This window comes from Schistocerca americana, unplaced genomic scaffold (assembly GCF_021461395.2).
Source record: "Schistocerca americana isolate TAMUIC-IGC-003095 unplaced genomic scaffold, iqSchAmer2.1 HiC_scaffold_89, whole genome shotgun sequence".
Taxonomy (NCBI): Eukaryota; Metazoa; Arthropoda; class Insecta; order Orthoptera; family Acrididae; genus Schistocerca; species Schistocerca americana.
Window position 1 is genome coordinate 617,113 of NW_025726664.1, and position 144,179 is coordinate 761,291.

General features: G+C 41.7%; 1 protein-coding gene across 1 annotated transcript; it reads left to right on the plus strand.

The window, feature by feature from the left end:
* Nucleotides 1-69,598: 69,598 nt before the first annotated feature.
* Nucleotides 69,599-118,886, plus strand: LOC124592030 (molybdenum cofactor biosynthesis protein 1-like). The gene is made up of 4 exons (XM_047131789.1): nucleotides 69,599-69,808; nucleotides 79,036-79,181; nucleotides 91,862-91,947; nucleotides 118,831-118,886. Exons 1-4 carry the CDS (start codon nucleotides 69,599-69,601, stop codon nucleotides 118,884-118,886), a joined length of 498 nt encoding a protein of 165 aa, XP_046987745.1.
* Nucleotides 118,887-144,179: the final 25,293 nt, after the last annotated feature.

Consider the following 144,179-nt stretch of genomic DNA (forward strand, 5'->3'; position numbering starts at 1 on the left):
ACCAAGAGGCGAGGAAGAAATTAGAATGGCTCAACCCCACACCTATGTTGAGGAGTTATGCTGCTGTAACACTGCAGCCACCAGTTCCTGCAAAGACTCCTTTGACAGTTGGCCCACCGAACAGTCATGTTTCGCCTGCCCCACCACTGGTGGGGGCCACTCTCTCTTCCACTGCTCCCAAAACACACAGTTCGGGAGCAGTGCGCCCCAAGCAACCGAGGACGTCGGTCCCCACCTCTCAGCCGGAGCGGCGACAGCCCTCTCCGGCTTCTCAGCCGGGGAAGCGACAGCTCTCTCCGGCTGCTCAGCCGGAGACGCAACAGCCTCCTCTGGCCTCACTTGTTCGGAAGGGATCCCTTGGGGGAGTCCCTTCCAAGGACTTCCCCAGTGTCTCACAAGACACTAGCCAGTGGCTGAAGAAGCCACCAGCTGCTGGTCGAAGGGCTTCACGCTCTTCCTCTGTTCCTGATAATGCGTCAGGAAAGCCCTCCCAGCATGCCAACCCTCCTCCGAAAGACAAGAGAGAGAAGAGGAAGCTCTCCAAGAAGGATAAGGACCCAGTGGTTCCCGCACCAACACTTCCTGTCAGCTCAGCCTCTGAGGATGAGGTCGAGCTCTTTGCGTCCCCTGATGACCTGGATCTCGCCGTCTCCTCAGAAACGATGGCCGTAGCGACGTCCGTCACTCAGTCGGTGGCAGCATGTGACCCTGCCCAGTAATTTGCCTTTTCAGTGCCTGAATGCCTCTACAGGACACGCTTTGTACAATCCTCCAGTGGAATTGTGGCGGTTATTTTAGCCATCTACCTGAGCTGCGTCAGCTTGTAAGCTTGACACCTGCTTTATGCATTGCTCTCCAGGAAACCTGGTTCCCGGCAATGCGGACCCCTGTCCTCCGTGGATACAGGGGTTATTACTGCAACCGAAGCACTTACAATAGTGTGTCAGGTGGAGCCTGCGTGTATGTCCTTACCTCTGTATATAGTGCTCCTGTGCCCCTTCAAACATCTTTGGAAGCTGTGGCTGTCCGCGTAAGGACTACCCAGGACATAAACGTCTGCAGTGTCTATCTCCCTCCAGGTGGTACAGTCTCCCTGACCGAATTGGCTGCACTTGTCGCCCAACTTGCCACGCCTTTTCTTCTCCTTGGGGATTTTAACGCCCACAATCCCCTGTGGGGTGGATCGAAGATTACTGGCCAAGGCAGAGATGGCGAGAATCTCATCTCCCAACTTGATCTCTGCCTCTTAAACACTGGCGCTGCCACGCATTTCAGTGTGGCGCATGGCACGTTCTCGGCCATAGATCTGTTGTTGTGCAGCCCAGGGCTTTTACCATCGGTCCACTGGAGAGTCCATGATGACTTGTGTGGTAGTGACCATTTTCCCATCTTCCTTTCACTACCCCAGCGTCGATCCCATGAACGCCTGCCTAGGTGGGCATTTAGCAAGGCAAACTGGGAAACATTCTCCTCTGCTGCCACTGTTGCATCTCTCCCCCACAGTACCATCGATGTGGCGGTTGAGACACTGACTGCAGCGATTGTTTCCGCTGCAGAACGTACCATTCCTCATTCGTTAGGGTGCCCCCGGCAAAAGGCAGTGCCTTGGTGGTCTCCGGAGTTCGCTGAATCCATTAAAGAACGTCGGCGGGCTCTTCAGCGACATAAGTGGCACCCGTCTTTGGAGAACCTCATTTTCTTCAAATGTCTCCGTGCTCAGGCACGGCGGCTCATCAAGAGGCGGAAACAGGAGCGCTGGGAGAGGTTCGTTTCCACCATTGGTTCCCGTACTTCACCCTCCCAGGTGTGGATGAAGATTCGGCGCATCTTTGGAGTGCAGCACTCTACAGGTGTCCCAGGGCTTACCATCAACGGGGCGGTATCCACCGATGCTGATGCAATCGCCGAGCATTTCGCACAGCAGTATGTTCGGGCCTCTGCGTCGGGGAATTACCCGCCTGCGATTCGCGCGCTTAAACGCCAGGAGGAAGGCAAACGGCTTTCTTTTGCTTCTCGCCACCCTGAGACGTATAACGCCCCATTTAGTTTGTGGGAGCTCCAAAGCGCCCTGGCACAGTGCCCCGATACGGCCTCTGGGCCAGATGGCATCAACAATCAGATGCTCAAACACCTGTCCCCGGTCTGTCAGCGATGTGTTCTTGCCATCTTCAACCGCATATGGGGCGATGGTGTCTTTCCGTCGCAGTGGCGAGAAAGTACCATCATTCCGGTGCTGAAGCCTGGTAAGGACCCGCTTACTGTGGATAGCTATCGACCCATCAGCTTGACAAATACTCTGTGCAAGCTACTGGAACGTATGGTGAGTCGACGGCTGTGTTGGCTGCTCGAGTCTCGGGGTCTTCTGGCTCAGTGCCAGAGCGGCTTCCGTCAGGGCCGTTCCACCGCCTATACTTTGGTCTTTCTTGAGTCTGCAATCCGCACTGCTTTTTCCAGGCGCCAACACCTTGTCTCCCTCTTTTTCGACCTCTCCAGAGCATATGACACGACGTGGTGGCACCATATACTCGCCACGTTGCACGGATGGGGTCCCCGGGGCTCTCTCCCCATTTTTATTCAGAATTTTTTATCTGTTCGGACATTCCGCGTTTTAATTGGCACATCCCATAGTTCACTTCATATCCAGGAGAATGGCGTTCCACAGGGCTCAGTATTGAGTGTGCCCCTTTTCCTTGTGGCCATAAATGGCCTTGCAGCAGCAGTTGGGTCGTCTGTCTCACCCACGTTATATGCTGATGATTTCTGCATCTTGTTCAGCTCCTCCACCATTAGTGTTGCAGAACGTGGGTTGCAGGGAGCCATACGCAAGGCGCAGGCATGGGCCCTATCTCATGGGTTTCAATTTTCTCCTGCAAAGACTTTTTTTTATGCATTTTTGTCAGTGCCGAACTGTCCATCCCCACCCTGAGCTCTATCTTCAGGATGCCATTCTCAGGGTTGTTGACACTTACCGTTTTCTGGGATTGCTGTTCGATGCCCGGCTTACTTGGCTTCGACATATTCATCAGCTCACGCGTCAGTGCTGGCAGCATCTGAATGCCCTTCGCTGCCTCAGCAACACAACTTGGGGTGCCAATCGTAATACGCTGCTGCAGCTCTACAAAGCCCTTGTGCTGTCCCGGCTTGATTATGGGAGTGTGGCGTATGGCTCAGCGTCGCCCTCAGCATTGCAACTGCTGCACCCCGTTCACCACTGTGGGGTTCGACAGGTGACAGGAGCATTCTGCACCAGCCCTGTGGACAGCATACTTGTGGAGGCAGGTGTACTTCCACTGCGATTGAGGCACCAACATTTACTGGCCGCTTATGCTGCCCATGTTTATAGCTTGCCTGGGCATCCAAACTATCGTCTCCTGTTCCCACAATCGGTCGTCCATCTTCCTGAACGTCGGCCCCGGTCAGGTTGTACGATCGCGGTCCGCGTCAAAGAGCTTCTCTCTGGGCTTAGGGTTTTTACAGTTCCACCTCCTTTCCGGGCCACTTTGCGGACACCCCCATTGTGTGTTCCTCACCCTTGCCTTCGGCTCGACTTGGCACAGGGCCCGAAGGACTCCGTCCCTCCAGAGGCCTTCCGCTGCCGTTTTTATTCCATCTTGGCCACGTATCAGGGCTCTGGCATTGTATACACTGACGGTTCAATGGTTGCTGGTCGTGTCGGATATGCGCTTACTCTAGGGGACCATTCTGAACAATGTTCCTTGCTGGATGGCTGCAGCGTTTACACAGTTGAGCTGGTCGCCATCTTTTGTGCCCTAGAGTATATCCGCTTCTGCTCAGGTGAGTCCTTTGTTATCTGTAGCAATTCCCTGAGCAGTTTACGAGCTCTCGACCAGTATTTCCCTCGTTCTCGTCTGGTGATGGCTGTCCATGAGTCCCTGCATACTCTTGCACGTAACGGCCGCTCTGTGGTCTTTGTGTGGACCCCAGGCCATGTTGGGATCCCCAGCAATGAGAATGTTGACCGCCTGGTGAAAGAGGCCATCAGTAAACCACCTCTGGAGATTGGCCTCCCGGCGACTGATTCGCGGGCACTATTACGCCGCAAAGTTTTCGAATTCTGGGACACTGAATTGCGCAACCTGCCCGTGCCAAACAAACTCCGTCATATCAAGGAGATGACGACTGTTTGGCGGTCATCCCTGCGAGCCACCCGCAGGGACTCAGTCGTCGTTTGTCGGCTCCACATTGGCTACACCCGACTGACGCACAGTTATTTACTGTGTCGTGAGGATCCTCTTATTATGCGTTCAGTTAACTAAGTAGAAATTAGTAATATCTTATCTCAGTGAGGAACTTGAAACTTTCAGGACAGGTCAGGAGCATGTAGAGGTGCTCTTCCTCTACTTGAAAAGAACAGTTGACCACACACTGAGTAGATAGGTTCCTAGTAGAACAGTTCATAATGGGATGGAACCTCCGTGGTATACAGTCACTGTAAAGAAAACGTCTAAAGGAAGAGAGATTACTGCATAATAGGTGTAAAACAAAGTGTAGGATTATAGATTGAGAGACGCTGGATGAAACATGTTTGGCTGTCAAGAGAGCAATGCATGAAGCCTTCAATGGCTACTGTAGCAGAATATTGTCAAATTACATTTCACAAAATCCAAATAAATTCTGGTCGTATGTAAGGGCTGTTAGTGGCACAAAAGTTAGTGTCCAGTCCCTAGCAAGTGAGACAGGAACTGAAATTGAGGGTAGCAAAGTAAAAGCTGAAATTCTGAACTCGATTTTCAAATGTTCCTTTGCAAATAAAAACCCAGGAGAACTGCCCCAATTCAATCCTCGTACACTGAAAAAATGAACGAAATAGGTATTAGTGTCAGTTGTGTTGAGAAACAGTTGAAATCATTAAACAAAGCTCCAGACCCCGATGGAATCACAGTCAGATTCTATATTGAATTTGTGGCTGAGTTATCCTCTCTTCTCACTGTAATCTATCCAGAAAACCTTACCTAGTTTTTGGAAAAAGTTACAGATCACACCCGTCTACAAGAAGGGTTGTAGGAGTGACAAAACTACCATCCAGTAGCCATGACATCAATTTGTTGTAGATTCTTAGAAAATATTTTGAGCTCAAACATAATGAGGTATCTCGAACGGAACTACCTTCTCAATATCAACCAGCATGGTTTTCAAAAACATAGATGATATGAAATCCAACTCTCACTTTTCTCACATAACTTGCTGAAAGCATTGGATCAAGGCAACAGGTAGATAGTGTTTTTTGATTTCCTAACAGTATTTGACTCTGTTCCACACCTACACTGACTGTGAAAAGTATGATCATATGGGGTATCAAGTGAAATTCATAACTGGACTGAGGACTTTTTGATAGGAAGGACACAGCATGTTACCTTGGATGGAGAGTCATCATCAGATGTAGAAGTAACTTCAGGTGTGCCCCAGGGAAGTGTGTAAACTATCCCAAGAAAGTGTATTAGCAAAGTTTCAAGAACTGTCTTTAAATGATTACTCTAGGGATATACCACAACCCCCCCCCCCTCACCCCCCCCCCCCCCCCCCCCCCACATATTGCTCTCACAGGGGTCGTGAAGATAAGATTAGGATGATTACTGCTCACACAGAGGCATTCAGACAAATTCAGACAATCATTCTTCCACGCTCCATACATGAATGAAACAGCAAGAAACCCTGATAACTGGTACAATGGGACTTACCCTGTACCATGCACCTCCTGGTGGATTGCAGATTACAAACGTAGATGTGAACTGACAGTCTCTTACATGTGCATGAGGGAAACATCTAATCACCTTCATTTTACCAAGACAAAAATTATGATTTACTAAAGTTTCAAACCTTGACAGGAAATAATGGATTAGGCTGTCCATAAATTATAAACTAACATTATTGTGATGATGGAAAGTGAAACAAATACTAACAAAGAGATAGAGGGGCTGGCCAGTACAGCCAATAGATACACAAAACATAACAGAAAATTTACGTATCCTAGCTTTTGGAACTTTGTTCCTTCATCAGGGAGGAGAGAGGGGAAAGAAGGGGAAGAAGAGAAAGTGGATTCAGTTACTCACAACCCAGGTTATGAAGCAACAGGGTAGAGGTAAACAGGAAGGGTAGCAAAGATGGAGGCATGGGTGTATACTCTACAGTATGTCAACATGTTGCCTTGACCTGTTTGATCACCAGGTCTGGCTCCAAATCAGTGCACACGGGACATCATCGAACAACTCCAGTGTCTCCCAAAAACAGCATTAACCATCCCTGTTTTGATGACAATGTGAAACAGGCATGGAACTTCATCCCACAAACTCATAACCAGCACAATGCATGCACGTTTGCATGCTTACATTCGGGCAGTTACACTGGATTTCAATGCATTAGTGTATCACATTTGCAATGGTGTATCTCGCACTTATATTATCCTGTGATCTTGCAACATTAATCACTTAAATAAGTTACTTAGACATATATGTTCCTGAAATTTCATTACTCTACGTTAATTACTTTTTGGTGTTGCAAATTTTTTTTTTTTTTGCAGTGTACATGATGACTGCAATAATACATTATAATGTTTCTCCAGTGGTTTCAACATTAACTTTTTAACAGAAAAGATTTTGCTTACAGTTCATTTTTTAGTTAACATTTCTAAACTTTTTAACAATCCATATTAAAGCTAGCAATAGTAACTATATTAATAATTGCTGCTGTAAACAGTTACACATATGGACATCAGTTTTGAATAATGGGTTTTGAGTGTAAATAATGTTTTATGTAAGTGTTTGTATTGATACTTAAAATTAAATGTCATGTAATGAATGTCCAGATACTCATATAAAAAGTTTTGTTGGATCAAGTTATTTACGAACGCGATGTACTGTGTTCTTCCATTAGAGAATGAGACTGTATTGTTTATCGGTTTCATTACAAAATGCTAATAAGCTTTTAGTTAGAAAACCTTCTATAACTAGAATTATTAATATGAGAAAAATAGGAACAGTGAAAGAACGGAAGATCAGTTGCAGAAACAAGAGTAGCTCTGAGTTGAAAGAGTGGTTGCTTTTCCCACACATGTAATTAACTGGCATTATCGCCACTATTAACTTACCATGGTTTCACATCTCATCTGTTCATTGTTCCCCATGTCCTGCCCTTCTGTTCCCCCTTCCTATTAGATCATATATGCCTCTGTTACTGTAATCGGTATGTAAACAATAATTATCACATGACCTTTTTTTGTTACAGGTTGTAATATTTGACATTGCAGCTTTTGAAAATGGAGCAGGATGTTGTGCCCTCTTTCCTATTGGAGTGTTTCTCTGTGATCAGAATTGGAGGCAGACAATTCACTTGAACGTCTCGACGCGCAGGTCACCGAAGTGGCGTCAAATCGAAAGACCTGCACCAGGCGAACGGTCTACCCGACGGGAGGCCCTAGCCACACGACACTTCCATTTTTACTTGAACGTCCATTGCTGTTGTTGATGTCTTTGAATCATGTTGGTTCTTTGTGATTAATAAAAAAATTATACAATCCAATGGTTTCTTCGCCTTGTCTTTAAAAATTCCAGACCTATTGTGCAAACACATATTTTGAGAGTTATGCATCTGAGCCTTTTTGTGGAAAGTGCGTTTCACACATACTTTCAAGATAAATTGAATAATGACCCCCATTTTGTGTGTTGGGGAAGATAATTTGATACAGCTAAATGCATATACGGGTACACACATTTGATCGCGCCTGAGACAAAGTGAGAGTGATTCAAAGGAAGAATTCACTACTTTTTACCTACTTTCTGAATAACTCGTACTTTCGTCAGAAATGTCACACTGCAAAGTTGATTAGGTAAAGGGACAAAAATGAGAGTAAAATATAATTTGAATATCAGAAAAAATAACCACTTAGTTTCCAGAATGAGATTTTCACTCACCACTTAGTGTTTGTGTAATACTTTACGGCAAGCGTAAAATTAATTTTTAAACATTGGGAAATCTGGGATGGAATAACAATAATATGAAATAGGATAGCTTTCTGCTCCCCACCTAGAGAAGACACTGAGTGGCAGACTGGCACATTCAAGGAAGATTTTTAGATATTAGAAAGTATGGGACAGCCCTCATCAAGCAGGTGTGGTGGTGTGAGGCTGGGGTGGGAGCAGGTAAAGGCCTAGATATGTGAGACAGAGAGACTAGCAAAGGTTTAGGTAACGGGGTTTACAGGAGTGAAGAATATGCCGCAGCTAAAGTTTCTAGGTTTCGTTCCTGTGGCCCCACACCTCAATGCCCTCCCCTGCTCCCATTCCAATCTCACACACTGTTACTGTCCCCCTAGTACACTTCTCTCTGTTTGTCCACCTCCACACTCCCAACCAGCAGAGACTCCCTATGCTGAGGTGGGCTCTGTCCATTCGATTACACTCGTAAGATAAAAATAAACATTATGCAGCATGAAAGAATTATCTGTGTGGGATGGAAATATGTAGATGTGATGTACGTGCACACACACAAAAAAAAAAAAAAAAAAATTACAATGTCAGAAAAATTGATTGATTAATTCAAGATAAAGAGCTTCACAAATTGAGCAAGTTGGTTCACCTCTGACTCTTGAGCAAGCTTGGCATTGATAGATTTGTTGGATGTCCTACTGAGTGACATCAAGCCAAATTCTATCCAAGTGGCGCATTGTATTGTCTAAATCATGAGCTGGTTGGGTGGCCCTGCCCATAATGCCCCAGACATACTCAGTTGGGGAGAGATCCCGTGACCTTGCTGGCAAAGATAAGGTGTGGCAAGTATGAAGACGAATTGTGTGTGGGCAGGCATTATCTTGCTGAAATGTAAGCAAATGATGGCTTGTCATGAAAAGAAACAAAATGGGGTTTATAATATCGTCAACAGATGTCTGTGTTGTAATGGTGACACAGATGACAACCAAAGGGGTCCTGTTATGAAAAGAAATGGCACAGTAGACCATCAGTCCTCGTTTGGCTGTATGGCAGCCAGCAGCCAGGTTGGCATCGCACTGCTATCTGGTGTGCCCCCAGGCACGTCCCTGGTCTGGAATTGCATTGACTGGAATATAATTGGCTTCAGTGATGAATCCCACTATGAACTGAGCCCCAATGATCAGCACAGATGTGTCTGAAGACGCCCCAGACGGTGGGATGCCACCGTGAATGTCACATCCCATACGGTCCAACTACCAGGACTGATGATCTGGGGTGCGATTTCTTTTCCTAACAGATCCCTTTTGGTCAACAGACGACTATGCTGTAGGGGTGGCATGGATGCCCCCCCTACAGCATAGTCGTCTGTTGACAATACTGTACATCCTATTTTGTTTCCCTTCTTGGCAAGCCATACATTGCTTACATTTCAGCAAGATAATGCCTGTCCGCACACAGCTTGTCCTCCTGCTTGCCAAACCCTAGCTTGGCCAGCAAAGTTGCTGGATCTCTCCCCAATTGAGAATGTAAGGAGCATTATGGGCAGGGCCATTAGACCACCTCGGGATTTTGACTATCTACCGTGACATTTGAATAGAATTTGGCATGATGTCCCTCTGTTGGACATCCAACAACTCTATCAGCCAGAGCCAAGCTTGTATAAGGGCCAGAGGTGGACCATCTCATCCAATTTGTGATGCTCTTTCTCTTGAATAAATCATCCAGTTTTTTCTGAAACTGTAATTATTTTTCTGTCTTCACATGTATGTCACATTTACTGATTTCAGCCCTATTTGGTATTTGGATAATTCCTTCAGTACCTAAGTGTTTTTTTTGAGTATATAGTATCTGACAGTTTTTTTTTTTCAGTATGCTTGTCTGCTGCCCATTGCCTGCTCTAACTGGTGAGTAGCAATCTGTCCTATTTCATATTGTTGGAATTAACTTTTGACACTCAATATTTATGATGCAAGCAAACTGTTATTGCCACTTGACATGATGGTGAATGGTACTCTGTTAGCCATTGGCACAAATGGATTGACATGATAAAACAAGGGTCCACAGCTTTTACAAACTTTTTGGATGTGATAAATACAGCTTACTGCTGTCAATACTTTTGTTAATTACAATATTGATCGTTCGTTATTTTCAAGCATACATGTCAGGTGCCACGACACCTTTGAATTACTGCAAATGGACAAAGATGACCAGACTCATTTCTCTTCAGTAGAAACAACTATTGACAAGAGAAGAAACTTGATGTCATTCAAATCTACTTTTTCATTGGTAGAGATCTTTCACTCATGGGATTAGCAGCAGAGATTAAAAAGAAGCAGCAGCAAACAGATCCAAGGCATCCATTGTTTGGAACTCATGTTCTTCCATCACAACTCCTTATAATAGTATCAGCTCTGGAGAACTAAGTCCCGATTCATTTTCTTGTAACAAAATAGACTGCCATTACCTTGCAGTTAAAAATGGGAAGCTTTACATGAATGTCCTACATGCAGTTTTTTTATACTTGTGCTCTTTGAGTTCCTGTCCTAGAATACATTAAAATATTAAAAAATGTGTAAATTAATCTTTGAAACAATCCAAACCTTTCAATGGAAACCAGGAAAGACTTAGAAACATTATCATTAAAAAAAATCAAGGAAAGGTAATGTAAGGAACAATCAGGGAAAGTCCGCTGTACCCTTCCTGTTGTGTACTGTGTTATTGTTATTCTTAATTTTTTAAAATTTGATAATGGCCATTAAAGACCACGCAGAATAGCAATTGCACATTACTAGAAGCTGCCTTTGCATTCTTCCTCCAACAGCCGTTGTATTTGCTCAGCGTAGAAGCCTTTAAAGTTGTAACTCTGGTCGGTCTGAGACGCCGCCTAGATTTAATCCAGCCTGTCAAAGATCCCTTTGTCATTCCCCTGAACTATGTCAGAAACTTTAGGGTTCTTTCCAAGAGTATTAAAAATCTGTTTTGTCAACCTGACCTTCAAACTTTCATCTTCCTGACTCGACAGGTGCAGGCAGTATTTCTCGATTTCTGAACAGCTTTTGACTTAGTGCCAGATTGATGCTTATTATCAAAATTGCTACCGTGAGGGGTATCGAGTGAAATTTGTCACTGTAATTGAGGATATTTTGGTAGGAATGACTTACATGTTATCTTGGCTGGGGAGTCATCATCTGATGTAGAAGTAACCTCAGATGTGTCATAGAGAGGTATGTTGTGACCATTGCTGTTCATGTTCATGTACATTAATGACTTTGCAGACAATATTAATAGTAAAGCACTCTCTTCACAGATAGTGCATTTATCTAGAATAAAGTGCAGTCTGAAAGAAATTGTACAAACATTCGTCAGATCTTGATAATTTCAAACTTTCTTTTAAATGTTCAGACATGTAAAATCGTGCATTTTGCAAAGTGAAGAAAACGCAGTGTGGTATGACTACAGTATCAGGGTGTCTTGCTTGGATTAAGTCTATTTGTACAATTACCTGGGTGAAGCACTTTGTAGGGATATGAAATGAACAGTCATATGGGCCTACTCAGGGGTAAGGCAGGCGAAAGAGTGAGATTTTTTTTTGTAGAATACCATAGAAATGCAGTCATTCTACAAATCGTTTGTATGATCCATCCTAGAATATTGCTCAAATGTGTGGGACCTGTATCAAAATGGATTAATGGGGAATTGAACGCATGCAGAGAAGGGCAGATCAAATGGTCACAGGTTTGTTTGACCCAAGGGAGAGTGTCACAGAGATGCTGAAATAACTGAATTGGCAGACGCTTCAGGATAAGATGTACACTATCCTAAGAAAGTATGCTTACCAAAAGACGACTCTAGGAATATGCTACAACCTTGTAACTATTGCTCCCATAGGAACCATGAGGACAATATTAGATTAATTACAGCATGCAGAGAAAGATTTAAATGGTCTTGAAACATGAACAAGCTTTAATATCTGGTACAGTGAGATGTACCCTCTGTCATACTCTTCATAGTGGTTTGCAGAGTGTGGATGAACATGTGGATAGCATCATCAAGAACGCAATCAATGTGTATCTGAAACTTGAGCTTCTCCTAGTGTGTAGTGTCACAAACGTTTTGACATTATTATACATACGTCTGCCACTGGGGCAATCACAGGTAATTTGGCAGTAATATGCAGTGCTAGATTTGTTAAAAGAAAAAAAATAGACTTCTTAACATGTATTTATGGTAAGTAGCACTCTATCATTTCCTATATTTCTAAGTTCCTACCGAGAGTTTCCGTAGTTTGATTTAGACTTCTGAAAAAGTTATAACACTTTTCTGAGCTTTTTAAAAGTGTGAATACAACATTTGCATCTTACCGCTTCAACTAGAGCAAAAGTTCTATTGTACCACATCTCAAAATCTTTGGGTCCAATTTTTTTCGTCATCAGCGGTATACTGTCACAAATCAAGCCTTGGTTATGTGTATTGTTAGATTTTGTTTATTATTATTTATGTGGGGTGCATGAACAATGCAGCTGACGGGGATTCACCTGCTGCAAGTCATAGACTGACCGCTGCTGTGTTCACTGCCTGGGTCAAAGGTGCTGAAAGGATGTGCTCATTGATGCTATGGAGACACTGTTCTGTGTTTTATTTTAACGACAATTATTGTCAGTTTTTTCTTGTTTTGTTTATAAGAAAGGAATGAGGACATCATTAGATCTTTTGAAGAGTACACAACATAAATCACAAAATGTTATTTCTGTATTAGCAAAAAATTGGACTACATTGTATGATAGAGATGAAAAAGAAACCGTGATTAAATTCTTTCTGTGTTAGATTCCTGAACCTGCCGATCTTTGAGAGAGAGAGAGAGAGAGAGAGAGAGAGAGAGAGAGAGAGAGAGAGAGAGAGAGAGAGAGGGGGGGGGGGGGGGGGGGATGGGATTTAATTGTATCTCCCCATGCAGCCGTAGCATTTTGGCATGTCGTACATTGGTCAGATCATCAGTAGCTTGGAGGACTCGTATGTAGGACAAAAATCAGCAGCTGTAAAAGGCAGATTTTTTTTCCAACTACAACCAATTCCTCCATTTTACAACAGCATAAATGAATGCAGCTCTTTTTCCCCAAATTTGCTGCTTCAGAGTATTAGTGTCATAATGAAGTCTTTTAAGAATTAGGGGCACAGACAGATTAATAAATACAAACAAAAGCAGGAATATTCAATTTGCTCGAGGCTACCAAATGAAAGAAGAAAGGGGGGTAGGGAGGAGAAAACAAGATCACGTAAGAAAGAAATAAACTGCTGATTGTTTGCATCATTCCTAGACTCAAAACCCTAAGCAAAAGAAACAGTGATGATAGCATTGATTTAAAATGATGTCAGAAAAGACGGCAGCTAATTCTAGGTGATGCTCCATAAAGCCATGGTCTCACGTTGTCAAACCCCTGCAGGATTGTTTGAGGGACAATGATTTGACATTGATTGTTAAGTCAAAAAGGCAATGCATCTTTGACTGAAGAAACAATCAAAAATATATTCTTTTAATGGAATATTTACATTGCAGTGTACTGATCTGAGAAACTTACTGAAAAGAAACATGACTATGTTGAGAAATTTTCATTTTGTATTTTCTTATATTTGTAACCACAGTACATGAAAAAAGTGACACTCGACATTTGAGTTAACTGAAAGATGAAAGATTAGGGTTTCATGCCCTGCCGATCCTTGTCCCCAAACGGGGACAGCCCGCAAACAGAATTCTACCAACTAGCTTGGACTGAAAACATAACACACAAGAATCGTGCCCGTGAGTGTAGATGACACTCGGAATATCACGCAACACGGATACCCGAGGATGGTGTCTGTCAGAGCAGATTGCAGATGAAGCACGAAGGCAGAGGGAACGAATTACAGACCTGCTCCATCTGACGGTCAGTCTCAAGTAGCACTTTGTAAAAGCAACAACTAATGTCACCGAAATATGCGAGGAAGACAATGATGTCCGACTGTGCAAAGGACAACTCAGGAATTTCAGCAAACTTCTGGAAAAACCTGAAGAATTAAATTGACAGAAACCTGTTCTGGATTGGTAACTTACAAAATAAAACATTTTCAATCTCTGGACAAGTCACACACAAGAAAGATAATAGGCCTTTAAAAAAGAGGATACCATACAGTGTAAAGCTGAAACATGTAAATTGGTCTGGCCAATATGCTCTACACCTGAGCAAAAATGTCAATGAAGTGGTGCACCTTTTAGGAACTGTTAAAAAAGTGTCATTTTACAACAATGACAACCTGATCCTAGGAGAAAAGAGCTGATACACACTATTTATTTAAGAATGAACACTTCACCTCAACTTTTCACAGCACGGGACTATCAAAAATTGAAACAATAGAGCAACACAGAGGACACTACCACACAGCTGGGGGAGGGCACAGAGAGAGAGAGAGAGTTTAATGACCTACTTACTCACTTTTTACTGGCAACAAGATAAGAGTGCAGGTGGTGTCATATCAAAATTGTAGAGAACATGCACGAGAAAAAGTTTTAACAATAGCAAATTAACGTACTTGCTAGTGCTTATTTTTTGTTTTAAATATCTCTCTCAAACTGATCAGGTATTGGAAAAAGAAAGATAAATATTTTGAATTAAGACTTAAAACAGGATGGAAACGGGTACCATACTGGCCTGAATATAAGATACACCATTTCTACAAAAAATCTCCCATAAAAACTGGGACTTTTATGAATCATAGAAACCTCAACTGTAGTGCTTTTTCTTAAGTTTGAAATGAAACAAAAATATCACTACAGTTTGTAAATCAATTGTTGTGTATGAGGTAGCAATGCAAACATTCTCTTTGTTGCTATCTCATTTAGGTAGTGACTACAGAGGGATCCAGAGAAGTGTAGACATTTTCTGATTGTTATTACCTTTGGAACAAAGTGTTATATGGCTGCAATTTTGAGTGGTAGCATAAACCACTGTTTTCCCAACAGCTCTTGTCGTGTGGGTTTCCAGCAGATGACAATGCAGCACTGAATGAAATACAACTATTGTTTGAGCAATGCAAGGCTGTACTGAAACAACAATTTATTGTATTTGGTATAAATTTTAAGCAGACAATACTGTTTAAAATGTGCACAAGGAAAGGTCCTCCGAACAAGAACATCAACCTCCAGGTTCCAGCACTGCTGTATTGCAACATTTTTCTAGATCATCTCAAAAATCTATGAAGCAGGATGTATGGGGAAGTGGGGTAAGCTGATCAAGTGCATGATAAATTCTGAAGACTGCAAAGTGGAAAGTGTACATTCCAAGATTATTTCACACTATGAATGAGGACAACCCGAATCGAAGGATGGAGCACTACGAGTGGTCTGAAGGCATGCTTCACGAAGATGATGGTTTGCAGGGAAGGTTATCTGGCCTAATGAGGCACAATTCAACCTGAATGGTAATGTAAACTGTCATAGCTGCATGTATTGGGCTGCTGAAAATCCTCATGTTCACATGGACAAACATGTTACTTCACATGGTGTTAATGTGTGGTGCGGTCCGTCATAGTATTGTTTCTCTGACCCATTCTTCTTTGAAGGTACATAACTGGTGAGGTGTATCATATGCTGCAAACATTGATTTTATTAGCCATCCAAGAGGTGTTTGGAAACAAAAGATTTTTACCTACAAGACTGTACTCCGCCTCACCACCACAGAGATATCAGATTCTACTTAGATGAAAATCTACCTGGACGACGGATAAGTCGAAGAGGAGCTGTCAAGTGCCCACCAAGGTCACGGGACCTTACAATTCTCGACTTCTACCAATGGGGGACCTCGACAAACAAAGTTTACCAACAGAACCCAGCTACACTGAATGAGATATGAGAAACCATCAAGACATTCTGTGCAGCTACCACACTGGCAACACTGACAGCTGTACTTCAGTCAACAATTCAGCAACATTGATGTTGCTTGGCTGCTAACAGGTGTCACTTTGAACACACAAAATGATCTTCCTCCCATGCAAGAATTTTGACACTATGCCATTTTGTTCCATCAATATTGACTATCAAAGAGAGTCTACATTTTTCTGGACCCCTCTGTATTACCATTCTCACAGTTTCACTATTTTAGACAATGGGACAGGCACAGTTTTTCTCTAACTAAAGAATATAATTTATTCTTCACCAATGAAGCACAACATTGAGAGAAAATTTTGGAATTCCATACAGTTACGTTGCAAATTTCAAACTCACAGTTATTCATCTAACAGATGTGCTTTTTAAAGGTACGGTTCAAGAAATGCTGCACATGCAATGCCCGGGATGTAGCGACGCCACTGTACTTTGGGAGGAGAGTGACAAAAATACTGACAGTGACAAAACAATGAATGTTAGTGAAGTTAAGAGTGTCTTACATGAAAACTGCAACTGAAAGCTTTGTTTTGGTGTGTAATTTATCTACAGTGTACTACAAAAAAAAGTGGTTAAGGGTAAATCACATTTTGAAAAGCTTTTGTAAATGGGCAACTTGACAAATTATTTTTAATTAAGTTTCTCTCTTTTTCGAAATTAAAGGTGCAACTTATATTCAGGCCAATTCGATGTGTATATAATTTATGATAACTACGAACAGACTTTGAAATTTGCCTACGTCACACCAGGTATACTTAACTTATTTCACTGACCCACACAGATGCTCATGTCCGGTGGAAGTCTCCTCTAGTTCCCCCACTTTTGGTCAGAAGCATTATTTCAGATATCACAATGTCATGACTCACAGCTTTGCACATATCGTACACTGCTAAGGCAGACACCGATACAGCAGTGAGAGCTTCCATCTCCACTCCCGTCTGCCCTCTACACTTTGCCGTGCCAGTTATAATCACACAGTTGAGAGCAGAGTCCAGTTCAATGTCCACAGCCACAGAGGAGAAAGATATATTATGACACAGAGGGATAAAACTGGACGTCTGCTTGGACCCCACAATTCCCGCCAGGCGAGCAACGCTAAGTACGTCACCTTTCTTCAGGCCATTTTCTCGTACGAGTTTCATCAGTTCGGGTCCCACAAAAACCTTTGCTCATGCTGTAGCAGTCCGTTCTGTCACCAGCTTCGAACCCATGTCGACCATTTTCGCCCTGCCAGTCCGGTCAACATGAGTCAGACTTCCAGACTGTGCTCCCAAACTGCAGAAACGGCAAGAGAAGACAGAGGGCTGTGCTCTGTGTGTTTGTCTTGTTAGGAGTCCTGCATTGCACATAATGCTTGGGGTACAGGGAAGCAAAAGAAACTGTTTTCTAGATTCAGTCACTACACTCAAATTATGTGACAACAACTGAGACATCTGTGTATCCAACACAAACAGGGGCGAAATGTTGGTGTCTGAGAAGAAGTACTTTTGAAAATCTTGTTTCTGAAGGTTTAACAACTTCCAACTCTGTGCCTTCACGACATCACTACAGCCATCAAGTTCAGTGCCACCTGGAACAAAAATACAAGCTGTAACAAAGAACTCTTCATAATCTGAAAATAGGTTAACTACAAAAGAATTTTTAAGCATTTGTGTTGAAACACCCCCGATTAATTCCTTTACTGGATTTTGGGTAATTTACCGAAGCCACCAAACAGTTAATTATTATGATATATGACCGTGTGCTTAATGGATGAAAGGCTATTGGTTGTTCTGCGAATGCGGCTGTTCTGAGACAGAATAGCTAATGATTGAAAGTTTGTCTATTATTAAGTATCACAAAGGTTGCGATGTACAACTGATATATATTTCCTACTAACACACAAATTCTGAGGCAGTTGCTACCTTTGCCTTACACGTCTAATTGCGGTTATCTCTTTTTACTGATTGCTGATTTTCAGTACTTTGTCACACGCAATGCTGATGGTTAACATTCACAACAATCCTCACTGCAATCCATGGTTGTTGCTGGCCGACGCGGTTGACGTGAAACACGTAATTCGGCACTTGTCACTTTCTGTTTCTTATCACTCGCGAATCGGCATTAGTGAGAGTCAACCCCACGACGATCAGGGGGACGTGCTCACTCGTCATACTCCAGTGAATTTTACCGTATACAACTCACTCGACCACCATTCTTGCCCGTCTTTCCCACTCTACTTCTCACTCGACACTCTACCATACTACTGCGCACTCAGCACTAGTCTCACTGCCTACTGCAGCGCTCGACAATCGACTCCTGTCCGCTATCGACCTGGGCGTCAGATACTAGCATCTATGTTTGTGGGATCACGGATCCCTTACAGTGTTCAAGACAAGTTCTTTGAACCTTAATGATCTGTGATGATTCTTTTCTTTCCTAAGCTAAGGTCGAAAATCTGTTTTGTCTGCAGAAGTGTGCAATATGAATATTACATAAAGTTGATAGGAACATCTCACATAAATCTCCTCAGTGGCTGTAGATTTCACAATCTTGCAGGAGTGGATACAAGTGGAGGTCATAGCAATGATGATAACTACCAAACACTTCCCAAACAACATATTATACTGGGGTGCCCTTAAGAAGGCAGCAGTGTGGTGCATTCTGTGCAGAAAGAGATGGGGAATGTTTTATGGTGCTGTCTGTGTGTTCTCTCTCTCTCTCTCTCTCTCTCTCTCTCTCTCTCTCTCTCTCTCTCTCTCTTCTCTCTGTCCCACAACTCACATTTCAGCCACTTCCAACCCTCGTATCTGGCACAGGCCACTGTGTCTGCTTCTGACTCTGCCTAGTAGAATTTATGCAGTCGGAAAGCTATCGCTGTTGCTTTCTAATGTAATACTTGTCATGTTTCCTTTATGCCAGCCATTGTGAACACTAATGGCTAAGTAACCTCACCATACCTAAATGCCTTGTATCGTACACGCACTGCAAAATGCACACTACAGACAGATGTGACAGAATGACACGATGTCTTTATATTTTTTACTTCACCAATTTCCAAATGCACACATAACTTTTGGAGAAGGAGGTAGCGTGGAAACAGAAGTGTGTCAAAAATGCCAAGTTCTTCCAGCAATGACAAGCTACATGTAATAAAGGACACTTTTCAGTTGCTCGTGCTAGGGTCTGCCCACAAGGACATGCTTTTGGTCTGATTGACAACATTCCAGCTGGGTAAAGCTGCACACCACTGGGTTGAACATACCAGCTGTCAACAACAGATCCGATACAACAACAACAGAAAGAATGACTTCCCGAACACAGTTGGAAATCACTGATAGAAACAGTATTCCCCTCATTCACATGTGTTTGCAGACCTCTGTTCAGTCATAATGTTTATTGAAATAATGATGGTGAGCACACACTTTGACAGAGTTCAACTTGGTTGTTACGTGATTGTTCAGCTTTTTCCTTCTTTCCTCCTCCCTTTTCTCTTCCCAAAATCTTTTCATTCTTTGACTGTGTTCTTGTTTCCTTTGATATGTACATATTTTCTCTGTTTTCTTCCTTTCCTTTACTTCAAGTTTTATGTTCATAATTTTGTTTCTGAATTTGTCTCTTTCATTCATCATTTCCATTCTGATTCCTGCTTGTTTGTAGCCTTCTTCTATTTCTTGAAACCAACTGGTTTTTTTGATTAAGGCATTTACTACATCCTAAATCCCTTTGTGAATCTGTCGCTATTCATTGTGTGTATGTGTCCACAGAATGTCAGTCGGTGTTTTCTGATTGTGACTGAGTCTGCCTCTGTGTTCATATAATTCTCTGGTTGATCTCTTCATTCATATACCATCTCTGTGCACTGCTCCTAAAAATTTTCTGAGGATTTTGCATTGTATTCTTTCTGCTTTGTGGTGCCTGGTCCTCAGATTGTGGTCATTTCTGATGCGAAGAGTGCTTCTGATACTATAACTGTATTGTAGTGCATGTGTTTGCCTTGTACTGAAATGTTTCTTTTATTATAGTGTGTCCATGTCAGTTTGTACACTTTCTGAAGTTCTTTTGTTTGTTCTATGTTTTCTTCCATCTTTGATCCACCTATTTGTATTGTTACTATTATATTGAATAATTTAATATATTTTTGTGTGTTTATTATTGTTATTAAAATTGTAGATGTCTGTCGTATGCTAACAGCGAGGTTGCTAGCGAGTTGCATTTTTGAGGGAAGCTGGGCGAGGGAGGGTGGAAACAATAACAAATCGTCACTCCCCCCCCAAAATAACCAAACCCTGGATGCCAATACATTTGCTCTGTATAGGTGTTTGTGTCCAGAAGTAAGAGTCAATTTAGCAAAAAAAAAAAAGCAAAGGAAAGCTTCATGTTCTGGCCCACATCAAAACCAGATGACCAACCACAGTGTAATCCTCTGCAATGGCATCACAGAAAGCAGAAGGCGGGGGGGGGGGGGGGGGGGGGTTACCACACCCTGTTCTGGTCACTGCCAGCTTTCTTGACCTCAGAGTCACTACGCCTCAGTCCAACAGTTCCTCAATAGGCATCACAAGGCTTGGTGCACCTCGTTCCAGTCCTCCCACCAAGGAAAACCACAGGCAGTACTACGGGTGAGTCGCAGCTGAGCAGCTGCCTTCCCCCTGTACCTGCAGTAGCTGCGAGCGAGAGGAAATTTGTGTTACACATACGCTAAAACTGGCGTAGATGCCACAGGACACTCTTTGGAGTGTCACTAACAAGCACACACTGCTACACACTTGACAGTGCTAGGTGGCCAAGAGTTCTGGTTCAAAGTTCCTACAAATGTGGTTGGAGCTTCCCCAGTGTGACTCTCCCATTCTTTAATAGGGTATTTCAGTGTCCGGGTCACATTCACATTGGACAACACTGTCCAGTACAGGCTGCTGTCTTCCACCCGTGCTCTCTTGCAGTGTGCATTGCATCTTGCACAAGTGAGTCATAAGGACTCCCCTCTTCTTTATGTACACTAAAAAAGTAAAATTGTCTTTTCAGACGAAAAAGTAAAATTGTCTCATATCCACATTCTATCCTTAAAAGTATCCTTATGTCTGGGAGACGGCAGATCCACCAAGCAGATCCCACCCGACGACCCGTAGCAAGACTGCAGCACAAGAGGCAGGAGTGCCATCTGTTCCCTTCGACGTTTCTGTCTTGCTTTGCCACCTATCAGTAAGTGATGAACCAGCTAAATCCGGACTTTGCTGCCACAAATCAAGAAGCAATGGCTCGGAGACAGCATGAGCTCATTGTCCAACTGACGGGTGGAAGCAACACAACAGCAACAGCAACACCAACACCAGTCACACCACCAGTGAATATACTAGAGAGGCCCTCAATATCACCGCAGTAGTCCTCGAGCTGGAAGTGAGAGCTCCGTGGAACAAAGATGGACCTTGGAAGCTGGTGGGTCCAAAATGCAATCAGCAGCAACATACACGAACAACTGAGCCTACTGACTCACACGGCAAATGCAGCGTGCTTTTACCAACACCAGTTCCGAGCATCGGTAATATGAGGGACCATACAAACAATTCTGCAGCACCTCAACTACACAACACTACCCCAGCCGCTACACAGAACACTACACCGACTGGCTTCCCACTGGTCAAAGTACACAATTACACTTGCCTCGGCAAGCTAAACAATACATTTGTAGAATGTCACTCCCCACCATATACCAAACACAAAACTCACAAGGGACCATGTATCACGGTATGTATGCAACAAAACAGATTGCACAAATCTCCTGAAATTCGTCAAAGCTGGGGGAATTGAGTATCATAAATATAGCACCCAAGGGGAAAAAACTCGAATGTACATCGTGAAAGGAGTTGACAAAACAACCCTCAATGACATTCTTCATGGTATAATCACAGCTCTCAGCTGGGACTGTGAGAGCATGAGATGAATTCTGGGATTCGTGACACACAGATTGCAGCCAAACTATTTAGTGGAGTTGGACAACGCAGCTTACTCCTGCAACTTTCTGACGCAGATGCTCCTGCTTCACATGGTTGTAGTAGAAATATACACACCTCCGTGTGTCCCCCAACAGTGCCACCACTGCCAGCAGTTTGGCCATGCGGCACCCGATGTGATCTTGCACACGGTGCCGCAAATGCACTGGTAACCGTGTAGCACGACACTTTAAACTTGGTACAACTATCAAATGTACCAAATGTGGAGGGGTCCATGTGCAAACTACAGATGGTGTGCAGCATACAAAGAAGCTCTAAGGTGCAAAAGTGCCAAAGACAGACAAGTGGTAACCAGAACAGCTCCAAGACACTCCCCACCCCCCAACCAGTAAGGTGTGGAATCTCTTTTACTGGCATTGTCAGTGGAAGTGGATGAACTGAGGATGCACAGAGCTCCACAAACTCATGGCACACTCCCACAACAACAGAACCACAACCCACACATGCAATGCTAGAAACTGCCCCTATACTGACAACACTGCCGGTCCCAGACAACACCAAGTCAACTCTGTCTGGGCCAGATTGTGACACTCGTGATATCACAGAAGACACACCCAAACTAGGGCAACCACAAACACACGAAATGAAACGGAGGTACCCAAAAAACAAAAGAGGGGACACTATCACACCACAACAAATACACCAACAACAGACCAGACAAACATAGGAACACATTCAAAGGAACAATGTAACTGTAACTCACACTCTTGCCCCCCTCACCACAGCAATAACACAGGTGACCCCAGATGAAATACGAACCATGAATAACACACAAGCCAGCCCATCCAGTACACCAACATAAGGACCACCAGCCACCAACACCACCGCCAACACTTTGGCTGACATAACAAACATTCTCACCACAATCAGAGGCATAGTGGAGACACTATTCCCCACTCACGTGGCTTAAGATCCTCTTGAGGCTCTTCATCGTAACACATGCACAAACTCATGACGGCTACACCCAGCCAGTGCATGGCTGCTATACAAACTGCTATCACCACACTGCCCACACTCTTCCATAGATAATACACCACAAAACACAAACAACAATACTTTGACCCAGATGCTATTCTGGAATGCAGATGGGATTGGCAACAAAAGGGCAGAGCTAGCTGCATTTATGGAGGAGAAGGGAATCTGGATTGCTCTCATGAACGAAGCTGAGCTCCAGTCACACAAACAACTACTCTTCCCAAGATATTACATCTACTGTACTGACCACCTGAAGGCACAACTGTGGGTGGAACAGCAATCATCATATATTGAGACAAAGAATACACAAATATTAAGATCCCTGAACCTGAAAGACTAGAAGCCACAGCTGTTAGGGTCAAGTCAACTGAGTGAACACTACATTGATATCGATATACAATTGATGTGGTAACATCATAACAAGCGATATCAGCACAATACTCAACATTGCATAGTGACCAATAGCCACTGGTGATCTTAATGCTAAACACTCTGCTTGGAACTAACAAAGATCAAACACCAATAGCAAAAAAACTATGCGAACATGCACTGCGCCCAAACTACATTACACTAGTGCCAGCTGAGGTGACACTTAAAACAGGGAACAGAGACTAGATGTGATAGGCATTATAGTCACAATCAACATTGAAATTATACATGATTTGGCCTCACCAAACACCTGTAATACTTTACTCGGAAGAAACACACCAGTATGATGAATCTCACAGGATACTGACCAACAAGCGTGTGAATTGGGCATTGTTCAAGGAAATGCTTGAAAAGTCGTATCCCACAAATTCCCAAAATTACACAAAGCAGGAAACTTGTTGAAGCTGTCGAAGCCCTTACCACCGCAGTTCAGGATGCAATAGCATTTACCATTACAGTACTTATACCACAAGAATGCTCAATGGCCCTGCTCCCAGAAATACAGGGGCCGATGTCAATGAGAGATCATCTCGGGAGATACTGACTGTACAAACAGCATATTAGCAGGCTCCAGGGGATCATACAGGCTAAATTAAAACTTTTAAAACCACAAACTGGGACAATACACTCGCAGGGCTGCACACCACATGACCTGGAGTGTGGCAAATAGCTGTCCACTCCACGAAGAAGAAATACTACACACCAAGCTTACAAATACCTTACAGACCAGCATACTCCATGGAGGAGAAGCATGAGCCGATGACCAGAACACTAGCAACATCATTCACACTGAATCTGGCTCCTTCCAATCCAGCACTGCTACTTGAAATGGACCAGGAGGTTACATGGCTTGTAACCCAGCCCAAGTGCAATGTAACAATACATACTGCTACACATGAAATTACACAGGTTATTAAGCACAAAACAGCTAGAAAAGCTCCTGGTCCCAATCACTTTCAAAACCGTGTCACCCAGGAGTTCACGAATAAAGCTATAGAGCATCTCACACATATGACGAATACCATTCTACAACATCAACACTTCCCTGTCCTGATGTTCAGGAAGCCAGGGAAATACCACTCTCTACCACAAAATTACAGAGCCGTTAGCTTGCTGAGCTCCCTGAATAAGATTGTTGAGAAGATGATTCTCAGACATCTTACTATGCACTGCATCACCAATGACTCGCTGAGACTGGAGCAATTTGAATTCAGCAATCACCACTCCACAACACAACAACTCCTCCGTGTAGTAGAACATATTACACACACCCCCAACACCAACAAAGCTACAGGAGCGCTGTTCCTGGTCTTCAGTCATCTACGGCACAATCGTCTCATTCGCAAACTCTGCACTGCTAGTCTCTCCGACGAGCTCATACATCTTACACACTCATATCTCACCCACAGAAGCTTCAACACCGACGTTCAGGGCAAACTGTCAACACAACACAGTATACAAGTGGGAGTTACCCAAGGCAGCATCCAAGGGCCCCTCTTGTTTAATCTCTACGTCAATGACTTTCCAACTGAACAAAACACAATGGCAACCATCTACGCAGATGACACTACCATCCTAGTGCAAGACTGGAAACCATCAGGCATAGTTCGCAACGGCAAACAAAACTGCCTAGCTGGAACGACAGTGTGTTAAAGCAAATGCTGACAAGTGTGAAGCAGTTCTGTTCACTGACAACCATAACAACTGCACAAACATTACGTGTTCTGGCATACCCACAAGCTCTGGAATGAAAATTAAGATCACAAGAGCAAAGAAGGCAGTGAACACACCGTCAGCCAATAGCCCACTGGCAAGGACCACACCACGACGGCGGACGTTTTCCTTTTGTACCGTTTACACTCCATCGTCATCTGCCGTTACCAGGGCAGACGTGATGCAACTTATTGCTCAGCTACCTGCACCATTTTTGTTAACTGGAGACTTTAATGCCCACCATCCCCTTTGGGGCTCTCCAGCATCGTGCCCGAGGGGCTCCTTGTTAGCAGACCTTTTCAACCAGCTCGATCTTGTCTGCCTCAATACTGGCGCCCCTACTTTTCTTTCGGACACATCTCACACCTATTCCCATTTAGACCTCTCTATATGTACTCCCCAACTTGCACGCCGGTTTGAGTGGTATGCACTTTCTGATACATATTCGAGCGACCACTTCCCGTGTGTTATCCATCTCCTGCAGCATACCCCCTCTCCGTGCTTCTCTAATTGGACCATCTCCAAGGCAGACTGGGGGCTCTTCTCTTCCAGGGCGACCTTTCAGGATCAAACCTTTACAAGCTGTGATCGTCAGGTCGCACACCTCACGGAAGTCATTCTCGCTGCTGCTGAATATTCCATCCCTCACCCTCCTTCTTCTCCACGTCGCGTACCGGTCCCCTGGTGGACCGCAGCATGTAGAGACGCTTTACGTGCTCGTCGACGTGCTTTACGCACATTTAAACGCCACCCTACAGTGGCGAATTGTATCAATTATAAACGATTACGTGCTCAGTGTCGTCGTATTATCAAAGAAAGCAAGAAAGCCAGCTGGGCTGCTTTCACAAGCACCTTCAACAGTTTTACTCCTTCTTCTGTTGTCTGGGGTAGCCTGCGCCGGCTATCTGGCACTAAGGTCCACTCACCAGTTTCTGGCTTGAAGGTCGCGAATGACGTCCTTGTGGCCCCTGAGGCTGTCTCCAATGCCTTCGGCCGCTTTTTCGCAGAGGTTTCGAGCTCCGCTCATTACCACCCTGCCTTCCTCCCCCGCAAACAGGCAGAGGAGGCTAGGCCACCTAACTTCCGCTCCTTGAATTGTGAAAGTTATAATGCCCCATTCACCATGCGGGAACTCGAAAACGCACTTGGCCGATCACGGTCCTCTGCTCCAGGGCCAGATTCTATTCATATTCAGATGCTGAAGAACCTTTCTCCTGCGGGTAAAGGTTTTCTTCTTCGTACATACAATCGCATCTGGATTGAGGGACATGTTCCCGCATGCTGGCGCGAGTCTATTGTTGTCCCGATTCCTAAGCCGGGGAAGGACAAGCACTTGCCTTCCAGTTATCGACCTATCTCGCTTACCAGCTGTGTCTGTAAAGTGATGGAGCGAATGGTTAACTCTCGATTGGTTTGGCTGCTCGAGTCTCGACGCCTACTTACCAATGTACAATGTGGATTTCGTAGGCGCCGCTCTGCTGTTGACCATCTGGTTACCTTGTCGACCTTCATTATGAATAACTTCTTGCGGAAGCGCCCGACCGCGGCTGTGTTCTTTGATTTGGAGAAGGCTTACGACACCTGTTGGAAGGCGGGCATTCTCCGCACCATGCATACATGGGGCCTTCGCGGTCGCCTCCCTCTTTTTATTCGTTCCTTTTTAATGGATCGACAGTTCAGGGTACGTGTGGGTTCTGTCCTGTCCGACACCTTTCGCCAGGAGAATGGGGTGCCACAGGGCTCAGTTTTGAGCGTCGCTCTCTTCGCCATCGCGATCAATCCAATAATGGATTGCCTCCCAGCTGATGTATCAGGCTCCCTTTTCGTGGACGATTTTACCATCTATTGCAGCGCGCAGTGTACACGTGTCCTGGAGTGCTGTCTTCAGCGTTCTCTTGACCGTCTTTACTCCTGGAGTGTCGCCAATGGCTTCTGTTTTTCTGCCGAGAAGACGGTCTGTATTAACTTCTGGCGCTACAAAGAGTTTCTCCCACCGTCCTTACGGCTCGGTCCCGTTGCTCTCCCAATCGTGGAGACAACCAAATTTTTAGGCCTTACATTTGACAGGAAACTTAGCTGGTCTCCACATGTGTCATATTTGGCCGCCCGTTGTACCCGTTCTTTAAATGTCCTCCGTGTTCTCAGTGGTCTGTCGTGGGGAGCGGATCGAACCGTCCTACTTCGTCTATATCGGTCGATCGTCCGCTCCAAGCTGGATTATGGGAGCTTCGTATACTCCTCTGCACGGCCATCCATCTTACGCCGCCTCAACTCCATACAACATCGGGGTTTATGACTTGCGATCGGAGCATTTTATACCAGTCCCGTAGAGAGTCTTCATGCTGACGCTGGCGAATTGCCACTCACCTACCGGCGCGATATACTGCTTTGTCGGTATGCCTGTCGGCTACTGTCAATGCCCGACCATCCGTCTTATCGTTCCTTTTTTGACGACTCTCTTGACCGTCAATACGGGTTGTATGTCTCTGCCCTGCTACCCCCTGGAGTTCGCTTTCGTCGCCTCCTTCAACACCTTAATATTTCACTCCCTGCAACCTTTCGAGTGGGCGAGAGCCGCACGCCACCTTGGCTCCAGGCTCAGGTCCGCGTTCACCTTGACCTCAGCTCGCTCCCAAAAGAGGTCACCCCCGGTTCGGTCTACCACTCCCGTTTTTTGGAACTTCGTTCGAAGTTCATCGACATGACTTTCATTTATACAGATGGCTCTAAGACCAATGACGGGGTCGGGTGTTCCTTTATTGTCGAGGCACAAAGTTTCAAATACCGGCTCCATGGCCATTGTTCGGTCTTCACAGCTGAGCTCTTTGCCCTCTACCAGGCTGTTCTTTACATCTGCCGCCACCGACATTCTGCTTATGTCATCTGCTCAGATTCCCTGAGCGCCATCCAGAGCCTCAGTGATCCGTACCCGGTTCACCCCTTCGTACACCGGATCCAACGCTCTCTTCAGCAGCTGGTGGACGTCGGTTCTCCAGTTAGCTTTATGTGGGTTCCTGGCCATGTCGGTATCCCTGGGTACGAAGCTGCAGATGCCGCGGCCAAGGCTGCGGTCCTCCAGCCTCGGACAGCTTCTTGTTGCGTCCCTTCGTCCGATTTTAGCAGGGTGATTTGTCGGCGCATCTTATCTCTGTGGCATACCGATTGGGCTGCACTTACCGACGACAAGCTTCGGGCCTTAAAACCTCTTCCCGTGGCTTGGACGTCCTCCTCACGCCCTTCTCGGCGGGAGGAGGTCGTTTTAGCCCGGTTAAGAATTGGACACTGCCGGTTCAGCCATTGCCATCTGCTGACGGCTGCGCCGGCGCCGTTCTGCCCATGTGGGCACTTGCTGACGGTTACACACATTTTAATGTCCTGTCCAGATCTTAACACACTGCGCCTCGATCTTAACCTGCCAAATACTTTCGATGCCATTTTAGCGGATGACCCACGAGCAGCTGCTCGTGTTCTTCGTTTTATCAATTTGACACACCTCGCTAAGGACATTTGATGATGCTGTTTTTTAATCCTATGCCTGTCAGTCTGTCTTTTATCGTGTTTTCCCTTTTAGTTGTTGTGGTAAACTTGTGCCTCGCGGTGCATTCTTAGAGTAGTCAGGGCGCTAATGACCATTGAAGTTGTGCGCCCTAAAACCACAAAAAAAAAAAAAAAAAAAAAAAAAAAAAAACACCACGACGGGAGCAGGCCCCTAGACAAAGAGAATATAAGTGCCGCTCCTGCCAGCCTCGGCCACTCAGTATTTGGACAGGATTAGGACAGTATACGGACAGGCCTAGCGCAGAATGCTACAATAACAGTTATTAGTGATCCACAAGCTGTGTGTCAAACTTGCACGAACATTGTATATAGCAAAGGACTCGGATTTATACTGCATGTCGCCTATTGCTTGCGACACCATTGTAAATTCCAGGTTAAGCATTGTCAAGCTTCTTATTTGTAATAAAAACTATTAATGTTGTTTGCTTGAATTGTTGTATAGCATTTTGAGAATGCAGCATCCTTTAGGCACCCTATACGAGATTAGTGGGCAGGACCCCACATTAAGACTGCAGACAAATAACACTACACACACGCCCAATACGTTTCAGTGTGAAAGTCAAATACTTCAGTGACAGGCCAACTAAGCAAATGCAAGGCTCAAACAGTGTTACTCTAAGCTCAACAGGTAAAGCACACTGAATAGGATTGTATCGAGGTCCGTGTACATGATACTGATTAGACCCATGATGATGCATGCAGCTGCAGTCTGGGGTTACGTGGCTCTGACCGGCTGTGCCGCCTACAGGTGATACAGAACAAAGTGCACCACAGTCCACACACACTGTCGACCTTCACAGAGAATACTGCCTTGAGACTCACACACAGATATTCAAAAAACTCACCACATGACTGTACAGGAACTTGAGACACTCTGACAATCACTTCATTCTTAACCTGGGAAACTATGACCACAACCACGGATGAAAACACAACTGCTGAAAAACACTTCTATCTAGGGACAATTAATCACTTGTGGACAGCACAAGCTCACAGACAAAATAAACACTGGTGAATCCCTGCATTACAGCAAAACTAAATGGCATTGCCAGCTGCAAATATCTAGCTGACCAACTGTCAATACGGGAAAGCAGTATTGCACACTAAACATAAACATATCCAACCAAACCTCTTTATGGCCAATTGACCACTCGTATAACGACCTTGGCATGTTACAAGTACAGATGCTGCAGGTGGCCCAGGAGACACTCAGGAGCACAGCCCAGGAGTACCCCTCCTCAATAGGACTGACACTCGTAAAGAGTGTTTTAAGCTGCGACAATGGTATCGAGCATCGCACGATACCCAAAACTAACGATAACCTCACCCTTGCAGACAGAAAGAAACTGCTACTGCTCTTACTATCTGTCCAGACTATTGCAGAAGTTTTGGTGCTTGCCTCAGCACTTTTCTCCCTCTGCCCTTAAAACTGCTACCTTCTGCTCACTTCTCGACCACTTCTATCGCCTCAAAGTGCCTGTATTAGTGGGTAATCCTACGGACAACATCATGACCCCACATCCTGTGCACTTCTCAATTGTAACGAAGCAAACGGAGGTGATGGTAGAACTTTGGTGATGGTCACTATGTCAGTGTGGGTGTGGAGTAGCTTCGCCCTTTAAAAAAAAGGCATTACCACGAATTGGACCTGGGTCCTCCACATAGCAGCAAGATATGCTAACCTCTGAGCTGCTCAAATGGACAAGAGAGAATTTAGCATTAATTGCAAAGCTTGCAACCATAACAATCACAATATAAATAATTTCCATAGAGAATATGCATTGAAGCTTAGGATTAAGAAAACTGTTTTATATTCAGGTGCAGCACCCTTTTAACATCTGCCAGCCAACATTAGGAGCAATCTGGAAATCCCCAAATATTCAAAATTAAAGCAAAAAATGTTTTATTAGCCAGTCCACCAATAATTTACCTGGATATGTGAATTTACCTACCTGTCCCACCTCAGATACACAACGTACAAACACTTTCTAACAGAAGACCATATTTAGCAATGCAACATATTCTCTAGGAGCAGACAGGAATGGTAGATGGTTTACTCCACAGAGGGAAGCTGGCAGCAGCTTTGGAATGCCTTTTGAAGTGGTGATTCCATCATAATAATAGCCTATGTGCAGGTACGGTTGGTTCTCCACGGAACAGAAACTACTGTACCGGTCCCAACGTGGCGTTGACAGCATAAAGGGCATTGCACAGGAAGGAAGTATATGAATTTATCAGAATAAGTTTAGATGACAGTGTCCTGTGTAAAATTAAATGCCCATTTAGCATGAAGTATTAAATCAAAATAGTGGCAGAGCAGTTTAAGTAGCAGAGCATTGGCTTTTTTTAAGTAGTTGCTTCTCTGTATATTTATAAAAATAAAATGATGTAGAACTGATCCCCTTGAATAATGATTAATGTGAGCAGATTAGTAGTAGATGAAAATGGTTGTTAGTAGTTCAGTGGCACTTCTCACTTACTCGTTTTATGCCCCTGAAGGCTCTCATCGGTGTTGGAGCTGTTGGAATATTACATGTGAATGAATGGCTGAACTCGATAATTTTCAAGGTATTCAGTATTCTTGTACAGTGCATTCAAAACAAAGTTATATAAAAATGAAGAGGGATGTGGACTTCATAAACTGGCTTGACAACAAGCACACAACAAAGCAGTGTGATGTAGTTTACTCAAGCACCTCAGTTTCGCAGGAGACCCTGAGGCAACAAGTACACACATCATGTTTGCTCACTGTTTTTTATTGCCTGTGCTCGAGCACAGTATGAAATGTATTAATTTTTATGGAGTCAGCTATCCGTCCAATTTCCTTCCCCAATCTGGGGCTGCTTCGCATCTCTAATTAATTTGTCGTTAACAGGATGTTAATTGTAATACTCCCTTTAATGAACTCATTTTCAGCAAATTGCTAAGCTGGTAATCTTCCTTTCTGTATTGAATAATAATAGTAACTCTGACATTTACATGAAGAGGCATACCAGCAGTAGCAGTTAGCTGTCTTTTAAACTTCATTTGATGCATCCAGAACATTGGAGATATACTGCAACGTCAGTAGGACATATTTACTGAGAAAAATCATACACGACACACTTGCCTCCACTGAACGCATCCACACCCATTAATGTACAGGCAAAAATCCACAAAACCTAACGTTCTGGAAGTGGAACAAAATGAATAATATTTTTCAAATACAGTGCTTAAAAAAGTTTCACACTGCCCCCACAGCTTGCATACTTTGTTTTTAACCCATTTGTGGGCACATTTTTTGTAGCAGCCCTGTAAAGTTAATTGTTTTGGTATCATTTTAGAAGTGTCAACTACATTTAATTTTTGATTATTTTATTTTTGTGGTTTAGGAGCAAAAAGCTACTGTCTTTAGTAAGCTGTTATGAGTTACTACTAGATGTGAAAAAAGGAATTTTCTGTTTTTATTTGACTATCTATTTTACAATCCTAGAAACTTCATTTAACACTACATAAAGAAACGAGCTGAGACAAGTCACAATAGCATATATTGCAGAATGAAACAATGTGTTATGTTGTAACAAGTGACAACAGCACTGATGTCATGACAAACAGACACCAGTTGTTTAGCATATTATCACAAAAAGTGAACCACATCCAGAGGAGGTAAAACATTTTCCCAAGAGCATAGTAAAACAACTAAATTAGTGGTAAGTATGGTCAGTTGGTGGTAAGTATCCTTTCTGCAGTCCAAAAAAAGAAATTAATTTTGTGGTAAGTATATTCCCCTTGTATCATGGAAAAATTACTTTGGTAGTAAGCATACTTCCCAGTGGCCTTCAAAACAACATTATTTGGTGGCACATATAGTTGCAACTGCTTCTGAAAGGAACAAGTGACATTTAATGACAATTAAAAGCTACATTTCATAACAGACAGAAAGTTCAGCTGGTGCAGCAAACTAACATCAGGTGCCACGTGCATACAGAGCTCGTATGATGTGTTCTCAGGAATACAGTAAAGAAATACAGTTGATGGTAAGTACACTTCCCACATACTGTGAAATGGTTAAATCAGGAACTTCTCTCACAATATATCGAGCGAGGTGGCACAGTGGTGAGCTCACTGGACTCACATTCAGGGCGACTAACAGTTAAAGTCCATGCATTACTCTCCTGAGGCAACCTGTTCATCTCAGAGTAGCCCTTTCAACCTACAGCCTCAATTATCTGCTGGATGTATTCCAATCTCTGTTTTCCTCTACAGTTTTTGCTCTCTACAGCTCCATCTAGTCCACCCAGACTTGGGTTTTCTGAGCTTTCTCTAAATCAGTATAGGCAAATGCCGAGATGGTTTCTCTGAAAGGGCACTATAAATAGCCTTCCCATCCTTGAAACAATCAGAGTTTGTGCTCAGACACTAAAGACCTCAATGTTTATGGGACATTAAACACTTATCTTCCTTCATTTCTCCTTTCTCAATATTCTTTTGTCTACCAGAAATCACTAAGTACAACTGACTGTGTAATGTAGGTGAAAGCAAACCTGCACTCTCATTTACTTTAGCAGAGTGCACTGTGTCTCCATTCGTTAATGGGACAGTGTGACTCACGTGGGCTGTACAGTCTGTCGACCTGCTGCAAAGAGGCACTTAAGGCTTTTACTGGTCATAAGAGATATACTTAGCAATAGCTGTGTTTCTTTACTGCATTTATGGGAATACATTGAACCACTTCTGCATGCTCCTGGCATCCAGTGATAGTCCGCTGCACCAGTTTACTTCCTTTTTGTTATGAAATATAGCTTTTAGGGCTGTGAGAAGTATACAGCCCACCAAATAGCAGTGTTTTAATCGCTCTTGGAAAATATGCTTTCCATCAAAATAGTTTCTCAAAATGGTTTGGGAAGTACACTTACTGTATTTACCCGAATCTAAGCTGCACTCGAATGTAAGCCGCACCTGATAAATGAGACTCGAAATCAAGGAAAAAAAAAATTTTCTTGAATCTAAGCCGCACTTGAAATTTGTGACTCGAAATTCAAGGGGGAGAAACGTTTTAGACCACATCTCCAAACCGAAACAAAGTTGGTCCATTGTAATATGAGACAATTTAGGTCGAATGAATGACGATACAGCTACAGTAGTTTGGTGCGTGTGGTAAACTTAGCAGTTAAGCTTTACCACGTAGTCATTGCTATGCGTCAGGCTCTCCATCCGTATTTATACTAGAGAGCCTTTCTCATATGCTTCGTCTGGTTGGAATTGATTGCTTACTTTTCTTTGATCTGATAAGTGCCGTTCTCTTTGTTATAGGTGTTTCCGTCACTCTAAGCTCAAAATGCATTATCGTACTGTGCCATGCATTGTTTGTCACATTCTGATTATGCGTGTTTACGGCCTGTCGCCGCTCATGGGATGGCTTGCTTTTGCGCACGCTACCACCGCTTACAATTTTTAAAAAGAAAGAGAGAGGAATCGTCTCATCAGCGAAACAATGGCAAGAGACCACTATTTGTTGTTACTTACACTGCCGCTTTCTTTGATAATGATCAACAAGAACCATATAATAGACTGCATATGATAGATGTTCCAAACAAAAGTTTAGCGAAAAATTTTCTCCGTTTGAAAATTTTTGCAGACGCCTCTTTAGTGCATTACATTCTGCACAGAAATTAGAGCCATCTTAGGTTTAAAAATCTAGTCAGTTGCTGTGCTTCATTTCTGACTGTATCACTATTCAGCATAGGAATAATACGAATATAAACATGACATGATATATATATTCTTCCGCGTTTGCTGTTGTCTCTCTCTAGTTTTGTAGTTTATTAGGAAGACAGGATTTAAATGAGATAGCAGGAAACACGTAGGAATACATGGCAAAATGTTTACATTCGAATTATTCTTATGGTGAAGAGAATACTGCATGTGATTCACAATTCATAAAAATTGCTATTAACAACCATCTCTTGTCACAGGTGGGACAAAAATTCAGAACGTAGACTTGGCCATATTGACAAACATCCCAAACACTCTTCCAGTTGGATTTTCGTAGTACATTGAAAGGCTGCAACATTCGGAGATGAAGAATACGGAATTTGTATTTACTTCGTTGGATAAAGTATGAAAATGCAGTGGTCGAAACTTGGGGCAGAGAAAAAAGCTCATCTTCCACCCCCCACCCCCGTTTTCTTTTCATTTGTTTACTGACGCAGAGGTTTTGGCGCCAGTATTTATCTTTGTGCCTGCAAAGCATGCCTGTGTAGTGCTACATATATTCAATGGCAGAAGTTAGTTGTGGCAGCACCTACCAACATTTTTCAGAACTGCCGCTTACTTTGCACTTGATTCTAAGCCGCAGGCGGTGTTTCGGATTACAAAAACCGGAAAAAAGTGCAGCTTAGATCCGAGTAAATACGGTATTACTCAATTATGTCTTTTGTGAATCTTGGGAAGCATACTTGCCAATCACTTAGTGGTTTTACAAAGCTTTTGGGAATATATATTACCATCTGTAGATGTACCTGGTATCTTGTGATAGTACACTGTACCAGATGCATAAAAATTGCTACAACAAACAGTTTGTGGCTATTCTAACAGATATACATAAGGCACTACATTCTAAAATATTTGCATCTTTCACTGAAAAGCAAGCAACTAGAGGTAAAGTTCTCTTGCCATTTGTAAAAACAGTTGCAGATCGCGACCTCCGAGTGCTATGAAGAGAAGGTATTGACGCAGTGCTTAAACCAAACTGAAGACCAAAACAGCAGCCATACCCAAGTAAACTGCTATGCAGTAGTTTCAGTGAATTTGACAATGATGTGGCTGCTTTCATTGTGGCCCAGTCATATTGTGGGGTAGAAATACGTTTTGTTTATAACAAGTTGTATACCAATAAAAACATCACACACAGATACTCTTTATAAAATTATTTAATTGGATAGATAAAAAATCTACTCACCAAGCAGTGGCAGAGCACACACATAAAAGACTGTTGTGATAGGCAAGCGTTTGGACCCAGTGACTCCTTCTTCAGGCTGAAGGGTTGCAGGGGAAGCAAGAAGGGTGAAGGAAAAGGACTTGGAGAGGTCTAAGAAAAGGGGTAGATTTTGGGAAAGTTACCCAGAACCGTGGGTCATGGATGACTTACAGTACAGGATGAGAAGGAAAGACTAATTGTTGGGGACTGCATCGGGCAAGATTCGGAAACCTGAGAGCTTAAAGGTGGAAGACAGGGTAATATGCAAGACAGAGATTACTACTAAAACTGTACATGAGTTAATAAGAGTGAGAAGCTAAGTGTATTGTATGCAACAGCTGTTGGTGGGGGCAGTGAAAATAGACAGGAAAGACAATGAAAGATGTAGAAAGCTAAAATGGAGTGAAGCAAAGAGTAATTACAGTGAAGAAAAGCTGAAACAGGAGAAATTAACGTAAATTAAGGCAAGGTGGGTGGTGAGAACCAAGGACACGTAGTGCTAGTTCCCACCTGCGGAGTTCTGAGAAACTGGTGTCTGGCGGAAGAATCCAGGTGGCATGTGTGGTGAAACAAGTGTCGGGGTCACGTATGCTATGTTGTAGAGCATGCCCTGCAACAGGATATTGTGAGTTTCCAGTATATACACTATGCCTATGCCCATTTATCGTAACTGATAATTTGGTGGTAGTCATGCAGATGTAGAAAGCTGAACAGTGTTTACATAATAGCTGGTATATGACATGTGTCGTTTCTATTTTTCGCCTGATCCGCAGTTCTGGGTGACTTTCCCAAAATCTACACCTTTTCCTGGAACTCTCCAGGCCTTTTCCTTTACCCTTCTTTCTTCCCCTTCAATGCTTCTGTCTGGAGGAGCCACTGGCTCCGAAAGCTTGCCAATAACAACAGTCTTTTATGTGTATGTTCTGCTGCCACTTGGTGAGTAGATTTTTTATCTATTCAATTAAATAATTTTATCAATAATTTATTGCTTTTGTTGTTATAGTTACTCTTTATAACCTACTTAAAATACATCACGTACCCTCCTCTCCACAATTCTTCGAACACATAGTTTTGCCTTTTGTAAAAAATCACTGCGTTTCTGTATAACATACTTGGAATCAAAGTGTCCAACATCTATTACAATCATAAACAGAAGAAAGAAAGTCATTGTATTTATTGGCAGTATTACCCAATCAAATATTTTGAAAGAGTTCCAGTGGTATAAATTTACAAAATCTTACAAATAAATATATACGTTTATTCTTTAAATCAATTCTTAGCAATAACATAATAGTATAAATTGCAGAATCAATATAGCCAATTTTAATGTAATGACTGCAATACAAATACAAAATAACAGCGGTAAGTTATAACAAATGAGAGAGAGAGAGAGAGAGAGAGAGAGAGAGAGAGAGAGAGAGAGAGGCATTTAGACAATGTTTCATTACAGTGTGAAACTTATTAGAATTAAAATGAAGCCATAGTGAATTATTACATTCCAAAAATAATAATTATTGTGCTCTTTCACCCCAAAATACTACCTTCATTAGGTAATATATACTATTAATTTCAGAAATTTTTACAACAGCTCTGGACATCACTGCCTCGATGAATTTATTACATGTGTCAATGAATGAGGGTTGATAACACTGCTTTAGTCATTCAATTGTTCATCATGTGATATTCACAATGTTCTTAATAACTTCTTATGTAAAGTTCTATCATGAAAAAGATAATCTACGTAAGTTTTAAAAGTCGCGAATCTTTAAACAACAACTTGATAATGGGTATATCAGTATTTTGTATACATTCTAGCATTGCTAGATTTACTTCTAAATTTTAAAGTGTATGAGCAGATTGGCAACTTTCCATCCAGAAAATTTGCTGTTGGCAAGACCTCACTACAAAGAAAAATGGTCTTTCCGGAGTCAAATGCTAAAGAATTCATAAATACCAGCATTGTAAGTGATACAAACAGGTATTAAGCAACGGTCATAAATATCGTTCTGCTAGACGAGAAAAAAAGTAGGTAGATGAAAGAGTAAATTGGGTGCAAGGATTGAACATAAACTCACCCAAATTGTAAAGGTTAAAGAAAACAAAAAAAAAACAAGAGGGTCACTGCTCAAGAATTGAGAACTGCCCCCCCCCCCCCTTTCTTTTACAGGCTTGCTTTCACTTTTCAGATGAGACCATGTCCCCCATATGTGAAGAAAATAGCCAATATGTAAAGAGAATTACACTTAAAGAGTTTTCTAGAATGAGACTTTCACTCTGCAGCATAGCGTGCACTGATATGAAACTTCCTGGCAGATTAAAACTGTGTGCTGGACCAAGGCTCAAACTTGGTGATCGTAACCCCAGACCTGTGTTGCCGTTTTTGGAGGTAAATCTCGTATCTGGAAAGAGGAGATGACAGTTAGGGTACTATGGGCGAGCAGCTGCCATCAATTTTTGATGGTGCAGAACCCACAATAGTGGAACTGCTGCCTAGTCCAAAGGCACCTGTTACCAGTCTTACCCCGCAATAGTGTATCGAATCCAGGCGTAATGTCGTAGCTGATAAAAAGTCATATGAGAGATTCCTGTAATCTAGGTGTGACTGCACCAATGCTGCATACAGCCATACCAAACTAGAGTGGACCACACCGCGGTCGGTGTCGCTGAGGCATAGAAGAGCATTCAGGTGCGACCTACATGTCTGCTTTAGTTGACAAAGACGGGGAAGCCATGTCAACTAGGCATCAAAGACCGGTCCTAAAAAACACAATGACAGAAATGCATAACGTAAGTCATGGCAGCCAAAAAATGGATGCTATGAGTGAAAGCCCAGGATTGTGCTTGGTGTATTGCTCCCTGCATTCTGCCTCCAGCAATAGCCGTCGCGGACGAACAGAAAAGATGGGGACACCATATGTCATGCAGCTGCCGCCAGATCATTGCTAGCCACAAAAAGGAGAGCGACACTCAAAACAGAACCTTGTGCAAGCCCCTTCTCCTGCAGACGGGGATGCTACAGGAGGCACCAACCTGTACCCAAAAAGTGAGACATGGAAGAAAGTTCTGGATAAAAATCAGGAGTGGGCCATGGAGGCCCCACTCCTTTAAGGTGGCAAGGACGTTATGGCACCATGTGGTATCATAGGATATATACGCAGATCAATGAAAACTGCAACAAGGAACTGATGCTGAGCAAAAGCTGTTCAGATAGCACACTTCAAGTGGACTAAATTATCTTCAGTAGAGCGCCCTTGGCGAAAAGCACCCTGGATCGAAGCCAAAAGATCCGGGGATTCAAGGACACAATACAGCTTTCGACTAACCATATGTTCAAGTAACTTGCAGGACACTGAGTAAACAGTGTGGACGACAGCTGTCCGTTTGAAGAAGCAATTTATCAGATTTCAAAATTGGAATAATGGCATTTTCTCGCTACTGGGAAGAGAATTCTGCATTGCACCAGGGATGGTTAAAGAAAGGCCAGGTACACTGACGGAAAAATTTGCAACACCAAAAAATAATTAATGTAGAGTAATGAAATACCAGGAATATATTTGTTGAGACAACGTATGTAAAGTGATTAATGTTGCAGGATCAGAAAACAATGTAAGTGTGAGATAAGCCACAGCAAATGTAAAAGTAAATGCTGGTACACTGATGTACACGTGTCATGTGTCAGTTTATGGGATGGAGTTCCATGCCTGTTGCACTTGGTTGACCAATAAAAGGACAGTTAATGATGTTTGTGGATGGGTTGAAGCTGTCATCAGATAATGTCCAATATGTGCTCGATTGGAGGTAGAGCTGGTTATCAAGCAAGCCAAGGCAATATGTTGACACACTATAGCATGTTGGCTTACAACAGCAGTATGTGAGCAAGTGTTATCCTGTAGGAAAACACCTCCTGGAATGCTGTTTGTGAATGGCAGCACAACAGGTCAAATAACCAGACGGACATACAAATTTGCAGTCAGCGTTCGTGGGATTCATACAGACAGTTTTGTCAGTGGAAAAGTGAAAGCCATTGTCGATGCTCCAGGAGTAAAGACAATAAAGACATTGCTGAAGATGCCACTAAGTGAGACAGGTTCATAGAGAACTGCAATAGAAGGCAAAATCGTCAAAAAAAAGGGAGCTGGAGATGCCCAGTGGGAGACAGGCCATTATAGGGTTTATGGTGATAGCAAAGAGAATGACACTCAGAATGGAACCCTGAGACACACCATTTTCCTGGATAAAGGTGTCCGACAAGGCAGACCCTTCATGCACCTCGAAAACTCGGTCTTTTAAAGATGTCTGAAGGAAACAGGGTAGGTGGCCACGGAAGCCCCACATGTGAAGAGTATGGAGGGTACTAGCTCTCTAGCAGGTGTCATAGGCCTTCTCCAAATCGAAAAACACGGCGACAGTCTGGGATTTCTGCAGAAAACCATTCATGACATGGGTGGGCAAAATAATGAGATGGTCAACTGCAGTATGCCGTGTTGAAAGCCACACCGTGCATTCATCAAAAATTGTGAGACTTGAGCCACCATATCATCCGGGCATGAATCATATGTCCCAACACCTTGCGAACACACTGGTAAGAGAGATGGAGTGGTAGCTAGAAGGAAGAGTGTGTGTGTGTGTGTGTGTGTGTGTGTGTGTGTGTGTGTGTGTGTGCAGATGCAATCGAACTGCAGTATTGATCATCTAGACATTGTTGAACTACAGACAACATGCCCTGGATTCCTCTTGTTGACAGCAGAAGAAAGCCGACACTTCTGTAGGACCTCATGGAGCAGGATCCTCTTGCCTCTGTGCCCTGTAGCAGCGAGTTTTTGCAGACTGGCACTCGGCAGCTGCCAAGGTGACACCCCTTTGTATTGTCCTCATCGTGACTGTCCTCCAATGCAACTTTTGCAGCCTTTGATCCAACAAAGAGGATTTATAACTGCTTTTAGAATCGCAGCTTCTACTTGTACTCTGCCTTCAGGAAACAAAATTGCATCCTCACGACTGCTTTGAGCTTTCGCATTTCTTCCTGGTCTGTTTTGACCTTCTGTTCGAGGTTGGCATTCTGTCTCATGGGGAAGTCATGCTGCTCATATGGGATGACATTCATAGTCAACCCATCCATCTCCCTGACTACCAGTCATCAAGCTGTTGCAGTTTGTCTTTTCCTTCCTCACTTGAGTTTTTCCCTTTCTACCATTTACATCCCACCGTCATTCGATGTCACCAGGTTCGATTTCCTCCAGCTTATTGGACAGCTTCCTCGCCGATTTCTGCTGCTTGGGGACTTTAATGCACACCATCCCATTTGGGGCTCTTCCAGAACCTATCCGAGAGGTGCCCTCTTTGCTGCCATTCTTAATCAACTTAACCTTTTCTTCTTTAACACAGAAGCACCCATGTTGCTTTCAGACTCGTCACACACCTATTCCCATTTGGACCTTTCCTTCTTCACTGCCCGTCCTGCACATCATCTTGAACGGTCCGTTCTTTCTGACACCTACTCGAGCGACCATTTCCTGTGTGCTATCCATTTGCTGACTCCTACCCCACCTCCGTGCACATCGAAATGGCAGCACACTAAGGCTGACTGGAGACTTTACTCCTCCCTGGCGACCTTCAACGAACACGATTTCCGCAGTTGTCATGACCAGGTGGAATTTCTTACAAACATTATCCTTACCATCGCAGAACATTCCATTCCTCACACTTCCTCTTTACCATGCTGTGTCTCAGTCCTTTGGTGGACTGAAGCCTGCAGCGATGCAATTCGCATTCTTCGGGATAACCAAAAAGGTAGCTGAACTTCATTCACTAGTTCTTTTAACAGTTTCACCCCCCTTCTACCATCGTGTGCACCAACCTCCGACGGTTCTCTGGAAACAAGATCCATTCCCCAATTTTCGGCCTGACAGTAGCAGACAATATCATCGTGTACCCTATTGCTATCTCCAACACCTTGGGTCGCCATTTTGCAGAAATTTTGAGCTCCTCCCACTATCGTCCTGCCTACCTCTATTGGAAATGAGCAGAGAAGACTCGGGCAATACCCTTCTCTTCTCAGAATCGTGAGTGTTACTGTGCTGCCTTTACTATGAGGAAGCTAGATCACGCTCTCACTTCATCTCAATCCTCCGCCCTGGACCAGACACTGTTAACTTTCAAATGTTGCAGCACCTTTCTCTTGTGGGCAAGCACTTTTTGCTTAATACGTACAACCGGACCTGGGTAGAGGGCATGTTTTCCAGCCACTGTCGTGAAACAACTGTCATACCCACACCTAAGCCCGGTAAGGACAAACAACTTCCTTCTGGCTATCACCCAATTTGTTTACCCATGTCATGAATGGTTTTCTGTGGAAATCCCAGACTGGCTGTGTTTTTCAATTTGGAGAAAGCCTATGACATTTGTTGGAGGACTAGTATTGTTTGTACTCTCTACACATGGGACCAACTGCCCCATCTCCTTGAGGAACTTTTAAAAGACGAGTTTTCGAAGTACGTATGGGGTCTGCCTCCTCGGACACCTTTATCAAGGAAAATGGTGTACCTCATGGTTCTGTCCTGAGTGTCGTCGTCTTTGCTGTCGCCATTAACACTACAATGGCCTGTCTCCTGCTGGGCATCTCTGGCTCTCTTTTTGTTGATAATTTTGCTATCTACTGCTGCTCTCCATGAACCTGTCTCATTGAGTGGTGTCTTCAGCAATGTCTCGATCATCTTTACTCACGGAGCATCGACAGTGGCTTTCGTTTTTCTACTTACAAAAACATTTGTATGAATTTCTGGCAGCACAGCTGGTTTCTCCCACCATTTCTACATCTTGGGCCTGTTGCTCTTCCATTCATTGAAACTACAAAATTCCTGAGGCTCCTGCTTTATACAAAACTATCTTGGTCCTCCCACTTCATGCTCCCTGCAGCTTTTTCGATGGGTGTGAACCATTCACCATCTTGGCTTCGTGCGGCAGTCCATCTTCACCTTGACCTTCATTCACTTTCTAAAGACACTGCACCAGGCTAGGTCTATTGCCTTCAGTTTCACGACCTATGCATGGAATTTTGCAATAGTATCTTTGTGTACACTGATGGCTCTTTGACTGACCGTGGGGTCGGGTGTGCCTTCAACGTCAACCAACATTTTTTGGTACTGACTTCTGGCACATTGCTCAGTATTTACAGCAGAGCTCTTCACCCTGTATCAGATCATGGAGTACATCTGGTGACATACTCTTTTCAACTGTGTCACTGCTCAGACTCTCTCAGCACCCTTCAAAGCCTCTGTGCACTGTAGACTGTCCATCCCTTAATGCACCGGTTCCAGGAAAGCTTCCACTTGCTCACTTTTTATGGAGCCACTGTGATGTTTATGTGGGTTCCAGGTCATATCGGTCCAAGAGGTTGGTGACACTGCTGCCAAAGCTGCATTCCTCGTACTTCAGCCCAATAATTCTTGCATTCCCTCTGATGATCTCTTGTAGCTTTCTGTCAGGAGGTGGTGTCACTTTGGCATCGCCACTGGTCCTCCATTCATAGGAATAAGCTCTTGGTTATTAAGCCTCTCCCAGTGGCTTGGACAACCTCCTCTCAGTCCTCCTGCGGCGAGGAGGTCATTTTAACTAGGTTGCATATTGGGCACTGCCTTTTTAGCCATCACCATTTGTTAAGTGGTGCTCCCCCACTACTTTGTGCACATTGCACCCAACTTTTAACTGTCTGCCGTTTCCTGAGGGAATGCCCTTTTTTTTTACCATTTACATTCCCGTTTGGGTTTGCCACCTGAGTTATTGGCCGTTTTAGTGAACAATGCGTGGGCTGTCGACCGTGTTTTACTTTTTATCAGTTGTAGCAATATGGTGAAGGCCATTTAATTTTTAGTTCTGGGCCTCAATTTCCCTATTGCGTAGTTCGTAGACCTTTCTCCACGTCCCTGTTTATAGCTGTCCTCTCTTCTGTCATTAAACGTTGACATGTAATCATTTTTAACTCCTCTCTTTATCTTTGTGTTTCACAGTTTTGGCATGGACACATATGACCCTAGTTGTTTTTGCGCCCTAAAACAAAATGGGGGAGAAATACAAAGCTCTTACATTCTTTTGTCAACTTATGTCCTTACCTCCCCTTGAGACCTCAAAATTTGTCGGGGAAAAATTCTAAAATGTGTCTGTGGAATCAGAGAAATATCAGGGAATTTCACTTGGAGAAACTTGCGGCAACCCTGATTTCAGGTTTTTATATATGGAAATTATTTTTGCTTCTAGTATTGCAGTTCTGAATTGCTGAGTTCATCTTAAACTAACTCTTGTTATTAATCACAAATACCATTAGGGAATATAACTTCTACAGGCATGTAAGTGTGAGAATCCATGGATCCCTGAAGAAGCTTTTTCAAGATGTAGAATAAATATTTTTTTCTGCTTAGCTGAAGTACCTCAGAAGATTATGCCATATGAGTAAACTGAGTGAAAGTGTGTTAGCAATCCTTTGTCCAGTTTCATACAGTAAGAGATTTCTAAGCACAAAATGGGCGGAACTAGCTCCTCGGTTAACTGACCCACATGTTGGTCTCACACGTGAGTGGTATCTGCATACCCAGGAACTTAGAACACGGGAGCCTAATTGCCCATTTATCCCTACTTTTGATATTCATATCTGTAAGTCGCTTTTATTTCTTTAGAACTGCACAATACAAGTTTTTAGGCATTAAGCTGGTACCTGTGGATCAGTACAAGCCTGTTCTGTTATTCTCCTGGATGTTTCTGGTATGGATGAGTTTTGATCTTGCATCAATAAGTTTGTGACAGTGCAAAACATTAGAGTTTTTCCAAAGCCCTCCAGTGCCCCAAGTAAATCATTTTTGTGGAATTGGCAGCAAACACTGTGTGCCACACCATATTTTATGTTCTCCCTTTTTGAGTTTAATCTTATTCCTGTCTTATCATTTGTTAATGTGACCTTCCATTTTCTGTAGTTAAAGTACAACTCAATCCATGCAAGGGGAAGACTTTTAATGCCATACTATTTTAGCTTCCCCTCACAAAATTACACTCCTGGAAATTGAAATAAGAACACCATGAATTCATTGTCCCAGGAAGGGGAAACTTTATTGACACATTCCTGGGGTCAGATACATCACATGATCACACTGACAGAACCACAGACACATAGACACAGGCAACAGAGCATGCACAATGTCGGCACTAGTACAGTGTATATCCACCTTTCGCAGCAATGCAGGCTGCTATTCTCCCATGGAGACGATCGTAGAGATGCTGGATGTAGTCCTGTGGAACGGCTTGCCATGCCATTTCCACCTGGCGCCTCAGTTGGATCAGCGTTCGTGCTGGACGTGCAGACCGCGTGAGACGACGCTTCATCCAGTCCCAAACATGCTCAATGGGGGACAGATCCGGAGATCTTGCTGGCCAGGGTAGTTGACTTACACCTTCTAGAGCACGTTGGGTGGCACGGGATACATGCGGACGTGCATTGTCCTGTTGGAACAGCAAGTTCCCTTGCCGGTCTAGGAATGGTAGAACGATGGGTTCGATGGCGGTTTGGATGTACCGTGCACTATTCAGTGTCCCCTCGATGATCACCAGTGGTGTACGGCCAGTGTAGGATATCACTCCCCACACCATGATGCTGGGTGTTGGCCCTGTGTGCCTCGGTCGTATGCAGTCCTGATTGTGGCGCTCACCCGCACGGCGCCAAACACGCATACGACCATCATTGGCACCAAGGCAGAAGCGACTCTCATCGCTGAAGACGACGCGTCTCCATTCGTCCCTCCATTCACGCCTGTCGCGACACCACTGGAGGCGGGCTGCACGATGTTGGGGCATGAGCGGAAGACGGCCTAACGGTGTGTGGGACCGTAGCCCAGCTTCATGGAGACGGTTGCGAATGGTCCTCGCCGATACCCCAGGAGCAACAGTGTCCCTAATTTGCTGGGAAGTGGCGGTGCAGTCCCCTACGGCACTGCGTAGGATCCTACGGTCTTGGCGTGCATCTGTGCATCGCTGCGGTCCGGTCCCAGGTCGACGGGCACGTGCACCTTCCGCCTACCACTGGCGACAACATCGATGTACTGTGGAGACCTCACGCCCCACGTGTTGAGCAATTCGGCGGTACGTCCACCCGGCCTCCCGCATGCCCACTATACGCCCTCGCTCAAAGTCCGTCAACTGCGCATACGGTTCACGTCCATGCTGTCACGGCATGCTACCAGTGTTAAAGACTGCGATGGAGCTCCGTATGCCACGGCAAACTGGCTGACACTGACGGCGGCGGTGCACAAATGCTGCGCAGCTAGCGCCATTCGACGGCCAACACCGTGGTTCCTGGTGTGTCCGCTGTGCCGTGCGTGTGATCATTGCTTGTACAGCCCTCTCGCAGTGTCCGGAGCAAGTATGGTGGGTGTGACACACCGGTGTCAATGTGTTCTTTTTTCCATTTCCAGGAGTGTATTTAATCTAAACAGTCAAAGGCTTTGGCAAGATGACAGAGGGGATAATTTCCACTATTTAATTCTACTGGAATTGAATTTGTGAGATATTATGTTGGATTCTCAGTATAGAAGCCTTTACAGAAGTCAAACTGTGTTGTTAAAAAGTTATTCTCTGAATGGTGGTTCACCATTCTAAGTGGATTTAGGTTGAAATACTATGCAGAGATGAAGAGGCTTACAAAGGCTGGTGAGATGCACCAAAGCAGTAGTTGGATGAAGACCACAACAGCAGACTTCAACTCAGTTTATTGATGGAAATCCAGCTCTTGCCGAAATTAGCTCTCTCTCTCTCTCTCTCTCTCTCTCTCTCTCTCTCTCTCTCTCTCTCTCTGACACACACACACACACACACACACACACACACACACACACACACACACACACACACACACTCACTCTTCCTTCTAGCTACCACTCCATCTCTCTTACCAGTGTGTTCGCAAGGTGATGGGACATATGATTCATGCCCGGATGATATGGTGGCTCGAGTCTCACAATTTTTGATGAATGCACAGTGTGGCTTTCAACACGGCATACTGCAGTTGACCGTCTCATTATTTTGCCCACCCATGTCATGAATGGTTTTCTGCAGAAATCCCAGACTGTCGCCGTGTTTTTCGATTTGGAGAAGGCCTATGACACCTGCTAGAGAGCTAGTACCCTCCATACTCTTCACATGTGGGGCTTCCGTGACCACCTAACCTGTTTCCTTCAGACATTTTTAAAAGACCGAGTTTTCGAGGTGCATGAAGGGTCTGCCTTGTTGGACACCTTTATCCAGGAAAATGGTGTGTCTCAGGTTTCCATTCTGAGTGTCATTCTCTTTGCTATCGCCATTAACCCTATAATGGCATGTCTCCCACTGGGCATCTCCGGCTCCCTTTTTTTTGATGATTTTGCCTTCTATTGCAGTTCTCTGTGAACCTGTCTCACTTAGTGGCATCTTCAGCAATGCCTTGATTGTCTTTACTCCTGGAGCATCGACAATGGCTTTCACTTTTCCACTGACAAAACTGTCTGTATGAATCCCACGAACGCTGACTGCAAATTTGTATGTCCGTCTGGTTATTTGACCTGTTGTGCTGCCATTCGCAAACAGCATTCCTGGAGGTGTTTTCCTACAGGATAACACTTGCTCACATACTGCTGTTGTAAGCCAACATGCTATAGTGTGTCAACATATTGCCTTGGCTTGCTCGATAACCAGCTCTACCTCCAATCGAGCACATATTGGACATCATCTGATGACAGCTTCAGCGCATCCACAAACATCATTAACTGTCCTTATATTGGCCAACAAAGTGCAACAGGCATGGAACTCCATTCCACAAACTGACACATGACACGTGTACTACAGCGTACCAGAATTTACATTTACATTTGCTGTGGCTTATCTCACACTTACATTGATCCCTGATCCTGCAACATTAATCACTTTACATATGTTGTCTCAACAAATATATTCCTGGTATTTCATTACTCTACATTAATTATTTTTTGGTGTTGCAAATTTTTCCGTCAGTGTACCTGGCCTTTCTTTAACCATCCCTGGTGCAATGCAGAATTTTCTTCCCAGTAGCGAGAAAATGCTGTTATTCCAATTTTGAAATCAGATAAATTGCCTCTTCAAACGGACAGCTGTCATCCAGATTGTTTACTCAGTGTCCTGCAAGTTACTTGAACATATGGTTAGTCGAAGGCTGTATTGTGTCCTTGAATCCCCGGGTCTTTTGGCTTCTATCCAGTGTGCTTTTCGCCAAGGGCGCTCTACTGAAGATAATTTAGTCCACTTGAAGTGTGTTATCTGAACAGCTTTTGCTCAGCATCAGTTCCTTGTTGCAGTTTTCATTGATCTGCATATATATCTTATGATACCACATGGTGCCATAACGTCCTTGCCACCTTAAAGGAGTGGGGCCTCCATGGTCCACTCATGATTTTTATCCAGAACTTTCTTCCATGTCACACTTTTTGGGTACAGGTTGGTGCCTCCTGTAGCATCCCCGTCTGCATTAGAAGGGGCTTGCACAAGGTTCTGTTTTGAGTGCCGCTCTCCTTTATGTGGCTATCAATGATCTGGCGGCAGCTGCATGACATATGGTGTCCCCATCTTTTTTGTTCGTCCGCGACGGCTATTGCTGGAGGCAGAATGCAGGGAGCAATACACTAAGCACAATCCTGCGCTTTCACTCATAGCATCCATTTTTTGGCTGCCATGACCTACGTTATGCATTTCTGCCATTGTGTTTTTTAGGACCGGTCTTTTATGCCTAGTTGACCTGGCTTCCCCGTCTTTGTCAACTAAAGCAGACATGTAGGTCGCACCTGAATGCTCTTCTATGCCTCAGCGACACCGACCGCGGTGTGGTCCACTCTAGTTTGGTATGGCTGAATGCAGCATTGGTGCAGTCACACCTAGATTACAGGAATCTCTCATATGACTTTTTATCAGCTACGACATTACGCCTGGATTCGATACACTATTGCGGGGTAAGACCGGTAACAGGTGCCTTTGGACTAGGCAGCAGTTCCACTATTGTGGGTTCTGCACCATCAAAAATTGATGGCAGCTGCTCGCCCATAGTACCCTAACTGTCATCTCCTCTTTCCAGATACGAGATTTACCTCCGAAAACGGCAACACAGGTCTGGGGTTACGATCACCAAGTTTGAGCCTTGGTCCAGCACACAGTTTTAATCTGCCAGGAAGTTTCATATCAGTGCACGCTATGCTGCAGAGTGAAAGTCTCATTCTAGAAAACTCTTCAACTGTAATTCCCTTTACATATTGGCTATTTTCTTCTTATATGGGGGACATGGTCTCATCTGAGAAGTGAAAGCAAGCCTGTAAAAGAAAGGGGGGTGGGGGCAGTTCTCAATTCTTGAGCAGTGACACTCTTTTTTTTTTTTTTTAAAAAAAAAAAGAAAGATCCTTTGTAATTTGGGTGAGTTTATGTTCAATCCTTGCACCCAATTTACTCTTTCATCTACCTACTTTTTTTCTCGTCTAGCAGAACGATATTTATGACCGTTGCTTAATACCTGTTTGTATCACTTACACTGCTGGTATTTATGAATTCTTTAGCATTTGACTCTGGAAAGACCATTTTTCTTTATAGTGAGGTCTTGCCAACAGCAAATTTTCTGGATGGAAAGTTGCCAATCTGCTCATATACTTTAAAATTTAAAAGTAAATCTAGCAATGCTAGAATGTATACAAAATACTGATATACCCATTATCAAGTTGTTGTTTAAAGATTCGCGACTTTTAAAACTTACGTAGATTATCTTTTTCATGATAGAACTTTACATAAGAAGTTATTAAGAACATTGTGAATATCACATGATGAACAATTGAATGACTAAAGCAGTGTTATCAACCCTCATTCATTGACACATGTAATAAATTCATCGAGGCAGTGAAGTCCAGAGCTGTTGTAAAAATTTCTGAAATTAAAAGTATATATTACCTAATGAAGGTAGTATTTTGGGGTGAAAGAGCACAATAATTATTATTTTTGGAATGTAATAATTCACTATGGCTTCATTTTAATTCTAATAAGTTTCACACTGTAATGAAACATTGTCTAAATGCCTCTCTCTCTCTCTCTCTCTCTCTCTCTCTCTCTCTCTCTCTCTCATTTGTTATAACTTACCGCTGTTATTTTGTATTTGTATTGCAGTCATTACATTAAAATTGGCTATATCGATTCTGCAATTTATACTATTATGTTATTGCTAAGAATTGATTTAAAGAATAAACGTATATATTTATTTATAAGATTTTGTAAATTTATACCACTGGAACTCTTTCAAAATATTTGATTGCGTAATACTGCCAATAAATACAATGACTTTCTTTCTTCTGTTTATGATTGTAATAGATGTTGGACACGTTGATTCCAAGTATGTTATACAGAAACGCAGTGATTTTTTACAAAAGGCAAAACTATGTGTTCGAAGAATTGTGGAGAGGAGGGTACGTGATGTATTTTAAGTAGGTTATAAAGAGTGACTATAACAACAAAAACAATATATTATTTATAAAATTATTTAATTGAATAGATAAAAAATCTACTCACCAAGTGGCAGCAGAACATACACATAAAAGACTGTTATGATTGGCAAGCTTTCGGAGCCAGTGGTTCCTCCAGACAGAAGCATTGAAGGGGAAGAAAGAAGGGTAAAGGAAAAGGCCTGGAGAGTTCCAGGAAAAGGTGTAGATTTTGGGAAAGTCACCCAGAACTGCAGATCAGGCGAAAAATAGAAACGACACATGTCATATACCAGCTATTATGTAAACACTGTTCAGCTTTCTACATCTGCATGACTACCACCAAATTATTAGTTACAATAAATGGGCATAGGCATAGTGTATATACTGGAAACTCACAATATCCTGTTGCAGGGCATGCTCTACAACATGGCATACGTGACCTCGACACTTGTTTCACCACACATGCCACCTGGATTCTTCCGCCAGACACCAGTTTTTCAGAACTCCGCAGGTGGGAACTAGCACTACAACGTGTCCTTGGTTCTCACCACCCACCTCGCTTTAATTTACGTTAATTTCTGCTGTCTCAGCCTTTCTTCACTGCAATTACTCTTTGCTTCACTCCGTTTTAGCTTTCTACATCTTTCATTGTCTTTCCCGTCTATTTTCACTACCCCCTTCCGCAGCTGTTGTATACAATACGCTTAGCTTCTCACTCTTATTAACTCATGTACAGTTTTAGTAGTAATCTCTGTCTTGCATATTACCCTGTCTTCCACCTTTAAGCTCTCAGGTTTCCGAATCTTGCCCGATGCAGTCCCCAACAATTAGTCTTTCCTTCTCATCCTGTACGGTAAGTCACCCATGACTCACGGTTCTGGGTAACTTTCCCAAAATCTACCCCTTTTCTTAGACCTCTCCAGTCCTTTTCCTTCACCCTTCTTGCTTCCCCTGCAACCCTTTAGCCTGAAGGAGGAGTCACTGGCTCCAAACGCTTGCCTATCACAACAGTCTTTTATGTGTGTGTTCTGCCACTGCTTGGCGAGTAGATTTTTTATCTATCCAATTAAATAATTTTATAAAGAGTATCTGTGTGTGATGTTTTTATTGGTATACAACTTGTTATAAACAAAACTTATTTTTACCATTTAATATGTTTCCAGATATTTACCAGTGGGAAAGATGAAATTGGGTTGATTGTACTTGGTTCTGACAAGACACAGACTCTACTTGATTACCCAAATGTGAGTGTGGAATTTCCTCTTGCACTGCCTACATGGCAGATGATACCCTTTGTGGAGAAATCTTTACATGAAAGAGAAATAAAAACAGATTGGATAGATGGTGTTGTTGTTGGCATGCAAGTCTTGAAAGATGAGCTAGAGTAAGTATTTAAAGCTGTCTGTTTCATGACATTCCTGGAACATGTTCCAGAATGTGTGTTACACAAATCACAGCGACATAGTTGTGACTTTATAAATTTGAATCAATATGTTTTTGTAATGAAAAGGAAACAGAAGGCACAATACCTGCAGAAATAGGAAATTTTTTTGTGTGATTTTACTGTATGAATGTTTTTTACAGTTTTTCAGCTCAATAATTAAGGAGGTATTGATACAAGGCTTTGCCAAAAATCAATCTGTCACCTACAATTCCAGCCCTGTCACTGGCATTCCCTATCCCCACAACATGACTGGGCCACCATGAAAGCAGCCACATCATTGTCAAATTCACTGAAACTACTGCATAGCAATTTACTTGAGTATGGCTGCTGTTGTGGTCTTCAGTTTGGTTTAAGCACTGCGTCAATACCTTCTCTTCATAGCACTCGGAGGTCGCGATCTGCGACTGTTTTTACAAATGGCAAGAGAACTTTTCCTCTAGTTGCTTGTTTTTCAGTGAAAGATGCAAATATTTTAGAATGTAGTGCCTTATGTATATCTGTTAGAATAGCCACAAGGTCTGAAAGTTATTTTCAAATGATTGAGCTCTTCTACAGAGTATTGAAATTCACAGATTCTTCCAACCTGGTCCACCAATGTCTTACATACTCCTCTTCCTCCATGGATTGTTTCCAGCATTTGGAGATGAAACATTAGGCAGCAAAACGTGCCTTATAACCAAAATCTAATGAACATATAATTAAATTAACCAAAGATGTAATGTTGCACTCTCAGGTAAGACTGATCTTGAATGCAAAGCCTAAGTGGAAATTAAATGTACGCTGCAACATTCATCACACTTTTTGTTATTGAAATTATTCACAGTGCCATAGGGAGAACTGAGTTTATGTGTTTTGTAGAGTCAGATACACGCTGTGGTGCAGGGTGCTGTCCGTTATTCTCCTGACTATGATGTGCAGGAATGGTAGTCTTCCTTCTTCTTTGGTCTCCATAGTGAATTTGATTTTGTGGCGTGTGGAGTTCAGATGTACAAAGAAGTCAAGAAGTTTGTCTCTTCCATGAGGCCAGATGACAAGTGTGTTATCCACATAACAGAAGAAGAAGAAGAGGAAGAAGAAGAAGGATTTCCATTTGGATGACATCAGGGCCTCTTCCTCGAAGTGCACCGTAAATATATTCACAATCTCTGGTCAGAGTGGGCTGCCTATTGTGACTCCATCTGTTTGCGGGAGGGGGGTGTGCCACGAGTCAGTGAAGTGGGAAAGCTGACCAAGTAATATGTGTGACGTGTCATACCTCGACCGATATTGAGAACAGAATAAAAAATTCAGAGGCATTACTTTTCAGCACTCCCATGCATATTCTGTATGCAAGATAAGCTTATGGAGCAGGTTTCTCATTCAGAAATTCTATTTCGGTGTTGATTGTTTACACGAAGACCGTGTTAAGCATAATGGAAGAAGGAGAAATGTTTATCAGCATTCCAGATTTGGCAGTGGCAGGCTCATGGTCTGCTGAGACTCTGGTTTATTGTTTCACTATATTGCTGCTTGCATTGCTCAGAATCTCATTTTGTGCGAACATAGAATTGGTAGGTTCAGGAGGGCCATGCTAAATGCCTTGCAGGGCCTCAGTAGTGCCACCCAACTAGCACCTGAGAGGGCAGACAAGTGTTTGCTCATGCGTACGTGATCCTGCAGTGAAGTTGTGTACATTTAGTCAGGAAGTGGGCTTGTATACAGTGAGACAAGTATCCACACAGACAATGTGATGGCATCTGGAGCAGCACAGACTGTCAAGCCCTTAATGCAGCTCTAGAGAGAGGTGAACTGACAGTGGTGCAACTAACAACAATGCCAGACACAGGAATGGCACTGTGTCATCGTATCAGATGAGTCTCGGTTCTGTAACATCGTCACAATTGATGTACTTGTGTGTGGAGGCTCTGATGCCAACAGACCTGGCCAGATTGTACCTGTCATTCCCATGCGGGTCCAGCATGTGATGTGATGGTATGGGGTGCAACTGGATACATGTCACAACCTCTGGTTCACATAGCCAGTAATTTGGACAGCAGCCATTGCATTTGTGTTTTGTTAAGGCCTATCGCTGTGCCGCATTTTCAAGGGCTCCGTGATGTTATCTTTTAACAAGATAATGCAAGACTACACATCACCTGAGCTGTACTGAGCTACCTCGATACAGAGAGTGTTCCACTGTTGCCATATCCAGCATTTTCTTCAAACCTGTCACCTGTGGAGAACATCTGTTCACAGGATGCCAAGAGATGGGTATGCCACCAGTCGCCAGCCACCAGTCGCCAACCACTACAGTTGATGAACTCTGACATATGACATACAGTTGAGTAGCATGAATTAATGTACCCATGGCTGTAATCCAACCTCGATTTGATATCCAGTGTGATGAGAGCTGTTCTGCTGTTCCAGTTTCAATACTGAAATTCATATATTATTTTTATGCTATCCTTACCAGATTGGACTGTGGTGTCATACAGCATAAAATACCTTACAACATGTTGAATCAGTGATGAGAAGTGTAGAACAGCCAGCAGGGGAAAGATGTTGGCAATGCGACAGCTTTTATGTAGAACAGCAGTACAGTGTTTTACAGTGCATAATGCTTCCTCAGATTGAGAACAAAATGTGCGGTTTGCTGTCATCCATTTTCACAAACATAGCCTTGAAAAATAATGTTGACATTACTGTGCATTTCACTCTGAGGCATATTGCACTCTGAGAATGTTCATCGAATTCAGTTACTTTGTATTATATTTCAGTAACAGTGACATAATAGCAAATTGGACTGTATGAGTTTTTATGGATTTTTTTTCCAGAGACACACTACCATTTCTTCAGATTTATTTTATTTGGGTATAAATCCTTTCCAGCATATATGCTGTACACAAAATGTTGAACATAAAATATAGCTATCTGCTGATTTAACATCTTGCTGAGTATACCAGTACAATGTTTTGTTGTAACAAATAGTTCAATGTATTTTACACACTTATAAACTTATTTATACAGTTATAGTAATTTATACCATTACATTAATGTTGTACCTTAATGTTCTGGAAGATGATATTATAAGGAACCTCATACTTTTCCTGGATGATAGAGTTGTCTATAATGAATTATTGCCTGAAAAAGATCTGTACAAATTTGAGTCAGATCATAACATTTCAAATTGGTCCAAAGATGGGCAACTGAGTTTAAGTTTTCAGAAATGTAAATTGGAGCACATCACAAAACAAATAAAAGACAGTATTGTATGACTACATTATCAAATAATCACAGTTTTAATTGGTCAACTCATACAAATATCTGGATGAAATGAAATGGTGACATAGACTCACTTGTAGGCAAAGCAGAATGCAGACTTCAATTCGTTGGTAAGATACTGGAAAATGCAATCAGTCGATAGAGGACATTGCTTACAAAATACTTGTGTGGCCCATTCTAGAATATTGCTTAAGTATGACCCATAACAAATAAGGGTAATGGCAGACATTGAATGTATACAAAATAGTGTAGCATGAATGATCATAGATTTATTTGATGCATGGGAGAGCATCAAGAAGCTACTAAAAATTGGAAATGCCAGACAAGTGAAGATAGACGCCAAATATATGACAAAACCCAACTTATGAAATTTCAGGAACATGTATTAAGCGAGGTATTTAGGGATTATACAATAACCGCATATGTATCACTCCTATAGGGGCCATGAAGGCAAGATTAATTACAGCATGCACAGAACCATTTAAAGAATCATTCTTCCCACACTCCACATGAGCACTGAATGGGGAAAAACCATAATGTGTGGTACAACAATGTACTTTGTCGGACAAACCCACAGTGGTTTATACAGTGTGCATGGAGACATGGAATCAGTTGACAGTAGTGGTAATGGTTCATATTGATTCCCATTTCTCTGTTTCAGTAGGTGATCTTATGCCTCTAATTATTTTTTCATTGCTATCTTAACTTGCATTCTTCAATTCAGTTTATTAACCCTTCTTATCTCTTTGTATTAGGGCAAATGTACAGTTAACTTTTAAGGAATTTGTATTTTCAATTTATCAACTGGAGTTTTGTTTCATATGCAGCAGAAATGTTACAAATTATTTGTTTCAGTTTGTTTAGAATAATTTGCTGTTTCACAGGTGCCCTGAAAAAAATAAAAGATCGCGAAAGTGTCTTAATGACAACCGATGGCCTCATATTGACAAGACAGCTGGTTGCCTTACAGAGGGCAGGGCTTGACGGTCTGAACATCTGCTTAGACACCCTGCAGTCCCAATGCTACAACCAGATCACGAGGAGGAAAGGCTGGGAGCGTGCCATGGCTGGCATAGATCTAGCCTTGCAACTTGAATACGACCCTGTGAAGGTATTACTAGTGCAGCTGTCATCGCATGCAGACTTTCATAAGCAAGAGATATAAATCTGTTGTTAAGAATATCAATACAAGAATCACCATTTTAAAGCAGTACGCCCTCGCCCTCGACTCCATCCCCGCTCCCACCCTCACCCCTGTCTCCACACTGCAGCTGAAAGTGAAGGAAGGTATATTAAGACAGAAGAAGTAAATTTTAGCTGAAGATGCTAACAGTTTCGTAGTTTATACAACATAAAAAAGTATGCCTTGCAAGTTTACCAATTAAATATCTTATATTTTCCTCCCAAGAGAGTCTTATGAGACTCAAGATCTTTACAGTTTCTCTTTTTTTCTTTTGTGTCTTTAGTTTAAAATAAGTTTCCTCTATTGTGGTGTTGTTTTGAAAAAATACTCAATTGTTTGGAAAAATTATTCTTAATTCTGTAGTCACACTTTTGTTGTGTCTAAGTACTACTGGTTACAGTAGCGAGTACCAGCATCAGTTCATCTTATTATCAAAAATTTCTTTGCAAAATAAAAGCTGACCACTGTGGCCGAGCGGTTCTAGGCACTTCAGTCCGGAACCATGCTGCTGCTACGGTCGCAGGTTCGAATCCTGCCTCAGGCAGGGATGTCCTTAGGATAGTTAGGTTTAAGTACTTCTAAGTCTGGGGGACTGATGACCTCAGATGTTAAGTCCCATAGTGCTTAGAGCCATTTGAACCATTTTGCAAAATAAAAAGCTTCTGTACAACTGCAAACTAGACATACCATTTTCAGGGTGCAGTTCACATCTATTGAAAGCACAACAGTGACCTTTACTTTTAGTAGATAAGACACCTACTGGGGTAAGTGACTTGATGAATGCACACAAGAAGTTGTCATTTATTCCATATGTAGCTGCCATGCAGAATCATATTTTGTATTAGTTTGTCCTTACTCTTCCAAAAGGTTAAACCTTGTCTCTGCAGCCACAGCTTCCTCTCTTCAGCAGTTGTTTTCAGCTCCATGTGTGAAGAAAATCCCATTCATTGATCATATTGTTTAAGTAGGATGTTCTCAGTCATCCCCTTGTTTTCTTACCTATGATCTTGCCTTCAGAAATGTTTTTTAAAAGATTATCATCTCCAGTTAAGTGTCCAGTGTATTTTGCTTTGCTCTGGCCTATAACTTTCAGTGGTTCCTTCTTCTCTCCTATTTCCTTTAATTTTTCTGTCAATGCAGCTAGTTCTTGTACTTCTCCTCCAGAACCACATTTCAGCAGGTTTGAGGTGAGCTTCCTTTGGCTTTTCTAATGTACAGATTTTGCATCTGTGTGTCAGAACACTCCACACAAAGATCTTTACAAATATTTTCTTAATGTGGGAGCTGATATGTTTATTCAGTTGCAGCTTCTTCTTATTTTGGAAGGAGCTCTTCACCTGTGCTATTCTTTTCTTGAATGCCTTGAAATATTGATTGTTTTCTTGCAAAATGCTACTGAGATAGTGAATTTCAGTTCCTTTCTTGAGTTGCTCATTGCCTGTTCTTGCGTCAGTCCTGCCTCCACCTCCTTTCTTGTTTGTAGCCATAACTTTTGTCTTCTTTGTATTCATTTTTAGCTTTAGTTTTACCATTTCTTGATTTAAGGCCTGAAACATTTTATTTAGTTCCTACTCTGATTTACTATTGTGATGTCGTCAATCTGCAGTGTATATGCATGCAATTAAATTTCCATATCGACATCATGCTCCAAAAACCACCTAACTGTGTGTGACAGGGGGTACGTCTCATGCCACCAACTGACCCCCTCTGCCTTGTTCCACTTGTGAACAGTGTTTGGGAAGAATGACTGTCAGTACGCTTCTGTATTATCTCTAACTTCTCAAATTTTCTTCTCGTGATCATTTCGTGAATTGTATATGAGAGAAACTATTATGTTGTCAGACTCTTCTCGGAAACTACTCTCTCGAAACATGGGTAGTAAATCTTTCCGTGATGCACAACTGCTCTCTTATGGCATCTACCGCTGGAGTTGCTGAGCATCTCTGTAATGATCTCACAGTGACTAAATGATTCTGTGACAAAACACTCCGCACTTCATTGGATCTTCTTTCTCTCTTCTGTCAGTCGTACTGGGTAAGGACACAGGGGTAATTTACATTCACTTAAGATTCTTCCTGTGGATGTTAGTCTGGCATCTGCTTTTCTATTGCTGTTTTGTGTGATCATTCCACTTTAAGGTTGCTCTGAATAGTTACTTCTAGATATTTTATGGTAGATTCTGTTTCCAGCAATTTGTCATTAATAGTGTAGTTGTACAGTATTGGATTTCTTTTCCTGTGTGTGTGTGTGTGTGTGTGTGTGTGTGTGTGTGTGTGTGTGTGTGTGTGATATGTTACATTTATTTATGTGCAGGGTCAACTGCCAGAGCCTGCATCATTCACCAATCCTTTGCAGGTCATTGTGCAAATTGATACTGTCTTCTGTTGTTGACACTTTCTTATGGACAAGTGTAATACCTGTGAACAATATTAAGGAGCCTCTGACACTTTCTACTGGATCATTTATATACATTGTAAATGTAATGGCCCTATCACATTTCCTTGGAGTATTCCAGAAATTACCTTTTGATTCTTGTCATCTTTTCTTTGTTGTTGTTATTACTTCCTTGATGAACATATTAAGGAAGTAAGGTGATAGAAGGCACCCGTCTCTCACTGCCCTTCTGGTTTTCCTTCTTTCATATCCGGTTCAGTACTCTGACTTTTGTATATACTCAAAATTAATCATCTGTCCTTCCAGTTTGGACATTACTTTAAGGAATGATGATATAATGGTAATCTGTTTATTAAACAATATTTTAATGATACACTATGCTTTCTGATCATATAGTGGCTTGATGATGGAATTTGATACTGAAATTAGTAATCATTAGACAAAATAAAAGTGAAGCTATAATAAAAGAAAGTAATATTTTGGATCATGTCAGTCGTTGTTCCAAACAACTGCACGTCAGGAATAGGTTCAAATGGCTCTGAGCACTATGCAACTTAACTTCTGAGGTCATCAGTCGCCTAGAACTTAGAACTAATTAAACCTAACTAACCTAAAGACATCACACACATCCATGCCCGAGGCAGGATTCGAACCTGCGAACGTAGCGGTCACTCGGTTCCAGACTGTAGCGCCTAGAACCGCATGGCCACTCCGGCTGCCTAGGAATAGGTACTAAATTATTTGTCCGCTGATGACCTCACAGCTTAGAACACTAAAAAACAAATGTTAATTGTTTGTTATGTGCCCTGGTAGAGTGTACAACTGTTTACAGTTCACAATTGGTTGTTGGAGCTTGGGCGTTACTCACATAGTGTATTTGGTGCACAGTGCAGAAAAAGGCAGTGTCCAGAAAAGTAAACAAATGTAAAGGCAAAAGTTTCATGACAGGATGTTGTGTCACCATACTTGGAAGACAATTATAGCCAAAGACAGAAATTTAAAGGAACTGGCTCATTTGAGCTGTGGAGACCTAGTCGAGGATTCTCAGTAGATAATTGTTAGCACAGTAGAATTTATAAAGAGACAATGTCAGTTCATGTGAGGGAAGGTTGATTGGTAAGTACCTATCAGCTTTCTCATAAAACTCACAATTTGAAGAATACACATCAAGGAAAAGGTAGAAGTCCAACAGTGTCAAATCTAGACAATAATATCGATCATCCAACAGTTTTGCAAAATCCCCAGTTGTACTTACTTTACTTACTTACTTACTAACTTACTCAGATTTGCTGTGTACCATACAAGGAACTGGTTTCCACTAGTTCACTCGATCAGCTGCCAAGTTCTCACCTTCCTCCAAGTTTGTGTCCATGCATTGAAGATTCATTGCAAAAGTTCCAGGTGTTAAAAGGTCTTCCTGTACATCTGTATCAGTCCATTGATTTCCACAACAGTGTTGATTTTGGGATTCTTCCACCTTACATGTGTAGAACATAACCTGCAATCTTCAGTCTTCTTTCAACAATAATTTTGTGCAGGCTGTGTAGACCTCGTATTCTCAGCACTACATCGTTTGTAACTTGGTCGGGTTAACATCTTCAGAATTCATCTCTAGCATTGTTGGTGAAAAATATGGAGACTGTGTGCTGATTTTAATGACATTTTCCAAGTCTCACAAATATAAACAATAAAGGAGTACAGGCAAAGCTTTGTTGACATATTACAGACCTAATTGCCATATGGACTGATTTTCCAGTTCTGCTGGTGATTTCTGCATCTGTGACCTCATTATTACATATAATGCTACCGAGATATGGCAATCTGTCAACATCTTGTAGTATCTTCTATTGCACTGTAATCGGGGAAGAGACGAGTAATTTCCACTTACTTTGCACATTCTGTTTGCCTTATCTCTATTAATTTTCAGCCGTACACAATAGGGCATTTAATGAGAAAGCAGATAAAAATTAACTTGATGCCTTCCAAGGTGACGGTCTCTACTAAGTCTCTACTCCTTCAAGTCTGACTATGTAAGTGTAGACCAGAGATGGTTTAAATTCAGAGAAATAGTATCGACATCAATTAAGAGATATATACCAAATAAATTGAATGGATACCAAATAAATTAAAAGGGTGGTGCACAAAATATGTCAAAACTCAGCTGCAGAAGCAATGAAAAAAAGCATGTCAAAATTTAAAAGAATGCAAAATCTCCAAGATTAGCGATGTTTTACTGAAGCTCGAAACTTAGGGTGGGTTTCAGTGGAAGATGTGTTTAATAATTCCCATAGTGAAACTTCGTTTTGAAATCTGGAAGAAAATCCAAAGAGGTTCTGGTTGAATGTATAGTACACCAATGGCAAGACACAACCAATACCTTCACTGCGCAATAGCTGTGGTAATGTTACTGATGACAGTGCTACTAAAGCAGAGTTACTAAACACGGATTTCTGAAATTTCTTCACCAAAGACAACAAAGTAAATATTGCAGTATTCAAATCAAGAACAACTGCAACTGTGAGTAACTTAGTAGTAGCTCTCCTCAGTGTCATAAACCATTTATGTTTCTTTCAGAGAATGTTGATACAATAGCTCCATTAGAAATCATATATAGCCGCTCATTTGATAAAGATCCATACCTAGAGACTGAAAAGTTGCTCAGGTCACACCAATGCTCAAGAAAGAAAACAGGAGTAATCTACTAAATAACAGACTCATATCACTAAAGTTGATTTGCGTTAGGATTTTGGAACATATATTGTGTTTGAATATTTTGAATTATCTCAAAGGTAATGATTCATTGATAAATAGCTAAGATAGATTCAGAAATATCGACCTTTTAAAACACAGCTAGCTCTTTAGTCACACAAAGTAATAAGTGCTGTCGACTGGGGATCTCAAATTGATTCCATATTTGTAGATTTCCAGAAGACTTTTTGAAACAGTTCCTCACAAGCATTTTCTAATCATATGGTGTGCCTATGGAGTATTGTCTGAGTTGTACAACTGGATGTGTGGTTTCCTGTCAGAAAGGTCACAGTTCATAGCTATTGATGGAAAATCGTCAAGTAAAACAGAAGTGATATCTGACATTCCTCAAGGAAGTGTTATAGACCACCTGCTGTTGCCGATCTACATTAACAATTTAAGAGAGAATCTGAGCAGTCCTCTTAGATGATGCTATCATTTACAGTCTCGCAAATCATTTACTGTCTTGTAAAGTGATCAGATGATCAAAATGAACTGCAAAATGATTTAGGCTACCTATCCATATGATGCAAAAAGTGGTAACTGACCTTAAATAATAAAAATTTTTATGTCATCTGCACGAGTAGTAAAAGGCATCTACTAAATTTTGTTTACATGATAATTCACACAGATCTAAAGGCTGTGAAGTCTACTGAATACTTAGGAATTACATTTACAAATAACTTAAATTGGAATGCTCGCATAGATAATGCGGTGGCAAAGCAAACAAAAGACTGTGATTTAATAGTAAAACATTTAGAAGATTAGGATTACTAAAGAGACTATCTACAACTATACTTGTCTGTCCTCTTTTGGAGTATTCTGCATGGTGTGGGATCCTTACCAGATAGGACTGACAGAGGACATCATTTAAAAGTTCAAAGAAAGGCAGCTCATTTTGTATTATTGGGAAACAGGAAAGTGCATGCCACAGATATCACATGTGAATTGGGGTGGCAGTCATTAAAGCAAAAGCATTTTGCTGGAGCAGGTTCTTAAAATTTCAATCATCAACTTTCTCCTCCGAATGTGAAAATATTTTGTTAGAGCCCTCTTACATAGGGAGAAATGATCATTGTAATGAAATAAGAGAAATCAGAGCTTGTACGGAAGTATTGAAGTGTTTGTTTTTCCTCAAATGCTGTAGGGGAGTGGAATGGTAGATAAATAGGTTGAGGGTGGTTCTCTGAACCCTCTGCCAGCATTCAATTGTGAATTACAGACTAGTCATGCAGATATAGATAATGTAGATAGGCTTTCAATATTGTGCACCGATTCTCTAATTTTATACATTGCTCAAATACTTTCGTGGCGCTTTGGAGTGACCCCTTTAAAATAAAAATTTACCAGTCTTCTTAATATGTATTTTGGTAATGAGGTTGATAAGAAGTTACAACAATACTTTCGTATTACTCCCCAGTTTTGGGTTTTATTAATGAACAAAATCGCCGCAGTGTTCCATAACAATTACGGGTTGAAGTTTCCTGCTGATGGAACCAATATGATTTTCTGTGTTTCTGAGCATACAGGTTGTGTACGCTGTTTGGAGTCTGGTGTATGCTGAATCAAATGTTTTTATTGTTGTGATCTTCCATCTGAAGATTGGTTTCATGGAGTTGCCCATGCTAGCCTATCCTGTGTGACCCTCTTCACCTCTGCGTAACTACTACAGCGTACAATAACTTGAACTTGCTTACTGCAGTCAGTTTTTGGTCTCCTACAGTTGTTACCCCCATTATATTCACAGATGACCACATATTGTGGAAATTGCATATTGTAATGTAGGATGCAATAATAACGTACGGAAAGTTTCTGTTGAAAATTACGAATTATTTAGGAATAAAGCAGATGGCTCACCAAAAGGCAGAAGCACTGTCTCATTGATAGGCACACAAACAAAAGGTTTGTAGAATGAGATTTTCACTGTGCAGTGGAGTGTGCACTGATATGAAACTTCGTGGCAGATTAAAAGTGTGTGCCGGACTAAGAGTCAAACTTGGGACCTTTGCCTTTTGTGGGCAAGTGCTCTACCATCTGAGCTATCCATGCATGACTCACGACCCGTACTCACAGCTTTACTTCCACCAGTACCTCGTCTTCTACCTTCCAAGCTAAAAGGTACGTTGCTTGGCGAGCTTCCAGAATGCACTTTCTTTTTCTAGCTGTAGGGAAAACATGCGCGCGCGTGCACACACACACACACACACACACACACACACACACACACACACACACACACTCACTCACATGCACATGCATGTCTCCTTATGTTGTGGTCGCTCAACTGCCAGCTCTTTACTGGCCCATGGTGAGTGTTCTGGAGTGAGGTGGGGCTTTAGAGTGGGGTAGGATGGGGTGGGTTGAGGCAATGTGAGGGATGGAGAGAGATGGGAGGGGTTTGGAGGGCAGCATTTAGTGGCTCGTGGGAGAGTGGGGAGCCATCTGTGGGCTATCTAGGGGTGCAGGTAGAGGGGTCAGGCGACAGACAGCTGGGCACTCATAGACTAGGGTGTGACGTGAGATAACAGCACACAACTAGCTGATTGGGAAGGGGGGAGAGGGGGGGGGAGGGGTGGGGCAGGGGCGTGTGTGTGTGTGGGGGGGGGGGGGGGGGGCAGGGGGGCTGGTAGTTAACTTGGATTTAGGCCAGGAAGCAAAGGATGTGCTGTAAGTATGGCTACGAAAGTTGAGTATTCTTAAATAAGATCAGCTGGTGGCAATGTATTGGAAAGTAACTGGCACACAAAGTGCAATTTTGGCTCCTTTTTCTTTGTGAATTTTAAATAGTCTGCAGAGCAAATTGAATTAGGAGGATCAGGCATTTGTGTGGGTCTAGGAAAGTAAATTGTAGAGCCAGATAAAAGGCGCGCAAGACAGGAGGGGTACTACTGCTCATCACTGCTGTATCGTGCTACTATTACATGTCAGTGTGAGTGCACCGAGAGTGGTGTTGCCGTACATGCGTCTTTAAATTGGTCACCCACTGATCATTGCTGGCTGGCTGCTGGATTCTGTCTCTGGGAGCCAAGCGTGTGGCGCGGTCGCTGCCATGCCATCTGCTGGTGACTCGCACATATATTAGTGTGGAACAGTGCTGACTGATTCTCTGTGTGATTCTAGTTTGTAATGTGCACATCAGTGTTCTGTGCCTTGTTGAGTCCTTAGAGGCATATTGTTCGGAGGTTATTATTAAAGCCATATTTGTGTGACTTGGATCACACTTCAGTATTACTTGGTTATTACATCACCACAAACATATGGACCGGGAATGTACATGCTTTGACAGTTTGCTACGTCTCTCTCTTCTAGGACTGACATGGTAGCTGCCTTGCATTTCTTAATGACTCTGACCTTGTCAACCACAAACCGAATCTTAGTACAGTCATGATTTCCCTGAAGAGATTACATGACAGCAGAGACTTGTAAAATTGTGTTACCCATTTCTCCAGCCAGTGAAGATTCATTCTGTACCTTCAGATACAGTGTCATGTAGGAGTAGAACAGCAAGAAATACGTAGCTCCTCTAACCGTAATGACAGTTTATCACCTCCCAACACTACATGTGCCAATGTTTCAGTGCATTTTTGAATATGTTTGTTAACAGATTCATCAACACAACAAAAATTTACGATCTCAGTAGCATCTTATTTCTTAACTCATACTTTACTATTCATCAGAATCTTCATCGCTGCTCTTTGATTCGTCAGAGCTCCCTGCCATACTTTGTTTTATTTCATAGTCAGAATTAGGTGAAATACCACCTACCGTATTTACTCAAATCTAAGCTGCACTCAAACCTGAAAAATGAGACTCGAAATAAAGAAAGGAAAAAAAAAAAAAAATTCCCGAATCTAAGCCGCACCTGAAATTTGAGACTCGAAGTTCAAGGGCAGAGAAAAGTTTTAGGCTGCACCTCCAAATCGAAACAAAGTTGGTCCATTGTAATATGAGACACAATTTAGGTCGAATGAATGACGATACAGCTACAGTAGTTTGGTTTGAGTCGTAAGCTTAGCACTTAAGCTTTACCAGGTAGCCTTTGCTATGCGTCAGGCCCTCCGTCCGTATTTATACTGGTACCCTTCCTTTTTCACATGCTTCGTCTGGTTTGAATCAATTGCTTATTTTGCTTTGATCTGATAAGTGCCGTTTTCCTTGTTATAGGCGTTTATGTCACTCTAAGCTGAAAATACATTACTGTACTGTGTCATGCATTGTTTGTCGCATTCTGATAGTGCGTGTTTGCGGCCTGTCGTCGCTCGCGGCATGTCTTGCTTTTATGCACGCTACCACCGCCTACAATCAAAAAAAAAAAAAAAAAAAAAAAAAAAAAGAGAGGGAAATCATCTCATTAGCGAAACAATGGCAAGAGACTATTTGTTGTTACTTACACTGCTGCTTTCTTTGATAATGATCAACAAGAACCAAATAATAGACTGTGTATGATAGAACATGTTCTGAACGAGAGTTAGGCGAAAATTTATCTCCGTTTGAAAATCTTTGCGGCCGCTTCTTTAGTACATCAAATTCTGCACAGAAATTAGAGTCATCTTAGATTTAAAAATCTAGTCAGTTGCCGTGCTTCAGTTCTGACTGTATCACTATTAGGCATAAGAATAATACGAATATAAACATGACACGATACGTATATTCTTCCACATTTGCTGTTGTCTCACTCTAGTTTCGTAGTTTATTAGGCAGACAGGATTTAAATAAGATAGCAGCAAACACGAAAGAATATGTGGCAACATGTTTATATTCGTATTACTCTTATGATGAAGAGAATACTGCATGTGATTCACATTTCATCAGGTTCCTATAAGCAACCATCTCTTCTCACAGGTAGGAAAAAATTCAGAACGTAGAGTTGGCCATATTGACAAACATCCGAAACAGTCTTGCCAGTCGGATTTTCGTAATACATTGAAGTTCTGCTACATTCGAAGATGAACAATACGGAATTTATATTTACTTCGTTGGATAATGTATGAAAATCGTCTTCCACCTTTTTTTTTTAATTTATTTACTGACGCAGAGGTTTTGGCGCAAGTATTTATCTTTGTGCCTACGAAGCATGCCTGTGTAGCGCTACATATATTCGACGGCAAAAGTTAGTTGTGGCAGCACCTACCGACATTTTTCAGAACTTCCACTTGCTTTGCACTCGATTCTAAGCTGCAGGCGGTTTTTTGGATTACAAAAACCAGAAAAAATGCGGCTTACATTTGAGTAAATACGGTACATCCTCTCCTTTGGATTCAACTTCTTAAGTATTATCTTTCAAGTCAACACCTGCTAATCTGTGAGACCGAAATGATGAGCCATACTACTCTATTTCACTGTGCCTGTTTGTTTCATTTGTATAACATTTTATTCCATCATAGATGCTGCACTTACAGTTTCATATATGCATTGCAGCAGCAGACACAATAAAAGTAGCAATCAGCAGTGCTTAGTTTGTGAATGGGTAAAAAATATGCCGTTGTCCCAGTTCCACATATCCCCAAAATTTGATTCTGCCAAATTCTGTACTCTCTGAAATCGAATGTTTAATCCAAAGATGAAAGTGAACAAGTTTGATGCAGTATTGCTAATATTGTTTATTACTCATCTTGCTGGATGAAGTGCATACTGTGTCCTTTCTGAAAGGTTTGCAGAAGTAATGCACATACCAGTTTTCTAAAAACTTACATTGAGATTGTGCTCTCCTTCCTCTTGTACAAATTAGTAGAGCCCTTCGGATTACTCCACAATATGCCTCTTGGCAAGGTGGTAACGACAGTATTATGAAAAGGATAGATTGGCACTCACTGTATAGTGTAGATGTTGTGTTGCAGGCAGGGGGAAAAAAAAAAAAAAAAAATACACCACCCATTAAACACGTAAGCTTTTGGTGCAAACCTCCCCCCCCCCCCTTCCCACACACACACGCACACACACACACACACACACACACACACACACACTCACACACACACACACACATGCGCGCAAATGCAGATCACACATACATGACCACGGTCTCTGGCTGCTAGGGCCAGACTGGGAGCAACTGCGCATCATGGGAGAAACAACAGTCATATGTGTGTGTGTGTGTGTGTGTGTGTGTGTGTGTGTGTGTGTGTGTGTGTGTGTGTTTTGTCCACTTACGAAGAAGACTTTCTGATCGAATGCTTACGTGTTTAGTAGTCTTTTTGTTGTGCTTGTCTGTGACCTAACATTTCCTGTGTACAGTGAATAGCAATGTATCTTTTTTATAATATGGTCATTATTCCAGCCTAGATTTTCTATTGTTTGTTTCCTTTTAAGACCTTATAGAGACAGTTACTGACAATTTCTTTTTTCTTATTGGAGAAAAGTAAAACCATATGGGGGCAGACGTAGATTGTGAATGAATAAGGAATAGAGTATTTTTATTCTCCCTGTATGCAGTGTCAATATCGTCACCTCACACACTTCATTTCTGGCAGCACCTCCTCCTCAACACATGACTGTCCCCCACCACCTCACCATAGTCTTCAAGTTACATCCTATAGCACTTCTGGGTGGACAAATAGATGAAGGATGTAGTTTAAAACAGTATAACTAAACTTAAAAGCCGAACTGCCCTTTTATAGAGACTGCCATCATTATTTAAACATACTAAACAACATCAAAACAGTCAAAAGAAATTGTTTTTCAAAAGAGCAGAAAATTGTAGTGAAATTCATGAAAGGATTGCTTTAAATTGTTATATCTTAAATCTGTCAGCATTTCCCAAGATTTTCTGGCTTAATTAAGACTAGGTCATGCCACCACAGTGGTCAAACAGTGGACTTGCCTTCGAGAGGACAACGGACCCGAGTCCCATCGGGCCACCAAAATTTGGGTTTTCCTTGATTTCCCTAAATGATTTAAGACAAATTCTGGGATGGTTCCTTTGAAAAAGATGACATTCAGCTGAGGAAGCTACACAGTGCTGGTGGAAGCACGAGTATTTCAGAGCACACCATCCATTGCACATTGTTAAACATAGGGCTCTGCTGCAGACAACCCCTGTATGTTCCCATGTTGACAACACAGTTGAATTACAATTTCTGTGGCTCAGGAGCATTGAGATTGGGCAGTGAATCAATAGAAATGTGTCATCTGGTTGAATCATTCGAGTTTCGCATTACACCTGCGTGACGGTTTTGTGCACATACACTGTCAACAGAGTGAATTGGTGCTTGAAAGGTGCACTTTGCTACAGACTTAGGCCAGTGGGAGCAATATTATGCTATGGAGGACATTCACCTGGTCTTCTATGGGTCCTGTGGTAGTAACTGAAGGCTCCATAACAGCTTTGTTCTGTGTGAACATTATTGTGCACTGTCCGCACCCTGTCCCTAATGAAGGTGACATGTTTCAACAATATGACTTTCAGTGTCACGAGGCCAGAATCAAATTCACCCCTTCTGAATCTGATGGAATACATCTGCAATGCTATCAGATACCAGTTCTGCACCCAGAAACCACTGATCTGCAATTTATGGGAATTACATGACCTGTGCTTAGACATGCGGTGCTGCATAATGCTGGGAACATACCTCACATAATGCTGGGAACATACCTGAAATTTGTTGAACTTGTCCCACACAAAATCACTGCTGTATTGTGTTCCAACAGTGGACAAACACATTATCAAACAGGAGGTCATAGTGTTTTGTCTCATCAGTTTATATATTCAATGCTTGAATGAAAGGTGTGCTCTTTTCCTTTTTTCTGCCATTGCGTGTATGTGTAAAGCAGGATGTTCTACCATTTGGGCTTGTTTATATGATGGCTGTCAGTATTACCACCTGCACAGATACTAAATGCTCCTTTTGTGAAGACCTTTTATCTTGAGAACACTTTCAACTTTGTTTCACAAATGGCAGCACAGTTTCATGCAATAGTTAAAATAATACCTTCAGCAAAAGATGTGTGTGTTGGAGTGGGGAAAAAGATTGGAGATGTATGTAGTTTAATTTTCATAAATTGTTAAGAAGGTTAACAGCTTGGCATGCTAAGATAAATTCAGACATTCTCTAAAAAGAGAGAAAAAGATTAATTTAACAGAATCAGTGAGGTATACAAATATAACAACAGACTTGTAGAACCATTATTTTGTAGGTTAGATTAGATTAGATTCAGCTTTTGTTCCAAGACCCAAAACATGAGACGATTCTCATGGGTGAGTAACATGCCAGAAAGTATAACATAAAAAATATAAAACATTTGAATACCCTGATCATTTGTCAGGAGATTGTCAAACTAGGTGAATACAATACAAACTGGAACAGCTAATATTTTCAGAATTGATACGCTGTCAGACTGAAACATCGTTATGCACTATTAATAAATTTATCAAACAAAAAGTACATAATCTTGACTGTTATGGCAAAGTGCTCTCAGAACTGAAATCTAACAGACATTCTTATTTAAGCTGGCCTAACAGCCACTGTTAAGATATTCATCTATAGAGTAGGATGAGTTATCTATCAAAAAGTCTTTCAAACTCTGTTTAAACCATGCTTTATCTGATACCAAGTTTTTAATGGTGTCTTTCTTCCACAGATAAATTGTGTTGTAATGCGAGGTTTTAATGAAAATGAAGTGTGCAGTTTTGTGGAGTTAACAAAAGAGAAAAATGTTGATGTAAGATTTATCGAGTACATGCCTTTCAGCGGCAACAAATGGAATGATGGGAAGATGGTCTCATTTTGTGAAATGCTCCAAATAATTAGAAAGCTGTGGCCTAATTTTGATCCTCTTCCCAATGGGCCCAATGATACCTCAAAGGTACGTGCAGTATTACGTATGAACATACATTGAAAATAATTTAATGTTTATGACTTACTACCAATCACAAGAATACTTCACATCTGCTGGTGGTATGAGAGATGGACTGGTTTAGTTACATATTTCTCATCCCATTCAGTAAGTCTGTCCTGGCCTGGGTTTCTCTGCAGCTTTTCTGCAACTCTCCCCATTTCCTAAACCTTGACAATCCTTTTCTTTCTTCCCTTTTCCTTCCCCTTATTGTTTCTGCCAGAAGAAGAAGCCACTGGCTCCGAAAGCTTACACATTTCCATAACTTTAAGGGAAGTTAGAAGGGGAAAACATTCTTTTTCACTTTTTCGGGTTTTTAGCTGATTATAAAATTTGCCATTTTCCAAATAAAATGATATGTATATTACTTATAAACTTGCGTGAGAAGTATTTTATTTTATTTTCTAAAATATAATCTACACCAGTTGAAAATGTTAAAATTTTTACATGCATTACTTCAAGACCTAATAAAATCGGTAATTTTTTATATACAGGGTAGTCCATTGATCGTGACCGGGCCAAATATCTCACGAAATAAGTGTCAAACGAAAAAACTACAAAGAACGAAATTTGTCTAGCTCGAAGGGGGAAACCAGCTGGCGCAATGGTTGGCCTGCTATAAGGCGCTGCCATAGCTCAAACTGATATCAACTGTGTTTTTTAAAATAGGAACCCCATTTTTTATTACATATTCGTGTAATACATAAAGAAATATGAATGTTTTAGTTGGACCACTTTTTTCAGTTTGTGATAGATGGCACTGTAATAGTCACAAACATATGTCTCATAATTTTAGACGAACAGTTGGTAACAGGTAGGTTTTTTAAATTAAAATACAGAACCTAGGTACATTTGAACATTTTATTTCGGTTGTTCCAATGTGATACATGTACCTTTGTGAACTTATCATTTCTGAGAACGCATGCTGTTACGGCGTGATTACCTGTGAATACCACATTAATGCAATAAATGATCAAAATGATGTCTGTCAACCTCAATGCCTTTGGCAATACATGTAATGACATTCCTCTCAACACTGAGTAGTTTGCCTTCCGTAATGTTCGCACATGCATTGATAATGTACTGACGCATGTTGTCAGGCATTGTCGGTGGATCACGATAGCAAATATCCTTCAACTTTCCCCACAGAAAGAAATCCGGGGACGTCAGATCCGGTGAACGTGCGGGCCATGGTATGGTGCTTTGATGACCAATCCACCTGTCATTAAATGTGCTATTCAATACTGCTTCAACCGCACGCAAACTATGTGCCGGACATCCATCATGTTGGAAGTACATCGCCATTCTGTCATGCAGTGAAACATCTTGTAGTAACATTGGTAGAACATTACGCAGGAAATCAGCATACATTGCACCATTTAGATTGCCATGGATAAAATGGGGGCCAATTAACCTTCCTCCCTTAATGCCACACCATACATTAACTTGCCAAGGTCGCTGCTGTTCCACTTGTCGCTGCCATCGTAGATTTTCCGTTGTCCAATAGTGCATATTATGGCGGTTTAGGTTACCGCTGTTGGTGAATGATGCTTCATCGCTAAATAGAACACATGCAAAAAATCTTTCATCGTCTCGTAATTTCTCTTGTGCCCAGTGGCAGAACTGTTCATGACATTCAAAGTCATTGGCATGCAATTCCTGGTGCATTGAAATATGGTACGGGAGCAATCAATGTTGATGTAGCATTCTCAACACCGACGTTTTTGAGATTCCCAATTCTCGCGCAATTTGTCTGCTACTGATGTGTGGATTAGCTGCCCCAGCAGCTGAAACACCTACTAGGGCATCATCATTTGTTGCAGGTCATGGTTGATGTTTCACATGTGACTGGACACTTCCTGTTTCCTTAAATAATGTAACTATCCGGCGAATGGTCCCGACACTTCAATGATGTTGTCCAGGATACCGAGCAGCATACATAGCACACGCCCCTTGGGCATTTTGATCACAATAGCCATACATCAACACGATACCGACCTTTTCCGCAATTGGTAAATGGTCCATTTTAACACGGGTAATGTATCACGAAGCAAATACCGTCCGCACTGGCGGAAAGTTATGTGATACTACATACTTATATGTTTGTGACTATTACAGCAGCTGGCCAAAGTGGCCGAGCGGTGCTAGGCGCTACAGTCTGGAAACGCACGACCGCTACGGTCGCAGGTTCGAATCCTGCCTTGGGCATGGATGTGTGTAATGTCCTTAGGTTAGTTGGGTTTAAGTAGTTTTAAGTTCTAGGGGACTGATGACCTCAGAAGTTAAGTCCCATAGTGCTCAGAGCCATTTGAACCATTTTTGACTATTACAGCTTCATCTATCCCAAAGTGAAAAAGTGGTCCAGCTAAAACATTCACATTTCTTTACGTAGTACATGAATATTTAATAAAAAATGGGGGCTCCTATTTTTTAAAAAATGCAGTTGATATGAGTTTGACCTATGGCAGTGCCATTTAGCAGGCCAACCATAGCGCCATCTGGTTTCTCCCTTCAAGCTAGACGAATTTCGTTCTTTGTAGTTTTTTCATTTCATGCTTATTTCGTGAGATATTTGGCCCGGTCACTATCAATGGACTACCCTGTAGAAAGCTGTGGATTGCTGTGTTATAAAGGTTAAATTATGTGTTTGCATTGGTAGCACTGTCAAAAATAGTATCGTATCTTTTCATAGTATAAACATGCTTTGTATATCAAAGTGCTAACGTTTTTCCAAGGAGAAGTGATGAATAGACTGGTAAATCTCTCAAAAAGTATGACTCCAAAATGAAGTGTTTTTAAGAAATGTGGGTTTCATGGTAATAAATTTTTGAATAAAGAGAAACATTGTGTTCAGCATGTGGTGTGTGAAGTTGCAGACAATGAAATACTGGCAAACTCATGAGTATCTAGCGAAACACCCATTAGTGCTTCGAAGATTAAAATAAAACATAGTGATAACACAGTTATCTCAAAACAAAACTCATGTAAACGGTAGGTTAGGTTATATTCTGATACATTTACACATCCTAACAGGGGTGTTATGTGAATGTGTGTGCTGTATGTATGTGGAGGGCCAGTTAGTTTACATGAAGACATTGAGGTATCAAATGGACTAGCCAGGAAACTTACCATTAATTCTGCCATTTGTAAATACACTCATTCATTTTGGAATTCTGATAAGTGTAAAGATAATTATTTTGACATAAATGTTAGGTGGTTTTATGGATTGAGAGCTATTGGCAAAGGACACACTGCAGCAGAAACAATGTGTGTCGTGATGTATATGCCACGCCCACTTTGTAAAATGGACAAGTATGCAGGATTTATTGGAGCTGCTGTGAAATCCACTGCATGTGAGTCAATTAAGGGTGCTACAAATGAAGCTGCTGAAATAATCGATGGTATGATTGTCATATCAGTAGCTTTTGGGGCACTTGGTAGAAGCGCAGCTGCAGTTCTAAGAATTCTGTTGCTACAGTGACCAGTGTTGATACTGGAAAGCTAATAGATTTCCAGATTTTAACCAAACATTGTTATAAGTATAAATCAGGGAATGAAGAAGGGCATATCTGTGACAGAAATTATGAAGGACAACTAGTCGTACGGAGGCCTGTGCAGCTGTTGAAATTTATAATCGATCTGTAAACTAAAGGGGAGTGTGTTACACTAAGTTCTTAGGTTATGCAGACTCAAATGCATATAACAGTGTAGTAGCCACTCAGCCTTATGGTGAGAAGCTTATCACAGAACTGGAATGTGTTGCTCATGTCCAGAAGAGGATGGATACCAGATTGAGGAAGTTGAAACAAAGTTTGAGAGACAAGAAACTTTCAGCTGGTAAGACCATAAGAAGCAGGCTGACAGACAACATGATTGATGAACTACAACAGTATTATGAGATTGCCATTAGAAATAATACTGAGGATTTGTTGAAAATGAAGCAGGCAGTATGGGCTACCTTCTTCCAGAGACTGTCAGCTGATGATAAACCAGTACACCATCTTTGCCCTCCTAGATCTGGTTCATGGTGCAATTACCGCAATGCCCAGTACTCAAACAGGTCATACAGCCATAAACATTCTATCCCAGCAGCAGTTGTGGATATCATAAAACCTGTTTACAGAGACCTGGCAATCCTGAATTATTGAGGAAGTGTCTGCATTGTCAGACTCAAAATCCCAGTGAGTCGTTCAATAATCTTATTGTGTCAGTGTCGTTGTAACTGCCATCTGCGTCACGTCTGCTGTGCAGCGAGCTATGCTAATTGAAGTATTAACTCTATTTTTCTTACTTGTCACTTCCTTTTCCGTGTGTTTTTGCTTTTAGGAAGCTTTAATTGTCGGGTGCTAGTAATAGTGTTCCATAGATTTCGTGTTTGTTTTGAATACAGTCAGAGAGAGTCCGTTTAGTCAGCCATAGTGCCAGTAGTGCTAGTGTTTGTTTTCAATACAGTCCAGAGACAGGTAGTGCTATTTTCATTGTTTTCTACAGGAAGTGTCTAGTAACCACAGTTTAGTCAACTATCAGCCGCCTTTAGTGAATTAGCAGTCTAGTTATAAGTTGATTAACTCTCTACAGTAAATTGATTTCTTATGATGGATAGGATGTGTGACTGCTGTGTACGAACACAGGAGGAGCTGGCCACTGTTCGCAAACAGCTGAATGTGTTGAAGCCGCGGTTAGCCATCTTCAGGCTGCTGCCTCAGAGTGTAGCGGCAGTGGGGAGTCTGGTGCGTTGCATGGTACACCCCAGGTGTTACATTACATGCTTCACCCACTGACCCTGCTGTCAAGACATCTTTGCGGCTACCGGGCACGGTTGGGCCACCCTCTTCCCAAGGGGAGTGGCGGGTTCAGCGGCATTCGCGGTGCATGAGGCGGAGGGTCAGTGTGGAGGCTGGCCGTGTGGCATCGCCCGTTCTGCCTGTGAGTGGACATGTGGCCACTCAGGTCCGAGCAGGCACATGGGGGGAGGGGTATATTAGTTATTGGGAGCTCCAACGTTAGGCGGGTGATGGAGCCCCTTAGGGAAATAGCGGAAAGGTCGGGGAAGAAGGTCAGTGTTCACTCTGTCTGCTTGCCGGGGGTCTCATCTGAGATGTGGAGGAGGCCGTGCTGGCAGTGATAGAGAGCACTGGGTGCACCCGACTGCAAACTGTTGCTCATGTCGGCACCAATGACTCCTGCCGTATGGGTTCAGAGGTCATCCTCAGTTCGTACAGGCAGTTAGCGGAGTTGGTGTAGGCGGAACGCCTCGCGGGGTGGAATCTGAGCTAGCTACTTGTTGTATCGTTCCCAGAACTGATAGTGGTCCTCTGGTTTGGAGCCGAGTGGAAGGCTTAAACCAGGGGCTCAGACGATTCTGCGGAGATCTGGGGTGCAAATTTCTCGACCTCCGCTATCGGGTGCAGAAATGTAGGGTCCCCCTGAATAGGTCACGCGTGCACTACATGCAGGAAGCGGCTACAAGGGTAGCGGAGTATGTGTGGAGTGCACATGTGGGTTTTTTAAGTTAGAGAACTCCCTCCCTAGGCCCGACAAGACACCTCCTGAGATGCGGCAAGGTAGGAGTAGACAAAATGCAGCAGGGAATAACAATATTAATGTGCTAATAGTAAACTGCAGGAGCGTCTATAGAAAGGTCCCAGAACTGCTCTCATTAATAAATGGTCACAATGCCCACATAGTACTAGGGACAGAAAGTAGGCTGAAACCAGATGTAAACAGTAATGAAATTCTATACTCAGATTGGAATGTATACCGCAGAGACAGGCTGGACAGTGAAGGGGGAGGCATGTTTAATGCGATAAGAAGTGCAATAGTATCGAAGGAAATTGATGGAGATCCGAAATGTGAAATAATTTGGGTGAAGGTCACGGTTAAAGCAGGCTCAGACATGGTAATTGGATGTCTCTATAGGCCCCCTGGCTCAGCAGCTGTTGTGGCTGAGCACCTGAAGGATAATTTGGAAAATATTTCGAGTAGATTTGCCCACCAAGTTATAGTTCTGGGTGGAGATTTTAATTTGCCGGATATAGACTGGGAGACTCAAACTTTCATAATGGGTGGCAGGGACAAAGAATCCAGTGAAATTTTTTAAGAGCTTTATCTGAAAACTACCTTGAGCAGTTAAACAGAGAACTGACTCGTGGCGATAACGTATTAGACCTTCTAGTGACAAACAGACCCGAACTATTTGAAACAATTAACGCAGAACAGGGAATCAGCGATCATAAAGCGGTTACTGCAGCAATGATTTCAGCCGTAAATAGAAATATTAAAAAAAGGTACGAAGATTTTTCTGGTTAGCAAAAGTGACAAAAATCAGATATCAGAGTACCTAACGCCTCAACACAAAAGTTTTGTTTTAAGTACAGATAGTGTTGAGGATCAGTGGACAAAGTTCAAAACCATCGTACAATATGCGTTAGATGAGTATGTGCCAAGCAAGATCGTAAGAGATGGAAAAGAGCCAGCGTGGTACAACAACCGAGTTAGAAAACTGCTGTGGAAGCAAAGGGAACTTCACAGCAAACATAAACGTAGCCAACACCTTGCAGACAAACAAAAATTACGTGAAGTGAAATGTAATGTGAGGAGGGCCATGCGAGAGGCGTTAAATGAATTCGAAAGTAAAGTTCTATGTACTGACTTGGCAGAAAATCCTAAGAAATTTTGCTCTTATGTCAAAGCGGTAGGTGGATCAAAACAAAATGTCCAGACACTCTGTGACCAAAAAGGTACTGAAACAGAGGCTGATGGACTGAAGGCCGAAATACTAAATGTCTTTTTCCAAAGCTGTTTCACAGAGGAAGATTGCACTGTAGTTCCTTCTCTAGATTGTCGCACAGATGACAAAATGGTAGATATTGAAATAGATGACAGAGGGATAGAGAAACAATTAAAATCACTCAAAAGAGGGAAGGCCGCTGACCTGATGGGATACCAGTTCAATTTTACACAGAGTACGCGAAGGAACTTACCCCCCTTCTTGCAGCAGTGTACCGTAGGTCTCTACAAGAGCGTAGCGTTCCAAACAATTGGAAAAGGGCACAGGTCATCCCTGTTTTCAAGAAGGGACGTCGAACAGATGTGCAGAACTATAGACCTATATCTCTAATGTCGATCAGTTGTAGAATTTTAGAACATGTATTATGTTCGAGTATTATGATTTTTCTGTAAACTAGAAATCTACTCTGTAGGAATCAGCATGGGTTTCGAAAAAGACGATCGTGTGAAACCCAGCTCGCACTATTCGTCCACGAAACTCAGAGGGCCATAGACACGGGTTCCCAGGTAGATGCTGTGTTTCTTGACTTCCGCAAGGTGTTCGATACAGTTCCCCGCAATCATTTAATGAACAAAGTGAGAGCATATGGGCTATCAGACCAATTATGTGATTGGATTGAAGAGTTGCTAGATAACAGAACGCAGCCTGTCATTCTCAATGGAGAGAAGTCTTCCGAAGTAAGAGTGATTTCAGGTGTGCTGCAGGGGAGTGTCGTAGGACCGTTGCTATTCACAATACACATAAATGACCTTGTGAATGACATCAGAAGTTCACTGAGGCTTTTTGCGGATGATGCTGTGGTATATCGAGAGGTTGCAACAATGGAAAATTGCACTGAAATGCAGGATGATCTGCAGCGAATTGATGCATGGTGCAGGGAATGGCAATTGAATCTCAATGTAGACAAGTGTAATGTGCTGCGAATACATAGAAAGAAAGATCCCATATCATTTAGCTACAATATAGCAGGTCAGCAATTGGAAGCAGTTAATTCCATAAATTATCTGGGAGTATGCATTAGGAGTGATTTAAAATGGAATGATCATATAAAGTTGATCATCGGTAAATCAGATGCCAGACTGAGATTCATTGGAAGAATCCTAAGGAAATGCAATCCAAAAACAAAGGAATTAGGTTACAGTACACTTGTTCCCCCAATGTTTGAATACTGCTCAGCAGTGTGGGATCTGTACCAGATAGGGTTGATAGAAGAGATAGAGAAGATCCAACAGAGAGCAGCATGCTTCGTTATAGGATCATTTAGTAATCATGAAAGCATTACGGAGATGTTAGATAAACTCCAGTGGAAGACTCTGCGGGAGAGACGCTCAGTAGCTCTGTATGGGCTTTTGTTGAAGTTTCGAGAACATACCTTCACTGAGGAGTCAAGCAGTATATTTCTCCCTCCTACGTATATCTCACGAAGAGACCATGAGGATAAAATGAGAGAGATTAGAGCCCGCACAGAGGCATACCGACAATCCTTCTTTCCACGAACAATACGAGACTGGAATAGAAGGGAGAACCAATAGAGGTACTCAAGGTAGCCTACACCATCAGGTGGCTTGAGGAGTATGGATGTAGATGTAGATGTAGACCAAAAAATGTTTTTCTTGTAATGAAGACACTAAAGTGGGGGTCAGTCATGCTGTTATTGCTTTTAATGATGGCAACATTGGTAGCGTGAAAGTGCTACAACATATGGGAATTAATTCTGGAGCAAACTGCATCAGAGAATTTGAAGGGATGGACAAGGTTTGCACTGGTAAAGCAGAGTATGCAGCACAGTTGGCCACTACGGAGTCCAGAAAGAAGAAAACAAAAAAAAACTTAAAAAAGATCAAGAGGATGATATACAGTATGGTGCAGGGTGCTTCTGAGTGACTAAAAATAAAATGTTAAGCATATATTGAGTTACAGTCTATTGAAACTTTAAAAACTCTTCCTGAAAATTTACATTTTCTCTTGCATTTTTCCCTAAATCTCAGAAACTACGGCAAGTAGCGAATTCAAATTATCAGGGAGTAATGACATATGTATCCTGAGTCTTCTGAACTAAAAGAAAAACATAATGTTATGTATAAATAAAATTATTTAGAATAACATACAAAAAGGTACACAAAATTTTAACTGTGTAATTAAAAAATTGTATTTCCAAAAGCAGTGGCTGAAATGCAATTATTGTAAGACTCAGAACATATAGTTTAATGTCCTGTAAAAGTTTCTTGTCAATGGCTACAGTTGTTCCTGAAGTACGGGGAAGTTAAGTCACTAAATGTAACATTGTCAGGATAGGCCGTTCAAACTCCCCTTAATGCACATTTTCTCCTTCCTCCACTTGGTGAGCAACACATTTATAGTATTTTCACAACAGCAGTACCTATTTTCTTACAATTTCTTTTTGCAGGCATACCATGTCCCGGGCTTCAAGGGACGTGTGGGATTTATTACCTCAATGAGTGAACACTTCTGTGGCACGTGCAACCGTTTACCGATAACAGCTGATGGCAATTTGAAGGTGTGTCTCTTTGGGAATTCAGAGATATCTCTCAGGTGAGTGATGAAACATAGAATAATCATGTCCAAGTGAAAATTCATGTGAGGAAACCATAAAATTACTAGAAGACTGACAGACTGATCAGTATTTTACCTTCAGGAGGTGAAATTCCAAAACTTCTTATAGACACATTTGTTCCTCTTGTCCTCACATTAGTTGTGGAGTCCGAGTGACCTTTCAGACCTTCAGAAACTTATCCCTCTTTCCTCTCTCATGAAGGAACTGATAGTTCCAAATGCTGAGTATAGAATAATACTTTCAAACTGTTTGCCATGCACATTAGGTATGTGGTTGGTATATGGAAGAGATAAACTGCAGTTAAATCCAGCAGGTATGAAATGAGTAATCTTTTCTTGAAGTTTTCAGCTTGCACCCTCCTCCCTCCCAGACATACAAACCAGATACCTCTAGCTAAATAATTTGTGAGTATATATAATTTGCCTCTGTCAACATCATGTTACACTAACCTATTTGTTAGATTAAATTAAAGGAAAGTAATCAGAACTGGAAATTATGTAAAGACATTTTTAGCTATGTCCCTATGTTGTATTAAAGTTAACACAGTATTTCTGTCTGTGTGATGGTAACTATGATTCGCCAGCCACCGTTGCCGAGCGGTTCTAGGCGCTTCAGTCCAGAACTGCGCGACTGCTACGGTCGCAGGTTTGAATCCTGCCTTGGCTCAAATGTTAAGTCCCATAGTGCCCAGAGCCATTTGAACTGTGATTCATGATTATCAGAGTCTATATGTTCCAAATAAAAATTGGAACTTCATGTGTATAAATGTACAAATTATTAGACAATGGGACCAACAACTGACACTTTTAACTTGATGACTAGACTAAGAGATTAATAATAGGAAAAAAACTGCAAGATACTTGGCGAAAAGTTTGTTTCCGGACAAGGTAAGGGGGGTGAGGGGTGGGAAAATCAGCTCTCTCTTTGTGAGCATACCAGAAATCCTTTATCAACCGAAGGTAAAATAAGATATAAAAATACAGGGTCAAACAATTAATTTAAGTATCTTAAAAACCAAATGACTAATAAAATTGGAAGCTAAGAAAAGTAAGTTCGTAGTAAGTAGGGTGAAACACAGGGGGCTGCAACATATTGCCATTGTTGTTTGACTTGTCTATCAAAGAAAAAAGAAATGGATCAAAAGAAAATAAAAGTGAGAATGGAAATGTATCAGAAGCAAATAGGAATAAGCAAGGAACATATTCTTTAATAAAAAAAAAAAAAAAAAAAAGTGACATGTGAGGCAGATGTTCCTACAATTTTATGTTCAAAGCACAGCAGTCTGTGAAAGCAAAATATTTATGACATTGAAAAAAGAAAATCAATGAGTGAAAAGTGTGTGTAGGTGAATTGTGGTGAAAGACTGGATATTGGAACTTCTGTTAGGCTGCCCAGTATTAGTTAACTTGGTAGTAAAGGAGCAAGTTTGCAAGGGCAGATAACTGTTTGGCTACGTAAAATAGAGTGGGAGTATGGAAAAGCTAGTCCAAGATAGGATGAAAAAGATAACAGCAACTTAAAAAATGAATTGATAAGTTACCATGAACCCCATTCCAATCTAGTGAATCCAGTGGTTGACAATATCTTGTGACATTCGCCTATAAGGCTCAAACAATAATTGCTAAATAAAATTACAAAATGTTGACAAGATTGTATCTAAGCTGTCACTCTCTTTTGAAACAAGGGTGTTTAAACCAAGAAACACGCAGGAAAGCAGGGACAACTCGCACACTAGAGGAGGATGGGAAGTATCATTGAAGGAGTGAGCATAAACCGTGTGGAATATGTGTGGTACAAGTAAAAAAAAAAAAAAAAAAAAAAAAAAAAAAAAAAAAAAAAAAAAAAAAAAAAAAAAAAAAAAAAAAAAGAAGAGGAAGAGGAAAAGTCTTGATCTGGAAACAAGGGAATAAAAATTTGCCACGTGAAGAGACAATATGATACTGTGCTGATGAGTGTGTACAAGTGGTGATATACAATATACATAGATAATGGAACTCTGCATTGGGCCCAGAAGACCACGCAATGCTCTTCGAGAGATGTCCTCTACTATAAATCTATGGAGAGTTAGGGGGTCAGTATACAACTCTCCAGGCTGTTATCAACTTCCAGAAGTTGAAGACACTACTTCTCACTTGAGTATCTCCTCAGCTGGAACTACAAGCAGAGTGTACCCTATTCCAGTCTGTCCACCGAGCAGAATTTCCCGGCTCTACAAGGAATTGAACCTGATCGCTTTCTATGGCACGCCTGTGGCATACTGACTGCGTGGCTGTGGCAAGAGTCATAATATACACTTGTGAACAATTGAGTTATAACTATTCTGTTTATTGGGGAGAGAGTATGTATATAGCCACTGTGAATGAAACAGTTTGGTGTATCATAACTGGAATGTATTCAGACCTCGTACTTGTTGTGTGAGAGCGCAGTGTCTTAGACACTTGTAGTGTTTGTCTTAGCATGTACTAACCGGTGTGCCTTACTTTCTAGTATTTTTAATTGTATATCATTACTGGTGCCTCTGGCACTTTTGTGTTGCAATAGCAATAGCTTGCAATAGCAAACATTGAGTCAACCATGGTTTTTGGATTAGAAGTAGAGGTCAGCTGGGTTGACATTGGGAATAGAGTGATGGGAAGTGGACAATAAGCAGTTATATCGAAGGGTGCATTATTTGATATGTTAAGGTTAATTACAAAATGTGAATTGGAGAATTTTTCACGTTGAGCAGAAGTAACTTTACAGGACCAGGTGTCAAATTACACATGATCAGTGTGAATCCCTATAGTCAGCATGAACACTGGCACACAGAATAATTTATAGGTAGCCTTGCTGTATATAAAAAATCAGATTTGTGCTGAACTGTCATGAACAAACTGTCACTTCTCTGGAATAAATAGACTCTGATTTGTTAATTACATCTGTGTAAATGAAAAATATAGGAAAACATAGATTGCTGCTTACTGTAAAGGAGACATGTTACATTGTAGACAGGCACAATTAAAAAGGCACTTACACAAAGCTTTCGGCCACAGCCTTCATCAGCAAAAGAGATACAGAGAAACACACACATTCATACACACAGGCAAGCACATGTCACACACATATGACTGCCAACTCCAGCAGCTTGCCCCTAGCTGCTGGACTTGGCAGTTTTTTTTCTCTGTGTGTGTGCAGGGAAAGATAGATCACTATTTACCATAAAGAAAACAAAGTTGCACCAGGCACAACACACAAGCAATCATTACGTATCCTGTTTCAGACCTCACGCCCTCCTTTTTTAACTTAGCGCGTGCCTTTCGGCTTCCTCTCATTGTGTCTAGGCTGTCTTGTCTAGACACAACAATTTTTGGCGACAAGTCAATGGAAAGGGTCTTGTTCTTTCAAATTGCTTACATTTACTTGTGTCATGGCTTCGCCAGATGTACTGTCCGAATTTTATCACTTGCAGAATCAGCAGACGCAGGCGTTATTGGATGCCCTTGGACGGCTTGTCCAGGGTCAACGTGAACTGCACAACGATGCGGCAGCCACCGCTCTACTACTACCGCAGCCACAACTCGCAGTTGCACCGCCTTTTAGGCCGTTTGACCCAGCTAAGGAAACATGGACGGAGTGGTCACGCCAGTTTGGATTTCATCTCGCCGCCTACAGAATTCAAGGTAACGAGCGGCAGCAAACGTACCGTGTGATAGTGAAATTATTTCCCCAATGCGACGTAGCAACTCTGTCCTACGAAGAACTTTTGTCTGCTTTAGATGCCTATTTCAAGGAAACAGTTAATGTAGTTGCAAAAAGGTATACGTTCTTTCGTACAAAACGTACGGCCGGTCAAACTAATAATGAGTGGGTTGCAACATTGCAAGGCCTTACAAGGGATTGTGCTTTTGAGTGTGAATGTGGACTCCCTTATTCAGATACAATGGTCCGTGATGCAATTGCACAGAACGTTTCTGATGTTCGTATATGGGAACAGATTTTGAAACTAGTTAATCCCTCCCTTCAGCAAGTGATAGACATATTAGATAGACAAGACACACTTCACTTTGCTCAGGAATCATTTGCAACTTCGCCAGCCGTGTGTAACATTAACCAGCCCGCCGGGCGCGCTGCACGGCCCGGTAAACTGCCCTCGCGCACGTCCACGCAGCTGCCACTACGCTCTAAACCAGGTGTGCCGCGACAGCATACAACTGCAGTAAAATCATGCCCACGGTGTGCTACTAGACATTCGCGTGAAAATCGCCCGTCACGCCAAGCTATTTGCTTTTTCTGTAATAAGAAAGGACATGTTCAAAGTGTTTGCCAGAAAAAGCTCAGATCAGACAATCACAACCATTCCAGGCCTTTTGCTTCGCGCCGGAATCGAACCAAGGACACTCAGGCTCATGGACCTTCGCCCATGGACATTCATGTAGTGAATTCCACCCTGTCCAGTGCCACTTTCTCAAACAGTGACAGTGTTCGTCCCACACAAAGCGTGCGTCAATGTCGCCGGAAATCACGTCAATTAGCAAGTGATGCTGTACCTGTATCAGTTCAAATTGCACGAGACAGTTGCTCTTGTCGTCAGCAGGACAATAAACTTTTCGTAGATTTGGATTTTAATGGAATGGTCATACCATTCCAGCTCAATACCGGAGCTGCAGTTTCGTTGCTCAATCACGACACGTACAAACAACTGGGCAAACCTCCGTTGCGTGCCGCAAATGTTGAGTTAAATAGTTATTCAGGTCAGAATATCCCCTGTGTTAGGACAGTGCAGCCTTCTTGCAACATACAAGGGACAAACAAAACTTGTCTCATTTTACGTTCTTCGTTCTTCTACTGCAGTGAACTTGTTTGGTTTCGATTTATTTCAGTTGTTTAACATGTCTATAGTAAATCAGGTCCTATCAGTGAATCAGACTGTGCCTTCAGACAGTGTTTCTCGTCTGTGTGAAGAATTTGCAGACATTTTTGCGCCGGGCTTAGGTTGCGCTAAAAACTATGAAGCACATTTGGAACTGAAAGTCAACGGGCAACCGAAATTTTTCAGAGCGTGCAATGTTCCTCACGCATTGCGTGATGAGGTTGCAAGAACATTACACGATTTAGAATCACAAGGTGTAATTGAACGTGTGCAGGCTTCTCTCTGGGCCTCACCATTAGTAATTTTGCCCAAACCTTCCGGAAAACTGAGACTTTGTGTGGACTTCAAGGCCACTGTGAATCCACAACTAGTGTTTGCAACTTTTCCATTACCCCGCCTGGAAGATCTTTTTGACAAACTGTGCCCGGGTAAATATTTTTCAAAGTTGGACGTCACAGATGCGTACTTCCAAATACCAGTGGACGAAGAATCCCAGCGCGTCTTGGTGGTTAACACGCATCTTGGTTTGTACCGATTCAAAAGACTGCCATTCGGGTGTGCATCCGCCCCTGCATTGTTTCAGCAATATTTACAAACTGTTTGTGCATCAGTCCCAACTGCTGCGAACTATCTGGACGATATTGTGATCTCCGGAAAGACAGCAGACGAGCATTTAGCACACCTACGAACATTATTTCAGGTATTGCGACAAAATGGTCTTCGCTTGCGGAAGGACAAATGTGTGTTTTTTGCTCGTGACTTACCATACCTGGGACATGTCATCAATGCCCAAGGCATACATCCGAGTCCAGAGCACCTCCGTGCCATACAAGACTTGCCTTCGCCGCAGAATTTGAAGCAGCTACAGAGTGTGTTGGGTAAAATTAACTATTATCATCGCTTTCTGCGCAATGCCTCTTCCATTTCAGCTACGATTCATAGCTTACGCCGTAAGGGTGTTCCGTTCGTCTGGACGACGGAATGCGAACGCGCCTTTCGCCAGTTGAGATCGGCGTTGCTTTCTAATACTTGCCTTACGCCATTCAATCCCCAGAAACCCCTTTTGTTGATGGTAGATGCATCGGATTTCGAGATCGGTGCTGTGCTTGCGCACAAAGATGGGTCGCATGATCGCCCTATTGCCTTTGCATCCAAATTGCTCTCGTCTGCGCAAAGAAATTATTCACAGATAGAGAAAGAAGCTTTGGCTCTCGTGTTTGGTGTTACTAAGTTCCATGATTTCTTGTATGGTCGTCACTTTACCATCATCACACACCACAAACCTTTGATGTCGGTTTTTCATCCGAACAAGCCTGTACCTCCGCGTACAGCGCAGAAATTCATTCGCTGGTCTATTTTCCTCTCGCAGTACCGCTACGATATCTTGTATCGGTCCACTGCTAAGCACGGAAACGCCGATGCGTTGTCCCGTTTGCCTGTTGCTGAGGATAAAGCATTCGATTCTTCTGAACTTGCTTGCATGTTCATTGATTCGGAAACCGATGACGTGGTCGACTCGTTTCCGATTGATTTTCGTCGTGTAGCTACAGCCACAGCTGCTGACCCGGTCCTTGCTACCGTTTTGCATTTTGTTGCTACGCAATGGCCTTTCTCAAAGTCTCGGATCGAGGATCCGTTGGTTTGCTGATTTTTTGCTCACAAGGAGAGACTTTTTGTTCGACGCGGTGTTTTGTTGTTGCGTTCTGATAATGATCAGTCCAGAATCGTGGTCCCACGTTCGTTACAGTCCTCTGTTTTACGGCTACTTCACCAAGGACATTGGGGTATAGTGCAAACGAAACAACTTCCTCGTCAGCACTGTACTTGGTTCGGAATCGATGCTGCGATTACGAATATGTGTTCTTCTTGCATGGCGTGTGCCAAAGAACAATCCGCACTGCCGCGGAAAGTCTTTGCATGGCCAAAAGCCACTTCCCCTTGGCAACGCTTGCACATCGATTTTGCTGGTCCATTCTGGTATGCTCGGTGGTTTGTTCTGGTAGATGCCTTCAGTAATTTTCCTTTTGTTGTCCGGATGTCTTCCACGACATCAACTGCCACCATCCAAGCGTTGTCTGCATCTTTTGCATTGAAGGTCTTCCGCAGACTATTGTTTCCGACAATGGCCCACAATTCATGTCCGCAGAATTTCAGTCATTCTGCCAGGCCAATGGTATTCAACATCTGACATCCGCGCCGTTTTCGCCTCAGTCAAACGGTGCCGCTGAACGATTGGTCCGGACTTTCAAGTCACAGATGTTGAAGTTGAAAGAGTCGCATTCTCGGGAGGACGCGTTGTTGCTCTTTTTGTCTTTGTATCGCTCTCAGCCCCGAGATGGTCGCTCGCCAGCTGAGTTGCTCCACAGTCGTCCTCATCGAACCTTGATGTCTTTGCTGCACCCGCCGCATCAGGTTCCTGTGCAGCGGCAGACTTCTGCTTTTGCTCCAGGCGACGTTGTATTTTATCGCAACTATCGAGGTTCACGGCGTTGGCTCGCAGTGCACATTCTTTGCTGCCTCGGCCGCGTGATGTATTTGGTTTTGGGGGCCTCTGGTGAGGTGCGTCGGCATCTCAATCAGCTGCGCCTCTGTCGTCGCACGGGTTCTGCCGCTCCCCGTCTGCTTTCAGCGACGGTGCCATCCGGTCAGCGCCCTGGGGACCCATCTACTGGCTCGCCTCATCCCCAGGTGTTACCAACGATGCCTTCCATTTTGCCCCATGGCGACGCGCCGCTGCCGCCTCCACCGCCGCCGCCTGTCCAGCTGCTGCCGCCCGCAGTGGACGCTTCGCTGCAGCCACCAAGCGCCTCCCTGGGTCACACACCGCCGATCGCTTCCCGTGACCAGCTGTCCTCCGCCATGGAACTCTTGCCCGCTCTGGACCACATGGCGTCTTCGCGCGTCGGGTACCCCGACGCAATGGAGGTCGACCCTTCGGCCCCTCCTGTCTCTTTACGGGCACATACACCGCATGTTGACGTGCACCCTGGACTAGGTTTTCAGGTGTTTCCTAGCTCCCCTTGGACCGAATGGCCGCGTGCGGGTGGCACAGCCTCGCCTGTTGTTAGGCTCCCCACCTCATCGCATACGTCAACATGGGGTTCTCCCCACGGCGGGCGGAAGCCTTATAACACGACCATTCGCCGATTTGCAGGGGAGGAATGTGGTGTCACCGCCAGACACCACACTTGCTAGGTGGTAGCTTTAAATTGGCCAGGGTCCATTAGTACATGTCGGACCCGCGTGTCGCCACTGTGTGATTGCAGACCGAGCGCCACCACAAGGCAGGTCTCGAGATACGGACTAGCACTCACCCCAGTTGTACGGACGACTTTGCTAGCGACTACATGGACGAAGCATTGCTCATTAGCTGAGCCGATAGTTAGAATAGCCTTCAGCTAAGTCAATGGCTACGACCTAGCAAGGCGCCATTAGTAACATTGCATGTATATAAAGAGTCTCACTTGTATCACCACAATCTCCAGATGTACCAAAAGGATGGATTAAAGTTAAGTATTCCAGAAGCTACGTACTTTTCTTTATAGCATTCATTACGTATCCTGTTTCAGACCTCACGCCCTCCTTTTTTAACTTAGAGCATGCCTTTCGGCTTCCTCTCATTGTGTCTAGGCTGTCTTGTCTAGACACAACATGAAGCATGCAGGAAGGTCGTCTGTCTGATGATTTGCGGTACATATTGCCAAGGTGGCAGGGAGCAAAATAAGGAGTGATCAAAAAACTTCCATTTTAAGGCTGCATAGTTCAGATCAGATCAGTATGCCACACACACACACACACACACACACACACACACACACACACACACACACACACACACACACATATATCCATCCACACATATACCCTGCTTGTGTCTGTATATGTGCGGATGGATATATGTGTGTGTGTGTGTGCGAGTGTATACCTGTCCTTTTTCCCCCCTAAGGTAAGTCCTTCCACTCCCAGGATTGGAATGACTCCTTACCCTCTCCCTTAAAACCCACATCCTTTCGTCTTTCCCTCTCCTTCCCTCTTTGCTGATGAAGCAACTGTGGGTTGCGAAAGCGTGAATTTTGTGTGTGTGTTTGTTTGTGTGTCTATCAACATACCAATGCTTTCGTTTGGTAAGTTACATCATCTTTGTTTTTAGATATATTTTTCCCATTTGGAATGTTTCCCTGTATTATATTATATATCAGTGCTTTCCTCTCCCACAACTATCCTGCAGACCTTGTCCACAAACAGATCTCCCAAGCAATACATTCCTCCCCACCCAACAACAATGGTACTACCCCCAGACCACACAGAAGCATCCCCCTTGTCACCCAGTATTATCCTGGCCTCGAATACATCAACTAATTACTCCGCCAGGGATATGACTTTCTCAAGTCAAGCCCTGAAATGAGATCATCCCTTGACAATATTCTCCCCACACCACCCAGAGTTGCCTTTTGCCAACCCCCTAACCTCCGTATCATCCTTGTCAAACCCTACAATATTCCCAGACCACCTTCTCTACCCAGCGGTTCCTACCCCTGTAACCGACCCCGATGCAAAACCTGAATCCACTTTCCCTTCTTCCCCTTTTTTCCCCTCTCTCCTCCCTGATGAAGGAACGAAGTTCTGAAAGCTAGGATACGTCAATTTTCTGTTCTGTTTTGTGTATGTATCGGCTGTACTGAGCTGAGGTAAGTACTGGCCAGGCCCTCTATCTCTTTGTTAGTATTTGTTTCATATATATAAACACACACACACACACACACACACACACACACACACACACACACACACAGACAGACAGGGTGATGCGTATTAACATTTAAAAACCTCCAAAGCACTGTAGATGACCCCAAGACAAGTAATTTAATACAAGACACATGGGATCACAAATGTTGGATATGATACAAATGTTGGGAAATGTGTCAAAAGTGAATGATAAATGTCACCAGATGATGTACCTTGTCATGCTTGCAGTGGTAGAGCCTCTCGGTCTGTCACACTTGATCATCCCAACCCAAGTCAAGTATTCATATCATTGTGGCTACGGACACACATGTGCGACTTTAGTGATGGCGTTCAGGATTTGAGTCTTGCATCTGGCAGGCAGTATTTTTTCATTGTGTTTAACAATTATGTATTTATATTGAAGTTTATTATTTTATTTACCGATCTTGCAGTTTCCTTGATTTCTTGCAAAGTACAGTACAAATCAAAACCTACCGTATTGCATAAAAAGTAGATGAGTATAAACTTCAGAATAGCATCATTGCCATTAAATGACCTATGTTTTCTTTACTAACTAATGTCTGTAAACAAAAAGAGGACAGAAGCAAAAAACACAAAATCAGAACTGCTTTTGCTTGATTACAGCAGGGACAATAATTTTGTAACATCTACATTTACAACAGATCATATTTACAAAATGTTTTCGAAATTTGCTCTGTTTGCTCAAATGAAAGTATTGCACTGCTCAATCATTCCTTTACACTCAAGCCCGACTGCTGCACATGCTGTGGGGTATGTCATCTGGTTATGTCATATGTTCAGTGTTTCTCGCCAATTTTTGGGGTATTTTGAAATGTACAAAAAGGCAAATGCAGAAAATTATCACATTTGGCTGCACATTACCTGCGTCACAGAAAAATAATGTATACGAATCTTCTCAGATTTTCCACTGAATAACTTTGTGCAAGCCTCACAATATTTCACCAACACAACTGTTCGTCATCTTCAGGTAGTGGTGGGTCCTGTCATCACTGCTGCAAGATGTGACTGGTGATATCTGCACAGCAGAATTGAAATTTGTCAGGCTAGAAGCAGGAGTACGAAGGCACTCCCAGTTGGATGGAAATGCCATTCATAGTAGCCTTCTGCTTATGTGTTGTGGGCAATGACTGCACTTCTGGACACTCGTGTGGTTAAACGCTGAATTAACTCTCTGCAAGGTGCTGCATCAGGTCATACATCGGAGGATCTGGTTTCTACTGTTTTAATTTCATGGCAGTCAGTGCTGGATTCTGGGCAGTGCTTAGTCAAAATTCCATATTCCTGTTGGTAAGATTGCCCACCGTATGGATACATGCCTCATTCTTAAAAACACAATCCTAGAGTGATGATCCTGAGAATAAAATTTCAGTCCTCTTGGGAAACATGTGGTGCCCTGTATTCAGGCAGTGCTCTGCTACCACTAATTTACTGGGTGGGATTTTTGTCAGCTCTGTTGAACACAGTGTTCTTGCACAATGTGAGGTGTCTGCCCTATATAAGATTTCCCATAATGGCATCAGATCTTATATATGATCTGTGTTTTCTAAGGTCAAGATTGTCTTTAACTGAACACAAACAATTCCTTAGTTTTGCTGGTAGACAAAAAACACACTTGATTCTGTTTCTCTTAGTGATTCTTTCTATTTTTGAAAACATGCCGCTGAAATATGGTAGGAAAGCCATTTGCAGTGCTTGTCTAAGTAACTTCATTTACATCCCTACACTGAACTTGCTTTGCTCAGAACACATTGCAAATCTGTTTACAAGAATAAACATTCTGCTGGAACACTGTTCTTAGGTGTTACAGTTCACCAGGCAGACTGTCGGTATCTGAGATCACGTGTGCTCTATGTGGCAGGGAGTGTAAGACACCACCACATTGTGCAGGGTGACGGCAACTTTTGGACCGCAAATATAACTCTGCGTGTATCAGTTTGCAGTAGAGACTAAGCCCCAATGTTCTGTCAGCTTTTCTTCTAACCGTGACATCCAGGAATGGTAAGCTGCTATCTTTTTGTACTTCCACAGTGAACTGAATATTTAGATGGACCGAGTGCAAATGCTGCAGGAACATAGGTAGTGTCTGTATTATGTGGGCCACACCACAAATGTCTCTTCAGCATTCTGCCAGAAGGAGGAATGTTTGATATTTACTAAGGGAAATAGAGGATCTCCCATGGGAACACTGTCCACTTGATTAAAGTAGTTGGTGTTACATAAGAAATAGGATGAGGTATGCACATTTTTAAACAGCACCACAATTTCTTTCTCAAACTTGCTGCTAATAACCTCTAATGAGGGCTGCAGGGCACTTTTGTAAGTAATGATATAACATTTGAGCTAACTAAAAGATCTGAAAGTTCTAGTTTAAGCATTTTCAGGTATTCTATGAAATCCTCTGAATTCTAAATATGATGGTCATAGTCATCCACATGATAAATTTCAAAGCTGTCATGTGGAAATTGCCAGTTCCATCTTGCAGCAGTGATGGTGGAAATCACCATCACCTGAAGATGCCAAAACGTTGTGTCACTGAAATATTGAGGGAGGGACTTGCATAATGTTATCTGGTGGGGAACCTAAAGTGTTTTTGCAACAGATCTATCAGGCAAGCCTGAAAAGTCACATATACTCCAAGCAGTAAGTATCTGTTGTAAAATGGTCACATTAGTGAGCTTCGCAATTAATTAACAGTTTATCAATAAATTTGGCTTCATTTTGCAAGAAATTGTGCTGTGTTCCACTACTCCCTCTTCAACAAAACTAATGTCAGTTTCTGCTCCACCTCTTCAGCCCGAGATCCTATGTATACTCTTGAGCATTTGTGTAAGATACCTGTTTATTTATAAAAATAAAAGTAACTTCTATCATGACTTTCCCATTTTTGTCCAGTGGGTTTGTTATCCTGCTGTTGCCTACTGCAGACTACAAGATTACTGTTGAAGATTTCTGCAAAGTTTTTCTTCCTTTTTAGTGTACCAACATTTCACTGTGTGGTGTTGGCCTGGTACTGTTTAACGGGTGTTTTAACTGTTGTTTCAGAGATGCAATACGAAGCAAATGCAGTGAGGATGACTTGCTTGCCATGATTGGGGCAGCAGTGAGAAGAAAGAAGAAACAACATGCAGGTAAGATACATTACAGCAAATGTAACTCTATAGATAGAAAGAAAATTTCTGTTTAACAAGTCATAGCAAACATAAGAGCAAAACAGAACGAAAAACAACAGTGATAGAACCTGAGTTTTTTGTGTAAAATTGGATTTAATTTTTTATTTAGTATTCATTCTGATTAATGCCCATTGGTCAACAGTACATTTCAGCCCTAGAATTTGGTTCTGCAAGGTCCACCAGATAACCATATATGGCTGTTGTAACTCCTTTATTGGACTTCAGAAGTTTTCCAGCAACAAATCTTTTTTTTTTCTTTCTTTCTTTTTTTTTTCTTTTTTTTTAAAATAGCTAAAATGCAGAAAACATCATAAAGGAAACACTCACAGAAAAGCATCAGTGTCCTTGAAACAATGGAAACTCCAGTAGGAATACCAACAATGTTGGAAAAGACAGATTACTACTTACTGATGAAGGCTGTGGCTGAAAGCTTTGTGTAAGTGTCTTTTAATTCTGCCCATCTGCAGCCTAAGGTATCTTCTTTATGGTAAGTAACAGTCTGTCTTTTCCTTCATTATTCATTAGTGTTCTTTGTTTTTATTGCTGTTTAGCAAGCATCGTGTGGTATATAAGGGATGTGAATAGCGTCAGATGTTGAATCATCACTCTGGAGGATATGAAGGTGCTGCATATTGGTGTGAGACAGCATTATCTGATGAGAGTTTGAAAGAAACCTCATTGTGGATGTCCATTTGGTCGCCTGGTTAAACCTTGCAACATCTGTATTTTTGGAGTATTTGGATCTGACAGTGGCCTGATGTTGGAAAGTAAGGGCATACTCATCATCAATCTTCCAGTTGACTACATCAGGCCGCTACAAGGGAGCATCACTGTGTAGTGTACTGAGTACATTGTAATCTGTTCATGTCTGTGACTGCCATCTGAGAACAAGTACAGTAAACTCTCGTGCAGCTACACTTTTGGCTAGCTAGATTGACGCTTGACAAGTTTCAATTTGCATGCACCTGGAGCCAAGCATTTGCTGGTGTTTTTTGGCAATCTACTGCTAATCAGTGCACTGGTGCGTGTCAAAAGTCCAAGTATCATCAATTCGTGCGTGTGTTGGTTGAAGCTCTAGTGTGTTTCTTATTCGTATGCCACTGCCATCTATTGGAACTCCTTGGAAGTACAGTACATACAGTATTGTTCTATGCAGCGCAACGTAGCCCTGTCGAAACCGACAATTAGAGTGCGCCGCCTAACACTTTCCACTTGTTGTCGGTACACCAAAGCTGAGTGTTTAACAGTGAACGTACAACACCCTGTTGTGTTGCCACGTGGGCTTGGGTAGAACAGAGGAAATGGCATAGATGTATCGAATGCTTTCATTTGATGGCTGCCACAGCCTGGTTTCAAAAATCAAAAGTTTGTCTAGTGCATCTCGAGTGTTGTCAAGTTTTGCATCTGTGTGTTTCTGATTTGAGGTTTTGTGCTCCCACTATGTGCCTTAAAGTGTCCAGAGATAAAAGGGGCCAAAAACCATAAAGGACTCAGTCGAGTGTCTGTAAAAAGAACACTGAACGTGACTACGGGCACAAAACATAAAACGAATGTGATCTTGTTGGAAAAAGAGCTTCACACTTTGCAGATAATTGATGCTGGTGAGCCACCCACAAAAGTTGCTGCAGAGTAGGAGTACAATTACTGATCGGAAGACAAATCGATCAGGAATTGAAAAATTTTGTTCCATCCAAGCATTGGGCAGCGCAGTGAAATCTTGAAAAACAATGAGAAAAGGTGCACATCCTCAGTTAGAAGAGGCATTATTTTTGTGGCACGAATAAATAAGAGCCAAAGATGTGTCAGTTTCACGTCCTCTACTTTGTCAAAATGAGCTGATGAGCTGATTGAAGGAAAGAAGCAAGAATTCCTCGGAAGTAATGGCCGGCAGGATTGTTTCAAGAAGCGGCATGGCATTCATGAAATTGCCGTCAGTGCCAAATCATTATCTGGGGATGAAGCTGCTACGCTGATTTTAAGAAGAAATTGCACACAATCATTGACAAAGGAGGTTATACTGGCAATCAACTTTACAAATGTGATGAGACTGAGTTGAATTACAAAATGCTGCCAACGAAAACCCTTGCCTCTAAAGAAGAAGAAATGGCTTCCGGATACAAAAAAATCAAAGAAAGATTTACTGTCCTCACTTGCAGTAATGCCACTGGCAATCATAAACTGTGCCTTACTTTAATTGGCAAATCCAAAACACCAAGAGCATTTAGACACCAACCAACCAGCTTTGCCACTGAGGTACACGAATCAGTCTTAAGGCATGTATGAACAGTGCCATCTTCAGAGAGTGGTTCCAGGCAGAGTTTGTTCCAGCTGTAGTAAATTACATGGAAGGAAAAGGACTTCCTTGAAAAGCGCTACTTCTTGTGGATAATGCTCCTTATCACCCAGGTGATCTGCAAGATGGGGATATCAAAGTTGTATTTCTCCCACAAAATGTCACATCTCTATGTCAACCGATGGACCAAGGTATTCTTGAGGCGATAGAAAAACATTACAGACGCAAGATGCTGGAATACTTAATAGGTGTGATTGATGCTGCAGATGATTTTGTGGAAGCTCTTAAAAAAATCGATGTTTTAAGTGTCATTCATTGATTGCTGAAGCTTGGAATCTAATTCCTCCAGTTCCTCTTGTTAGGTCTTGGAAAAAACTCTTAGATCGTAAGGCAACCTAAGTGGTGGGAAGGAGGAGGCAACACCGAAACTCAAGCTGACATAATTTTGGTGAATTTACTGGAGAAGCTGGTTGTAAAGACACACACTTCGAAGACATTGAAGAGTGGATGGAAAATGGCATTTTTTCATGTGACTGAGGATGAAATCGTCCAAATTGTGACCGATCATAAAGCGTTAGAAGACTATGTTTCTGATGATGAATCAGAGAAAAATATTCCTCACACATTCTGTTACGAAGTGATCCAAACTGCCCTGGAGTACATCAGCCAACAGGAGGAGACGATTTATCCTGAAATAGTTTGATTTCAATGTTGGAGATGTATTGTTGCAGCAATAGTTCCTCAAGCAAAAAAACAAAAAAAAAAAAAAAAAAGACATTCGTGACTTCGTTACCAAAAAATAAACTCTAATGAAGCATCCTAGAACTTCTATGTCGATAACTTAAAAGGTTTCTTTTTTTTAATTTTCTTGAAAGTTCCTCTAGACAGACTTTTCGTTCCTTTGAGTAATCTCTAGATTTGTTTCACAATTTTGTTCAGTAGTTTATTTTTTATTCAAAAGAGCAGGTAATAAAATTAAAACTCCTGTTTTTTCCTGCTGCCAAATAAGGGAGATTTTTTTCTGTAAGAATGCAAAATAAACGAGCTTTGTTATACAGCATTTAAAAACTTTGAGTTTTCAATCATAGTTTGGTGCCTTTTTAACATGTCAACACAATTTTTTCAGTAAAAAAGTACAGGGTTATTTGCAACCGTATCAGAAACGTTTTACATACCCTACGCACGTTTTACGATTGTATTTCGCAATATTGACACAATTTGGAGTGTTCACATGTGAAAACAGGGGGACTTTGATTTATCTGAAATTTTCGTTATCGGAACCGGCCACCGTCCTGATCATTTCGGATAAACAGGAGTTCACTGTAATAGACTCCTTGCAACATGCTGTGTCATACAGCTAGGAGCAGCCAGACTATGGCATTGCCATCCTGCGCATAGGCTGCCATTAACACTCAAGCAAATGACTGCATGCGAAGTGGTGCCATGATCGAGAAGTATGGACTGCTAATGAATGGTGTCACATTATGTTCACTAATGAGTCCCAGTCCTGCACTGCTCCAAATGACTATCGTGGAGAAGTTTGACAGTGACCCGGGGAGATTGGGAGAGGTCCCATTCTTCCACATTTTTGGGGGGGGGGGGTCACAAAGGAGTCCCATGGTGTGGGGAGCCATTGGGTATGACTTCAAGTCACGGCTTGTAATGGCCGAGGGAACTCTGATGGTACAGCAGTGTGTAATAGTATTGTGGTGCTATTTTTCAACAGGCCAGTGCTTGTCCACATGTAGTATGTGTCTCTTTAAATTGTCTGTGTGATGTTGATATACTCCTGTGGCCAGCAAAATCCCCATATCTGTCCCCGATAGAACATTATGGGACCAACATGGACGTCAACTCCGTCCCACTGCCTGTATCCATGATTGCAATGTCCAGTTACAACAGTTGTGGATCACCTTTCTCAGGAGGGTATGCAGCAGCTTTACGACATCCTCCCGCACTGTCCAGGCCAGACAGGGTGCATTGCTGTATTGATAAGTGGGCTCAAACTGATAAGTTCTGTGTAAATTTGACTCTGTTTTGTTATCACTGAAATAACATCACATATCCTCTAAATTTGCTATGTTTCAATTTGTTTTCTCCCCACCTTCTGAGTGTCTCACTTTTTTTCAAGCAGTGTAATTTAAGACAGACATAAGAATATGAAAATGGGATGGCATATCACATTGCTATTCAACTATGCCCCTAAGAAAATTGTAAGACAATGGAGAAGAGCAGGTGCACTATTACACTGACTAGAACGTAAACTTAAAGATAGAATTATATTGTGTAACCTATACCGATGACATAATACTAATTGACAAAAACATTACTGATGTGCTAAAGCAATTTGAAATATTAAGGGAGCAAGCTAGGAAAATTGGACTACTAATTTCACCTGGAGAAAAAATTCTTGGCTGATACCAAAATGGCACTAGTTGAACTTATATAGGCAACAACATAGTATTTGGTGTTAAAGAGTTTAAATAATTAGGTGAAAAAGACCACTGAACATCATAATGAAAAGAAGGCCATAGAATCCAGACTTCAGAAAATACAAACTGTCTCTCAGTTAACTAAAAGTATTTTTCCTGGAACTTTAAAATCTAACATTGTACAACAGTGATCAAATTAGAATTAGAGACTCTTTGTCCAACACAAGACATGAAAACAGCAAACTGAATTAGAAGAATGTAAAATTGTAGTAAAAATCTTAGGCCCAAGAATAAAAGATGGAACACATCACACAGAACCCAGCGTGAAATCTCCATCAAATTCCTAAAAACTCTTGTTACAATGTGTCTCCAAAGAATCCAACTTGTGGGACATACAGAAAGAATGTGTCCAAACAGGCAGCTCATTGGATTCCCACATACTTGAAAAATAAGATCCAACTGATAAAAACAAACAGGAAGAGACCTTAAGAAATTGGAATCACTACATTTACAGTATTCTGATGTAGTGATGAGTCACACAGAGTGCAGTTTCACAGTAGCTTCATCGATGCTTGTACTTGTGTATGTAGTATATGCAAGTGTGTACAGCGTCTATTCTGGTGTACTCACAATATGCTAATTTAGTGGCCGAGCAGTAAACCGGATCCCTACTCGGTTCCAGTGTGCTGTGCTAATTATTCTTCTTCACTTGACATTTATGCTTGGAGCTGCAAGAGAGGTCATTTTCCAGATAGTGCCACAAAAACAACAAATTCTCAGATATCAGTTTAACTTACACGCTTCAACATCATAGACAACATTTCACATTAATATGTAGTAGAACACTAGATTAGTGTTAAAATTGCCAGAGTAAACATTGTTCTCCATGTGACAGATTGTCACCCGACGTCCAAAATCGATAAATTTTATATCTTTGCACAGAGAAGCAGCTGGTTGGTCATTGTCATGTGTGGTGCTAATCAATGGGTCGAGCTCGTTGCTGGCACAGCGCCACCACAGAGTAAGTGGCCCCTCATCCCAGCAGGTGGCGATGTTTTAACACCCGTATAGCTCCCCAGACTTACCACGTCTGTGGATAACTCCGTCTCTGCACAGAACTTCCCACATTTCCCACACAGTGGGCCATAGTGCCTTTTACACACAATAAATCTTCAAACTTATTTCATTGGCTAAGTTAAATTTCGAGTGTGACATGCTATTTAGTAAAAAATAGCAAACGGTAGACATGGATGTTATTGTGACTCTTTCCTAAGGCAACATTTGTGTATTACACTTGTAGAAGTGCACTGCAAAATAAAACAGTAGACCGTAAGTTCAAACAATGGAAACTCCAGGTTGGAATATCAGCAGTGTAGGAAAAGATAGAGTGCTAATTACCATAAAGATAGCACGTTAAAATGCAGACAGGCGCAGTTAAGACACTTACACATAAGCTTTTGGCCACAACCTTCATCAGAAAAAGAAATAGAAATACACACCATTCATTCACACAAGCAAGCACACCTCACACACACATGACCGCCAACTCCGACAGCTCAGAGCAGAATGCTAGTCTCTAAGTTTGCTACACAATAAAATAATTATTCTGAGCTACAAGAAAAATGGATTCAAAGAACTAAACTGCTTGAAGAAAAAAAAGGGAAGCTCCCTGAAGCAACGTAGTTTCACGAGTGTGCATACCAGTGGTAAATTATGTGAGTCGCAACTCTCTGAAATGGATACAAAGGCCACCAGATTGCATTAGCTTTGTTTGTGTCTCGGATTGTTACCATGAATGGTAGGAGCTATAAGAGATGTGAAGAGTGTAAGATGTTGAGTGATCCCTGTGAAGGACACAGATGACCTGTACTTCTGTGAGTCAGCATTATCAGCACGTAACAAGATTTGAAGGGGCCTAATTGTGTGTCTCCATTTGCCAGGCTGATTGAATTATGCAATATGCAGATTTGTGAGACATTCAGATGTGGTAGTGGCCCCATGTTGGACTGCTTGGGAACGTAAGGGCAGCGTGCTTGTCAGCAAGCTTCCAGTTGACCGTGTCTGACGAGCCCATGGGAGAATCGCTGTAATGTACACCGAGCACATTGTAACCCTTTCACACCTGCACCTGTCATGTGATCAGCAGTGAGTCACATTCTGCAAGACCCACGATTGCAGTTGTCAGTCAGTATGACAACGACATAGGGAGAGGGCGTGTGGGGCAGCATCGGATATGACTTCAGGTCACTCTGACAGCACAGCAGTATGTCATGGACATCCTATATCCTCATTTGCTACCTCCATGTCCAACAGAGTTACAAGAGACAGAGCAGTGAAAACATATCCAGTTGTTGACTCACAAAATGGTTTTGAGCTGTGACGCATATGGTGTTAAGTGAATCATTCATACAAAAAGAAAAGAAGAAGAAGCTAAAGTCAGAATGTGAAAAAATTGGAGAATGGAATAGATATTTGAAGACTTCACACTTGAAACTCCCAGTTTTCCTATTGTGAAAGTGCCTTTGTGACCATATGCATTTCACTGACGATAAACTTTTTTTTTCCCCCTGGGTCTTGGCTCCATATTTTTTCATCCAGTTGAGTCAGAATACTTGCATAGTATTTGTGAGGTATTGTTTCAGTCTTGCAAGCTAATCTAAAATACAAATCCCTTTTGCATCCTAGAAAACAATGACCACTCTTTCTCTCCGATGAAGTCACCTTAGCTATTTTTGTGCAACTGCTGTTTCATTTCGGTCATCTCTCATCCACGGGAACAGATTGGTGCATAGAATCAGTTGTGTGTCAGATTGTCCCAAATTGTTTTTCACATTAGGTTGTAGTGAGGCTTCAACAGATATGCCACTCACTTTCTGGTACAGCCACGGCATCAACTGTTTTGCACATCTTTTTAATTACTGATCTTGCAATATCACACTGTGTTCTTTCTCAGCATTTTCATATTTGATTGTAATTCTAGGAAATTGTTCATGAGTCATCTTACAGACATATGCCACATATGAATTCAGCCACCCATTCCTTAACTGTTGACTATGAAGGAACTCCCCTCATGAACCATGGACCTTACCGTTGGTGGGGAGGCTTGCGTGCCTCAGCGATACAGATGGCCGTACTGTAGGTGCAACCACAATGGAGGGGTATCCGTTGAGAGGCCAGACAAACATGTGGTTCCTGAAGAGGGGCAGCAGCCTTTTCAGTAGTTGCAGGGGCAACAGTCTGGATGATTGACTGATCTGGCTTTGTAACATTAACCAAAATGGCCTTGCTGTGCTGGTACTGCGAACGGCTGAAAGCAAGGGGAAACTACAGCCATAATTTTTCCCGAGGACATGCAGCTCTACAACTAGACTAGAAGAAGAGATCGGTTGGTAGGACACGTTTTGAGGCATCAAGGCATCACAAATTTAGCATTGGAAGGCAGCGTGGAGGGTAAAAATCGTAGAGGGAGACCAAGAGATGAATACACTAAGCAGATTCAGAAGGATGTAGGTTGCAGGAGGTACTGGGAGATGAAGAAGCTCGCACAGGATAGAGTAGCATGGAGAGCTGCATCAAACCAGTCTCAGGACTGAAGACCACAACAACAACAACATGAATGAACTGACTCCTAATGAGTAAGATGATGCCTGTAGAAAAGTACAGCAAAACAGTAATCTCAAAAAAGGACAGGATAGACAGCACATTCTGTAGGACATATTAAAAATGATTGGTAAAAGAGACTTGGCGTGTTAAATGCAGCTTTTGATTACATGATAATTGAATTGGATAGATAAACAATCTACTCGCTAAGTGGCGGCAGAACACACACATAAAAGAAGATTATAATTAGGCGAGCTTTCAGAGCCAGTAGCTCATTCTTCAGGCAGAAGGGTTGAAGTGGAAGGAAGAGGGGTGAAGGATAGGTCTAGGAAAAAGGTTAGATTTTGAGAAAGTTACCCAGAACTGCAGATCAGGGGAGACTTTCCAGATGGGATGAGAAGGAAAGACTGATTCCACATCTACATACATACTCCACTAGCCATCATATGGTGCATGGCTGAAGGTACCCTGTCTCACTACAATAGTCTGAATAAAATTACTTGATAGTTGACATCAATCACTTGCTGCAACAATGTTGCCACATTGGCTACCAGCTACCGTTTGGTTACAGGTAACAACAAACAAGCAGCTCACTTCACAAATTATGTTAAATGTTTAACACAGAGCAATTTTTCTAGTGGCTGGTGCAAGGTATGTCAGAAATGTTGGATACTCTGTTGACTATTGATTTAAAGTGACCAGTGACTGAACTGGGGCAGACAACGCGTTTTGTATCCCTGACTGTAAACTTGTGTCCTAACCCAGCTGAGAAAATTGTGGTCAACAGTCTGCAGCAGTACTAATATCATTATCGCTTTGTTCATGGCGATTAAAGCTAACCCTTAAGGGTAAACTCAAGACAACAAAAACTCAATTTCAGGGCTGAAAGCAAATTGAAATTTCTCTGTGACATTTGTTACCTGTAACTATCCTTAAACTAGCTGCACATGCTGCCATGTTTGAAACCAGTGAACAGTCCGTGTGGGCCCTTAGTCGTGGATTATAGATGACTGAGACAGATTCCAAATGAAGAAATAATGACAAGATGAAAAATAAGACCAAATAGAACAGTCAAAACAATGATGAAAAATGATGCAGCGAAGTATTAAAAATAAAAAAATACATTTAAACCAATTAATTGAATGAAAATAATAATCACACTCATTTGGTTAGATTTAGAATTAAAAATTTTGCTACATTGATGAGATTCAAACCTACGACATGCTACACATTAGATTAATCTGCCAACCATTGTGCTATGCCACAGCACTGCATGAAGTATTTATATATGTGAATGTAGTGACCCAGTTCCAACTATGAATTGCAACCTTAAAAATTTCAGTTTCACGCAGTGTAGTGAAAAGCTTATCTAATGTAAGATGATCTCTGTGAATATGATAACTATAAGTATGATACTGAATTACACCTTGTGCTGATTTATTCAGTAGTGTTTGGTTAGTGCTATGAATGAAATATGTGTCTTTCATTAGCATTGTTAATGTGTGTTGTTTTTGGTGTAGTTATCATGTGTCATGAAATACATAATAAAAGTGTCGGGCTCATAATTCGGGATACAAATACATGAAGAAAGAATGCTGTACCAGGAATTGGAAGTGACTGGCCAATTTTGGTGGAGTTTGGCAACAGCAGACAGTTCAAGTGTGACGCTGACAACTCTTATTGGCGTTTGAAGTGCCAACTATCAAGTAATTTTAATTCGACTGTAGTCAGTTCCTTTCCCGTTCCATCTGCCAATCGAGTGGGGAAAAAGTGAATGTCTATATGCCTCTCTATGAGTCCTAATTTGTCATCTCTTATCTTCGTGGTCCCTATGCGTAATGTATGTTGGTGCAAGCAGAATTGTTCTGCAGTCAGCACAGTGTTCCTCAAAATCCCTCCATGGATTCCCATTTGAGTTCCAGAAACATCTCCATAATACTTGTATGTTGTTGTTTCAACCTACTGTTAACAAATCTAGTATCCTGCCTCTGAAATACCTCAATGTCTGCTTTAATTTGACCCCTTGCGGATCCCAGACACTCAAACTGTACTCAAGAAGAGATCACACTAGCACCCTATATGTGATGTCCATCACAGCTGAGCCACACTAGTAAAATCCACCCAACAAACGAAAGATGATTATTCACCTTCCCTACCATGACCCTCACAAGTTCGTTCCATTTCATATCACATTGCAAAGTTATGTCCAGATATTGAAACAATATGACTTCTTCATTCATGACACTACTAATGCAGGATTCTGGCATTATGGATTTGTTTTTCCAACTCATTTGCAGTAACTTATACTTTTCTACATTTAGGGTTAGCTGTCACTTATTGCACCAACTGGGAACTTTGTCCAAGTCATCTTTTATCCTCCTAAATCACTCAACAATGACACCTTCCATACACCACATCATCATCAGCAAACAACCATAGATTACTGTCCACTTTGTCCATCAGATCAGTTATGCACATAGAAAATATGAGTAATAGCGCTCCTAGCACACATCCCTGGAACGATCCTAATGATACCCTAGTCACTGATGGACACTCACCGTCGGGATAATGTAGTGGGTTCTATTACTTCAGAAGTCTTTGAGCCACTCACATGTCTGGGAACCTATTCCATGTGCTTGTACCTTTGTTAAAAGTCTGCAGTGAGGCACTATGTCAAATGCTTCTCGGAAATCAAGAACTATGGAATCTGGGTTTGTGAATTTTTGATGGCAAAGTTAGAGGAGCAATGCATCTGCATTAAATTTTGCGTGAAACTCAAGAAAACCTTTACAGAGACACACCAAATGATGCAGGGAGCCTATAGCGATGAGTGCTTAAGCCATACTCGGTGTTACGTATTATTCACATGTTTTAAAAATGGCTTTACAAAAGTCAAAAATGATCCTTGTTCAGGACGCTCTTAGATGTCCCCTGATGACGCTTGTGTCAGGAACGTCAACGAAATTGTGTGTGCCAGTCGAAGATTCACTGTCCGAGAGATTGTAGAAGAATGTAACATTTCAATTGGATCATGTTATGAAATGACACAGCATCTTGGAATGCATTGTGTTGCCGCCAAGTTCATTCCACGGCTCATGAGTCAAAACCAAAAAAACTTTTTGGATCTCACAAAAGAGAATGAGATGTTCCATGTGAGAATAGTATGACCCCTGCAGACTTCTTTTTATTTCCAAAGTTGAAAAGGATGAAGTTTTGCAATGGTAGATGAGATAAAAGAAAATTCGCAGACAGCACTTTATGCGACCCAGCAAGAGGTGTGTCAAGACTGCTCCTGGAAGTGGAAATGATATTGGGAGCAGTGTATCAATTGTGGAGGAGAGTATTTCGAAGGAGACAATCCATAGTAACTAAAAGATAAGCATAGAAAATTTTGTGGACAAAGTTCTGGAATTTTTTGAACAGACGTCGTATGACAAAAGAGCATGCTGAGTTGCCCATGAGTGATGCTTTGTACTGATTTGTGGACATAAACTTATTGGTCACTATGAAACTGATTAGATTCAAACCCAGAATATGTACAAGAATTCTGCAGCAAACTGATGTTACGGATTGGTCTGTAATTTCGTAGGTCTGTTCTTTCGCCCTTCGTATTTACAGGAGACGCCTCTGTATTTTTTTCCCCAGTTGCTTAGGTCTTTCTGCTGGGTGAGAGATTCACAATAAATACAAGCTAAGTAAGGGTCCAGTGCCATATAGCACTCTTTGTAAAACCAAATTGAGATTCCATCTGCAACTGGCGACTTATTTGTTTTTAATTATTTCAGGTGTCAGGGATGCTTACGAGGGTGGTTTGAAAAGTTCTTGAAACAGAGTAGAAAAAAAGTACTTATGTCACTGAAACTTTTTTGTTTTTCAATGTACCCTGCTTGTAGATTAATTCACTTGGTCCAACAGTGTTCCAATACCTTGATCCCATCTCGACAATGATTTTCCTCCAGGCCTACAAAATAGTTGTCAACTCAGGCTACCAATTCTTCATTTAAGTGAATCTTCATCCACAAAGAAAAATTTTCAGTTTAGGGAAGAGGCACGTGTGGCAACAATTCATACCTTAGTTTGTGTAATTTTACCATGGCGATGGCACACGCGTGTGAGCGTGCATTGGCTTGATGCTAGATGACTTTCTTCCTTATTAAACCTGGCCTTTTTCGCATACCTTTTGTTATAATTTGTCCAGAAGGTTAGCATAGTATTCTCCAGTAATTGTTTGCCCAGTGGGGAGATAATGTACAAACAGAATCCCCTTCTCATCCCAGAACACTGATGCCATGATCTTCCCCGCTGAAGGAATTTGGTGGCGCATCCCAGAACACTGACGCCAAGTCCTTCCCCGCTGAAGGAGTTTGGCGGCGGAGATTCAGCATGTTTTCACTTCTTTGATTGTTGCTTTGTCTCTGGGGTATAGTAGTAAAACAAAGTTTCTTCGTGGTCACAAACCAGCACAAAAGATCTTGTTTGTTTCTCCTAAAACAGGCCAAACATTGTTGTGATATGTCCATTCTCATGCGTTTTTGACCCAGCGTCAAGAGTCGCGGCACCCATCTTGTGAATACCTTTCAGATACATCTGGCAAGCGTGAGCAATTTCATGCCCTCTAAATTGGTGATCCTCCTTGATCATTATGCGCACTTTTGCAATGATTTCTAGAGTAGTGACACATCTTGGCTGACCTATTCATGGATGATCATCATCTAAGCTCTCCTGACCAAATTTAAATTCATTTATCCACTTGGCAACAGTTGAAGACAAAGGAGCAGAGTCCCCTGGTGTATTCTGGAAATCGGCATGAATGTCCTTCGCTTTCATACCTTTCTTTATGAAGTTCTTAATTACTGCTTGAATCTTGACCCCCCCCCTGTACCGTCCCGTCATTGCAGATCACTACACAGGAACAACAACAGAGCCGTGTCACTGCCACAGCTCTCTTCCAAGAGCACTGACATGGCATGTGTTTACAGGCAACAGTCCAACGAATATCATGTGAACAACTTGTGCTAGCGCTGGCCTCTTGTGGTGATTGTTGTTAGGTGTCTTTGTGCTATTGTCAAATGACGGTATGTTTATATGATTCTCTTGCATGAATGATTTCTTGAATGCAAAATTTAAAACATTTATCTCCTACTGCCACACCAGACTGGTCAAGTGACTTGATGGAAAACTTTGACTCACTTAGTGATTTTACATAGGACAATAATTTCCCCTGCTTCTCAGCCAGATCTTTTGCTGAGGTATGACAGTGGTAGTAACCTTTCCTTGTTGGCATTTGGCATTCTCGTTTGAACTAAGAGTGCAGTAGCTTTTCCTTCCTCAGTATTTTCTGAATTTCATTGTTAAACCACAGTGGCTCTTTTGCATCCATAATTCGTTTACTAGGTACAGACTTGTTGAGAGTGCAATTCACGATCTATTTAAGCTTTGACCATAATCTCTCTATGTCCATCTTAATGGAACTAAGTGGGAACTAAGTGATGTCAGTTCTGTCTAAGTGAGATGCTAACATCTGCTTATCTGCTCTTTCTGGCATGAACATTTTCCTAGCCTTCTTGACTGATTTATTAATTTTTGTAATCTTTGTTGTTATGATGTTATCATGATTATTAATCCCCATCTCTATGCTGAAGTCATTGATGATATCTGGACTGTTTGTAACTACAAGGTCTAAGATATTTCCATTGCATGTGGCATGACAAACTAGGTGCTCAAGACAATTTTCGAAAACCACATTCAAAAGTGCTTCACAAGATTGACTGCACCCCCTGAAATAAAGCCATAGGCTACCATCTATACTCAGTAGGCTAAATTAACCTCCAACTAGCATTGCATGATCTAGGTATTTACGTGCTACTGTCTGTAGACTTTCTTTGAATGGCTCCAAAACTGTCATAGCAGAACCGGGTGGATGATTAAAACATCCATTAATTAACGTGATTTCACATAGACTTGTTATAGGCAACCAGGTAACTTCACTGTCACAATCAGCTTTGACCTCAATAGAGACAATGGACACTTCCTCTCCTACAGTGTCTAACCTGCCTTTCCGATATATATTCCATTAATCACTAAATATGTGAGAGCTTTCTACTCTGGGTTTCAGCCAGCTCTCAGTCTCTGAGAATAATTTGAGTGGGAGACTTTCCTGGATGGCAGTAAATTCAGAAACTGTGTTACAAGTACTTTGACAACTGATAAAATTTTGACAATCTACACTGGAGTGAATTCAAAAGATAAACCTCAACCAACATTGAATGTATCTTGGTGATAAAGAGCCAAAATAAATAAATTGATGATTTTATTCCATTTCATCTGATTGAATGAAACACACACAGCATAACTACTCAGAAAACAACTATAGTGCGGATTACATTTACTATCATACATGTAGCACTCTGAGAACATTTCACCTTGTCATAGTAGTCCTGTGTTTTGGAACTAGGCAGTGCTTCATTTCACAAAGCGAAAGGAATAGCTTGTGTAAAAAAAAAGAAGAGGAAATAGTGGTTGCTGGTGTTTTTAACACTATCATTCAATTTAGTTCCTACTGTGAACTTTGCAGCTAGGATATGTAAATGCTCTGAGACTGCTATTGATAATATCTTTATGAACAAATCTAGGGGAAAAAAGTCATATCACAAAACCAATAGTAAATGGACTATCTGATCACGACGTGCAGCATCTTGTGTTAAATGTTGAAACTTGTCAGGATAAAAAAATATTAAATCTGAGTACAGGAGGATAATAAATAAGCCAGAAATTGAGGAATTCAGGAAATTGCTCAAAGACATGAACTGGAGAGATGTTTACCTGACTCAAATGGAAAATACAAAGCATTTATTAATAAAGTTACCTCCTCTTTTGAAAATTGTTTTCCCCTAAAGGTAACTCAGATCACACAGAAGTCAAAAGATAAACCATGGATTACACAAGGAATAAAGATATCATGTGGGGCAAAAAGGAGACTGTATCTACTATCTAGGAACATTTCTGATATTAGAATTGTAATGCATTGCAAAGAATACTGCAAAATATTGAATCAAGTAATCCAGAAATCGAAGTAGCTTTATTAAGAGAAAAAGATAATTGTATCGGGCAACAAAATAAGAACTGTATGGGATATAGTGAAGGCAGAGAGAAGTGGGGCCAAAAAGGAAGTGGAACCGATAGCTCTAAAAGTAAATGAGACTTTGGTAACAAGTGCATGTAGTGCTGTAAATCTCTTAAGCAAGACTTAATTTTTGTTACTGACGGCTCGGGGTTATCAGGTTTGGTGAATGGTGCAATGGAGTATCTGGGACCAGTCTTTGAAGAACATCGTGCAGAACCTATACGAGGAACTTTGAATTCCAACCATTGCTTCTCAGTATACTTACTCCATAATGAAATTTGATGCAAGTTATATATCTATATTTCCAACAAATAGCTCAATACATATTATCAATACTAGGAATAAGAACAATCTACATAAAGACCTAAAATCACTTATGTTGGTCCAAAAGGGGGCCCAATATTCAGGAACACACATTTTCAATAAATTACCAGCAACCATTAAAAACTTGGTTTCAGATAAAGCACAGTTTAAACAGAGTTTGAATGACTTTTTGATAGGCAATGCCTTCTACTCTACAGATGAATATCCTAACAGAGACTGTTAGGCCAGCGTAAGTAAAAATATGTTAGATTTAAGTTTTGACAGTACTTGGTTGCAACAGTCAATATTAGGTATTTTGTGTATGCTAAATTTATTAATAGTGCATAACATAAATTTATTAATAGTGCATAACAATGTTCCCCCCCCCCCCCCCCCCCATGAACCATGGACCTTGCCGTTGGTGGGGAGGCTTGCGTGCCTCAGCGATACAGATAGCCGTACCGTAGGTGCAACCACAATGGAGGGGTATCTGTTGAGAGGCCAGACAAACGTGTGGTTCCTGAAGAGGGGCAGCAGCCTTTTCAGTAGTTGCAAGGGCAACAGTCTGGATGATTGACTGATCTGGCCTTGTAACAATAACCAAAACGGCCTTGCTGTGCTGGTACTGCGAACGGCTGAAAGCAAGGGGAAACTACAGCCGTAATTTTTCCCGAGGGCATGCAGCTTTACTGTATGATTACATGATGATGGCGTCCTCTTGGGTAAAATATTCCGGAGGTAAAATAGTCCCCCATTCGGATCTCCGGGCGGGGACTACGCAAGAGGATGTCGTTATCAGGAGAAAGAAAACTGGTGTTCTACGGATCGGAGCGTGGAATATCAGATCCCTTAATCGGGCAGGTAGGTTAGAAAATTTAAAAAGGGAAATGGATAGGTTGAAGTTAGATATAGTGGGAATTAGTGAAGTTCGGTGGCAGGAGGAACAAGACTTCTGGTCAGGTGACTACAGGGTTCTAAACACAAAATCAAATAGGGGTAATGCAGGAGTAGGTTTAATAATGAATAGGATAATAGGAATGCGGGTAAGCTACTACAAACAGCATAGTGAACGCATTATTGTGGCCAAGATAGATACGAAGCCCACGCCTACTACAGTAGTACAAGTTTATATGCCAACTAGCTCTGCAGATGACGAAGAAACTGAAGAAATGTATGATGAAATAAAAGAAATTATTCAGATTGTGAAGGGAGACAAAAATTTAATAGTCATGGGTGACTGGAATTCGAGTGTAGGAAAAGGGAGAGAAGGAAACATAGTAGGTGAATATGGACTGGGGGACAGAAATGAAAGAGGAAGCCGCCTGGTCGAATTTTGCACAGAGCACAACATAATCATAACTAACACTTGGTTTAAGAATCATGAAAGAAGGTTGTATACATGGAAGAACCCTGGCGATACTAAAAGGTATCAGATAGATTATTTAATGGTAAGACAGAGATTTAGGAACCAGGTTTTAAATTGTAAGACATTTCCAGGGGCAGATGTGGACTCTGACCACAATCTATTGGTTATGGCCTGTAGATTAAAACTGAAGAAACTGCAAAAAGGTGGGAATTTAAGGAGATGGGACCTGGATAAACTAAAAGAACCAGAGGTTGTACAGAGATTCAGGGAGAGCATAAGGGAGCAATTGACAGGAATGGGGGAAATAAATACAGTAGAAGAAGAATGGGTAGCTTTGAGGGATGAAGTAGTGAAGGCAGCAGAGGATCAAGTAGGTAAAAAGACGAGAGGTAGTAGAAATTCTTGGGTAACAGAAGAAATATTGAATTTAATTGATGAAAGGAGAAAATATAAAAATGCAGTAAGTGAAACAGGCAAAAAGGAATACAAACGTCTCAAAAATGAGATCGACAGGAAGTGCAAAATGGCTAAGCAGGGATGGCTAGAGGACAAATGTAAAGATGTAGAGGCCTATCTCACTAGGGGTAAGATAGATACCGCCTACAGGAAAATTAAAGAGACCTTTGGAGACAAGAGAACGACTTGTATGAATATCAAGACCTCAGATGGAAACCCAGTTCTAAGCAAAGAAGGGAAAGCAGAAAGGTGGAAGGAGTATATAGAGGGTCTATACAAGGGTGATGTACTTGAGGACAATATTATGGAAATGGAAGAGGATGTAGATGAAGATGAAATGGGAGATATGATACTGCGTGAAGAGTTTGACACAGCACTGAAAGACCTGAGTCGAAACAAGGCCCCCGGAGTAGACAATATTCCATTGGAACTACTGACGGCCGTGGGAGAGCCAGTCCTGACAAAACTCTACCATCTGGTGAGCAAGATGTATGAAACAGGCGAAATACCCTCAGACTTCAAGAAGAATATAATAATTCCAATCCCAAAGAAAGCAGGTGTTGACAGATGTGAAAATTACCGAACTATCAGCTTAATAAGTCACAGCTGCAAAATACTAACACGAATTCTTTACAGACGAATGGAAAAACTAGTAGAAGCCAACCTCGGGGAAGATCAGTTTGGATTCCGTAGAAACACTGGAACACGTGAGGCAATACTGACCTTACGACTTATCTTAGAAGAAAGATTAAGGAAAGGCAAACCTATGTTTCTAGCATTTGTAGACTTAGAGAAAGCTTTTGACAATGTTGACTGGAATACTCTCTTTCAAATTCTAAAGGTGTCAGGGGTAAAATACAGGGAGCGAAAGGCTATTTACAATTTGTACAGAAACCAGATGGCAGTTATAAGAGTCAAGGGACATGAAAGGGAAACAGTGGTTGGGAAGGGAGTAAGACAGGGTTGTAGCCTCTCCCCGATGTTGTTCAATCTGTATATTGAGCAAGCAGTAAAGGAAACAAAAGAAAAATTCGGGGTAGGTATTAAAATTCATGGAGAAGAAATAAAAACTTTGAGGTTCACCGATGACATTGTAATTCTGTCAGAGACAGCAAAGGACTTGGAAGAGCAGTTGAATGGAATGGACAGTGTCTTGAAAGGAGGATATAAGATGAACATCAACAAAAGCAAAACAAGGATAATGGAATGTAGTCTAATTAAGTCGGGTGATGCTGAGGGAATTAGATTAGGAAATGAGGCACTTAAAGTAGTAAAGGAGTTTTGCTATTTGGGGAGCAAAATAACTGATGATGGTCGAAGTAGAGAGGATATAAAATGTAGGCTGGCAATGGCAAGGAAAGCGTTTCTGAAGAAGAGAAATTTGTTAACATCCAGTATAGATTTAAGTGTCAGGAAGTCATTTCTGAAAGTATTCGTATGGAGTGTAGCCATGTATGGAAGTGAAACATGGACAATAAATAGTTTGGACAAGAAGAGAATAGAAGCTTTCGAAATGTGGTGCTACAGAAGAATGCTGAAGATTAGATGGGTAGATCACATAACTAATGAGGAAGTATTGAATAGGATTGGGGAGAAGAGAAGTTTGTGGCACAACTTGACCAGAAGAAGGGATCGGTTGGTAGGACATGTTCTGAGGCATCAAGGGATCACCAATTTAGTATTGGAGGGCAGCGTGGAGGGTAAAAATCGTAGAGGGAGACCAAGAGATGAATACACTAAGCAGATTCAGAAGGATGTAGGTTGCAGTAGGTACTGGGAGATGAAAAAGCTTGCACAGGATAGACTAGCATGGAGAGCTGCATCAAACCAGTCTCAGGACTGAAGACCACAACAACAACAACAACAACAATATTTCATTCTGACAGCGTATTAATTCTGTAAATATTAGCTTCTCCAGTTTACTGTATTGTATTCACCTATTTTGACAATCTCGTGACAAATGATCAGGGTAGTATTCATTATATTAAAATGTTTTGTGTTATACATTCTGACATGTTCCACACCCTTGAGAATCATCTCATTTTTTCGGTGTATGTAACGAAAACTGAATCAAATCAAATGCAATCACCATCTCTCACCATGTAATAACTTCACTTCTTCTTCTTCCCTTGTCGTCTCCTGTTTTTCCAGTACTCATCCATCTCCTCCTCATGTTTTTCCCCCTTTATTCTATTCGTGTTGTTCTCAATCCCCTATTTCTTCTGCATTGAAAGCCTTTTATTTTTATTTTTTTTTTTTTTTATCGAGGTGAGTCTTTATGGACTGCGTGGTAACAACCGACTTCACTGTAGTGTCCATGTCTTGTTCTTGCTCCAGCTTTGACTTCCTGCCAGTATCTTCTGAGCCCCTCCAAGAAGTACCTTTTTATGCCCTTCAGATAAGGGTCCTCACTGTCTTTCGGATGTTGATGCCATGTTAAAACCTTGGTAGTTGGTCACCAATCTTCTAAATTTGTTCCTTTCAGGAATTTCTCTCTGAGATACCAATCTGCTTAAGATCTTTTTCACATTCTTTGAACCATCTCGGCCTCGTTTTCTTAGATAGGATGAAACTCTGTATTCTTTTTGATAGTCGATCACCGTCCATTTTCATGAGATGACCATAAAATAACAATCATTTCTTTGTAATGGATGCTGTGATAGGTTCTGTCTTGCTGCACGATTCCTCATTTGCTCTCATTCGCCATTGTCCATCGACCCATCTATTACCTTAGGATTTTCCTTAATATCCTACACTCACGCTTTTCCAGCCGCTCAGCTTGACCTTGTCTATTCGTGGTCAAAGTTTTGGATGCTTATAAGCCCTCAGGTTTTACAACTGTATTATAATGTTGGAACTTGGCCCACATACTCATAGACTTTTTGTTATAAGTATTCTTTGTCAGTTGGTATGCTTGGTCTAACTTCCTCATCCTGGCAATTGCTTCTTCTTTTAATCCATTCTCCTGGTGGATGACTTCACCGAGATACCTGAAATTCTTAATTCATCCGATTTTTTCCCAGGTTGGTTATCATCCATTCAGGTCCGTTACAGATGTTCGTCATATATTTTGTCTTTTGAATAGAGATCTGGAGTCTAACTTTTTTCAGCAATTTCTGACAGCCTATTTATCTTGTTGACTGCTGACTCTATGTTGTTAGCAAAAATGGCCAGGTCAGCCGCAAAATCTAAGCAGTCAATGCACACCCCTTTGTTCTTAGGACCAAGTCTGAACCACTCTTCATTTGTTTCTTCTTGGGCTAATAACTTTCTCCACTCTCGAGTGACCTTTTCCAAGACACAATTGAAAAGGAGAGGGATAGTCCATCTCCTCGTCTTATGTCCGTTCTGATTGTAAAGGGTTTAGATACCTCACCCATAAATTTAATTTTTGACGCTGTGTTAGTAAGAGTTTATTTGATCAGCTTTCTTGAGGTATTATCCATCCCAAACTTTTCCAAAATATTCATTAATGCCTGTCAGTCGATGGAGTCATATACTTTTTGAAAATCAACAAACATGACCACATAGTTATTTCTTCCAGTTTTTTGGACCTGATGATGTTCTTCAGGCTAAAGATCTGTTCTGCGCAAGAATCGCCCTTTCGGAAACCAGCTTGATAGTCCCCAATCAGTTGGTTACAATGACCTTCTATTCTATTCTGTATCACTTTGGAGAGAATCTTATATGGAACAGATACTAATGAGGTACCCCTATAGTTATTGACATTCTATTTATCACCTTTTTTGTGTAGACGATGGATTAAAGCTGACTGCCGTTCAGTTGGTATCATCCCAGCTCTCCAGATCTCCTCAAAAAGTTGGACTAGTATATCTAGAGTTTCATTATTTGCCAGCTTCAGTAGTTCCACCACTATTGAATCCTCTCCAGTTGCCTTATTATTCTTAAAGTTGTTGATGATCTCTTTGGTCTCCTCTTTACTAGATGGAGATTAGGGGTAGTTTGTGGATTGGGGCACATGCAGGGAATCTTTCTTTCGGTTCATCACAATTAAGTAGGTTTTCAAAGTAACGAGACATGATCTTGCAGTTTTCTTTGTTGGTCAGGCCGAGTGTGGTGTGCATACTGTAAGACCTTCAGTACACACACCATCAGATTATTTGACTTGTTGCTCTAACGAAGTAAGCGAGTGTCAGCAATATGTCTCGTGGTCTTATCATGGTGTGTTTATCTTCTGCCATTCGGTCAGATGATAGAAATGCCACTTGCATGCTTAGAGTAGCAGATTGACGGTGACCAACTTTAAACAGAATTTGATTAATTTTCACACACATTTACTAAAATAATAACAAATATAAAAATTACTTAACTTGGTTCTGGATGCTATTTACAGTTGACAATCTGAAGTTCTTTGGGATTGGTACGTTAATCTTATTCTCACATATATCTCAGATACTTGACAAAAGTGTCTATACATTTATCTTCATGGCTATGTACAGGAATATGGTAATCTTATCAGGCGCAGACTGAATCTTGACTATGGACTGGTACAGACAATTGTAGAACTCGACGGACTGGTACAGACTAATGCAGACTGGTACAGACTAATGCAGACTCATACAGACTGGTGCAGACAAATGCAGACTGACTGATTGAAGGTCTTTACACTCGTTATAATACCTCGCACGTTCATGTATCACTGCGCGAGTGTGATGCGCGAGGAGAAAATGTTCTATGTTAGCAGCAATCTCATTGGCTGCGTTACATACACTCCTGGAAATGGAAAAAAGAACACATTGACACCGGTGTGTCAGTTCCACCAGACTTGCTCCGGACACTGCGAGAGGGCTGTACAAGCAATGATCACACGCACAGCACAGCGGACACACCAGGAACCGCGGTGTTGGCCGTCGAATGGCGCTAGCTGCGCAGCATTTGTGCACCGCCGCCGTCAGTGTCAGCCAGTTTGCCGTGGCATACGGAGCTCCATCGCAGTCTTTAACACTGGTAGCATGTCGCGACAGCGTGGACGTGAACCGTATGTGCAGTTGACGGACTTTGAGCGAGGGCGTATAGTGGGCACGCGGGAGGCCGGGTGGACGTACCGCCGAATTGCTCAACACGTGGGGCGTGAGGTCTCCACAGTACATCGATGTTGTCGCCAGTGGTCGGCGGAAGGAGCACGTGCCCGTCGACCTGGGACCGGACCGCAGCGACGCACGGATGCACGCCAAGACCGTAGGATCCTACGCAGTGCCGTAGGGGACCGCACCGCCACTTCCCAGCAAATTAGGGACACTGTTGCTCCTGGGGTATCGGCGAGGACCATTCGCAACCGTCTCCATGAAGCTGGGCTACGGTCCCGCACACCGTTAGGCCGTCTTCCGCTCACGCCCCAACATCGTGCAGCCCGCCTCCAGTGGTATCGCGACAGGCGTGAATGGATGGACGAATGGAGACGTGTCATCTTCAGCGATGAGAGTCGCTTCTGCCTTGGTGCCAATGATGGTCGTATGCGTGTTTGGCGCCATGCAGGTGAGCACCACAATCAGGACTGCATACGACCGAGGCACACAGGGCCAACACCCGGCATCATGGTGTGGGGAGCGATCTCCTACACTGGCCGTACACCACTGGTGATCGTCGAGGGGACACTGAATAGTGCACGGTACATCCAAACCGTCATCGAACCCATCGTTCTACCATTCCTAGACCGGCAAGGGAACTTGCTGTTCCAACAGGACAATGCACGTCCGCATGTATCCCGTGCCACCCAACGTGCTCTAGAAGGTGTAAGTCAACTACCCTGGCCAGCAAGATCTCCGGATCTGTCCCCCATTGAGCATGTTTGGGACTGGATGAAGCGTCGTCTCACGCGGTCTGCACGTCCAGCACGAACGCTGGTCCAACTGAGGCGCCAGGTGGAAATGGCATGGCAAGCCGTTCCACAGGACTACATCCAGCATCTCTACGATCGTCTCCATGGGAGAATAGCAGCCTGCATTGCTGCGAAAGGTGGATATACACTGTACTAGTGCCGACATTGTGCACGCTCTGTTGCCTGTGTCTATGTGCCTGTGGTTCTGTCAGTGTGATCATGTGATGTATCTGACCCTAGGAATGTGTCAATAAAGTTTCCCCTTCCTGGGACAATGAATTCACGGTGTTCTTATTTCAATTTCCAGGAGTGTATTAATACGCGGATCGGCGGAAGCAGAATTTGGTCCGTCTCTATGGCAGCGCCATCTCATAGTGCGGAGATGGACGAGCGCTGCGCCTGCGCTGTTTTGCTTAGCGGGGCGCACTCTAGTGGGAAATTTGTGTACGCGCTGAATATGCGGAACTATGTACACAACACTGAGCTTTCCATTTTCATCTCTAAAACAAAAACTAGGGGCTTGGTATCCTTTCAAGTTCGATTTGATCGTCTGATAGAAGTCTCTGACATTGTTTATCTGGAAACGCTGATCGATCTATTCTAACTGCTGTTTCTCATGCAATTGCTTAGACCTTCATAGAGTTCTGGCTGCATATTTTCGAACTTCATGGAATACATCAAAATCATCAGGACTCCTGGTAGAATTCCACTTTTTCCATGCACTTGCTGTTTGGGCCACCACCTCACCACAAACCTCATTCCACCATGTATGATTCCTCTTTTTAGCTGTCAGGATTGTAGTATTAGCTGCTTGTTGGATCACGGAGGCAATGTCTGCCCATTTATGGGATTCAACTGTCAGTTACTGGTGGCATTGTTCCAATATGTTTTGATTGATTTTGATCTTCGCAATATCATATTTATGAATTTTATTTCCGGTTTTCACGGTCTTATTGAGAGGGATGAAATTAATTTTGATCTTGGAGAGGTGATGATCCTTTTAAATTCAGTATTTTATCTGTAAAAAGGTTTCTTTCTATTATTTCTGATTGTTTGATGTTGTTTCTTTCTTATTTCTGTAATCCATGCTATCATTGAGTCCTTCTTCCAGTACTACTCATTCAGTAGAGGTCTCTAAAAAAAGATTAATCTTCTTTTAGCCATTACTTCTGATATTTTCTCAAAATTTTTGTAGATCTCCTCATTACTTCTCATTTTCCAGCCATCTGTAGCTTGTATTGCAACCATTATTTTCTAATAATGCTCCTTTGAGGAACCTCTGTTCTGTCCAGCTTATAGTTCATCATTAGGCATCCTCATCCATATAAACATCCTGGTCATACCACTGTGGGATAGTGTTTTAGTTTTGTTTTTTTAGTTGTACATTTCTTGTTGTAAATATCCTTTGTAAAACGATTTGCTCTCTCCAGTTTGCTGACTCTTGCATCTACTGTTAATTCTTCTAGTCCATTTTGTTGTACAGTTTGTCCAATATATTTAAATTTACTTACTAATGCTATTTTACATTTTTGTTTTTCTAAGAATGTTGATGCATTGTTTGAAATTGTCATCAATGTTGTTTTTTCGGCTGAAATTTTGGGACCAGCTCTCTTTGCTATTTCTTCCAAAAGATTTCTTTCAATAACTGTCTGTCAGATTTTTTTGAAAGTATATCAGAATCATCTGCAGAAGCCAGGCAGTTTACCTTAATTCCATTTGTTATTCGTCCTAAAATTATTGGTTCAATTTTGTAATTTTTTTTTCTCCAAATTCCAGATACTTTCTATTTTTTCTAGAATGCAGTGTTACAGTAAAGGTGATAAACTGTCCCCTTGTCTAACACCAGTTTTTATTTCAAATGGTTGAGATACTTCTCCCATAAATTTAGCTTCAGTCATCCTATTTGCTAGTGTTTTGAAGATTATGTTTGCTTTAATACAAAATTCTTTGATGATTTTACCTATAATTTCTCTGCCTACCAAATCAAAAGTTTTCTTGAAACAAATACATGATACTATTATAGGTTTGGTGATTAGCAGTCTGTGGAGGATTATCGATTTTCTAATAAACATCTGCTCTGTGCAGGGTCTTCCCTTTCTAGAGCTCCTCGAGATTCTCCCAGTTATTTGTCTAAAGTTTCTACAACTCTGTCCAGAGAATTTTTGATAATATTTTGTATACCACTGGCAGAAGTGAGGCATCTCTGCCATCGTTGACATTTTGAGTGTCCCCTTTTTTTCATAGCTGTGGATTAATGCTTTCCATAACCTCTTCAGCTTTCCAAATGTTCTCAAACAGCAGTTGTAGATCATTTGTGTGTTCTGACTATTTCAATAATTTTGCTGTAGTGGAGTCTTCATTTGTTGCTCTGAAGTTTTGGAAGATTTGATGGCTTCATGAATTTATTGCTCTGTTAGTGGAAAATCTTCCTCCAGATGTTGTGGGACTGCTATTATATATTGCTACAATGTGCTGTTATTGTTGTTGTTGTTGTTGTTGTTGTTGTTTGGTTGCCTGTTCTTCAGCACTTTCTTTCTGTTTCCTTTATCTATTTGCCGCCATTTTAGCCCATTTACCGGTATTTTCAGCTTGTTCTTCACTTATTTGACCTTTTGGTGGCTCCTCTTGAAGAGATCTTATTTCTCAGCATTTAAAATTAGATCATCTGCTGCTCTTTCGCAACTGAATTTCATCATGTCCATCTTCCTTGACTCAAGATCCTGAATTTTCATCCTTAATTCTTGAACAGTCTCATTTCTCTTTTTGTGTTTTCCAGATGAAGAAACTTTTGGTCCTCAAAGCTAAGATTAGTATCAGTTTTTTTATTTGTTTCTGCCTATGGCTGCTATATCTCTTTAGTTAGAATATTTTCTCTCTCTGTATTTGATTATAGTCTAAGTCTGAATATTTTTATAAGTACATTTATTGCTGTAGCAATGAGTAAAATAAATTGTATTGCACTGCCTGTAGCATGTAGCACCATTTTGACTTTTAGTCCTCTTGCTGTACAAAAAGTAGCTTTGATGATTACTTAATACAAGTATTTTGTAAGAGCTGTGGAACGGTTAGTATCTGTTTATATTTTTCTGATTAATTCAAGCTCGTCAATGCACATCCTGTGTTAAGGAAATATTTGCACTGAATTTACTGTGTGTTAAATATAAGCAGTGGATCCATTGGGGTAGTCTGTTTGGTAGAAATATGTCAAGGTGAACAAAACAGGAGATGGTGAAGGAAGAGAGGGAAAAGAACAACATTTGCTTCTCATCAGCATTATAACTGGGTTGCAACATTCAGTGAAAATTATCTGTGACAGGAAGTTGTCATAAATACATTTTTTGAAGAAACTTTATGTTTGTATAAGCATTTATTAAATTTAAAAAGTTGGATTTCATCTGTTAATACAAAAGATAATGTTTTGCATTGCAGGCATGATGAACCTGTCAAAGATGAAGAATCGGCCAATGATTCTTATTGGAGGATAACAGTATGTATAACTTAAACTTGAGATTCTTGAAAATAAAGCTAGTCAGTATTTCTTAACAGTACTGATTTAAATACATCTAAAAGATCGCTGTTACCTAAATGAAAGTTGACGAGCAAAGTCTTAGTGGACATTTGTATAAAATTGTCATAGGTGTTATTTACAAGAAGAGTAAATAGTTTCAATAGGAATGTGGTGAGACATTTAACAAATGTCATGACCACACATTAATAGGACCTTATAACACTACCATTATGATATTAGTATGCTTTTACGTAAATAACAGAAACCCTGTCTCTATGTTGCCACGTATAACCCTCTTACTAAAATTTAGTTTAGTTTTAAAATAAAATACACTATCGAAGGATAGTCCTGTTTACAGGAAAAGATAATCAATAGAGTTATCCTTCTTACAGGATTTACCGTGTGTTGCGTCTAATGGATAAGTAAATTGGACTATTCACTTCTTTTCCTAAGATCTTACCCAGTGGCTAGATAGGAACACAGTATGAATAATAATATACTGAAGCTAGGAAAACTCATTTCCAAGTTCATTTAGTGGTTTAAAACATGTACTTAATGGTCACCAACCTATCCTGGCAATGAAATAGTGAAGTATTGGAGAAGCAGAAATGTGAATTTTGCCTACTTTCTTGCTACTGTTTAGTTTGGCTCTTCAAATAAATTACCCCACTTAAACAATTTTGGGCTACATCTTTATACATTATGTTTTTAAAAAAGAAAAGCCCAGTAGATAACTTCAAGGAAGGTAAAAAAAATTAGCCGGGGTGGGAGGGACTACCTTTAGAAAAGCACTTTCCATAATCAAGAAACTTAAATACTTAGACACTAAAGCACGCACTTTTTAACTGAACATTTCACTTAAAGAAAACCTCTTTCTTGGTGGAATTTACATTCAAAAGCTATTATTCTTTGAAATAATTCTGTGTAGCCATCTAACAGGTTCTAGTAACTTGGCTTCACTCTGATTGAATTTTATGTAAGCAAACCATAACACTTTACAATAGTTAAGAAAACATTTTTATTATTTACACTAAAGCAATTTAAATGGTGCCTCTTTATATTAACTTGGCACTTCATAAGTCTGTAAAACAGGACACTCGGATTAATCAAACACCAGGAAGGAACCCTATACAGATGTATGATTAGGATGAAATAACAGGGTGAGCCAGTTTCCGTAAAGTTCAAGAATGATTATTAAAACACATTTTAAATTAATGGTTCATGCTGTACAAAGGTAAAAATAGAAAAAAATCTTATCTGGTGGCTGTAGGCTTGAGTGTGGTGAACAGTTATGATGGCTACACTACCCACACTACGGCCTGCAAGTTTCTTGCTGTATGGGCTCAATTTCTCTTCTTGGCTTCATTTAGTTTTACATACAGTAGCTCAACAACTCGCAGCTATGCTGTAAGCTGTTTGCAGTCTTCAACCGAGGCATTTTTATGAAAATTTGCAGGCAAAGCTTCTGCTCCACAAAGGAGTTACCTCAATCACTGCTGCCTTCAGACTGTGTGACTTACTTCCCGAACTTGCTCAAGGTAGCACGCCAGTTCGCCTTTCGCACCTCTTCCGTGCGCCACAGCCATTTTCGTTTCAAACAAAAGCACACTGGTTTTTACATAACACCTATTTCTTACATTGTTCCTAAGCATGACCATTTCTTAAATTGTCAAATATACATCAACATGAACAATTTATACACACACATATTTTTAAATACAAAATGTTATCAAAACATTATTTAGACACTTGGTATCCTTTGTAGAGGACTTGGGCAGGTTTGTCCCATCCTAGTACACATTATTTTGTTACTTCCCTTCAGATATTCCATTTAGCTACATCTACAATAATTCCCAATGTTCTGACTTTTGAGGTGTCCAGTGTGGGTTGCTCGCCACTTCCTGGGTGTATTGTATCGAGTTAGCTTTTTCAAATTTCCATGAGGGTTTATCAATGTATTTTGTAACTGATATTTCAGCACCAATGATAACTTTTGTGAGCCAATGTACACTCCTTGAAAAATGTTTAGGTACTACTATTGAGTGATTCAGTGGTAATTTGTTCTCATCAGTGGAAAAGATGGATGGGTCAGGTTTTGTATCAGTTTCCATCTGCCTGCCCAAAACTTTTTAAATTCCTTGGCATCAAACTTAGATAATTTCTTGTGTGTTGATCCATTCGAACAATGGTTCTCTATTTTTGTCTCTATTTATGTATCTCCAGGTTGTGTTTTGGAATTAAAATCTTAAACATATACGTGCTGTCTAGTTGCTGTGTGTAAGACTAGTGTCAGACACTTTCCGTTAGGTGATTTGTGGACTGATGTAATAACCAGGCCTTTGAGTTTTATCCTAATTACTTCTACATCACTAATTTTCTGACAGCTTAAGCCAGCATAATCCAAGAGCTGTTTCTTTTTTCATTTATTGTGGATGCACCTAACAATTGAGAGGAGTATTGATATTGCTTTATATTGCGTAATCTTGCATGTAGCTGCTGAATTATCACCTAAATGCATTTCCTTTAGAGCTATAATACTGATGGCATGCTCATCATTTAATTTGCTTTGGTAACTGCATTTGTCACTTGTTAATCCTACATTAATTTGCATAATATGGACACCTTGCCTGATAATGTTTGACTGTAAGCTCTGAGACGTGCTGGACCATCTTTTGTGTAGAGTTTTTGCTGTCTGCTCCTGCAGTCACACAGCCTTGGTGCACCATCTCAGGGGTTGTCTACATGCCCCACAACAGTCTTTTTGGTGTCCAGTGTGAATGATTCACTGGTAAATATCCTGTCCCATACACTTTTGTTTGTAGACAATACTACTGTGTTAGCTGAAAATAGAAACCCTGAGCCAGGAAGCAGTAGTCTCAGTACCTCAGAGAATTAGTTTCAGGTAAAGTATATGGATCTAACATATCTAAAATGCACATGGTTTAGTTTGGAAACCACACAGACAGCCAAATGTACACACCCGCAGTAGCTGCTAGGGGTGGGGGGGCAGAGTGATTGGAGAAGACAGTACATGGTCTGAATGGGAAAAGATTGGTGGGTACAGAAGAGAGAAGGGAAAAGGTAAAGTGATACAGTGGGAAACAAATTAGCAGAGGTTTAGGTCAGGTGGATGGCACTAGATGTGCTGGAGAGACAATTTCCAAATGTGTAGTTCAGAGAAACTTGCACTGGAAGGGAATATCCAAATGGTATGTCTAGTGAAGCAGTTGTTGAAGTGGTGTACAGCCTCTTGGCAACTGCAATGTCAAGTCTGTGGTTTCCACAGTTTGATGCTAGACATTACTGCGAGTGAACAGTTGGTTACTTGTCATCCCTACATGGAAAATTGTATGGTAATTGCAGCATAGCTGATTTTTAACAGGTTGCTTTTGCACATGATCGTGCCTTTTATATGGTGGGAGATGCCTGCGACTGGACTGCTGTAGGAGGTGGTGGGTGGATTTGTGGGACAGGTCTTGCACCTGGGTCACTCACAGGATTAGTGGCGGACAAGTATGTTCTCTAGATTGTGCAGGCCGTGGAACACTACTTTGCAGGACATTGACTGTGAAAAACAGAGATTGCATCGGGATTGAATACAAAACACACAATGCCAAGTTAAGCACAAGAAGAGTGAATCTTCTAAGAGTTTGTGCTTCCAGCGGCTCCTGGGAGACCAGTATTAGATTCCGATGCACCAGTGCAGGTTTACTGTATCCTTTATACCTTCACATTGACCATGAAACACAGAAATTCGATCGGGACTGAATACAAAATGCACAATGCCGTCTTAAGTACATTAGGAGTGAATCTTCTAAGAGTTTGTGCTTTGAGTTTCTCCTGGGAGACCAGTATCAGACTCCGATGCACCAATGAAGGTTTACTGTATCCCTTGGTCTTTCACATTGACCACGAAACACAGAAATTGCATCGGGATTGAATACAATTGGCACAATGCAGACTTAAGTACAAGAAGAGTGAATCATCTAAGAGTTTGTGATGTGGGCGTCAACTGGTAGACCAGTATTAGATTCCGATGCACCAGTGCAGGTTTACTGTATCCCTTGGACTTTCATATTGACCATGAAACACAGAAATTGCATCGTGATTGAATAAAAATGGCACAATGCCGACTTAAGTACAAGAAGAGTGAATCTTCTAAGACTTTGTGATTTGAGCGGCTCCTGGGAGACCAGTAATAGATTCCGATGCACCAGTGCAGGTTTACTGTATCCCTTGGACCGTAACATTGACCATGAAACACACAAACTGCGTGGGGATTGAATACAAATAACACAATGCCAACTTAAGTACAAGAAGAGTGAATCTTCTAAGAGTTTGTGTTTTGAGCGGCTCCTGGGAGACCAGGATTAGAATCCGATGCACCAGTGTAGGTTTACTGAATCCGTTGGACCTTCACATTGACCATGATACATAGAAATTGCATCGGGATTGAATACAAAAGGCACAATGCCAACTTAAGTACAGGACGAGTGAATCTTCTAAGAATTTGTGCTTTGAGCGGCTCCTGGGAGACCAGTATTAGATTCCGACGAACCAGTGCAGGTTTACTGTATCCCTTGTACCTTCACATTGACCATGAAACACAGAAATTGGATCGGGATTGAATAGAATAGGCACTATGACGACTTAAGTACAAGAAGAGTGAATCTTCTAAGATTTTGTGCTTTGAGTGGCTCCTGGGAGACCAGTATTAGATTCAGACACACCAGTGCAGGTTTACTGTATCCATTGGACTTTCAGATTGACATGGAACACATAAATTGCATCGGGGCTGAATACAAAAGGCAGAATGCCGACTTAAATACAAGAAGAGTGAATCTTCTAAGAGTTTGTGCTTTGAGCGGTTCCTGGGAGACCAGTATTAGATTCCGTTTCACCAGTGCAGGTTTGCTGAATCCCTTGGACCTTCACATTGACCATGAGAAACAGAAATGCATCAGGATTGAATACAAAAGGCACAATGCCGGCATAAGTACAAGAAGAGTGAATCTTCTAAGAGTTTCTGCTTTGTACAGATTATGGAAGACCAGTATTAGATTGTGGTGCACCAGTGCAGGTCTGCAGAATCCCTTGGACGTTCACATTGACCATGAAACTCCGAAATTCCATCGTGATTGAATACAATTGGCTCTAATCCGACTTATGTACAAGAAGAGTGAATCTTCTAAGAATTTGTGCTTTGAGCGACTCCTGGGGGTAAAGTATTAGATTCCGTTGCACCAGTGCATGTTTACTGTATGCCTTGTACCTTCACTTTGACCATGAAACACAAAAATTGGATCGGGATTGAATAGAATAGGCACTATGACGACTTAAGTACAAGAAGAGTGAAACTTCTAAGAGTTTGTGTTTTGAGCTGCTCGTGGCAGACCAGTATTATATTCCAATGCACCAGTGCAGGATTACTGTATCCCTTGGACTTTCACAGTGACCGTGTAACACAGAAATTGCATTGGGATTGAATACTAATGGCACATTTACGACTTAAGTACAGAAACAGTGAAACGTCTATGAGTTTGTAGTTTGAGCGTCTCCCGGGAGACCAGTAATAGACTCCGATTCACCAGTGCAGGTTTACTGAATCCTTTGGACCCTCACATTGATCATGAAACACAGAAATTGCATCGGGATTGAATACAAAAGGCACAATGCCGATTTAAGTACAAGAGGAGTGAATCTTCTGAGAGTTTGTTCTTTGAGCGGCTCCTGGGAGACCAGTATTAGATTCCGATGCAGCAGTGCAGGTTTCCTGTATCCCTTGGACCTTCTCATTGACCGTGACACACAGAAATTGGATCGGGATTGAATACAAAAGGCACAATGCCGATTTAAGTACAAGAGGAGTGAATCTTCTGAGAGTTTGTTCTTTGAGCGGCTCCTGGGAGACCAGTATTAGATTCTGATGCACCAGTGCAGGTTTACTGAATGTCTTGGACCTTCACAATGTGCATGAAACACAGATATTGCATCAGGATTGAATACAAAAGGCACAATGCTGACTTAAGTACAAGAGGAGTGAATCTTCCAAATGTTTGTGCTTTGAGTGGCTCCTGTAATACGTGTATTAGATTCCCATGCACCAGTGCAGGTTTACTGAATCCTTTGGACCTTCACATGGCCAGGATGCACAGAAATTGCATCGGGATTGAATACAAAACACCCAATGCCGACTTAAGTACATGAGGAGTGAATCTCCTAAGTGGTTGTGCTTAGAGCGTCTCCTGGGAGACCAGTATTAGATTCCGCTGCACCAATGCAGGTTTACTCTATCCCTTGGACTGTCACATTGACCATGTAACACAGAAATTGGATCGGGATTGAATACAAACGGCTTAATGCCGACCTAAGTACAAGAAGAGTAAATCATCTAGGAATTTGAGTTTTGAGCGGCTCCTGGGAGACCAGTATTAGATTCCAATGCATCAATGCAGGTTTACTGTATCCCTTCGACTTTCACATTGACCATGATACACAGAAAATGCATCGGGATTGAATTGAAATGGAACAATGCCGACTTAAGTACAGGAAGAGTGTATCTTCCATGCGTTTCTGCTTTGAGCGTATCCTGGGAGACCAGTATTACATTCCGATGCACCAGTTCAGGTTTACTGTATCCGTTTGACCTTCATATTGACCATGAAACGCAGAAATTGCACCGCAATTGAATACAAAAGACACAATGCCGAATTAAGTACAAGAAGAATGAATCTTCTAAGAGTTTGTGATTTAAGCGGCTCCTGGGGGACCAGTATTAGATTCCGATGCACCAGCGCAGGTTTACTGTATCCTTTCGACTTTCACATTAACCACGAAACACAGAAATTTCATCTGCATTGAATACGATAGGCTCTACGCCGCCTTATGTACATGATGAGTGAATCTTCTAAGAGTTTGTGCTTTGAGCGACTCCTAATGGGTAAAGTATTAGATTCCGATGCTCCAGTGCAGGTATACTGTATACCTTGGACCTTCACATTGACCATGAAACACAGAAATTGCATCGGGATTGAATACAAAAGGCTTAATGCCGACATAAGTACAAGAAGAGTGAATCATCTAAGAATATGAGTTTTGAGCGACTACTGGGAGACCAGTATTGGATCCCGATGCACCAGTGCAGTTTTACTGTGTCCCTTGGACCTTAACATTGACCATGAAACACAGAAATTGCATCATAATTGAATACAAAACACCGAATGCCGACTTAAGTACAAGAGGAGTAAATCTCCTAAGAGGTTGTGCTTAAAGCGTCTCCTGCGAGACCAGTATTAGATTCCGCTGCACCAATGCAGGTTTACTCTATCCCTTGGACTGTCACATTGACCATGTAACACAGAAATTGGATCGGGATTGAATACAAACGGCTTAATGCCTCTTAAGTACAAGAAGAGTGAATCATCTAAGAATTTGAGTTTTGAGCGGCTCCTGGCAGACCAGAATTAGATTCCAATGCATCAATGCAGGTTTACTGTATCCCTTCGACTTTCACATTGACCATGAAACACAGAAATTGCATCGGGATTGAATTCAAATGGAACAATGACGACTTAAGTACTAGAAGAGTGAATCTTCTAAGAGTTTGTGATTTGAGCGGCTCCTGGGGGTCCAGTATTAGATTCCGTAGCACCAGTGCAGGTTTATCGATTCCCTTGGACTTTCACATTGATCATGAGACATAGAAATTACATCGGGATTGAATACAAAACACACAATGCCGACATAAGTACAAGAAGAGTGATTCTTCTAAGATTTTGTGTATGAGCGGCTCCTTGGGGACCAGTATTAGATTCCGATGCACCAATGCAGGTTTACTGTATCCCTTGTACCTTCACATTGACCATGAGACACAGAAATTGCATCGGGATTGAATACAAAAGGCACAATGCCGACTTAAGTACAAGAAGAGTGAATCATCTAAGAGTTTGAGCTTTGAGCGTCAACTGGTAGACCAGGATTAGATTCCGATGCACCAGTTCAGGGTAACTGTATCCCTTGAACACTCACATTGATCATGAATTTGAGCAAATGGCATCGCGATTGAATACAAAAGGCACAATACCGGCTAAAGTGCAAGAAGAGTGAATCTTCTAAGAGATTGTGCATGAGCGGCTCCTGGGAGACCAGTATTAGATTCCGATGCACCAATGCAGGTTTACTGTATCCCTTGGACCTTCGCATTGACCATGAGGCACAGAAATTGCATCGGGGTTGAATACAAAATGCAAAATGCCGCCTTTAGTACAAGAAGAGTGAAGCTTCTAAGAGTTTGTGCTTTGAGAATCTCCTGGAGTCCTGTATTAGATTCCGATGTACCAGTGCAGGTTTAGTGAATCCCTTGGACCCTAACATTGACCATGAAACACTGAAAATGCATCGGTATTGAATACAAAAGTCACAATGCCGATTTAAGTACAAGAATAGTGAATCTTCTAATAGTTTGTGCTTTGAACGGCTCCTTGGTGAACAGTAGTAGATTCCTATGCACCGGTGATGGTTTACTGTATCCCTTCGACTTTCGCGTTTACCATGAAACACAGAAATTGCATCGGGATTGAATACATAAGGCACAATGCCGACTTAAGTACAAGAAGTGTGAATCTTCCAAGTGTATGTGCTTTGAAAGGCTCCTGGGTGACCAGTATTAGATTCCAATGCACCAATTGAGGTTAACTGTATCCCTTGGAACTTCACATTGATCATGAATCACAGAAATTGCATCGAGATTGAATTCAAGAGGCAAAATGCCGACTTAAGTGCAAGAAGAAAGAATGGTTTAAGAGTTTGTGCTTTGTGCGGCTCCTGGGAGACCAGTATTAGTTTCCGATGCATCAGTGCTGGTTTACTTTATCCCTTGGACCTTCACATTGACCTTGAGAGACGTATATTACATCGGGATTGAATACAAAAGGCACAATGCCGACTTAAGTAAAAGAAGAGTGAATCTTCTAAGAGTTTGTGGTTTGAGCGCTCCCTGGGAGAGCAGTATTATATTACAATGCACCACTGCAGGTTTGCTGTATCCCTCCGACTCTCACATTGACTATGAAGCACAGAAATTGCATTGGGATTGAATACTAAATGCACAATGCCGACTTAAGTACAAGAAGAGTGAATCTTTTACGACTTTGTGCTTTGAGCGGCTCCCTGGAGACCAGTATTAGAATCCGATGCACTATTCTAGCTTTACAGTATCTTTTGGACCTTCATATTGACCATAAAACACAGAAATTGCACCGCGATTTGATACAAAAGACACAATGCCGTATTAAGTACAAGAAGAGTGAATCTTCTACGAGTTGGTGATTTGAGCGGCTCCTGGGAGACCAGTATTAGATTCCGATGCACCAGTGCAGGTTTAATGAATCCCTTAGACCTTCACATTGACCATGAGAGACAGAAACTACATCGGCATTGAATACAAAAATCACAATGCAGACTTAAGTACAAGAAAAGTGAATCTTCTAAGAGTTTCTGCTTTAAGCGACTCTTGGGAGACCAGTGTCAGATTCCAATGCGCCAGTGCAGGTTTACGGTACACCTTGGACCTTCACATTGACCATGAAACACAGAAAAACATCGGGATTGAATACAAAAGGCACAATGCAGACTTAGGTACAAGAAGAGTGAATCTTCCAAGAACTTGTGTTTTGAGCTGCTCCTGGGAGACAAGAATTAAATTCCGATGCACAAGTGCAGGTTTGCAGCATTCCTTGGACCTTCTCATTGACCATGAGACACTGAAAATGCATCGGGATTCAATACAAAATGCACAATGCCGACTTAAGTACAAGAAGAGTGAATCTTCTAAGAGTTTCTGCTTTAAGCGACTCCTGGGAGACCAGTGTTAGATTCCAGTGCACCAGTGCAGGTTTACAGTATACCTTGGACCTTCACATTGACCATGAAACACAGAAAATGCATCGGGATTGAATACAAAAGGCACAATGCCGACTCAAGTACAAGAAGAGTGAATCTGCTAAGAGCATGTGTTTTGAGCTGCTCCTGGGAGACCAGTATTAGTTTCCGATGCACCAGTGCAGATTTACTGTATCCCTTCGACTGTCACAGTGACCATGAAAAACAGAAATCGCATGGGGATTGAATACCAAATCCTTAATGCCGACCTAAGTACAAGAAGAGTGAATCTTCTAAGAATTTGTGCTATGGGCAACTCCTGCGAGACCAGTATAAGATTCCGAAGCACCAGTTCAGGTTTACTGTATACTTTGGAGCTTCCTATTGACCATGAAACGCTGAAATTGCATCGCGATGAAATACAGTAGGCACAATGCCGACTTAAGTACAAGAACAGTGAATCTTCTAAGCGTTTGTGGTTTGAGCGGCTCCTGGGAGACCAGTTATTGATTCCGATGCACCAATGCAGGTTTAGTGTATCCCTCGGACCTTCACATTGTGCATGAAACACAGAAATTGCATCGCGATTGAATACCAAAGGCACAATGCCGACTTTAGTACAATTAGAGTTAATCTTCTAAGAGTTTGTGTTTGAGCGGACCCTGGGGGTCAAGTATTAGATTCCGATGCACCAGTGCAGGTTACTGTATACCTTGGACCTTCGCATTGACCATGAGACACTGAAAATGCATCGGGATTGAATACAAAATGCACAATGCCCACTTAAGTACAAGAAGAGTGAATCTTCTCAGGGTTTGTGTTTTGAGCTGCTCCAGGGAGACCAGAATTAAATTCCGTTGCACAAGTGCAGGTTTGCAGCATTCCTTGGACATTCTCATTGACCATGAAACACAGGAATTGAATCGGGATTGAATACAATAGGCACAATGCCGACTTAAGTACAAGAAGAGTGAATCTTCTAAGTGTTTGTGCTTTGAGCGGCTCCTGGGAGACCAGTATTAGATTTAGATGCACCAATACAGGTTTACTGTATCCCTTGGACCTTCACATTGACCGAGGAACACAGAAATTGGATCAGGATTGAATACAAAAGGCACAATGCCGACTTAACTACAAGAATAGTGAATCTTCTAAGAGGTTGTGCTTTGAGCGCCTCCTGGGAGACGAGTATTAGATTCCATTGCACCAGTGCTGTTTTACTGTAGCGCTTAAACATTCACATTGACCATGAAACACAGAAAATGCATTAGGATTGAATACAAAAAGCCTATTCGGACTTATGTACATGAAGAGTGAATCGTCTAAGAAATTGTGCTTTGAATATGTCCTGGTATACCAGTATTAGATTCCGATGCACCAGTTCAGGTTTACTGAATGTCTTGGACCTTCACATTGGGCATGAAACACAAAAATTGCATCGCGATTGAATGCCAATGGCACAATGCCTACTTACCTACAATTGTAGTTAATCTTCTAAGTGTTTGTGCTTTGAGCGGTCCCTGTAGGGCAAGTATTAGATTCCAATGCACCAGTGCATGTTACTGTATACCTTGGACCTTCAAATTGACCATGAAGCACAGAAAATGCATCAGGATTGAATACAAAAGGCACAAAGCCGACTTAAGTACATGAAGAGTGAATCTTCTAAGAGTTTGTGCTTTGAGCGGCTCCTTGGAGACCAGTATTAGATTCCAATGCACCAGTGCAGATTTACTGTATCCCTTGGACTTTCACAGTGCCCATGAAACACAGAAAATTCATTGGGATTGAAAACAAAAGGCACACTGCCGATTTAAGTACAAGAAGTGTGAATCTTCCAAGTGTTTGTGGTTTGAGTGGCTCCTGGGAGACCTGTATTAGGTTCCCATATACCAGTGCAGGTTTACTGAATCCCTTGGACCTTCACATTGACCATGATGCACAGAAATTTCATCGGGATGGAATACAAAAGGCTCAGTGCCGACTTAAGTACAAGAATAGTGAATCTTCTAAGAGTTTCTGCCATGTTCAGCTACTGGGAGACCAGTATTAGATTCCGATGCACCAATGCAGGCTTACTGAATCCCTTGGACTTTCACATTGTGCATGAAACACAGATAATGCATCGCGATTGAATACCAAAGGCATAATTCCGCTTTAAGTACAATTAGAGTTAATCATATAAGAGTTTGTGCTTTGAGCGGCCCCTGGGGGTCAAGTATTAGATTCCTATGCACCAGTGCATGTTTCTGTATACCTTGGACCTTCACATTGACCAAAAAACACAGAAATTGGATCAGGATTGAATACAAAAGGCACAATGCTGACTTAACTACAAGAATACTGAAACTTCTAAGAGTTTCTGCTTTGAGCGGCTCGTGGGAGACCAGTATTAGATTCTGATGCACCAGTGTGGGTTAACTAAATCCCTTGGACTTTCACATTGAGCATGAAACACAGATAGTGCATCGGGATTGAATACAAAATGCAGAATGCCGACTTAAATACAAGAAGAGAGAATCTTCTACGAGTTTGTGCTTTGAGCAGCTGCTGGGAGACCAGTATTAGATTCCGATGCACCAGTGCAGGTTTATTGAACTCCTTGGACCTTCAAATTGAACATGAAACACAGAAATTGCGTCGGGATTGAAAACAAAAGGCACAATGCCGACTTAAGTACAAGGAGAGTGAATCTTCTAAGAGTTTGTGCTTTGAGCATCTCCTTTGGTCCAGTATTAGATTCCGATGCACCAGTGCAGGTTTGGTGAATCCCTTGGACCCTAACATTGACCATGAAACACTGCAAATGCATCGGGATTGAATACAAAAGTCACAATGACGACTTAAATACAAGTATAGTGAATCTTCTAAGAGTTTGTGCTTTGAGCGGCTCCTTGGTGACCAGTATTAGATTCCTATGCACCAGTGCTGGTTTACTGTATCCCTTCGACTTTTGCGTTTACCATGAAACACAGAAATTGCATCGGGATTGAATACAAAACGCTCAATGATTTAAGTAGGAGTAGAGTGAATCTTCTAAGAGTTTCTGCCATGTACGGCTGCTGAGAGACCAGTATTAGATTCCGATGCACCAATGCAGGCTTACTGTCTCCCCTGGACCTTCACATTGACCATGAAACACAGAAATTGCACCGCGATTGAATACAAAAGACACAATGCCGCATTAATTACAATAACAGTTAATCTTCTAAGAGTATCTGATTTGAGCGGCTCCTGGGAGACCAGTATTAGATTCCGATGCACCAGTGCAGGTTTACTGAATCCGTTGGACCCTCACATTGACCATGAAACACAGAAATTGAATCGGGATTGCATACAAAGGCACAATGCCGACTTAAGTACAAGAAGAGTGAATCTTCTAAGAGTTTGTGCTTTGAGCGGCTCCTGGGAGACCAGTATTAGATTCCAATGCACCAATCGAGGGTTACTGTATACCTTGGAACTTCACATTGATCATGAAACACAGAAATTGCATCGAGATTGAAATCCAAAGGCAAAATGCCGACTTAAGTGCAAGAAGAGTGAATGTTTCAAGAGTTTGTGCTTTGTGCGGCTCCTGAGAGACCAGTATTACATTCCGATGCACCAGTGTAGGTTTACTGTATCCTTTGGACCTTCACAATGACCATGAAACACAGAAATTGAATCGGGATTGCATACAAAGGCACAATGCCGACTTAAGTACAAGAAGAGTGAATCTGCTATGAGTTTGTGCTTTGAGCGTCTCCTGGGAGACCAGGACTAGATTCCGATGCACCAGTGCAGGTTTACTGAATCCCTTGGACCTTCACATTGACCATGAAACACAGAAACTACATCGGGATTGAATACAAAATGCACAATGCCGACTTATGTACAAGAAGAGTGAATCTTGAAAGAGTTTCTACTTTAAGCGACTCCTGGGAGACCAGTATTAAATTCCGATGCACCAGTGCAGGTTTACTGTATCCCTTTGACTTTCACATTGACCATGAAACACAGAAATTTCATCGGGATTGAATACAATAGGCTCTATGCCACCTTGTGTACAAGATGAGCGAATCTTCTAAGAATTTGTGCTTTGAGCGATTCCTGATGGGTAAAGTATTAGATTCCGATGCACCTGTGCAGCTATACAGTACACCTTGGACCTTCACATTGACCATGAAACACAGAAAATGTATCAGGATTGAATACAAAAGGCACAATGCCGACTTAAGTACATGAAGAGTGAATTGTCTAAGAGTTTGTGCTTTGAGTTTGTCCTGGTAGACCAGTATTAGATTCCGATGCACCAGTGCAGGATTACTGAATGTCTTGGACCTTCACATTGGGCATGAAACACAGAAATTGCATCGCGATTGAATACCAATGGCACAATGCCGACTTATCTACAATTGTAGTTAATCTTCTAAGTGTTTGTGCTTTGAGCGGCCCCTGGGGGGCAAGTATTAGATTCCAATTCACCAGTGCATGTTACTGTATACCTTGGACCTTCACATTAACCATGAAGCACTGAAAATGCATCGGGATTGAATACAAAAGGCACAATGCCGACTTAAGTACAAGAAGAGTGAATCTTCTCAGAGTTTGTGGTTTGAGCTGCTACTGGGAGACCCGATCTAAATTCCGAAGCACAAGTGCTGGTTTAAAGCATTCGTTGGACATTCACATTGACCATGAAACACAGAAATTGAATCGGGATTGAATACAATATGCACAATGCCGACTTAAGTACAAGAAGTGTGAATCTTCTAAGAGTTTGTGCTTTGAGCGGCTCCTTACAGACCAGTATTAGATTCCAATGCACCAGTGCAGATTTACTGTATCCCTTGGACCTTCACAGTGCCCATGAAACACAGAAAATGCATTGGGATTGAAAACAAAAGGCACAAAGCCGATTTAAGTACAAGAAGATTGAAACTTCTAAAAGTTTCTGCTTTGAGCGGCTCCTGGCAGACCAGTATTAGATTTCGATGCACCAGTGCTGGTTTACTGTATCCATTCGACTTTCGCGTTGACCATGAAACACAGAAATTGTATCGGGATTGAATACGTAAGGCACATTGCCGACTTAAGTCCAAGTAGTGTGAATCTTCCAAGTGTTTCTTCTTTGAGACACTTCTGGGAGACCTGTATTTGATTCCCATGCATCAGTGCAGGTTTACTGAATCCCTTGGACCTTCACATTGCCCATGATGCACCGAAATTGCATCAGGATTGAATACAAAAGGCTCAATGCCGACTTAAGTACAAGAAGAGTGAATCTTCTAAGAGTTTGCGCTTTGAGCGGCTCCTGGGAGACCAGTATTACATTCCGATGCACCAGTGCAGGTTAACGGAATCCCTTGGACCTTCACATTGACCATGAGACACAGAAATTGCATTTGGGTTGAATACAAAATGCACAATGCCGACTTAAGTACAAGAAGATTGAATCTTCTAAGAGTTTGTGCTTTGAGCGGCTCCTGGGGTCCAGTATTAGATTCCGATGCACCAGTGCAGGTTTAGTGAATCCCTTGGACCCTAACATTGACCATGAAACACTGAAAATGCATCGGGATCGAATACAAAAGTCACAAAGCCGACTTAAATACAAGAATAGTGAATCTTCTAAGAGTTTGTGCTTTGAGCGCCTCCTTGGTGACCAGTATTAGATTTCGATGCACCAGTGCTGGTTTACTGTATCCCTTCGACTTTCGCGTTTACCATGAAACACATAAATTGCATTGGGATTGAATAGATAAAGCACAATGCCGACTTAAGTACAAGAAGTGTGAATCTTCCAATTGTATGTGTTTTGAGTGGCTCCTGGGAGACCAGTTTTAGATTCCCATACACCAGTGCAGGGTTACTGAATCCCTTGGACCCTCACATTGACCATGATGCACAGAAAATGCATCGGGATTGAATACAAGAGGCTCAATGATTTAAGTACAAGACGAGTGAATCTTCAAAGACTTTCTGCCATGTACGGCTGCTGGGAGACCAGTATTAGATTCCAATGCACCAATGCAGGCTTACTGTATCCCTTGGACTTTCACATTGACCATGAAACACAGAAATTGCACCGTGATTGAATACAAAAGACACAATGCCGACTTAAGTACAAGAAGAGCGAATCTTCTAAGAGTTTGTGATTTGAGCGTCTCCTAGGGAAAGAGTATTTGATTCCGATTCACTATTCCAGCTTTACTGTATCCGTTGGACCTTCACATAGACCATGGAACACAGAAATTGCATCGGGAATCAAAACAAAACGCACAACGCCGACTTATGTACAAGAAGAGTGAATCTTCTAAGATTTTGTGCTTTTAGTGACTCCTGATGGGTAAAGTATTAGAGTCCGATGCACCAGTACAGGTATACGGTATACCTTGGACCTTCACATTGTCCATGAAGTGCAGATAATGCATCGGGATTGAATACAAATGGCACAATGCCGACTTAAGTACAAGAAGAGCGAATCTTCTAAGAGTTTGTGCTTTGAGCGTCTCCTAGGGGAAGAGTATTTGATTCCGATTCACTATTCCAGCTTTACTGTATCCCTTGGACCTTCACATTGAGCATGAGACACAGAAATTACATCGGGATTGAATACAAATTGCACAATGCCGACTTAAGTACAAGAAGAGTGAATCTTCTAAGAGTTTCTGCTTTGAGCGACTCCTGGGAGACCAGTATTTGATTCCGATGCTTCAGTGCAGGTTTACTGTATACCTTCGACTTTCACATTGACCATGAACTACAGAAATTTCCACGGGATTGAATACAAAAGGCACAATGCCGACTTATGTACAAGAAGAGTGAATCTTCTAAGAGTGCCCGCTTTGTGAAGCTCCTGGGAGACCAGTATTAGATTCTGATGCACTATTCCAGCTTTAATGTATCCCTTGGACCTTCACATTGTCCATGAAACACACAAATTGCTTCGCGATTGAAAACAAATTGCACTATGCCGACATAAGTACAAGAATAGTGAATCATCTAAGAATTTGAGCTTTGAGCGGCTCCTGGGTGACCAGTATTGGATTCCGATGCACCAGTGCAGTTTTACTGTATCCCTTGGACCTTAACATTGACCATGAAACACAGAAATTTCATCGGGATAGAATACAAAAGACAGAATGCCGACTGAAGTACAAGAGGAGTGAATCTCCTAAGAGGTTGTGCTTAGAGCGGCTCCTGGGAGACCAGTATTAGATTCCGATGCACCAGTGCAGGGTTACTGTATCCCTCAGACCTTCACATTGTGCATGAAACACAGAAATTGCATCGCGATTGAATACCAAAGGCACAATGCCTACATAACTGCAATTAGAGTTAATCTTCTAAGAGTTTGTGCTTTGAGCGGCCCCTGTGGGTCAAGTATTAGATTCCGATGCACCAGTGCAGGTTACTATATACCTTGGACCTTCACATTGACCATGAAGCACTGAAAATGCATCGGGATTGAATACAAAATGCACAATGCCGACTTAAGTACAACAAGAGTGAATGTTCTAAGAATTTGTGTTTTGATCGGCTCCTGGGTGACCAGTATTAGATTCCAATGCACCAGTGCAGATTTACTGTATCGCTTGGACTTTCATATTGACCATGAAACACAGAAAATGCATCGGGATTGAATGTAAAAGGCACAGTGCCGACTTAAGTACAAGAAGAGTGAAACTTCTAAAAGTTTCTGCTTTGAGCGGCTCCTGGGAGACCAGTATTAGATTCCGATGCACCAGTTCAGGTTTACTGTATCCCTTTGACCTTCATATTGACCATGAAACATAGAAATTGTACCGCGGCTGAATACAAAAGGCAGAATGCCGACTTAAGTGCAGGAAGAGTGAATTTTATAAGAGTTCGTAATTTGAGCGGCTCCTGGGTCACCAGTATTAGAGTCCGATGCAGCAGTGCAAGTTTACTGTATCCCATGGACCTTCCCATTGACCATGAAACACAGAAATTGCATCGGGATTGGATACAAAAGGCACCAACCAATTAGCATACTGCCTGCTGTTTCCAAAGCACTCGAATATATTGTTCATGACCAAATCACTGAACACTTGCATGAATTCAGCCTATATCACAAATTTCAATCTGGTTTCCGTAAACATCACAGCACAAACACTGCTCTAATTAAAGTTTTAGATGACCTGAAATGTGCCATCGACAATCGAAAGGCAGCAATATTGACGCTACTGGACTTCAGCAAAGCTTTTGACACTGGTAACTTTGACATATTGCTCAAAAAAATGCAACAGCTTAATTTCTCTGTTAGTGCAGTGAGATGGTTTGAAAGCTACTTAAAAGACAGACAGCAATGTGTTGTCTGCGTAAATGAAAAATCTTCCTGGAAACATCTTTCCTCGGGACTGCCACAAGGATCAGTCTTAGGACCACTTTTGTTTTCTTTATATGTCAACTATATTTCGTCGGTTCTGTCCTGTAAATATCATTTCTATTCCGACGACCTCCAGCTCTACCTAAGCGTCAGACCTGAAGACGTAAACACTGCAAACGCTCAGATGAATGATGATCTGTCTTCGGTAGTGACATGGGCGAAAAGCCTGGGGCTTAAACTAAATGCAAAGAAGACGCAAGTAATCTTAATAGCCCATCAGAAATTAATAAGTTCAGATCTCCGCGAATGGCTACCTTCTATTCTGCTCGATGGTACTCCAATAACATATCAGAAAACAGTGAAAAATTGGGTGTAACTTTGGATGAGCATCTCAACTGGGCGGAGAATACAGTCGCAGTGTGGCGAAAGACGTCTGCTTGTCTCTATGCTCTCAAAAAGTTTCAGAACATATTTCCACTGGACTTGAAACGCCAGCTCGTGCAAGCACTCTTTCTACCGAACCTCCACTATTGTGATGTGATTCAACAAGGCACGGGTAGTGAAAAGAAAATACGGCTAGAGATAACCATGAATGCCTGTGTGCATTACACCTGCAACATTCGCCGATATGATCATGTTAGTGCTTCATACTCCGAGCTAAAGTGGCTGCGGCCGGACAAATTGCGTGACTACCACACTCTATGTCTACTTCACAAACTCTTCGTCGCGCAAGCACCCCAGTACCTTGCTTCAGAGATTAAAAACCTGTCGTGCCATCATAATCGAAACACGAGGTCACTCTTATTTGGTATCCTAACTGTGCCCTCTCACAAAACAAAAACTTTTGCAAACTCCTTCTCAGTTGCCGCTGTCAGCATCCGGAACAAACTGCCCCTTACCTTGCGCAAAATTCAATCTCCTGCTGCTTTTAAGAAGAAGTTGAAGCATTTCGTACTATCATCCTCATAAAGTTCTCCACAAAATTAATGTACCAGGCCAATCCTCTCATCTGTCAAATAGCAAAGCTAGCGTCTCCCATCTTGCTCCTGAGATGCCTTCCCATTCATCTATCTCTATTAGCCAGGCAATCTTCTTTTCCTTTATATTTCCTTAATTATGTTTCATCATGTGTATTCTTCTCCTCCGTTCACAATGAGTGTCCCTCATACTCCCTGCTGCCAGCACTCCTATCTAAAATTTGTCTCTTCAATAATGTCTAATTATAAGAGTACTTATGATCTACGAATATAAACTCTATATGTATATATTTTTCCAGGTGTACCTTTCTAATTGTTTATTTCACTTTTTGTAGAAATGTAGTTTAACATGCCTACTTAAACATATGAATGTAAAATAAGTAGGATGCCTGGTTAGATGTAAGAGAGGGCCTGATGGCCCTAATCTTGCCAGGTTAAATAAATCAATAAATAAATAAATTAATTAATTAAGTACAAGAAGAACGAATGTTCTAAGAGTTTCTGATTTCAGCGGCACCTGGGAGACCAGTATTAGATATCGATGCACCAGTGCAAGTTTACTGTATCCCATGGACTTTCACATTGACCATGAAACACAGAAATTGCATTGTGATTGAATACAAAAGGCACAATGCCGACTTAAGTACAAGAAGAAAGAATCATCTAAGAGTTTCTGCTTTGGGCGGCTCCTGTGAAACCAGTATTAAATTCCGATGCACCAGTACAGGTTTACTGTATCCCTTGGACCTTAACATTGACCATGAAACACAGAAATTCCATCGGGATTGAATACAAAAGGGACAATGCCAACTTAAGTACAAGAAGAGTGAATCTTCTAAGAGCTTGTGCTTTGACCGGCTCCTGGGAGACCAGCATTAGATTCCGATGCACCAGTACAGGTTTAGTAAATCCCTTGGACACTCACATTGACCATGAGACACAGAAATTGCATTGGGATTGAATACAAAAGGCACAATGCCGCCTTAAGTACAAGAAGAGTGAATCTTCGAAGAATTTGTGCTTACAGCGGCTACTGAGAGTCCAGTATTAGATTCCAATACACCAGTGCAGGTTTCCTGTATCTCTTGGACCTTCACAATTACCATTAAATTCAAAAACTGCATCGGGATTGAATACCAAAGGCACAATGCTGACTTTAGTACTAGAAGAAAGAATCTTCTAAGAATTTGTGCTTTGTGCGGCTCCTGGGAGACCAATATTAGATTCCGATCCACCAGGCAGGTTTAATGTATCCCTTGGATCTTCGCAATGACCATGAAACACAGAAATCGCATTGGGATTGAATGCAAAAGGCACAATGCCGACTTAAGGACCAGAAGAGTTAAACTTCTAAGAGTTTGTCCATTGAGCTGCTCCTGGGAGACCAGTATTAGATTCTGATGCACCAGTGAGGGTTTACTGTATTCCTTCGACCTTCACATTGACCATGAAACACAGAAATAGCATCGGGATTGAATACAAAAATCACAATGCCGACTTAAGTACAAGAGGACTGACTCTTCTTACATTCCATGAATTGAACCATTCGTGTGAGATCAGTTTTAGATTCCGATGCTTCAATTCAGGCTCACTGTATCCCTTGGACCTGCTTATTGACGATGATACACAGAAATTGCATCGGAATTAAATACAAGACGCACAATGCCGACATAGGTACAAGAAGACTGACTCTTCTTACTGTCTATATTTTGAACCTTTCCTGTGAGACCAATTTTAGATTCCTATGCTTCATTTCAGGTTTACTGTATCCCTTGGAACTTCTTATTGACGATGAAACACAGAAATTTTATTGGAAATTAATATAAAAGTCACAATGCCGACCTAAGTACAAGACGACTGACTCGTCTTACTCTCTATGTTTTGAACCTTTCCTGTGGGACCAGTTTTGATTACGATGCTTCACTTCAGGTTTACTGTATCCCTTGGACCTTCTTATTGACGAAGAAACACAGAATTTGCATCGGCATTAAATACAAAATGAACAATGCCGATTTAAGTCAAGAAGACTGACTCTTCTTACTGTCCATGATTTGAACCTTTCCTGTGAGACCTGTTTAAGATTATGGTGCTTCACTTCAGGTTTACTGTATCCCTTGAACCTTCTTATTGACGATGAAACACAGAAATTGAATTGGTATTAAATACAAAAGGCACAGTGCCGACTTAAGTACAAGAAGACTGACTCTTCATGATGTCTATGCTTTTGAACCTTTACTGTGAGACCAGTTTTAGATTCCGATGCTTCACTTCAGTGTTAATGTATCCCTTGGACCTTCTTATTGACTATGAAACACAGAAATTGCATCGGAATTAAATACAAAAGCCAAAATGCAGACCTAACTACAAGAAGACTTACTCTTCTTACAGTCTATCCTTTGAACCTTTCCTGTGAGACCAGTTTTAGATTCCGATGCTTCACTTTGGTTTACTGTATCCTTTGCACATTCATATTGATGATGAAACACAGAAATTGCATCGGAAATAAATACAAAAGGAACATTGCCGACCTAAGTACAAGAAGACTGAGTCTTCTTACTGTCTATGATTTAAACCTTTCCTGTGAAACCAGTTTTAGATTCCTATGCTTCATTTCAGGTTTACTGTATCCCTTGGACCTTCTTATTGACGATGGAACACAGAAATTGCATCGGAATTAAATACAAAAGGCACAATGCCGACTTAAGTACAAGAGGACTGTCTCTTCTTACATTCCATGATTTGAACCTTTCCTGTGAGATCAGTTTTAGATTCCGATGCCTCACTTCAGGTTTACTGTATCCCTTGGACCCGCTTATTGACGATGATACACAGAAATTGCATCGGAATTAAATACAAAAGTTACAATGCCGACTTAAGTACAAGAAGACTGACTCTTCTTACTGACTATATTTTGATCCTTTATTGTGAGACCTATTTTAGATTACGGTGCTTCACTTCAGGTTTACTGTATCCCTTGGACCATCTTATTGACGATGAAACACAGAAATTGCTTCGGAGTTAATACAAAAGGCACAATGCCGACTTAAGTACAAGAAGACTGACTCTTCTTACTGTCTATGTTTTGAACCTTTCCTGCGAGACCTCTTTCAGATTACGATGATGCACTCCAGGTTTGCTGTATCCCTTGGACCTTTTGACTGACGATGAACCAGAGGAGTTGCATTGGAATTAAATACAAAAGGCACAATGTCGACTTAAGTACAGGAAGACTGACTCTTCTTACGTTCTATGTTTTGAATCTTTACTGTGAGACCAGTTTTAGATTCCGATGCTTCACTTCAGGTTTACTGTATCCCTTGGACCTTCTTATTGACGATGAAACACAGATATTGCATCGGAATTAAATAGAAAAGTCAAAATGGCGACTTAAGTACAAGAAGGCTGGCTCATCTTACTGTCTTTATTTTGAACCTTTCCTGTGAGACCCGTTTTATATTCTGATGCTTCACTTTGGTTTACTGTATCCCTTGGACCTTCATATTGACGATAAAACACAGAAATTGCATCGGAATTAAATACAAAAAGCACAATGCCGACATAAGTACAAGAAGACTGAGTCTTCTTACTGTCTATGATTTAAACCTTTCCTGTGAGACCAGTTTTAGATTCGTATGCATATTTTCAGGTTTACTGTATCCCTTGGACCTTTATATTGACGATGAAACACAGAAACTGCATCGGAAAAAAATATAAAAGGCACAATGCCGACTTAAGTACAAGAGACTCTTCTTACGTTTTACGATTTGAACCTTTCCTGTGAGACCAGTTTTGATTCCGATGTTTCACTACAGGTTTACTGTATCCCTTGGATCTTCATATTGACGATGAATCACAGAAATTGCATCGGAATTAAATACAAAAGGTACAACGCCGACTTAAGTACAAGAGGACTGACTCTTCTTACATTCTATGAATTGAGCCTTTACTGTGAGACCAGTTTTAGATTCCGATGCTTCACTTCAGGGTTAATGTATCCCTTGGACCTTCTTATTGACGATGAAACACAGAAATTGCGTCGGAATTAAATACAAATTTCATAATGCCCACTTAGAAACAAGAAGACTGACTCTTCTCACTGTCTATGATTTGAACCTTTCCTATGAGACCAGTTTTAGATGCCGATGGTTTACTTCAGGTTTACTGTATCCCTTGGACCTTCTTGTTGACGATGAAACACAGAAATTGCGTCGGAATTAAATACAAAAGGCACAATGCCGACATAAAAACAAGAAGACTGACTCTTCTTACTGACTATGTTTTGAACCTCTCCTGTGAGACCAGTTATAGATTCCGATGCTTTACTTCAGGTTTACTGTATCCCTTGGACCTTCTTATTGACAATGAAACACAGAAATTGCATCGAAGTTAAATACAAAAGGCACAATGCCGACTTAAGTACCAGAAGACTGACTCTTCTTACATTCTACGATTTGAACCTTTCCTGTGAGACCAGTTTTGATTCCGATGCTTCACTTCAGGTTTACTGTATCCCTTAGATCTTCATATTGACGATGAAGCACAGAAACTGTATCGGAAGTAAATACAAAAGGCACAATGCCGACTTAAGTACAAGAGGACTGACTCTTCTTACAATCTGTGAATTGAACCTTTACTGTGAGACCAGTTTTAGATTCCGATGCTTCACTTCAGGTTTACTGTATCCCTTGGACCTTTTTATTGACGATGAAACAAAGAAATTGCATCGGCAGTAAATACAAAAATCACAATGCCGACTTATGTACAAGAATACTGAGTCTTCTTACTGTCTATGATTTGAAACTTCCCTGTGAGACCAGTTTTGGATTCCTATGCTTCATTTCAGGTTTATTGTATCCCTTGTACGTTCTTATTGACGATGAAACACAGAAATTGCATCGGAATTAAATACAAGAGGCACAATGCCGAGTTTAGTACAAGAAGACTGACTCCGCTTACTGTCTATGTTTTGACCTTTCCTGTGAGACCAGTTTTTATTCCTATGCTTCATTTCAGGTTTACTGTATCCCTTGTACCTTCTTATTGACGATAAAACACAGAAATTGCATCGGAATTAAATACAAGAGGCACAATGCCGAGTTTAGTACAAGAAGACTGACTCCTCTTACTGTCTATGTTTTGACCTTTCCTGTGAGACCAGTTTTTATTCCTATGCTTCATTTCAGGTTTACTGTATCCCTTGTACCTTCTTATTGACGATAAAACACAGAAATTGCATCGGAATTAAATACAAGAGGCACAATGCCGAGTTTAGTACAAGAAGACTGACTCCTCTTACTGTCTATGTTTTGAACCTTTCCTGCGAGAACTGATTTAAATTACGATGCTTCGCTTCAGGTTTACTGTATCCCATGGACCTCCTGACTGACGATGAACCACAGAAGTTGCATTGGAATTAAATACAAAAGGTACAATTCCGACTTAAGTGCAAGAAGACTGACTCTTCTTACTGTCTATGTTTTGAATCTTTACTGTGAAACCAGTTTTAGATTCAGATGCTTCACTTCAGGTTTACTGTATCCCTTGGACCTTCTTATTAACGAGGAAACACAGAAATTGCAACGGAATTAAATACAAAAATCAAAATACCAACTTAAATACAAGAAGACTGACCGATCCTACTGTCTTTATTTTGATCCTTTCCTGTGAGACCCGTTTTAGATTCCGATGCTTCACTTTGGTTTACTGTATCCCTTGGACCTTCATATTGTCGATGAAACACAGAAATTGCATCGGAATTACATACAAAAGGCACAATGCCGACTTATGTACAAGGAGACTAAGTCTTCTTACTGTCTATGATTTAAACCTTTCCTGTGAGACCAGTTTCGGAATCCTATGCTTCATTTCAGGTTTACTGTATCCCTTGTACCTTCTTATTGACGATGAAACACAGAAATTGCATCGGAATTAAATACAAAAGGCAGAATGCCGACTTAAGTACAAGAACACTGACTCTTCTTACTGTGTATGTTTTAAACCTTTCCTGTGTGACCAGTTTTAGAATCCGATGTTTCATTTCAGGTTTGCTGTATCCCTTGTACCTTCTTATTGACGATGA

Bases quoted from the DNA above. Each gene is read 5' to 3' on its own strand.
- LOC124592030 (XM_047131789.1), top strand. From the start codon at position 69,599: ATGCGAGGTTTTAATGAAAATGAAGTGTGCAGTTTTGTGGAGTTAACA. The intron at 69,809-79,035 runs GTACGTGCAGTA...TTCTTTTTGCAG, and splicing joins GGCCCAATGATACCTCAAAG to GCATACCATGTCCCGGGCTT. The intron at 91,948-118,830 runs GTAAGATACATT...TTTGCATTGCAG, and splicing joins AAAGAAGAAACAACATGCAG to GCATGATGAACCTGTCAAAG.